Source organism: Polypterus senegalus, chromosome 4 (assembly GCF_016835505.1).
Source record: "Polypterus senegalus isolate Bchr_013 chromosome 4, ASM1683550v1, whole genome shotgun sequence".
NCBI classification, from domain to species: domain Eukaryota; kingdom Metazoa; phylum Chordata; class Cladistia; order Polypteriformes; family Polypteridae; genus Polypterus; species Polypterus senegalus.
In genome coordinates this window covers 229,529,596-229,652,766 of record NC_053157.1, presented here as the reverse complement: position 1 = coordinate 229,652,766, position 123,171 = coordinate 229,529,596, and the positions used below count along the sequence as shown (strand labels likewise).

At 40.3% G+C, this 123,171-nt stretch overlaps 6 protein-coding genes across 12 annotated transcripts in view; 3 read left to right on the top strand and 3 right to left on the bottom strand.

The window, feature by feature from the left end:
- The first annotated feature begins 1,990 nt into the window (after positions 1-1,990).
- Positions 1,991-11,610, top strand: LOC120528115 (zinc finger protein OZF-like). Of its 2 annotated transcripts, none has more exons than XM_039752156.1 (2): positions 1,991-2,586; positions 9,865-11,610. In XM_039752156.1, the coding sequence occupies exons 1-2, from the start codon at positions 2,151-2,153 to the stop codon at positions 10,839-10,841; spliced, it is 1,413 nt and encodes a 470-aa protein (XP_039608090.1). In that variant the 5' UTR covers positions 1,991-2,150; the 3' UTR covers positions 10,842-11,610. The 2 variants fall into 2 exon arrangements, with proteins under 2 accessions (XP_039608090.1, XP_039608089.1); XM_039752155.1 differs by having other exon boundaries at positions 9,862-11,610.
- A 14,674-nt stretch (positions 11,611-26,284) lies between these two features.
- LOC120528111 (zinc finger protein OZF-like) lies at positions 26,285-46,710 on the bottom strand. 3 transcript variants are annotated; one of them, XM_039752149.1, is made up of 3 exons: positions 46,351-46,710; positions 35,759-36,259; positions 26,285-28,346 (listed from the first exon to the last, which is right to left on the bottom strand). In XM_039752149.1, the coding sequence occupies exons 2-3, from the start codon at positions 36,132-36,134 to the stop codon at positions 27,058-27,060; spliced, it is 1,665 nt and encodes a 554-aa protein (XP_039608083.1). In that variant the 5' UTR covers positions 36,135-36,259; positions 46,351-46,710; the 3' UTR covers positions 26,285-27,057. The 3 variants fall into 3 exon arrangements, with proteins under 3 accessions (XP_039608083.1, XP_039608080.1, XP_039608082.1); XM_039752146.1 differs by having other exon boundaries at positions 46,392-46,710; XM_039752148.1 differs by lacking the exon at positions 46,351-46,710 and adding an exon at positions 46,230-46,336.
- A 4,996-nt stretch (positions 46,711-51,706) lies between these two features.
- LOC120528107 (gastrula zinc finger protein XlCGF57.1-like) lies at positions 51,707-62,877 on the bottom strand. Its single transcript, XM_039752140.1, has 3 exons — positions 62,732-62,877; positions 58,328-58,862; positions 51,707-53,283 (listed from the first exon to the last, which is right to left on the bottom strand). The coding sequence occupies exons 2-3, from the start codon at positions 58,773-58,775 to the stop codon at positions 51,839-51,841; spliced, it is 1,893 nt and encodes a 630-aa protein (XP_039608074.1). The 5' UTR covers positions 58,776-58,862; positions 62,732-62,877; the 3' UTR covers positions 51,707-51,838.
- Positions 62,878-66,968: 4,091 nt separating this feature from the next.
- LOC120528114 (zinc finger protein OZF-like) lies at positions 66,969-81,918 on the top strand. 2 transcript variants are annotated; one of them, XM_039752154.1, is made up of 3 exons: positions 66,969-67,037; positions 73,533-74,008; positions 80,826-81,918. In XM_039752154.1, the coding sequence occupies exons 2-3, from the start codon at positions 73,627-73,629 to the stop codon at positions 81,902-81,904; spliced, it is 1,461 nt and encodes a 486-aa protein (XP_039608088.1). In that variant the 5' UTR covers positions 66,969-67,037; positions 73,533-73,626; the 3' UTR covers positions 81,905-81,918. The 2 variants fall into 2 exon arrangements, with proteins under 2 accessions (XP_039608088.1, XP_039608087.1); XM_039752153.1 differs by having other exon boundaries at positions 66,980-67,189.
- Positions 81,919-93,358: 11,440 nt separating this feature from the next.
- On the top strand, positions 93,359-105,503 carry LOC120528118 (zinc finger protein 391-like). 2 transcript variants are annotated; one of them, XM_039752159.1, is made up of 3 exons: positions 93,359-93,595; positions 96,910-97,420; positions 103,488-105,503. In XM_039752159.1, the coding sequence occupies exons 2-3, from the start codon at positions 96,988-96,990 to the stop codon at positions 104,312-104,314; spliced, it is 1,260 nt and encodes a 419-aa protein (XP_039608093.1). In that variant the 5' UTR covers positions 93,359-93,595; positions 96,910-96,987; the 3' UTR covers positions 104,315-105,503. The 2 variants fall into 2 exon arrangements, with proteins under 2 accessions (XP_039608093.1, XP_039608095.1); XM_039752161.1 differs by having other exon boundaries at positions 96,859-97,420.
- A 12,556-nt stretch (positions 105,504-118,059) lies between these two features.
- The window catches only part of LOC120528117 (zinc finger protein 664-like), a 22,477-nt gene continuing 17,365 nt past the window's right edge, over positions 118,060-123,171 (bottom strand). For both annotated transcript variants that reach the window (XM_039752158.1, XM_039752157.1), the window contains exon 3: positions 118,060-121,879. In XM_039752158.1, coding sequence (XP_039608092.1) covers positions 120,939-121,879 — 941 coding nt within the window. In that variant the 3' untranslated portion in view covers positions 118,060-120,938. The remainder of the gene's footprint in view (positions 121,880-123,171) is intronic.

Sequence of the window (123,171 nt, the reverse complement as noted above, 5' to 3'; positions counted from 1 at the left end):
AGCTGCTCCCGGCTTCAATCACAGATGCGCCCGGGAACTGCTCCATTCACACTACCAAGTCCCCTCTTTAAGCGGAGATTATCTATTTCAAACTGGCCTTGTCAATTTGAGCTGTGGACCCGCTATACCACAGTGCTGTGTTTCTTACTTTTAATATATATCAAATGCTTTTCTAATGAATTATTGTAAATGTAAAAATAGTAGTGTATGAAATTGGAACAAAAAAGCTTAATATTTGCAAAATTACATGTACCTATTGCCAAAAGTATGCACATTGCCCTTCAAATGACTGAGCTCAGGTGCTCCATTGTTAAACGGGTCTGTCAGATCAGCACAATGCCGTGCCGTCTCTATTGGGTCACACTGAACAGGATAGTGACTTGGAACGTGGCACTGGTAGGTAATGTTGGCTTTGTCACAAGTCAGTACTTAAATTTCAGTTTTGCTAGATCTGCCCTGGTCTACTATGAGTGCTCTTAATTGAGGAGCAACAACTTTTCAGCCATGAAGTGGTGGACCACACAAACTTGTAGAGCGAGGTCACCAAGTGCTGAATTGTGTAGAAATTAGGGATGGGAAATATCACTATTTTTGAAATCGATACTGATAAAAGTCTTTTATGTGACAGATTTCTGATACCGATACCAATACTGAGTGTTTTGTAAAGAGCATTGGAATTTGTTTTTCAAATGATGATAGCGTTTTAGAATGGCTAATATTAATGGATCAGTCTGTATTTGAATTTACTAATATCATTACACAGTGTCATGATCACCATAACAGATTTATTACAAAATATAAATTAATAGAATGAACATGTCGTGTCATTTTGTTTAATCTGCTTACTCTAGACCAGGGCTGCTGGTGGGGGGGTGCCAGAGCCTATCCCAGCTGCCATAGGCTGCAAGGCAGGAGCAAACCCTGGACAGGCCGCCAGTCCATTGCAATGCAAACACACACATACGGCCATTTTAGCTTTGCCAGTTCACCTGTGGACTGCAGGAGGAAAGTTATGCAGACATGAGGAGAACATGCAAACTCTATGCAGGTTGTAAACCACAGTCTCCGTACTGCGCAGCACCAGCATTACCACTGCACCCCCATGACACCCAGAATGAACATACACACGTAAAAAAGATAATGTGAACTGTTATGTTTTCATAAAGATTTGTCTATTTGCTTAATATTGTTTTTATTGATATTAATATTATTATCAAACTTGTGAATTTCCCCTTGGGATTAATAAAGTATCTATCTATCTATCTATCTATCTATCTATCTATCTATCTATCTCATGTAAAACAGGCAGTCACTTCATGAAAGTACTGAAACTGATCCCCATAGAACATTGTCGTGCAACCGTGCGCCATGGAATTTTCTACGGGCACCACGAAAACATTTGTAAAATTATTTAAAATTGTTAGTGTTTTTGAACTTTTGGTTGTTTAAAAAGATAATGTTGAAAAAAATATATTTTATGTTGGAAAAACGGATAACGGAACACTTACGGAAATGAAGTCTAAGAAACGCGAGAGACTTCAAATGATCGATAAGGAAATGCGCGTCTGTCTTTTGAAAACTGATCCTCGGATCAATTTCATATGTGGAAAAACAATCTCAATGTTCACATTAATTAAATTTAAGATTTATCCTTTGATTCCTTTATCAATAAAATGTCTTTCAAACTTAACTGTTTTTATCGCCGATTTGTCCATAGATTGTATCGTCACGACTTTATTTATGGGCAGTCCCTCAGGTGTGCCGCAAAAGAACATTTTTGGAGTTAGTGCGCCTCAACTCGAAAAAGGATGCCTTTCACTGCCATAGAACATTAACATTTACAAAAGTGGTGGTTCTGGTGGTTGAGAGTATTGACTTTAATGAATTATTTTTTTACTTGCCAAAACGCGATTTCCATTAAAATTCTATTTGGTTACAAGCTAAATGTTTTTTGTCATTTTGATAATGGAATTCTAATCTATTATTTTCACAGGAATCAAAGAGAATCTGCCTAGCCAGTGAAACCATTCCTATAATGAAATGTTTGTCAGTGTCCTGACCAAAACTGTGCACGGTAAAGAGGGATACTTAGAAGAAAGGGGGAACGAGGCAGCAGACTGGTATCCCCCAAAGCGGAAATCAAACACAGAATGGCCTGCATCAAGAAAGAAGACTGTGAGGAGGAGTCGGCCCACATTATACAAGAAGATGCCTGGAATAAACTGGAGGATTGTGAGGAGCAGTCTCCTGGTTTCAAGGAGGAGTTTCCTGATCACGTATCCGTCAGCATTAAAATAGAGGATTCTGAGCCTGTCCCAGTTAGTCCTGAAGTGCAGAAGAATGAAATGGTAAAGGTTTTAAAGGAACACGTGTCATCAGACAGTGACTTGGGATTGCAGGCACTTACAGCACTAAAAACTGAGATGACCCATTTAAGGTCTGCTAAGAGGGAAAAATTCTCATCTTGCCAGCATTCCGTTCAGTTGAAGCCACCATCGCTCGAGTCAAAGGGCAAAGTAACAAAGAAGATATTTCATACTAGTGAAAAGAAGGGACAACAGTCCTCAACAAAGCACTCTGGCACATGTAAGTGGTATATGCTGCATGCAGTGTAAGATACACAGATACCATCTCTGGGATGGGGGTGGCATCCCATTGCAAAAGGTACCCACATTTGGTCATCCTAGACAACCTAACCTGCCAGCTTACCTGCATTAAGTGTCCTCTCAGTTGGGGTGCAGCTCACTGGCAGTAAATGAGGAGGCTGCAGCCAACCAGAAAAGCAGATGAGGTTGGAAAGTCTTTAAGATCTGTAAGCAATGGTAGACCAAGAGGTGGTGGAGGTACTGGCAGAGTAAAATCGGTATGGCTCTTGTATACTCTTTTCTGCTTTGTTTTTCCAGTACTTTTCAAGCTTATGTTAATTGTTGAGTGTGCATTGTGCAGTGAAATTTTGTAACGGCCTTCATGACTATAAGTTTTTTTTTATTTATTTTTTGTTCTTTATTTCGCCTTATTCAATTTTCTCGTATTAGGAATTTGTTAGTTTTTGCATACCCCTTTGGGTCAGAACACAGGGTCAGCCATTGTACAGCGCCCCTGGAGCAGAATAGGATCTTTTTTGGCAGTGATGGGGATTCAAACCGGCAACCTTCCGGATACCAGGTCAGATCCTTAGCCTCGGAGCCACCACTCTGACCATAAAGATGAAGGAATACCAAATAAAAGGTGGCTGATCAATGCCGTCTAGTAGGATGGATGACTCGAGGGATGTTTATTATTATAACAGTTTGTGGTGCTGAGGTTATACCCATTGCACGGCTGCATTTGGGTCCCAATCCATGTGGTGGGTGCAGCAAATCGGTGCATGCTCCCAACTAAGGTCAAGGTGACAAGTAGAGTCTTTGTGACAGCTCTTATGCCTTCCCTTAACAGGTTGTAACTGCTCACTATCATTTGGGTGGCTTGCTCAATTGTTTACCACAATACTGTAGGAAAGAACTCCTATTTTGAACTCCTGTCACTTTCTCCAGACTCTGGTCTCTCTTCAATCTGCCACTTGTGTGCAGCTGAACTCTGCAGTTGAAGAAGCTTTCATTTGCTCCAGGGCCATCTGCTTAGAACTCCCTCTAGTTTCCCCTTGTGCCCCATCATCCCAAAGCCTTTTGTTTGCCTTAAAGGACTTTATCTCTAAGGGAGCTCCAGAATTTCCAGGATGGCCCCATATGTTCCTTTATTGTGCAATTTTGCATTATTAGCAGTCACCTCTAACATTTCCTTCCTGGATTTAGTCAGAATCATCAAACTTGGATCCCAGAGGTCCTTAGTGGCTACACATTTTCTTTAAATTCACTTTTCTTAACCCTTTATACTCTGCCTCATTTTTTGATGTTTTCTGATACTTCAATTTAAATGGCTATAACTTTGTCATCCTTCACTCAGTATTCAAGTTCTACCCATCAGAATAAAGATCAGACTTTTCTCTTTCAATTTTTTTTAGTTATGCTTTACATGTATGTTATGACAGAGTAATTTACTAAATTCAGTAATGTTTTTTTACTAAACAAATACAACAACAACAACATTTATTTATATAGCACATTTTCATAAAAATGTAGCTCAAAGTGCTTTACATAATGAAGAAAAATGAAAGACAAAATAAGAAATTAAAATAAGACCGCATTAGTTAACATAGAAAAAGGGTAAGGTCCGATGGCCAGGGAGGACAGAAAAAACATAAAAAAACTCCAGACGGCCTAAGAAAAAGGAAAAAAAAAAAATCTGCAGGGGTTCCAGGCCACGAGACCACCCAGTCCTCTCTGGGCATTCTACCTAACATAAATGAAACAGTCCTCTTTGTAGTTAGGGTTCTCATGGATGCTCTTGATGATGATGGTCATACAGACTTCTGGCTTTTAATCCATCCATCATTGTTGGAACATCACGGTGCTTTGAGTAGATGCGCCACCACCAAAAATACACCGGAAAAAGAAACAGAAGAGAAAGTAGGGGTTAGTATAGATTTTAGAGCCAGCATGAATAGTTATTATAATGAGTTGGATATACAGAGTATCAGGATTAAATTACAGTGAGGTTATGAGAAGGCCATGTTAAAATAATGTGTTTTCAGCAGTTTTTTGAAGTGCTCCACTGTATTAGCCTGGCAAAACCTGGGAAACCCCAATCTTCCACTGTATATATATATATATATATATATATATATATATATATATATATATATATATATATATATTCTGCATTTACATCATATAGCATGTATAAGTATTGTGGCAGAACTCATGCCCAGCTGGGACGCCCCTTTGACACTGGATCTATGGGAGAAGCCATGAGATGCACACTATGTCCCCCAGAACACTTGGTGACAGCCCCCCTGGGTTGCATCGGGGCTACAGTTGTGTTACACTGGAGCTCATCTCTATTTGGCTCCGTGGCTACTGCCAGGGGGAGCTGCAAAGCTTCCTGAGCCCGTGTGGGCTGTAATGCAGCCCCACCCGGAAGTGAAGCCTTAATTAGGTCAATTATCACCTAAAGCACTTCCGGGTAGGCTATAAAAGAAGCCAGCAGCCACCACTCTGGGAGCCAGAATCGTAAGGAGGAAGGACAACGCTTGCCGGGAGGAGTGGTGGTGAAGGAAGATTTGCTATTTTTGTTGGTGCTTTGCTTGTGTGTGTTTTGGGGACTGTGTACTGCCTGTTGGACACGGGGAAGACGTGCCCCACGGGTGAAGAAAAATAAATCTTTTTGCACTTTGAATGTTATTCTTAATTATATGGGCATTGGAATAAGCTTCCTGATACATTAGAACAATCTCGATGACAACAAGCCATTCAGCCCAACAAAAAAACTGTAAAATATGATGTTATGCTGAAACTATAAAATGCACTTTTAAAATCACATCTGTAGTATTGTGTGCAGTTCTGGTCACTATATCGCAAAAAAGACATAGCAGCAGCAAAGGAGAGCAACCAAGTGCATCATGGGAATGAAGGATTTGACCTATTGTGACAAACCCAGGGAATTAAACCTGTTCAGTCTCGAGCAGAGGAGATTGTGTGGGGACCTCATCTAGGTATTCAAAATTCTCAAAGGCTTTGCCTTTTACCTGTTTACTGTTTGGCTGCTGGCAAAAAATTAAAAAGAAGCAATTAAGGATACTAAGTCATAAAAAAGCAAGTCAATTAGCATTAGTGGAAGAATCTTCTTTTGATATAGCTGTGCCAATTAGTGGCTGATTCAGAAATTGGAACAGAAACCTGCAGCCCTCCTGGATCTGACTTTGACACTCCTGTCCTGGAGGAAGGTCAGACCACCCTGGCAACTGCTGGGTCAGCTGGTCTCTAGTGTCCCCAGGAGCTGCTTCTCTCTCTCTCTCTCTGTCATTAGAACAATAGAACACTCTAGACGAGAACAGGCCATTCAGCCCACCAAAGCTCACCAGTCCTATCCACTTACACCTGTATTTTTTCCAAAAAAACATCAAGGCGAGTTTTGAAAGTCCCTAAAGTCCTCCTGTTTACCACACTACTTGGTAGCTTATTCCAGGTGTCTATTGTTCTTTGTGTAAAGAAAAAGTTCCTAATGTTTGTGCAAAATTTACCCTTAACACGTTTCCAACTGTGTCTCTGTGTTCTTGATGAACTCATTTTAAAGTCACCGTCTCGATGCACTGTACTAATTCCCTTCATCATTTTAAACACTTCAGTCAGGTCTTCTCTTTTACTTAAACTGCAAAGGCTCACCTCTTTTAATCTTTCCTCATAACTCATACCCTGTAGACACTGAATCAGCCTAGTTGCCCTTCTCTGGACCTTTTCTAGTGCTGTTATGTCCTTTTTGTAGCCTGGAGACCAAAACTGCACACAGTACTCAAGATGAGGCCTCACCAGTGCATTATAAAGGTTGAGCAGAACCTGCTGTGACTTGTACTCCACACATCAAGGTGCTATATAACCTGACATTCTGTTAGCCTTCTAAATGGCCTCTGAATATTGTCTGCCAGTCGATAGCTTAGAGTCCATTATGACTCCTAAATTCTTCTCATGAGGTGTACTCTCGATTTTCCGGCCGCCCATTGTGTAATCAAACCTCACATTTTTACTTCCTGTGTGTAATTCTTTACATTTACTGACATCAAATTTCATCTGCCACAAATCTGCCCAAGCCTGTCTGCTGTCCAAGTCCTTCTGTGATGATATAACAGATACCAAATTATCTGCTAATTCACTTGTCTTGAATCATCTGCAAATTTAACCAGCTTGTTACTTATAATCTTATCTAAATCATTTATATATATATTAATAATAGCAGCAGCCCTAGCACTGACCCCTGAGGAACACCACTCTTAACATCAGCCAATTCTGATGAGGTTTCTCACACAGAATTCCTTGTTAGTGAAACACGGCCTCCCACTCTAAGCCCATGCTAACTGTTCAGAATAACTCCTGTCCTTGCCAGTTGTTGCTTAATCCTATCCTTAATAATTCCTTCCATTAATTTTCCTGTGATGCATGTTAATCTTACTGGCCTATAGTTGCTTGGATCTGCCCTGTCACCATTGTTATATAATGGGATGATATTTGCCATTTTCCAGTCCTTCCGAATCTCTCCAGTGCACAGTGACTTCATATGCCGAGACCCTCATCTGCTTTGTGTTTTTGGGGATATAGCCAAGCTACAGTTCATACAACTCCTTAGTGGAGCCGATAGGTCTCATCCTGGCATGTGCAAGACACTTCTACATGTCAGTGTGTGTCTCTCTCTTCATCTTCCTCTGCCTTGTACCATCCTGGTGTTGTCTTTTTTGTCTGGCAACCCCTTGCTATAAAGAGAATGCCAGAGATTATAACTCAACAAGTTTCATATTATGAACGAATATGTTGCTAATCGTTTGCCATGTGAGATCTATTTCATCTGTCATTGAGCACCATGTCTGTACCCTTCTTAGCATTAAATTTTTTCTCAAAAAAAATGTTAAAAAAATCGTTGCATTTTTTGGCTTGAAAAATGAAAAATTTATTAAATCTCATCTTACTACTGTAAAACCTGCAAAACTTTATTTAATATTTTTATTTCTTATGTCTAGATGTTTTTACTTAGTTTCTGTACAAGCAGTCTTACAAGTAAAACTTTTTTGCCTCATTTGCAGATAAGTTTGGATATTTCAGGCATTTATTTTTTAATTAAAAGTCATATTTTTGTGTTCTTTCACACCTCTTGAAGACTTGCAGACACAATAACAAGCAAAAAGTACTGTGGCAATGACTTACTATGGGTTTTGTGCTTTAGTCCCCCATTCATCTTTTCACATTAAAAGTACAAAGTCAGAATTATAGAAAGTATAACGATACAAATAATATTAATTATGAATAATGATGATAAAAATAATGTTAATACCATATACACTGTGGTTTGTGTGGTATATCTTGAACCACAATGAAATACGCATTCCAGCGTCACAGTCAGGACAATACACGATTCCTTGCAGATTTTCTTTCCAGACTGATCAGCTTTTGAACAGCTCACTGCACATATGTAATTGACATGAGTGTCACTTTTGGATTCATTACAATCACTTTCAATTTCACTGTCCATTTCAGATTCACTCATATCACTGTCAAGAACGTGCAAAACCTGGGCTGCTGAAAAATAATTCTTACGAGGCGCCATTATAAGGCTAGGAGAAAACGTGTCTGTCTTGTTGCCTGGGTAACAGTTGGGACTGTCGCTTATGCAAGACACGCCCATATTGTTTCCCGAGCAACGCTCAGCACTAACGCTGTTGGCTGTTTTCCAGCCCGAGTAATCCTCAGGTGTAACGCTTACATGAGATGTATCTGTACAGTTGCCCGAGTGATGCTTGAGACTGACACTAAGGAGGTTAACCCACTTACCCAGGGCAGTGTTGAAGGGCACCTGGAGCCTGTCTTAGCAATCACTTGGTGTTAGGCAGGAACAACCCCTGGACAGAGTGTCCACCCATTTTTAGGGTGAATACACAAACAATCAAACAATGCGGCATATTCTGCAGCACTAATTCGAGTTACCTGCATGTCTTTGGGCTGTGGGAAGCCCACAGAGAAATCTATGTCGACACAGGGACATGCAGGGTTGTTTTACTTTACTCAGTATAACTGATCTTGGGATATATGACTTGAATATTAATGTCCAATTCCAAAAAAAGAAAAAGATTTTTAAAAAGCCTTTTAGCATTTGTAATGAGATGTATACAAAAATATATTTCTTATTTCAAGATCTAGGCTTTCCACACTCAATCTTCTTCTTTCGTCTGCTCCCATTAGGGGTTGCCACAGCGGATCATCTTGTTTCATATCTTCCTCTCCTCTACATATACATACATCACCTGCATATTCTCCATAAACCTTCTCTTAGGCCTTCCTCTGTTCCTCTTCCCTGGCAGCTCTATCCTTAGCACCCTTCTCCCAATATACCCTTAATCTCTCCTCTGCACTTGTCCAAACCAACGCAATCTCACCTCTATGTCTCCAAACTGTCCAACTTGAGCTGACCCTCTAATGTCCTCATTTCTAACCCTGTTCATCCTCGTCACACCCAATGCAAATCTCAACATCCTTAACTCTGCCACCTCCAGCTCTGTCTCCTGCTTTTTGGTCAGTGCCACCATCTCCAGCCCATATAACATAGCTGGTCTCACTACCGTCCTGTAGACCTTCCCTTTCACTCTTGCTGATACCCGTCTGTCACAAATCACTCCTGACACTCTTCTCCACCCATTCCACCCCGCCTGCACTCTCTTCTTCACCTCTCTTCCACAATCCCCATTACTCTGTACTGTTGATCCAAAGTATTTAAACTCATCCACCTTCACCAACTCTACTCCTTGCATCTTCACCATTCCACTCACCTTCCTCACACTAAATATGTGTTAAAAATATTTTTATTTATGTTGAGACATTTTTACATAATTAGAATCATTCTTACTAAGTGAAACATTATTGCCTCATTTACAGATAAGTTTGGATATTTCAAGCATTTCTTTCTTATTAAAAGTCATAATTTTATGTTCTTTCACACCTGTTGAAGACTTGCATTACTAGGCACAATAAGAAGCAAAACGTACTGTGACAATGACATAGTATGGGTTCTGAACTTTAGTCCCCCATTAATCTTTTTACTTACAATATATATTTTATAAATAAGAAAAAAAAATCTCATCGTCCCAGTATTTTGTTTCTCACTGTAATTATCAAAAAACGTGAAGTGTTTTTCATAATCTTATATATGTGAGTGGCTGCTTTTTGTCTAATCCTTCTAATGTTATTTAATTCATTAAATTTTACATTTTGTTCTCCTATTTTAAAGCAGGTCTACAAGATTCTGGCAGCTCCTTTTATCAATGTCCACAATGCAGCAAGCAATTCAAAGATGAACAGATCTTTCAGGTGCACCAGAGGATTCACCTTGGAGAAAAGCCATATTGCTGTCCTGAATGCGGTGAACAATTTTCTCACAGCAACAGTCTTTTTCTTCACTCCAGCATCCATACTGGGGATAAGCCTTATTCCTGTTTGGAGTGTGGCAAAGGATACTTAACCAGACAAGGACTTCGTCAACACAAAAATTTTCATAAAGGAGAGAAACCTCATTGCTGTTCAGAATGTGGTAAATGCTTTTTGCACTCAAATCACTTAAAGAGGCATGAAAGAATTCACACCGGGGAGAGACCATATTGCTGTACTGAATGTGGCAAACGATTCTTGTGTACAAGTAATTATAAGGAACACAGAAAAATTCACACCGGAGAGAAGCCGTATTCTTGTTCTGAGTGTGGCAAGCGATTCTCCAACAGAAGTGGGCTTCAGCTACATACGAGAACTCATACGGGAGAGAAACCGCATTGCTGTTCTGAATGTGGAATACAATTTTCCAACAGGACCAATCTTCATTTGCACAGAAGAATTCACACAGGGGAGAAGCCATATTCTTGTTCCGAATGTGGCAAGCAATTTTCCCATTCAAGTGACCTTAAGAGGCATGCAAGGACTCACACCGGAGAGAAGCCCTATTGGTGTTCCGATTGTGGCAAGCAATTCTCTCAAAGAAGCAGTTTTCAGAGACACACACGGATTCACACTGGAGAGAAACCTTGCCGCTGTTCTGAATGTGGCAAACGGTTCTCAACAACAAGTGATCTCAAGCGACATATGAAAACTCACACCAGAGAGAAGCCATATTCCTGTTCTCAGTGTGGCAAGGGATTTTTGAGGAGAGGTACTCTTAAGAAACACCTTGGTATCCACAATGAAGAGAATACTCACAGCTCTTTAGAGTCTAGCAAGTGATTCTTACACACAACTGCTCATGTGAACACAGAAACCAAGTAGAGAGACCGTGGGAGGTAATGCAAGTGTTTCCTAACACCTTTGTGTAAAAGTAAAACATAAAGAATCTAACCATTAAGCAATGCACACACACTTCAAAACAGGAGGGAAAAAATAAATGTGTATGTAGAACATACACAAAATGTACCCTTTGAGCATTCCATGATTACTTCATGAATTTACAATATTGGAACTTTCACAAAGCACCAATGATCAGAATCAAGAAAGGACGACACTTTGTAGGCTGAAACTGGAGAAATGCAGACATGATGGCCTTCAACCTCTGAGCAGAAGGAGGTAATGATAATTAAGAAAGCAGCAAAAAAGAAGATGCAAGTGGCAACTTAAAAAATTGTTCTGGTCTTGAATATCAGGCTCCTACTGGCCAAGAGCTGACATATGGAGGGATTAATAAACAACAAGAGGAGAGAGGCTGACTTTGATTGCTCAGAACAGTGATCTGCACACTGTCAGACACCAAGACAGGAATAAAAACAACACCACAGAAAATGAATCTGCTTCCAGAAAAATACCCACATACTCAGCCGGTGGAGTGATTTAAATAATTAGAGTCAAATGGAGCCTGACTACTCCACATGCAGAGCCAAAAGTAACGAGTGTGAAGCAGTGCGGTTGAAAAGATTCACACATGGAATGAAAGAAATGAAATTGTTTTTATAGTTTAAGAAGTCAGAAAATGATAATAACATTTTATTTATATTGCGCCTTTCCCAAGACACTTACAGAATTTAAGAAAGAACGGTAGGGTATACAGTATATAGCATTGTACAAACCAGATAAATAAATAAAGAAGATTAAGACAGTGAATTCAGAGAAAAGCCTAACAGACAACATAATTGATGGTCTCGCACACACACACACACACACACACACACACAGGTTACATGAGCATCTTGACAGAGAGGTAAACTGAGAGAAGGGTAATAAAGTCAGGTAGAGCTAAAAGCCTTCCTGAACAGATGAGTTTTAAGTTGTTTTTTTAAAAGAATTCATGGAGTCAGCTGATCTGATTAATTTCGGTAGGTCATTCCAGAGTCTGGGCACTATACAGCTGAAGGCCCTGCTGTCACCCGTGGAGTGTAGATTAGTGTGGGGTACAACAAGATTGCCAGAATCAGAGGACCTTAGTGGGCAGGCAGGCACATTAGTGATGGAGAAAGTCACTGATGTAGTTTGGCGCAAGGTTATTTAAGGCTTTGTAGGTTATTAGTAGACACAAAAAAAAGAATCTTAAGGATGGGGTGCACAGTGTTGTTGCACTGTAGAAATATTGGAATATGTGAAGTGCCATTAACCAAAAAGCAGATTAGTGGTGTCAGTGTTGGATGGTTGGTGGTTTTGAGAAACACCAAGGTGAATTCCAGTTCAATGTGAAGTACAGTCATGGGAAATGACCTTCAGTTCTGTGATTTTATTGATCAGAGAGTTTAACTCACAACCATGTGGGGGAAAAAAAGTGCACTGTATAATTAATTAACGTGTCAAAGACCCTTTAGCAGCAATAACTTGAAGTAAACCTTTTCTGTAAGAGTTTATCAGTGTGCCACATTGTTTGTTTTCTTTGGGATATTTTGGTCCACCCATCTTTACAACATTGCTTCAGTTCACTGACACTTGAGGACGTCCGCTCTCTTCAGAAACTACCACAGGCTCTCAGTTGGAGAAGCTGGACCATGCAGATTTGCAGTATGAAATGCCACTTAGGATATCCTTGGCAATCAGGCAGGCCATTCCTGGGGTTTAAGCCATTTCTAAACCTGCTCCTTCAGGGCTTGAGGCTTTCTGGTCTACGACACCTAAGACTTGCCAGGTAAACAGACTGTAGCTTGAGTGATACCTTGTCATTTTTTTTTCTTTTTTAGCCATTCAGATTCTGATCTGTTTGGGTTCATTGTCCAGTTGCATGATTTAATTTCATTCCCGCTTAAGCATTTGTCTCATGAGTATTATGGTCCAAAATGGAGTCCATGGTTGTCTTGGCGACTGCAATATTCTCAGGTCTGGTGGATGTAAATCAAGAATCAGAATCTTTATTGCACAATTGGAAACCCTAAATGATTTTTCTCTGCAAGGACAGTTGATTAATTCTACATGTGCTACAGCCATACAAATCATATGTAAGTTGAACCCGCTGTGCTCCACACTAAATAACTAAATCATAGTTACTCAGACTATAAGCTTGTTGCACAGAAGCTACTCTATATTTGTTAAAACCTACAGATAATACATAGTACAGATTATATACAGATTGCACAGAAATTAGGACAGTTAAGGCAGTGTAAATAAATTTAAAGACAGATTAAAGGTGATGAGGTAACAGACTTCACAGAGTGAAAGATGAAAATGGCATGCATTTGGATTGCCAAGGAGGCTGTGGCAGGTATACCTAAATAAGAATTGTGACAAATGAGAGGAGTCCATTCAGTCCATTTGTCACCCGTTTGTTCAGCCAATAGCTAAGCTGTCCCAATATCTCCTCCAGGTACAGACATGCAGTATGAAATGCCATTCGGGATATCTTTGGCAATCAGGCATGCCGTTCCTGGGGATTAAGCCATTGCTAAACCTGCTCTTTCAGGGATTGAGGATTTCTGGTTTATGACTCGCCAGGTAAACAGACTTTTGCTTGAGTAATCAGAGTCCTTAAGAATAGCATGGACGTTGCTCCTACAGTGACTGATGCCCACATATTCATTTGATAGAAATTCTGTGTCACAAGGCGTTTACTAAAGTTATTTTATTATTCCACGATAGACAAAAAAAAATATTTAAAGTTGCATATTTAAATGGTATATATATATATATATATATATATATATATATATATATATATATATATATATAATCTCGTGACAAAACAAATCTAATTATGAAAATGCAAAGAAGAAAAATATAGAATATGTAAAACACAGCGGCTCTTACCCTGATATATATGCAGTCACTTTTATTCCATATAAGGGAATCAGCAACCTTAAAATAAAACTAGATTCTGTTTCAGTCCCAATCACAAATGCTTTGGTTCTCAGGAGCCTAACCCACTCCTTAACATCATCCAACAGTTCAGCCACCAGGCACCTCTTAGACTGGCGACCTCGCACAACCAAACCCTTCTTCTTAAACCTCTCCGAACGGTCGTTCCCCCTCTTGCGGTCACAGTTGTACTTATAAAGGCTTCTCAATTTCCCTGGTCAGATAGCCTAAACATAGGGAGATACCATTTCGGGCCTATTGGGGAAATCATACACTTCGAGCAAAAATCAAAATATCTGACAACAAAATACACATAATGAAACACTACATAACAAAATAACAACTTTATATTTTACTAACTTCGAGGTTACTAAAATACAAACGAAACATTACGGTACATCTACAGTACTAATCCAAAATGGACTCCCCTATAGCAGTCTTTCGACCTTCCCAGGCACCCGTAACTATTTTTTGCTTCGGCGCCACCTTTAAAACACCGGTCGGTAAATGTGGAATATTATGTGCTAGGCTTGTACCCGAAACAAATAGCGGAACATCTGGGGGGAAAAACACCTGACGGTAAGTCCAAAAACCTTGTTAACTATTTTCTTCTCTTGTAAACTCGCTGGCATATTGCTCATTGCGGTTCATACCAAAAGCTTATTAAGGATCTTGCTGTCCAGCACTATACTGTACTATACTGTTTTAGCGTCCCGGTAAGGCTATAGCGTCACATTCTGTTCTAATAAAACACAGCCATTGGGATTTTTCATTCTGTGTGACATTCCCAAGCCGTGCAGCAATACCGTATGCCAAAACACTTTCAATTATTCCGCTGCAGAAGACGACCAGTGCTTATTACTGGAAAGCTAGCGCAAATGCTTGACAGTTGGTATGAGGTGTTTGTAGTTTTCAGTGTTTGATGACCAAACATCTCCTCCTTGGTCTCGTCAGTCCAAAGGACATTGTTTCAGAATTGCTATGGTTTGTTCAGATGCAATTTGTAAACCGAAGCTCTGCTGCCATATTCTTTCTGAAGAGAAAGAATCACCCTTCCGTGAAAGCCGTACTTGTTCAGTCTTTCTGTATTGCGCGGTGTAAGAGATGAATTTGAACCCTGGTGCGATGTGCACCTAGCATGTGCCGATTGCTTAAAAGCAGGGAAAGACTGGCCATTAGGGCATTTGGTCATGGGCCGGCCGTTTCATGAAATAAATGTTATGTACTGGTTACTGTTTGACATTAAAATTAATTTCTAAACTACTAAACATTATCTGTCCGGTTTATTTAGTCCTATATAATATACCGTATTACGTCATCAAGTTGTTTTATTTGTCAGTACACAACGTTGCAGCGAAGAATTTGGTCAAAACTGCCTTTTGCCGATTTCTGTTTCAATACCTTCGGTTAGCATGTACATTATTGAAATTTTTTAATTATTCACTACTAATAATTAGTTTAGATCATGTATTATGCATTTTATTGTTCTCTGGTCTTCGCCGTGAGCAATAATTAGTGGTTTTCAGCTGCAAATATTAGTATGATGAAATAAAGTTATAAAGCACAGAATAGGAATTTTTCATATGATGGAACATTTATCGTTAAGTTAATAGAACATTTCAATCATGTGAGGTTTTCATTATAACCTCGGTTGAAATTTATTTCATTATAAATAAGCAGTTTGATTATCGAGTGGAGTTCATATCATAGGCTCATAGCAAGTAGCGAGCCGCGTACTCATCAAAAATGTTAAGAAAATGAAAATGAAAAATTTGCAGAGTGCGTCGACCTCGTCACCTCACTCACTGAAGGATGCCCAGGCTAGTTTTGCGACCCAGTTTGCTCTCGCTTAAAGGATGAAGGTGTTATTTTAATATTCACTATGATAAAGGCATTTCAAGCAACTTCATAGCAAAAATACACAAAGCTTAAGAGAAAAGGTCATATTTTAAGGCATAATCATTGTTGGATTGTAATGCTTTCCTGTTGACGATCCCAGCTTGATTAGAAAGGAAAAGCCCCGGGGGTAGATATGAACTTATTTTTGTCAAGTTGATATACTTGTATGGAATGTTACTTGTTTTTAATTAATTCAATAAAGTGTTAAAAAAGGGTGGGGGGTGCAGTGGGTAGCGCTGCTGCCTCACAGTTAGGAGACCCGGGTTCGCTTCCCGGGTCCACTCTGCATGGAGTTTGCATGTTTTTCCCGTGTCTGCATGGGTTTCCTCCCACAGTCCAAAGACATGCAGATTAGGTGCATTGGTGATCCTAAATCGTCCCTACTGTGTGCTTGGTGTATGTGTGTGTGTCTGCACCATGATGGGTGGGGTTTGTTTCCTGCCTTGCATCCTATGTTGTCTGGGGTTGGCTCCAGCAGACTCCCGTGACCCTGTAGTTAGGATATAGTGGGTTGGACAATGGATGGAAGGAAGGATGAGGAGAAAGCAACTGTCATTCCCTTTTTGGGGGTGTCCTTCTGTTGCCTCTCCAGTTGTTGTTACTTTCATTTGCACCAAAGCAGACTGATATCCCTGAAGCTTCACTGGCTCAGTGTCAGAACGTGATGATTAAGTGTTCTCTTTTATCTCTTTTATATATATATATATATATATATATATATATATATATATATATATATATATATATATATATATATATATACCGCATTTGCCTGACTCTACAACTGTGCAAGAAAGTGACAAATCCGGCATCATCTTGTGGTGAATGGCAGAAATTCCCAGGATATGACACACTCTTACAACCTTTCCTAAGCACTAGTTAGTTGCAAAACAGAATTTCATTGACATTTTCATTCATTCTGGACAGGGTCCTACATAGCATGTGCCAAACCAGTGAAACAGAAGCAGCAGAGATACTAGCTGATTTTGTGGGGTTCTATGAAGGGAATGACAGGTAGAGCTTATCTTCAATAAGAGATATCATGGGACTGTATGATGGGGCCTAATGAAGAGGAGAGGACCAAGCACCAATCCTTGGGGGAACTCCATGCTCACCTGGTGCACCCTTGATATCTCTTCAGGACAGGACATATGGTAGGATCTGTCCAACAGATAGGACATCAACCATCTGAGGGCAGTCCCATTGATGGCAGTACCAGAGAGGATGTGAAAGAGGATATGGTGGTTGATCATGTCAATGGAAGAGGAGAAATCTACCAAGATGAGCACTGATAACAGTAGTTTTGGCCTGCTGTAATGTATCAAAAAAGGTGAATTCAGCCATCTCCATGGAGTGGCCCTTCTTGAATGCTGACTGATTGAAGATCAAGCAGTCTATTTTGTAGAAGAAAGGAAGGGACTTGGTTAGAATCGGCATGTTCCAGTGTTTTGGATAGAAAGGAGAAGGGTGAGGCTGGTCTGTAATTCTATGCTTCAGGTTGGTCAAGAGTGGGATTTTTGAGGATAGGAGTTACTAGAGCTTGTTTGCACAATCTGCAGTGTGCTGGTTCTCTGCCCGGGGTTTGTTTACTGCCTTGCTCCCTGTGTTGGCTGGGATTAGTTCCAGCAGACCCCCGTGACCCTGTAGTTAGGATATAGTGGGTTGGATAATGGATGGATGTTTGCACAATGAAGGAAAAGTGCCTGTGCTGAGTGTGGTGTTGATGAAATGTGTAACTGCAGAAAAGAGTAAGGGGGGGTGTAGCCTGGATGAGATGTAATGGGGATGGAATCAAGTGGACAGGTAGTGGGGGTGACTAGAGATGACCCCGGAAACATCCACAGTGGGGAAAGGAGAGAAAGAGGAGAATGCTGTGGTGTGTTCAGGAGGGAGCATGCTGGACGGTAGTGGGTGATAAGAATTGACTGCTGAAGACAGACACCTTTTCATTAAAAAAAAAAAGTTGCAAAGCCATCAACTGTCAAGGAGGATGAGGAGATCGCTGAACGCAGACAACAAGCCATAAATGTCTGAAGTCTGAAGGAAACTTACCTTAGCATGGGTATCCAAGTCATGATTTGTTGATTAGACTTCTGCTTTTAACACAATCATCCCTACCAGCATGGTGACCAAACTGCTCAACCTGGTTGTCAATCTGCACACATTTAAATGGTTCAAGGACTTTTTAAGAAACTGACGACAGACTGTTAGTCTGGAGCACAACAGGGCTGCGTGCTGAGTCCTCTTCTTTATTCCTTATACTGTATACCCATGATTGTGCACCAATACATAGCACAAATACAGTTATCAAGTTTGCAGATGACACCACTGTGGCAGGTCTGATATGTAACGGTGATAAGTTTCCCTAGAGGGATGAGGTCAGCAAAATGTCATTAACAACTTGTGACTCAACACCTCCAACACAAAGGAGCTGATTATCACCTTCAAAAGACAGGAAGAGGAACCTGCTCCTCTATACATAGTGCAGAGAGTGCCTAGCTTTAAATTCCTTGGCACACGCATCTCCCAGGACCTAACATGGTCTGTAACACAACTTCTCTGGTGAAGAAGGCACAGAAGTGGCTTTCCATCTTAAGGATGCGGAGGAAGGCTAGCCTGTCGAAGCAGCTGCTGGTGTCCTTCCATTGCTGTACTGTGGAAAGCATGCTCACCCATGGCATCCTGCTATGGTATGCTGGCTGCTCTGTGGCTAACAAGAATACTCATAAGAAAGTCATCAATTCAGCACAAAACATTACCAGCACTCAGTTACGTTGACTAGGGGATATATACAGGACTTGATGATTACGATGGGCCAAAAATATCATTGGTTACCCATCTCACCCAGGCCATGTATACTGTTAATAATTAAATATGTGGGGGCGTGATGGTGCAGCGGTAGCAGCGATGAGATGGCGTCCCGTTCAGGGATTGTTTCTGCCTCATGCTGTATGCTTGTTGGGACTATCGCGAACCTGGATGGAGGGAATAATTAAACATGTATAACAAAGATTTTCCTTAAAAGTTTTGAAGAATCAGCATTCAAGCTTTCAGCTGGTTTTACATATATTACAGAGCTTATTGTGCGGTGAGTGGTTACGTTATGAAAGAAAACTGTAGGAAAGTAATTGAGGGTTGGTACATTTTACAGAAACAGTACTGCTGCAACAAATTTCATCAAGGGTCACGCACGTCCCAGCAAGCATCTTGCAGGAGGCAGGAACAATCTCTGGACCAGGGTGCAAGCTCATCGCTACCACTGTGCCATCATGCCCCCATGTTTAACACATGGTTCAATGCATTTTTTAATGAAAATATTATTATGTATACATCTTAGTATTCTAAAATGTTCAGGGAGCTGTGGTATCATGAATGTAATGTATTCTGTGTGGAGATCAGTGCCAACGTGCTCCCGTCTACGAAAGTGAAAGCCCATTTAAGAAGCATGTAGTGATCCACACACATCATAGCATATAGAAGAACATATAGAATACAAAACTTTTAACATGCTACTTTACTTGCAATGGGATCTGAGAAACTCTAGTAAATTAAATATCGATTTTAAGATGAACTTTACAATGTTTCAGACTGACTGGGATTTATGGAGCAGAAGTATGTGGAAGTTGGCTTACACACGGTTTTGTGCATCTGAATTTTCTTGTGTGTACACACATTTACACTTTTGTCCGTACGCCATGGTTTAGTGGGAATTCTACACACAGGGTTATATATGAGGCCCCTGGTCTTTAGACCGTGTTTGAATACAAGTCAAAGTAATTTGAAAATCCCTCCTTTGCGTTTTTATTAGCATTTTACACTCTGTCCCTAGTGTGTACTTGGTGTGTGTGTTGTCTGCAGTGGGCTAGCGCCTTGCTCGGGATTTGTTCCTGCCTTGCGCCCTGTGTTGGCTGGGATTGGCTCCAGCAGACCCCTGTGACCCTGTGTTAGGATATAGCGGGTTGGAAAATGACTGACTGACTGACTCTGTCCCAAACTGTTTTACAATTGAGGTTGTACTTTGTAATTTAGCAAGACACATTTCAAAGTGATAAAATACCATGTTAAGAAAATAATTGGGACTGGCCTGGTAAGGAAAGTATCATATGTGAGAGAGGCCCTCAATGTAGAAGTGCAGGGGAAGACAGCATGCACGGCACATTGTTTCCTCTAGACTACTAGATGGCACCCTACCATGGTTTTTCAGGGGGCATCATGGGAAATGAAGTTCTTGGACTCCACCCTGTTGGGTTCCATGGATGCCTCCAGGGGGTGCTGCAGGGACTGGGGAGCCTCACTTTGTTTGGGCACTCACCTCACCTGGCAGTACTTCCAAGCTAGTGCTTTAGAACAACAGAAGTGCTTCCGGGTGTAACATAAAAGGAGATGCCTGCCACGGGAGCCAGAATTGGGAGGAAGGAGACAATGCTTGCCAGGAGGAGTGGGGAATGCAGAAGGAGAAGATGGCAGAGTGTCACTGTTGTGCTCATTGGCAGTACTGTGCTTGGCGCTGTCTGAAACACTTACTTGAAGGTTCCCCACAAAACAAAATAAAAAAGAGCCTTGTGTTTGCAGCACTAGATAGATAGATAGATAGATAGATAGATAGATAGATAGATAGATAGATAGATAGATAGATAGATAGATAGATAGATACTTTATTAATCCCAAGGGGAAATTCACAAGGTGTGTCCAGTGCTAGTCTGTGTCAGGTGTTTGGGGAGCTAAAGCCCCCCATGGTGGCCACACATGTTTAAGTGTTTCAAGTGTTTAGCACACCATATGATACTGCATTCACCACAACCAAGATATGTAATGAATAATTAAAATGTGAATTACTTAATGAGATTCAGATTCCACAAGTTCAGTACAAGTGAACACTTTACAGTAACGCCTTCTGTTTTCAACCCTTTTCACACTCTGAAGCCTCTCAGTGAGGTGCTTTTAGCTATTTTAATATCACTAAAGAAAAACAAATCTCTCTGTTGATAAGTGGGGTTGTTAACTTGACAGAGATGGATAAGGGAGGATCAGGATAAACTGAACCATAACTACCTGCCTGGTCTCTGACCAGCCACTTGTTATTTTAGATTTGATCCGAGTGTTCATCTGGTTCAGCTCATTAAGAAGAAGCGATTCACACGAGTTACCCCACCTCTGCCTCAAATGTAACAAACAATATGCAAACATCATTAAAAACTTGAAAAGTGGGTGCAAAGCAGTCAGAGAGAGAGAGAAGATCTGTTTTAGCTGTACATGAAACAACAGGTGGACAATCCACTTAGTAACAGCCAAATCTGAATTTTCCAACCTGATGGTGCAAATCACTCACTTCACACCGTCCAATCACAACAAGTGAGGGAAGAGCAAAAAAGATAAAAAGCAGAAGGGTTGAGAATGGAGAGGCATGAGGCCTTGAAAATATATGAGAGAGGAAGGATGGGCTCGGGTAAAGGACCACAAACCTACCTTTATGCAAGACCACAGAGCAAGGTGTACTAAAAGTGGTCTTCCGGAAAAAAAAAAAGGCAAGAAACAGTCGGAATGCAGACAGGTGGGGTCTTATTTGAGTGAGTTATAGTGACATGTATCACATTTAGCCAAAGTAATACGTGGGTGTGAGCATGTGGATCACTCTGTAAAACAAAACACTTACAGTATGAAGAACTGACTTATGTGCTAAGGAATGAGACCACTACAGTAACAGTACACACTCGTAAGTACCTGTGGAGAGCTACTTGGATTTGGGTTTTTTTCCCATGCTTGAGTTTGTTTTTTTTAATTTTTTTCTGCTCTGAATGCTAGTAATGATATAGGCCTACAGTTCTAATCTAGACCAATGTACAGTTGACACTAAACATTTATACACACCTCAGCTAAAGACTTTGAATCTCAATGTTTCCCAACTCCACACATTACCATTATGTCACCATACATTTCCTGTGTTAAGTCAACTCGGGTATTGTCTTTATTTTCACAACTGGTCACGTCACCATAATAGCTAAGAGACACACTGATTTAAACATTCACTTACTATTTCAGATTTTCAGCAGGTAGCAAGTTTCCATCCACCAAGTTGAAGGTCTGCTTAGCCAGTCTGAAAGATTCTAGAAATTGATGTCCTGACTTTCAGAAGCCTCTGATTGTCTTACTGGAGTTTACTGGGAGTGCACCTGTCGTCTACTGTAAGGCCCATCTTGACAGACAGGGCCTTGCTGCCATTGGGAAAATCCAACCACCTTAGCCAAGCTCTTTCCTAAGAACTTCATAAGTCAGATTCCTCCTCAAGAGAAATTTCCAACAACCTGAAAGTATCACAAGCTTTGTAACAAACACTTTTATGCAAACACAAATATCTAGCGACCTCACAGACACTCTATTTTTCAGGAAGAAGGCACAAAATGAACACCCGAGGAAGAACACATTTTTGTTGTGAAAGGTTAAACTAAACCACAAGGTAACAACAAAATAACTGGTGAGCATTTTGGGCACATCGGGTACTAAAATATCATCGCCGTGGACTTAACGGCTGTCACATAAGGAAGAAGCCCCTAATCCAAGATGGACATAACAAAGCCAGACTGAAGTTTGAAGGTGACCACCAGGACAAAGACCTGGGGCTTCATGCATAACGCTGTGTGTAGAATTCATACTAAAACATGGCATACGGACAAAAGCGGAAAAGTTCGTACGCACAAAAAAACCCAGCTGCATGAATCTGTGCTTTCTCCAACTTCCACATTCTTCCGCTCCAAAAATCCCGGTCAGTGTGAAAAGTAACGCTTATGCACGCGCCTACTGTCCCGACCCCAACTCCTCCCAGAATTACGCCTCTTTGAAAATGCAAATCAATATAAATAGCTCTTAAGCTCAGCGTTCTGTGAAAAGGCAATGGCAAAAGCACAAGGGAAAAAGAAGAATTTCAGTGAATACCAAGTGGAGGCAAAGAAAAACATACTATTTCTCTTGTTAAGTTAAACAGTGGTATAAACAACAAAAGATGATCGAGTGACATGGTGTGTTGGAGAAACTCGAAAGCTCAAGTTCACAAAGTCGCACAGTGCCCGAATTAAAAAAGAAGTTGTCAGATATCAAAGTCACAGTGAAAAGGTGAGTCATAGCCCACAGTCTGAGTTTCATATGAAAGCTTATTAGAGAAAAAAAAAAGACACACAGTCTTAAAAAGCACGAAATGTCATCTTTAATCTTGAAATTTCCACTTTAATCACGTAGTTTATTTTGTCATTAAAGTAGAACATCATTAACTTCATCTTAAAATTGTTTAATTTGCTAGTTTCTCAAATCCCATTGTAACTAAAGTAGTACGTTAAATGCTTTGGTTTGCATTTGTTCTTCTATGTGCTCAATGTGTGTGAAACACTACGTGCTTCCGTTCTTTCTCTTCCTCCGACAGGACACAGAATCCATTACATTCGTGATATTACAGCTCTCTGAATAATTGAAATACTGAGATGTATACGTGATATCATTTTCATGATGATAGGAGTTAAAGCACGTTATTAAACATGGGAACATGGTGGCACAGTGTTTGTTCATGACGACCTTCGATTAAACTCTTTATTGTAGCAGGACTGTCTCTTTCAAACGTACTACCCCCAATTCCTGTCCTTTCTTTTCTTTCTCCAAGTAACCGATCACCACACAATCATCCCTGTAATACACGTTAAGCCATCTGTAAGCTTAGAACGCGATTCTTCAAAACTTATAAGGAACATTGAAATATCTTCGTATCATGTGTTTAATTATTCTATCCATCTATCCTTCCAGTGTTTGCGCCAGTCCCAGTAAGAATACAGCGCAAGGCAAGGTGATTATTGTAATATAGAGAACGTAATGGACTAAAACACGGAGAATGTGTGGTGACATGATGTGTGGAGTTGGGGAAACATGGAGTTTGAAAGGTTTTAGTCCAGGTAGATGGAGACTTTTGGCCTCAACTGTACATATGTTCTGTGAGCTCACTGATGAGGAAAAAAGCTCTGACCTGAATAATAATAATAATAATGAGTCGGTCTCTTAGTGATTATTGTAATATAGAGAACGTAATGGACTAAAACACGGAGAATGTGTGGTGACATGATGTGTGGAGTTGGGGAAACATGGAATTTTCTATTTTCTAATTTCTGCTAACAAATGTAAAGGAGTATTGAGCTTATATGTGATTTTATTAAACAAATAAATAAAGCAAAAGCTTATTTTACCAGGTAAGAGTGGAGGAATGTTTGTTAGGACATTAAACATAACGAAAAGAAAAAAAAAAAAAAAAGTATAAAAATGAAAAATCAAATAACCTACCCCATCACCTTACAGAAGTCACATACAACCTATTGATTGCACTTTTTTTTCCTTCTACAAGGGTGAGTCGAAAATGATCCACACTTTGGCTGTAGAATTTATTTTAATCAACTTTCAGAAAAGACAAATACATCATTTTTCGACATAATCTCCCTGCTTTTCAATACACTTTGTCCATCTGTCAATACGCTTTCTTATTCCTTCATTAAAATAATGTCTTGGGCTGAGCTGCGAGCCATGAATGCACTGCCATCATCACCTCTTCATCAGCCGTAAATCTTCATCCTCGTAGGGCCAGTCAAGTCTGTCATGGATTATTGCATAGGCAGAGCCATGGCTGGTTTGCCACATCATCTACTGTCACTCGTCTATTCAACAGAATCATTTCACGTGCACGCTCAATGCTGTCATCAGTCGTGGACGGGCGTCCAGCTCCTTCTTCATGGCTGACACTTGTGTGACCTTCCTTGAACTTCTCTGTCCATTCATACACACTTCTTCACAATCAAACACTTTTTCCATACTGTGCACAAAGTCCTCGATAAAGATTGGCACCAGGCATACCCTCAGACCACAAAAAAAACAAATCACAGCACGTCGCTCTTTCTTCCGTGTAAATCACAAGTGGGGCAGCCATTGTTTCTTGCACCAAATGATCTGACATGACACGTTCGCACCTGCACAACAGTGACTGGGGAGACAGGGACCTCGTACGGAAAGTGCTGATAAGACAGTGCTGTCAACAGAAGTTTAACCATAACTGGAGTCCGGATCATTTTTGACTCCCCCTCGTATTATAACACTGGTGTTAGAATTCTCACGATCTGTTACTTAGCGCAGAACACTTCTGCTTGCTGCACACTTTAAAAAAAAAGGCTGACAACAATAATGCAGTCCAAACAGTTATATTTATAAACATTTTGAAATTAAATTGAATTCTTTTGTTCTGTCAGATCAGAATATGTCATATCTAAAATTAACTCTTAAACTATCATTGAACATACCAGTAAAACATAGCAGAATATTCCTAAACTCAGAGTCACACTATCTTGGGCAGCATCAAGAACAAAGTGAGAAGTAACCTTGGCTAGAACACCAGTGCATCATGTGGTCCAACCACATTACAACATTACACAACTGTGATGAGAACAGGACATTCAGTCCAAGAAGCTCGTCCACCCTGTTCACTGAGACTGTCCAAACTAACATCAAGTGAAGATGTGAATGTCCCTAAAGTCCTACTCTCTTCCACAACCCTTGGCCATTTACTGTATTTCATGTGTCTGTGGTCCTTTGTGCAAAAGCAAACCCTTCTAACATTTGTGTAAACTCTGCTCTTAACAAGTTTCCAACTCTGTCCCCGTTTTCTTGGTGCAGAATGCTTTTGAACGTAGCAGCTTAGGTCCACTGTTCTTCCTTTCTTTATAATTTAAAACAATCATGTCATCCAATGTCTCTGTGTTTACTTAACTGGAAAAGCTCCAACTCCTAAAATCTCTTCATAGTTCATATTTGAATCCGTTGAATCATCACAGAGGGACTTGGACACCATGCCGGCTTGGCCAGATTTGTGGCAGATGAAATTTTAATGTCATTAAATGTAAAGTATGACACATAGGAAGGTTTGGATTCACAACGGGAGGTCTGAAAATCGAGAGTACACCTTATGAGAAGAATGTAGGAGTCGTAGTGGACTCTGTGCTCTCAACTTACAGAGAGTGCTCAGAAACCATTAAGAAGGCAAACAGAATGTCAGGTTATATAGCGCCTTTATGTGTGGAGTACAAGTCACAGGAGGTTCTGCTCAACCTTTATAATGCACTGGTGAGGCCTCATCTAGAGTCCTGTGTGCAGTTTTGGTCTCCAGGCTACAAAAAGGACATAGCAGTACTAGAAAAGGTCCAGAGAAGAACGACTAAGCTGATTCCAGGGCTACAGAGGATGAGTTATGAGGAAAGAATAAAAGAGCTGAGCCTTTACAGTTTAAGAAAAAGGAGATTAAGAGGAAACCTGAGTAAAGTGTTTAAAATCATGAAGGGAATTAGTCCAGTGGATCAAGACGGTGACTTTAAAATGAGTTCATCAAGAACACAGGGACCCAGTTGTAAACTTGTTAAGGGTAAATTTCACACAAACATCAGGAAGTTTTTCTTTACACAGAGAACCACAGATACTTGGAATAAGAGACAAGTAGTGTGATGGACAGTAAGATGTTAGGAATTTCAAAACTCAACTTGATGTTACTTTAGAAGAATGAAGTGGATAAGTACAGCGAGCTTTCCTGGGCTGAATGGCATATTCTCATATATATATATATATATATATATATATATATATATATATATATATATATAAGGTCTTCTTTCCAAACATAAGTGCTTAGATTATTATGTAAAAGTATAATCCAATGGCTCCCAAGGCCATTGGGTGAAGTACTGCCTTCTCCTTTTTCACGCCTTTTGTTTAGTTCTGCAGCATCCATTTTGTAGTCCATCATGTATCTGTTCATCTTAAAATGAAAGAAGAGGTAATTCTTTGAGTTTTGTTTTTTGTACTTTTCTTTTTAAATTGGTAAATCACGGGCATTCATCAAGAGTAACAGCATTAAGTTTTCTTGTTCCACATTTAACATGCCCTGAATTGCATGTCTAGATCATTTCTTGCTGCCCTTCCATTTACAACATGGAGTACTCCTTAATTATTGGGGGTCTGTTTGACTTTAATTGTCTTTTCTTTTGTTCTTGCTGGTGGTTTCTGGGACTTGTCTCATACCTAAACATAACGTTTGGGGTAATATGCAGGGAAATTGTCTGGCCAGTTTCTATGAATACATTCAAGGTCATCAGCATTGTGTTTCTATCCATGCAGTGTGCAATTTTCAGCAGAATCTCCTCTTTATCAAGATTCACTACTTTCTCTCTGTTGTGGACTACGGTGTTAGAGAACACTGTATCGTGTTGCCCTGATTAGTCTCTCAGCTCTCTCTCAGTTTACTACTCCCAAGTCGTCCATGGGTCAGATCTTTCTGGTGGGATCCTGAAGGCGGTTGAGAATTTTCTACAGAGTGAGTTCTGCTGTGGTACAGAAGACTACTTTTGTATAAGAATCGTTTACCACATTCAGTACAGCAATGAGGCTTCTCTCCAGTGTGTATTCTTGTGTGCCGTCGAAGATTGCGTAGTTCAGTGAATTGCTTGCCACACTCAGAACAACTATATGGCTTTTCCCCAGTGTGTATCTTTGTGTGTCTTGTGACATGGTTGAAGGTTGAAAATTGTTTCCCACATTCAAAACAGCAGTAAGGTTTCTCTCCACTGTGAATTTTGGTATGCCTCCGCAGATCACTTGTGTTGGAGAATCGTTTACCACATTTTGAACAGCAATGCGGCTTCTCTCCAGTGTGAACTCTTGAATGTACCTTAAGATTGCTTACATGTGAGAATCGTTTGCCACATTCAGAACAACAATGGGGCTTTACTCCAGCATGTATTTTCTTGTGTCTTTGAAGATCACCCAGCAGAGAAAATTGCTTGCCACAGTCAGAACAGCAAAATGGTTTTTCTCCAGTGTGGACTACTTTATGTGATTTGAGATTGCCAATACGTGAAAAACATTTACCACATTCAGAACAGCAATGTGGCTTCTCTCTAGTATGAACTCTGGTGTGGGCTCGGAGATCACCGGGCTGTGAGAATCGTCTGCCACATTCATCACAGCAATATGGTTTCTCACCAGCATGAACTCTCCTGTGTCTATGAAGATTGGTGCTATGTGAGAACTGCTTACCGCATTCTGCACAGAAATATGGCTTCTCGCCAGTGTGAACTGTTCTGTGAGCTTTAAGATGACTTAAATATGTGAACGACTTCCCACATTCTAAACAGCAATGTGGCTTCACTCTAGTGTGAATTCTTAAATGTGCATTAAGTTCACCGATTTGTGAGAACTGTTTACCACATTCAGACCAGCACTGAGGCTTTTCTCCGATATGAACACTTTCCAGATCTTTACAATCCGTTTTGGAGCTCAAATTCTTCACGATTTCTTGGCCAACGTGTAAAGCCAGGGGCTTACTATTTTGCTTTTGTTCATTAGGATTGATGATCTCTAACCTTATTAGATTCTCACTGCTTAAAGAATTACACTTTAAAGATGAGGGTATCAAACTCTCTGAGCAAGATGTCAGATTCTTCCTATTTTCTCCATGCTGTTTCACTGGATATCTGCACTGAAGAGGAGAAAAGTTGTTGTCCTCTTGCAAACCTGTTTTAAAACAAAGACAAATATTTAAAACTCTACATTTTCATACATACTTTGACTTATTAAGGTAATAAAGCATGTTGGGGAGAAGGCTCATCCCACAAGAAATGCTGCTCTTAATGTTCTGCTCTTAACTAATAAGCAGAGGATGTTGTACCTCTGCAATATTTAATTTTGCTCAAACAAAGTATCAACAATTTTTGTCTTTTGCATCATCTGAGACAATTTTAAATCAGAAGCAACCATCACAAATTTCACCTTTTCAGCCGTTGTTAATGCAATAGCTTAGATCAGGGGTTTCCAAACTTTAAGTCAAAGCCCCTCAAAATATTTGTACCTCCTAGGCAAGGCTTCAGCTAATACAAACCAAATGAGATGAACTGGGGCTGATCTCGGTTACTTCTACAATGACTCATGCTGCATGATTTTGAATAATAGTTAAATATTTGTGCTTCTTCTCGGGTCTGCTATGTCAGCCTATTGACACATATGTGACTGAACGTCACGTGGTATCTTTAGACCAAGGACTTTCAATCTTCTATCCTTGGTGTAAATATTTTAAAGGTGTAAATATTTTAAGGTATCTCCATTTTATTTTAGCCTTCAGTACCGAATTCTTAAAATGACATTTCTTAATTCCCCCCTGTCCCTCCAGTATTGCACTTCAGGACTTTAACAAGGGATCACACAGCGCTTTTTTGGGTGGTTGTGCAGGTATTTTAGTTTTTATTATTACAAACAATACATATTTAGACCAAGAGAAGAAGTAATTTTAAAAGAAATAGCCTTGTACAGGGTGGAAATATAAGAAGAAGCCAAAACTGCAGTCCAGGAAAGAGCAAAGCAGGACAATGAAATGTGAATGAAAAGTTTGGAACTTGCCGAGTTTTCATAATTTGGAATTGAATTGTGTCATTCTGTGTATGGAGGTGCATCCACATGAACAATTCAATGGATTTGGTTATCTGGTTTGGAGATTATAGACAGAAATGTTGAACTGACATTGCTGGAATTGTGGCATTTGGATTTAAGGTTTAACAATTGACTTTATATTAGAATTCTGAAGGTAAAACGTGACCGTCTTTCCACTTGAAAAAAATGTTTGATCAATAGAATGTTGTATTTGTGTATTAATTATTTATGGTGGTAGTCTGAATATTTTATTTAGAATAAGGAGAACAAGGAGCCATGACTCAGTAGACACAGGATGGGTCTACCTAAGAAATAGGAGACATAGACCAGGCAACACCCAAGGAAAAAAGGGGCTTCCTTCTTTCCCATCTGAGAATAGTATGAGCCTGCTGTGAGTCCACCTCTGCTAGAATTAAGAAGTGGACCACCTGGACAGAGAATGACAACCATCTTAAAACTGCTGCAACTACTTTATGTAGTACTTTTTTTTTCAGAATTACACTTACCGTATATATTCGTGTATAAGTTGGGTCTTGAAACCCAAAAAAATCAATTATAAAATCAGACCCCGACTTATACGCCCATTCAAAAATGCGACACTTACATTTTATTTTTTTTTTTACATTACAAACTCCTCTGAATTGTGGATGTGGTGGTCCGTGTGTCCAACTAAAGGTGCTAGGATTGTCGCTAGGTATTTGGCAATGTTGTAAGTGACAGAATTAATGCTGCTGACAATGGATGTGATGGGGGCTCCTTCCTTGTGTATCTTGGGAAGGCCATAAAGACAGGGCTGGCCTCCCCAGGATACAAACAGTGATAGGTTCCCCTGTCAATGGCGTTTTCCATTTCAAGGTGTTTCAGGCAGTCTATCACTTTCTTTTTGTAGATGTTGGAGTTTGCTTCCAAGGTCAAGGAGCTAAAACTCGATACAAATAAAACCATGGTATCCTTTGAAATCACATCTCTCTTCACCAGCATCCCCACCACTGCTGCATTAACAGCTGTAAGGAGGAAGAAGACGGCACCCTCACTACCTGGTGCAACCTTAACCCAGATCAAATCTGCTTGCTCTTGGATCTGTGTTTGAACACCACTTACTTCTCGTACAGAGGTGACTTTTACAGACAGGGACATGGCTGTGCCATGGGTTCCCCAGTGTCACCCATTCTAGCCAACTTGTACATAGAAGAAATGGAGGAGAAAGCACTCAACTCTTTCCCAGGGACGACACCAACCCACTGGTTCAGATATGTTAATGACACCTGGGTAAAGATCAAGATCTGGGAGGTATAGGCCTTTATAGCCCACATTAACCCAGTGGACACAAACATACAATTCACCAGGGAAGACTCCAAAGACAACCGGCTGGCTTTCCTGGATTGCACAGTTATCATTGGGACTGAGGGAAAGCTAGATATAGAAATTTACAGAAAACCCACCCACACTGAACAGTATCTTTTGTTTGACTCACATCAACATGAGTTATCAGGACTCTACACCACAGAGCAGAGAACATCCCCACTTCCACGGAAGCTGAGGAGAAGGAAAACAGGCATCTGAAGACAGCCCCTAAGACCTGTGGCTATCCCAAGTGGGCCTTTAACAAAGCAGGATAACAGAACATTCAGAGTCCCAGGGCCAATGGTAGAACCTGGTCATTCCATACATGGCTGGTGAGTCTGAAAAGTTAAAAAGGATTTTTTTGAAAAAACACCAAATACCTGTCCACTTCAAACACACTAACACACTGAGACACAGACTCGTCCACCACAAAGACTGGATACCGAAACAGAAGAAGAGCAATATACTATATGCCATTCAGTGCAGCGAAGGGTGTCCTGAACTGGACATTGGAGAGACCACGCAGCTGCTACACAGGAGGATGACCCAGCACAGAAGGAATAACACCTCAGGGCCGGAATCAGCTGTGTACCTCCATTTGAAGGACAAAGGGCACTCATTTGAGGTCATTAACATCTAGATATTGGATAGAGAAGACAAGTGGTTTGAGAGAGGGGTGAGAAAAGCTTTGCAAGTGCAAATCAACAACCCTTACTCAACAGAAGTGGAGGCATTAGGCATAACCTGTCTTCAATATATCATGCTGCCCTTTCATCCATCCCCCAGGAAATTCAGGCCCAATTCACACCTCCACCAGGTGGACCACTCTTAACAGCCACACTCTATGGGGGTAGGAGGGGCTGTCAAAAGGTGTGACTGTTACATCTACCCACACCTTCTCCTTCCGTTGTTTTATTCAATGAGCCCAATCAGGGCAGGTGTGAAGTGAATCCAACCTGGAGGGTAAAATGGTGGTCTCTAACAATATTCCTCAGACTGATGAAGCTGCTTGGATGAGAAGTTAAACATATCTACCTAACAAGAAGGAAGTCCAGTTGCCATGACTCAACTATCAGATATCTGAAATGTTTTAGAATCAAAATGGAATGTTGGCTCTGTGGCTAAAGGTTCTGGACTGGTAACTCGAAGGCTGCCAGTTTGAATCCTGGCATTGACAGAATGAATGATACTCCACTGGGCCCTTGAGCGAGGCTCTTAACCTGCAATTGCTTCTGGGATACAGTACAAATAGCCGACCTTGCTCTCTGATCTCCAAACTCTCTGGAGTTTGTGTTAGGTAGATTGCCCAGAGGGGACTGGGCGGTCTCATGGTCTGGAATCCCTGCAGATTTTATTTTTTTCTCCAGCCGTCTGGAGTTTTTTTTGTTTTTTCTGTCCACCCTGACCATCGGACCTTACTCTTATTCGATGTTAATTAATGTTGACTTATTTTATGTTCTTACTGTGTCTTGCATTTTTCTATTCTTCATTATGTAAAGCACATAAATGTGCTACATAAATAAATGTTGTTGTTGTAGAGTAAGCTTGGGTATGTGAAAAATTACAACTTCCTAATACAAGAAATGGTATATGACAAATAAATGAATAAATGCAGCCACTGTGACCCTCCGGGACACCCCTGGTGTATGTATACAGTGGTGTGAAAAACTATTTGCCCCCTTCCTGATTTCTTATTCTTTTGCATGTTTGTCACACAAAATGTTTCTGATCATCAAACACATTTAACCATTAGTCAAATATAACACAAGTAAACACAAAATGCAGTTTTTAAATGATGGTTTTTATTATTTAGGGAGAAAAAATCCAAACCTACATGGCCCTGTGTGAAAAAGTAATTGCCCCTTGTTAAAAATAACCTAACTGTGGTGTATCACACCTGAGTTCAATTTCCGTAGCCACCCCCAGGCCTGATTACTGCCACACCTGTTTCAATCAAGAAATCACTTAAATAGGAGCTGTCTGACACAGAGAAGTAGACCAAAAGCACCTCAAAAGCTAGACATCATGCCAAGATCCAAAGAAATTCAGGAACAAATGAGAACAGAAGTAATTGAGATCTATCAGTCTGGTAAAGGTTATAAAGCCATTTCTAAAGCTTTGGGACTCCAGCGAACCACAGTGAGAGCCATTATCTACAAATGGCAAAAACATGGAACAGTTGTGAACCTTCCCAGGAGTGGCGGCCGACCAAAATTACCCCAAGAGCGCAGAGACAACTCATCCGAGAGGTCACAAAAGACCCCAGGACAACGTCTAAAGAACTGCAGGCCTCACTTGCCTCAATTAAGGTCAGTGTTCACGACTCCACCATAAGAAAGAGACTGGGCAAAAAAGACATGCATGGCAGATTTCCAAGACGCAAACCACTGTTAAGCAAAAGAACATTAGGGCTCGTCTCAATTTTGCTAAGAAACATCTCAATGGTTGCCAAGACTTTTGGGAAAATACCTTGTGGACTGATGAGACAAAAGTTGAACTTTTTGGAAGGCAAATGTCCCGTTACATCTGGCGTAAAAGGAACACTGCATTTGAGAAAAAGAGCATCATACCAACAGTAAAATATGGTGGTGGTAGTGTGATGGTCTGGGGTTGTTTTGCTGCTTCAGGACCTGGAAGGCTTGCTGTGATAGATGGAACCATGAATTCTACTGTCTACCAAAAAATCCTGAAGGAGAATGTCTGGCCATCTGTTCGTCAACTCAAGCTGAAGCGATCTTGGGTGCTGCAACAGGACAATGACCCAAAACACACCAGCAAATCCACCTCTGAATGGCTGAAGAAAAACAAAATGAAGACTTTGGAGTGGCCTAGTCAAAGTCCTAACCTGAATCCAATTGAGATGCTATGGCATGACCTTAAAAGGCGGTTCATGCTAGAAAACCCTCAAATAAAGCTGAATTACAACAATTCTGCAAAGATGAGTGGGCCAAAATTCCTCCAGAGCGCTGTAAAAGACTCATTGCAAGTTATCGCAAACGCTTGATTGCAGGTATTGCTGATAAGGGTGTTCCAACCAGTTATTAGGTTCAGGGGGCAATTACTTTTTCACACAGGGCCATGTAGGTTTGGATTTTTTTTCTCCCTAAATAATAAAAAAAAATCATTTAAAAACTGCATTTTGTGTTTACTTGTGTTATATTTGACTAATGGTTAAATGTGTTTGATGATCAGAAACATTTTGTGTGACAAACATGCAAAAGAATAAGAAATCAGGAAGGGGGCAAATCGTTTTTCACACCACTGTATACTCACATATAGCAATATTTCACTCCACCATCATTAAACATTCTTCTGTCTTAAAGTAGGAAATAGACACTTGAAGTACCATCAGTAAAAGTGATATAATCACGAATTCTGAACTCACTTAATTTTTTTGTAAGCTGCTTATTTAAAGTATTGGAAGGAATTTTTACAATAGGCTTATTTTACTTCACTAAAAAGGACAGACATATTTTCCAGATCTGCAATGCCTTAAGATGCATTAAAACCTTGGCACTGCTTCTTCATCTAATGAAGATAGTAACTCTTCACTTACCTCAGTATTCTAGCTTCACTGCATACAACTACTTTAACTCTTTGAGGGCTGAATAGTTTCTGAAAAGCAAGGGTTACACACAGAAATCAATATAAAATGTCTGTTGCTGCATGCTGCGGGTGCCACTTTGCCAAGAATGTGCAGCAGGCTTGTTGCCAGGCTGTGTTCGCATGGCTGGGGCAGCAGAAGCAGTGGTCACAGTCGCAGTGCATTGCAATCTGGTTTCTACCTCTTATTATTAAGTGGCAGTCCTCCTAGTGAACATTGCTGTAGGTGTGTCAGCTACATGAACCCGTTCCGCACCACGATTAGCTGGGGACCAGTCAACTGAAGCTGGAACCGCACATTCGTTTTCGATCACTTGTATTAAAATCGGAGTCCGACATGTCATAGTCCAGTTCAGAGAGAATAGGCAAAATGTCATCCATGGGGTAGTTTGCTTTACGCATTCGCTTTGATCTCTCGCCATTATGTCAGTGCCATTTTTGGTCTTGTCTGTGCCTTATTACTTACACAAGTGCAGGAAATCTCAGTCAAACCAATGAAACTAACTTCCCCGTTAGCAACGAGAGTCCAAATAAAACATAATGGTTGGCTTTGTCACAGTTTACAGTTGATTACCATTGTCAACTCCTCCTTTTGACAAAAGTCAACATCAGCCCTGAAGGAGTTAATTATCTATTTTTTTTTTTATCCCAATATGAATGATTCTTCTTAAGGTCTTCTACATCCTTCATCAAGCGGATTGTAGTTTCCTTCTATAGCTCCTTCAAGTGCTTTTATTCTATTTGCATGATTATTCAACATAAGCAGTTATCCATAAATGAATCTGACAGTTGCCAAGGCGAATGTCCCACCCTGTTGTGTCACTGTCACTCAGACCTACACCTTAGGCCACCACTTCAATCATGCACTAGGATTGCCAACACTTTCTACTGACAGCTCTTTTAATATGTATCAGTCATGCAGACTTGAGAACGTCAGTCTAATGTCTTTCACTTATTTTACTTTCTGTCTTTTCAAGAGATTAATTCTGATTGGCAAATGTACCAAGACATGCTAACAGTACAGCATCACTTTGTCTTTCAGTTTTCGTTTCTTTTAGGCTGTTGCCGATTTCTTTCATTGAAGGCCCATTTCACACTTAAACAGGGAGTTGAACCTTAATGGACTGGTGCCATGACAGGACACCAGTCCATCTCTTGCACGCAAACATCCTCAGAAAGGGCCAAGCTGGAATAACACATTGCTCAAACACCCACATTTTCTGGTGATGTGGGACTTGGGTAACTGGAATAAAACCTGCACAGACACAAGGAGGACACCCAAACTCCACACGACAAGAACAATGACCAGGCATGGGACTTAAACAGCAGTGCTACCCACCACTCCTTCCATATGAAAGGCTAAGCAGGTACATTCTAAAAAAAAAATGCTCATTAAATCTATACATTACAGTATTATAATTTTAAGTTCACAGGAACAATAATTTGTCTGTGGTTTGACAGGTAACAAGAAACTAAAGAGTTATGCGAGAGGGTTTTGATCTAAAACACATGAAATGTTAAGAAGCGGGTCTTTGAACATGAAAAATTTCACTTACATATTCCAGATGGCCCTGCAGACGATTCTGGTTTCTCTTTTCTGACTGCATTTTTGTCCCCAGACTGTGACTTGCGAAGAAGTTTCCTCCTCTTGTACCCTAAAATACACATTTCTCTTTGGGATGTTGAACCCGAAGGTGGTCTAAAATCATGTTTTGGCAATGGGTCTTCCTTCAAAACATTTAATGTGGTGTGCTTTTGTACTTCAGGGCTAATAGTGTCCTGCTTACAATCCTCTGCTTTAACGCTCACAGATGTCGTCTCGTCTTCCTGTTTAAAAATACAAATGCTCTCTTCAGAATTCTCCTCTTTTGTGCTGAAACCTGTCAGATGTACAGAACTCCACCCACAATCCTCTTGTTTGACATGAGCCATTCTCTCCTCTTTGAGATTCACCGTGTAGTTTAAGGTGCTGCTTTCTTCACAGATTTCTTTGTAACCATCGCAGTGCTGGCTTCACTAGGGCGGTACAATTCTGTGCATGACAGCTCAACTTATCTCTGTGAAAAGAGCACATAATTCCTTTATAATTGTATTACAAACACAACAATAAAATTATTTACCTTGTTACCATTAGCTCATTATGTATTAAAAAATAAAACAAACTTAAAGTAAAACAGACAGTTTCTCATCAAATCTATTCACATTTGGTTTACAAAGTAAATTGCCTCTTAGATGTTTAATGATTCCCATTAAGAAAGCAGCCAAAGCTTGGAAAAAAATTCTAAACTTCCAAGCCTGCACCTCTTTTTAAAGCAGCCTGCAGGTCTTAGGTGTGCTGTGTGGATGTGGGAGCAAGTGTGCCCTGGGGTGCTTCCTATCTTATACCCAGTGCTGTAAAGATGAGTTTTAGCCTCCTGTTTTGTCTTGGTAGAGTATTATATTGCTCAACTTTCCCCTTTTGTATTATTAATATGTAACCTTTGTCAGAATGCCTCAAATCTCACAGACGTACCACTGTTTGTAAGCTATTATACCATATAACTTCTCCCCACCTTCACTTCTACGTCTATATCCTCAGGCAATTAGGTGTAGTAAAAGACAAGCAGGCATTAAGTTAAACTTTAAATAATGTATTATTAATAATATTCATAAATAATAACAATAAGCAAAATACAAGTGAGCACTGGCAACCATACAACCTGATAAATGTTGATGTATTTCAGGCAGCACACAGACTTGTTAGTTACTTAAGATGTCTCTAGTTAAGGAATCATTTGTGGTCAGCTTTCTTCAAAACAGGCCTCATGCCTGTCTCAATATGGCTGCCGAGCTGTGCTCTTCATTGTGTTGTCCTTTTCAGTTCATGGTGTTTGAGATGGTCTTTCATCAGTTTGGTAAGAGAGAGAGGGTGAGGTAAAGCGAGCAAATTTATATATTTTCTGTCCAGCCCCTACAGCCAATAGGGCGTGGTACTTAAAGGCTTCTGATCCAAGCCAATTCCAAACAGCCATACTTCAGACCAATGGGGGATTGAACACCTCCACACCTGCCCCCAAAACAATATGTTAAGGTAAAGCTTGGCAGTTAGGCAGCCTGGCTTTGTGTGGGAGTTGACAGGGAGTTCTGCAGAGAAATATAAGCCAAACCTGTTTGAAGCACTTCTCCCCAACCCTGTCGTAAAATTACAAAAAGACTCATTCCTAAAAGGAGGGGGTTCTTAATCATCAAACCATTTTTGTTATTATCAATAATGTAACACTAATATTACATTGCTTTGTCTAAGTTAGAAATGAAGACATACAAAATATTTATCAAATTGTATTCAAAATTTCACATCACAACACCTCCTGTAGCCATAAAGTTAGATTAAGGGAGTTTAGACAATGGACATTCACCACTCTAAAAACCAGCAATCATTCAAAGATGGTTTTTCAGATCTAGACTAATGGATTCTGTCCACAGGCAGCAAACCAAAACACGACTGTTAATTCCACTTTTATAATATATGGGGCCCTTGCTGGTGGGGGTGTATTGTGTTTGATCTTATATGGCCCAAAATCAGTTATTATTATTTCTTTCTACTGTATTCATTTTCAATTTATCAATAAAAATTTAATCATATATATATATATATATATATATATATATATATATATATATATATATATATATATATATATATATATATATATATATATATATATATATATATATATATATATATATATATATATATATATATATATATATATTGTAATGGATGGCCGGGTTCCACACCCGGCCCTTTTGCTCATGTTCCAGGGAAGCCACCAGAGACTCCGCAGTACATTTACCCGGGACGCTTGGAACCCTCAACTAAGCGGGTGAACGGGCAGGAGATTCCTGCCTGCTTCCACTCCCGCAAAGGTCGAGCCAAAGAGAGTCGAGTGTGCTACAACTGCGGCCACATCTGGCGGTGTTAACCTGTGAGGACGTCCAAGTGGTAGCGACGTCGGGGCAACACCCCCAGACCATTTTGCTTATATTTCCACAGGGCAGAACTGTAGTGCTGAGGACACCAACTCCCCATTATGGAGAAGACCAGCCCTCGCAGGACGGGCCGCTGAGTCCCACGAGACTCATCTGGAAGAGGGGTGGTGTAATGGACAGCCGGGTCCATTGCCCGGTTGGGACGACCCTGCTGTATATGGTCCGGGGGAGCAGTCATGGACTTCTCAGTACCTCTCCTGGAACGCATGGTGGCAGCCTCCCTGGTTGATGATGCCTCAGTTTCCCGCAGGGTTTAATGGGAAATGGAGTTCTCCCCAACCCTGTGGGGACCCAGGATGGCCGCCTGGAAATGAGTCAGAGATATTTAAGCCCAGCTGGTTTAATCATCATGCCCACACGGGAGTGCAATTGGGAACAGGTGAACAAGCAACAGGAGCACTCCCAGGAGGGCCATAAAGGAGCCAGCAACCACCATTCTGGGCCAGAATCGGGAGGAAGAGGACGAGGTTGCCTGAGAGGAGTGGTGGTGCCAGCGGAAGAATTGCTGTGTGTAAAGTAAGGTGCTTTGGGACTGTGTTATACCTGTGGGGTTCACGGGGAAGACAGCGAAGAGAAAATAAAAAAGATTCCTGTTTAATTTACACGTGCCTCAGTGTGAATAAGACGCTATATAAAGTGCCTGACCCGGTACAGATTCACACTGAGGCACGTGTAAATTAAACAGAAATCTTTTTTATTCTGTCTTCACCCGTGGGCGCACGTCTTCCCGTGTCTCACAGGCCCAACACAGTTCAAACACTCTTCCCCTGTGGGGCACGTCTTCCCAGTGAACCCCAGAGGTATAACACAGTCCCAAAGCACCTTACTTTACACGCAGCAATCCTTCCGCTGGCACCACCACTCCTCTCAGGAAACCTCGTCCACTTCCTCGCGATTCTGGCCCAGAATGGTGGTTGCTGGCTCCTTTATGGCCCTCCCGGGAGTGCTCCTGTTGCTTGTTCACCTGTTCCCAATTGCACTCCCGTGTGGGCCTGATGAATAAACCAGCTGGGCTTAATTATCTCTGTCTCGTTCCCTGGCGGCCATCCTGGGTCCCCACAGGGTTGGGGAGGACTCCATTTCCCATGAAACCCTGCGGGAAACTGAGGTATCATCAATCAGGGAGGCTGCCACCAAGTGTCCAGGTGGAGGTACTGAGAAGTCCATGGCTGCTCCCCCGGACCATATACAGCAGGGTTGTCCCGACCGGGCATGGGACCCGGCTGTCCATTACACCACCCCTCTTCCAGATGAGTTTCGTGGGACTTAGCGGCCCGTTCCGCGAAGGCTGGTCTTCTCCATAATAGGGAGTTGGTGTCCTCAGCACTACAATTCTGCCCTGTGGAAATATAAACAAATGGTCTGGGGGTGTTGCCCCGACGTCGCTGCCACTTGGACGTCCTCACAGGACAACACCGCCAGATGTGGCCACAGTTACCACAGTTGTAGCACATTTGACTCCCTTTGGCTCGACCTTTGCGGGAGTGGAAGCAGGCAGGAAACTCCTGCCCGTTCACCCGCTCAGTTGAGGGTTATAAGCTGTTTTAATTGGGAAAATGGTTCAAGGGATTATAGAGTAAGTAGGCAAGAATCAGAGAGAAAAGGTCCGATACTTCAGTAAAATTTACTTATTCAATTATAACATTTAAATACATATAATGCAGTATAATGCAGTAGCAATAGATATACAGAAACAAACTTATGCTTACAGTAATATCAAAAGACCCAGAGCCGTCATCCTATACCAGTAGACTGAGGGAGCCCGCGTGTCAGTCTCGTCAGAGGATCAACTAGTGAGCCTGGTCCAATACCGGGCGGTGTGCACGTTCCCCACGGTTGAGCTTCCAAAGAAACTGAGGGCGGAACCTTCCCTTATATACTAATTGAGTGTCCTTGACCAAAAGCGGCTTATGTGCAAGCAGTGTATACGGAAGTGATCAGTTTCAGCACACACCCTTCCACCGGACACGGTGTTGTTTTTCCTCTACTTGTTCCCTGACTGAGACGGTGCCTAATACCAGAAGACACACAATAATAAGCGTTGCGTGCAATGAAGCCCCTCGAAGTAAAAAACAAGTCCTTATATGGCCTTGGCTGTATTTTCAGAACATTCCTGGCTGTTCTCCCATAACATTAGTCCTTGCAGCTGGCTTTGCACTGAAGCGACCAACGCCCATCTGCTCTCCTGATTCCCCTCCTATCTTTACAGGGAAAATCTTTCCATTACACAAGCGTTCCGGGGAAATGTACTTTTATTTATTTATTTTATAAAAAAGCCAAATACCACTGACTCACTCATCATGTATTCTCCTGAACCTTGAGGACTTGGGACTTGAAAGTTGGAATGTAGGCTACTCTTTGCCCATAGGTGCTTGCTAAGAAACGGTTTTAAAAATGTTGTGCTCCAAGCGCAATCTGTCTGTATGTCTGTCGACTTTTCATGAGAGAATTACTTAATCGATTTAGATCTGGTTGTTTTCTATAATTTGCTTGAATTTTCCAATTGATTTTGCGACTTCTCTCATCACGCTAACTACCAGAGTTTGCTTGCGGTACCAATGTATTTATGCAAATCCAACAGAGTGGCTGTGGACTGAGAGGAGGGGGGCGGGGCCTTCCTCCTTCACTCGCCAGTCTCTGTTTGAGTCAGTCTGCCTCTCGCCACGTGTTGCAGTGCACTTTGCCTCTGCTTAGCTAGCGATACCCGTTTGTTCAAACTCCAACTCCTATAAAGCCATGCAGAAGTCCTAAGCACCGCTGCAACCCACTATGGAGGCTGCCATCTGGTATTCTGGGGGAGGTAGTGTCCTGGCCAGGCTTGCTCCCCCGGTCCATACAGTGAAGAGGTGTCCTGGCCGGACAAGGACCCCGGCTGTCTGTGAAAACGGTTGGATGCCCCAAACCTTTTTCAATGTATTTGAACTGTTATTGTGACTCTCTCCTTCCATCTATATGGGACAACCAGATCTTACAAACTACTTTATCCACAAGTTGTGCGGTACGTGAACGTAACATCTTACTTTTAAGGCTTTTCTACACTCATTCAATGATTATGTCAAAGTCAGTTTGTGCCAAAACTGGTCTTCTGAAGAGATAAGAACATAAGAAATCTGACAAACGAGAGGAGCCCATTCAGTCCATCAAAACACCATTTGTTTAGCCCATATCTAAGCTGCCCTGAAATCTCATCCAGATTTTTCTTAAATGTTGTCAGGGTTTCTGCTTCAACTCCAGGTCTCAGTAGTTTCTTCTTAAGTCCCACAACTCTTTGTGTAAAGAAGTGCTTCCTGGCTTCAGACTTAAATACACTTCTCCTTAATTTCCAAAAATGAATTATAGAATTAAGAGACAGTGTTTTAAAAAGTAAGCTGTGTTCTGCCTCAAGTACAAGTTTGTCCCCACACAACTGTGTTGACCTGTTTTAGGACTCTTGAAGGCACATGGACCAATCACATCTATTGGTCTCTTCTTTGCCAGCATTTTATGACCAACTACATCCTTTCTTTCTTGTTCACCTAACTACATTTGTGTATCCTTTGAAAATGGAGGAAACGCTGAGAAGAACAAAAGTAGACTAGCTCTGGTGGGAAGGATGGACTGGAGGGCTAAACAAGATTGGTCACTGAATCAGGGGAGGCAACCTGCACCATGGTGCCCCATTGGTCCATAAGGTGTGACAGGAAGCCAAAGGACTGGCATTAGTTTGGTCTCTCTGCCTCTTTCTATCATCCCATCACCATGCTGAAGATGATGGAGTGCTGAATCTAACATCTGCCCAGGAGACCATCCTGAATTGACATTATTGATAATTATTAGTAAGCGTATTATGATTGTGTAATATATCTCTCTATGATAAAAGAAAATCTTGAAAAGAGACAAGACTTTTGCCAAGATATTTTTTCAAGTCCCATCCTCCTGTCAACCATTTCCGGTTCACAGCCCACACCCGTGGTTCTCTCACCTCTCATTCGTGTGAATGATTTTGTCAGACTCAGTTCCTGCACTCTCAGCTCTTATAAATTTTGATGTTTTCCTTAACGGGTTATGTCCAAATCTTATTGAAGAATTTCTTCACAAAGGGTAATCAACAGAAGAAATGAGCACACAGGCAATCCTAGCACCGAGACAAATTAACATGAAAATTGTCGATCAGTTACACGGCAAATTGGTTAAATGGATATCGATAGACTATGCGGAAACAGTTGGTGGTGATGGTGTGGAAGATGAAAACATCAACTTACAATACTGTATCACGATGAATATCTATAGCCATTAACACCGTCAGGTTTTCCACCACATGAATTACTGTAGAAAGAAGGATGTATCGTAATGTTATTGTGTAATTTATGTCTGAGTGATGGGCAATGCAATGGGACAAGATTAGTTGTATTCAAAATTGGCAGAACAATTCTGTCATGTAAAATTTTAACAGGCGACAAGAAAGGTAATGTAGTACATCTTCAGGGGATAACATTAGACACCAAAGGAGATCTTGATATGCCATTCATATTAAAACGTTAACAGTTTTGACGTTAAAATAGCTTTTCCAAAGACAATTAACAAATCACTGGGACATACATTCGAAAAAGTCAGCTTATTTATTAGAGAGAAGGAAATGATATTCACTCACGGGCAGTTATACATTGCATTGTCATGATGAAAGTCCAAACAAAGTGTCAAAATTCAATGCCATATTGATGAAAAGTTAATTCCAAATAATGTTGTTACTGAAGTGTTACAGTAAAAGTGTAAGTTTAAAAAGTATGTGTGTGTGTTAATTTCAAAGCCAAACAAAACAAAAACATATAACACGACGAATGCCTCTAACGTAACATGAAACATAATTTTCTTTCAATTTATTATGTTTTACTATTTTTTACTATGGTTAATTACTTGCTGTAATGTAAAATAGTTAGTTCTATTATACATATGTAACAATTCCTATGAAATAGCAATCTGTTTAAATTGTACATCCACTTCTCCATACGTGAGCGGCAGAGCCGTGAAGTGGCTAGCGTGTATTGCCCGCCCGGGGGGTTGGCAAGCAAAGCGAGCAGGGGGCAGAGCCCCCTAGTTTTATATATTTTTGAGACCCAACAACCCCCCAGCTATGCTGGGCACCAAAACTGTTATTACAGGCAGGTCCGTCGCTAAGGCAACCACAGGTTCACAGACTCGCCACATAGCATGTCATGTCTGTCACCCGATGGCTGATGAGGGGTCCAGTCTAACCCACCCACTGACATGGCCCCGTCACTTCTTGTTTGCTGTGTTCGTGTGTATTGAAGTGACGGCTCCCATTTGAATAAAGACCCTAACTGTCCCTGTTTTAATTGGAATAAAGTTGTTTTTTTTCAAGGCTTTGGACTCGGCGTCTTCTCTCAGGTGCAAGACAGTGACTCACATATTACAATATTCTACTGCTATTTTAATTAATACTAGTTTGCTTTTAAATTTCTAGTTTGTTTGTTGTTTCTTAAGTGATTAAATACAGTGCACCTAGTGTGAGGAGATTGCCACTATCTTTCAAATAGGGTTTGGTAGGCTGAAGGGAAATAGAGTGTGGACATTAGCCTGACAGTAAATGCATTGTGGGTAAGCAAGTGCTTTTAACAGAGGGATACTAATTTTGATGTATTTAGGGAATTCTCATTTAGGTCTGGGTGATATCTTGTTTTTACCACACAAAAATTGTTTAATTGTTAAAGGACAAGTTTGATATTTTTCCAAGTCAAAACATTTTTTCTTCACGATAATGGTATATATTCATTTTCCATAGAAAATTGTGTTTGAAGTGAAGCATTTTTTCTAATACATTTTAAAAAAATGCTTTGCCTAAATACATGCTAATGGAGACACAGGTCTCCAGGTGAAACAAAAAGTCTTTAAAAACATACCAAATACACTCATTTTTCAAGCCAAAAATGTTATGAACTGTACACATGCATCTTGGGATCACACACATATTGAAAAGCAGTGTACCCATGCTGTTTAAAGAGTATAACAAAAGCAAAAATCGTGTGTGCTCTCCCCTTGACTTTCTCACATACTCAGATATGGGATGGATGGATGGATGGTAAACTGCAAGACAATGGATTATGTTTTTATATTATGTACATTAAAGAAGCATCAACAACAAATCAAATCAAATTAATAATATTGAACAATTATTATAAAAGTAAACAGGAATAAATTGGAATCTAGCTGCATGAATTAAAAATAAACAAAAATCGAGTATGTTTTCAGGTAAAGCACCACTTCTGTTTAGCAGAAATAGCCCAAAAGCTGATAGAAATCTAGGTTTTGTACTTAATACTTGTATGCACAATTTGGTTGACCACAGTGAAAGTGTACTCAAGTTATCGTGTTTACATACAAACACACACACACACACAGAATTCCAAAAATGGTATTTTCGGACTCAGGGAGGTCTAAAATATTGAGATTCATCAAAATCTTGAAATGTAAAATTTGGATGATTAGAATACTTTCCCTATGAGAAAGTAAATCGAACTCAACCAGGTCTAAAACATTGAGATTCTTTAAAATCCCGAGGTCAAATATTTGGACGATTACAATAGGAGAAATTGTTTAAAAAATTCATATTGTTGCTTGATTTGTATTATAATGTATTAACACACTGTTTTAGTTGGGAAAATGGTTCCGAGGTTTTAACAGAAAATAAGCAGGCAGGAATCAGAGAAGAAAGGTCCAATACTTTAGTTTTCTTTACTTGTTCAGATATAATATCATTTAAATACAATATAATAGCAATAAACATACAGATATAGGATTGTACTGTTGACTTACAGTAATATCAAAAGACCCAGAGCCATCATCCTAGACCAGTAGACTGAGGGAGCCCGCGTGTCAGTCTCGTCAGAGGATCAACTCGTGAGCCTGGTCCAATACCGGGCGGTGTGCACGTTCCCCACGGTTGAGCCTCCAAAGAAACTGAGAGCGAAACCTTCCCTTATATACTGATTGAGCGTCCTTGCCCAAAGCAGCTTGCGTGCGAAGGGCCGTGTACAGAAGTGATCAGTTTCTGCCCACACCCTTCCACGGGACACGGTGTTGTTTTCCTCTACTTGGCCCTGACTGAAACGGTGCCTAGCACCAGAAGACACACAATAATACTAAGCATTGTGTGTCATGAAGCCCCTCGGAGTGAAAAACAAGTCCTTACATAGCCTTGGCTGTATCCCCAGAACATGAGTCATTGTAGCTGGCTTTGCACTGAGCGACGCACACACATAGTTTAAAATGCTTTTCCCCTGCTCTCGATTCCCCTCTCGTCACAGGAAATCCCTTCTCACACACACACACAGACATAAATCCAAAAAATTATGAAAATTGTAACACTGTCCAAATACTTATGGTCCTAACTGTAGCCTGTCTGCCTGCCTGCACTATTACCAGCAGTAACTGGTTACTAATTTAAAAAGTGGCTGAAACAAAAGCCTGAAGACATTACAACCCTCCATGGTCAGAATGTGACAAGCCCTGTGTGGAGTTTACAGGTACTCCCCTTTGTCTGTGTGGATTTTATTTAGAGAACTCCTGTTATCATTACCACAACCCCAAAGACATGCTGGTTAGGTTGCCCGTTTATTCTAAAGCAGTTCTTGAGCGAGTATGTCTGTGTGAGCCAAGCAATGGACTGGCATCCTGTTTAGGGTTGCTCTCTACCTTGCACCCTGTCCAGCCAGGATAGGGGACTCTGCAGTAATGAAATAAACCCATCAAAAATCCATTGGGACCCAATTAAACTCGGATAAAGGAAAACGAAAGATCAAGAAAAATAACTCATATAAACCAAAAAGGAAAAAAAAAAAACTATACGTCCTTGTTTAAACGAATAAAGGTCAATATCAAATATAGTTTCCAAATCCATTCCAAAAAAAAATAAAAATAGCTCAAACATCCATTGCCCTGATCACAGCAAAGAAGAGGGGAACTTAACCTTAGGTACACGAGAACAACCAGAGTCACACCTACCAGTTTCCCTAATCAAGCCCTTCTTCGTCAGGAGATTCACTTCCCTGACACTCGTCACAGATGTCCGCTTTCACAGCCACACCCAGACAATCATTCCACGGAGATGGAGAAGATGCCATACCTGAAGCACCATGCAAGATAATACAAAACATACGACTTCACCTTTTCCTGATTCTTCTTCAGGTTTATGGTCGATTTAGCTCCTCACTCGCTAACAGGCCACCGCGGTGTGAGAAATGCAGGAGGGCGGACTTCCCTTCACAGCAGCGCTTCCTTTTTCAATTAGAAATCTCGACTACAGGCTCCCAGTAACTTTTTCACTTTCCGAATTTTGTAGAGCAGGAGATCAAAACAATGAAACAGTTAATGATCATAGGTTTGACACAGGCACCGGGCACCACGAACTAATTTAAGGTGCACGCGTCTTCTGACGAATCCCAGCAACAGTACGGCACGCTCAAAGAGCGCGCCTGCGCGTAGAGCAAATTCTTGACTACATTTCCCAACGGCCCTTGCACCCAACGTTCATGCATTTGTCTTTTTCTTCCACTTCTTCTTTTCCTACTTCTATGTGGAGTCGATGATTTGAACGTTTTGGCGTTATTTTTACCGTCGGATATCTTTCCTGTCACTAACCCTCCCAAATTAAGGAAAAGTAAAAACTTCATTTCCCAGGAGTTAGTGCGGCAAGCATGTTCGCCTACAGAAAGGCGGTGCCTCATTACTTTTCCTAGATCACTCTAATACAACTATATTTGAAAACAATTCTTTATTTATTCATTCATTTATTTATTTATGTTTTTTTACATGTTTTGGGCGTTCGCTCATCCTGAACTAAAACTGTCCACCTCCAAAAACATGCTGTCGCGACAAAGGCTCATTAATTTGTGTAAACTGGAAAACACCGGGTCTCGCTTAGCCGCTTGTTCTCCTCACCATCATTGAGAATGCGCCCCGATTGTCCAATAAGTAAGTAAATCCCAAACTCTAATTTTTCGCCGAATTCTAACCATCATGTGCGGGATTAGCCCCAGTTTTGTTCCTGAAAATAATGTTTCTTGATTTTGTGTAAAATAAACAAGCATTGTGTTGCAGTGGTTCTAAATTGTCCCTAGTGTGTGTGTCCTGCGGTGGGTTGGTGCCCTGCCCGGGATTGGTTCCTGCCTTGCGCCCTGTGTTGGCTGGGATTGGCTCCAGCAGACCCCCGTGACCCATTGTATTCAGGTTTTAATGGTTTGGAAAATGGATGGATGTGTTGCAGTGATTAAGGATTTGGACCTCAAACTCTGAGGTTGTGGTTTCAAATCTCGCCACTGTGTGACTCGGGGTCAAGTAACTTCACCTGCCTGTGCTCCAATTAGAGACACAAAAGAAATGTAAACAACTGTATCTCAAAAAGTTGTAAGTTGCTCTGGAAAAAGGCAGCAGTAAAATAAATAAATGTGTATATACAGTAAAGTAATTTTTTTGTTCTTTATTTCGCCTTATATAATTTCTTGTATTAGGAATTTATTAGTTTTTATATACCCCATGGGGTCAGAGCACAGGGTCAGCCATTGTACAGTGCCCCTGGCACAATTACAGGTTAAGGGTCTTGCTTAAGGGCCCGGCAGAGTATAGGATCTCTTTTGACAGTAACGAGGATTCAAACCGGTAACCTTCTGGATACCTGCACAGATCCTTAGCTTCAAAGACACCACTCCGCCCACTTGTGTATCAATTGATTATCAATTCCTCCTAAGTTGTGGTCTGATTAGACTCTTTAAAGTTCTGGGGAGTTTTTCATTTTTGTAACTGGTACAAGTGATTAAGTTAAATTTTCTATTTTACCATCCATCTCCGTTCCTTTGCTCTACCTGACTTTTGATGAGGTCTTTAGTCAATTTCACCCTGTTTGTCTTTCCTCTCTTGCAAAAACTGCATCCAATATGAAGCCAATTGTTAAATTGGCTAATTTCAAACCCCATTTTTTTCAGGACGTGCTTTTCTAAGTTTTGTTATTTTCTTTTTTTTTTTGAGTCTTAATTCTTCCTATACACAAGTAATACAGAGGAAGTGCAGGTGTCATTTTGCTGCCGGAACTTCCTTTAAACAGCAAGGAGCCAGGTAGACTTTAGAAGAGAGCGTTGATTGGAATATTGACATTTATGTTAAAGAAAGTGGAGTAATAACCTGAGAGAAGAAGCACGGAAAGGAAGAACATACAACGTATACTATATGGCCAAAAGTATGTGGACACCCCCCACCCTCCCCAAACGACAGAGTTCAGGTGTTTCACAGGTTCATCAAATTAGCACACAGTCATACAATCTCCATTGACAAACATTGGCAGGTTGTACTTAAGAGCTCAGTGACTTTAAATATGGCACTGTCAGGGGATGTCACTCCTGCCAAAAGTCAGTATATGAAATTTCTCCTCTGCTAGATCTGCCAACTGGGAGTGGAATAACTATGAAGTGGAAATACTGGGCAGCAAAAGCAGCTTTGCCATGAAGAGGTAGATCACACAAGCTCACGGAGCCAGGCCTCTGAGTGCTACAAAAGTTGTCTGTTCTTGGTGGTATCACTCACAATGGAGTTCCAAACTGCCTCTGGAAGCAACATCAGCATAAGGACTGTGCATTGGGAGCTTCATGAAATGGGCGTTCATTTCCAAGTAGCAGCACAAAGGCCTTAATATACCATGTGCAATGCCAAACGTCAGCTGCAGGGGTGTCATACTGCCCACCACTGGACTGTGGAGCATTGGAAATGAATTCTCTGGAGTGATGAATCAGGCTTCACTATCTGACAATCCAGTTTAACAATCTTGATTTGGCAGATGCCAGAAGAATGCCATCTGCTGGATTATAAAGTTTGGTGGAGGAAGGATAATTGTCCAGTGCTGGTATTAGCGTTTAGGTAAGTTCCCTTGTGTTTTACTTTGGGAAAATGGTTCAAGGGATTATAGAGTAAGTAGGCAAGAATCAGAGAGAAAAGGTCCGATACTTCAGTAAAATTTACTTATTCAATTATAACATTTAAATACATATAATGCAGTATAATGCAGTAGCGATAGATTATAGAAACAAATATATGCTTACAGTAATATATTTAAAGAAACAAACTTATGCTTACAGTAATAAAAACAAACTTATGCTTACAGTAATATCAAAAGAAACAAACTTATGCTTACAGTAATATCAAAAGACCCAGAGCCATCATCCTAGACCAGTAGACTGAGGGAGCCCGTGTGTCAGTCTCGTCAGAGGATCAATTCATGAGCCTGGTCCAATACCGGGCGGTGTGCACGTTCCCCACGGTTGAGCCTCCAAAGAAACTGAGAGCGAAACCTTCCCTTATATACTGATTGAGTATCCTTGCCCAAAGCGTCTTGCGTGCGAAGGGCCATGTACAAAAGTGATCAGTTTCTGCCCACACCCTTCCACGGGACACGGTGTTGTTTTTCCTCTACTTGGCCTTGACCGAGACGGTGCCTAGTACCAGAAGACACACAATAATAAGCGTTGCGTGCAATGAAGCCCCTCGAAGTGTAAAACAACTCCTTACATAGCCTTGGCTGTATTTTTAGAACATTCCTGGATTTGTTTTCGAAAAATAAATCCTTGTAGCTGGCTTTGCACTGAAGCGACCGACGCCCATCTGCACTCTTGATTCCCTTCCTCTCTTTACAGAGAAAATTCTTCCATTACAGTGTCTGAAGACTGTTTCTTCCTGAGATTCGTTTATGACATTCAGGACAGCAAATCATTTTCTCTTCATCATTAACCCACATGTGGTTTTGAAGACTGTATTTTTCATTGAATCGCTTGCCACATTCTTCACAGCTTTGTGGCTTTCATCCAGTATGAACATTAATATGACTCTGAACAATTGTTCTGAGAGCAAACTGTTTACATCACTCTGAATAAGAGTACAAGTCCTCTCTTGTGAGACTGTTTTGTCTCTGTAGGTGCATTAGATGTGAGAAGTGTTTACCACATTCCAAACAATAATGCATGTCTTATCCTATGTGAGTTTTTTTTGTGAGTCAAAATAGATAGATAGATTACTAGATTAAATTAATATTGCACTTGCAGCCACATCCAGTGTGGTTAGCTACAATACCATGGATAATAAACTTCTTGGTGGTCACAAGAATATGAAGCTCTTTGGAGATGGTGTTTACCTTGATCATATTCTGGCTACTACCTTCTTCCCTTCTTCCCTTCCTCTTATAGATAGATAGATAGATAGATACTTTATTAATCCCAAGGGGAAATTCACATAATGCAGCAGCAGCATACTGATTAAAAACAATATTAAATTAAAGAGTGAAAAAATGTAGGCAAAACAGACAATAACTTTGTATAATGTTAACGTTTTCTCCCCCGGGTGGAATTGAAGAGTCGCATAGTGTGGGGGAGGAATGATCTCCTCAGTCTGTCAGTGGAGCAGGATGGTGACAGCAGTCTGTCACTGAAGCTGCTCCTCTGTCTGGAGATGATCCTCTTCAGTGGATCTAGTGGATTCTCCATGATTGACAGGAGCCTGCTCAGCCTGGGTCTCCTAAAATCCACCACCAGTTCCTTGGTTTTGGTGGTGTTCAGGTGTAAGTGGTTTGAGTCGCAACATTTAACAAAGTCCTTCATTAAGTTTCTATACTCCTGCAGCGAACTTTTGTCAAGTTCAAAACAAGAGCGCATACAGTGTGCGTACGCTGAAATGACAGTAACAATGACAGAACACATCATGCAAAATCACCCAAGATTTTCTGAACACACATTTTCCAGTATGAGAGTGACTGAGATATTAAAATGTCTCATAAATATGTAAGATTATACTTTTCAACAATGCTTTGTATTTTTAAGGTCATGTAATACATAAAGATTTCAAAGTTGCCTTTATATTTCAACCCTGGTAAAATCTGCCCTGTGTGCAAGCGACTCAGTGTTTATTTGTAAATCGCTGTGATGGTTTCTTTTCCTGTCAGTTTTGCTGCATCTCATCACTTACATCTGGAGATTTTTTTTTTTTTTTAACCTTGGCACTACCATTCAATTGTTTTTCATAGAACAGTACACCAGCCATGGATGACCAACACTGAATGTTACTGAGAGAAAAACATAGTGAGCTTAACACTTTTTCCAAAGTTTTCTGTGTCATGGATAATTGCTTATTTGTAGTAATAGTTTCCCACAGTCAGCTCAGCAATTCAGTCTCTTTCTGTTGCTGAACAGTGAACCATTCATGTGCCTACTCCCTGGGTTGGGACCTTCATCCAGGCAGGAGGGACACTTTGAACATAAATCATCCATCCATCTTCTAAACATGCTTATCCACAGCAGGGCCGCTGGGAAGCTGGGGCAATCCCAGAAAAAAAGCTCAGGTTAAAGATAGAATACATCTTGTACAACAGACCATCCAAATCATGCCATCCATCCATCCATCCATTATTCAACCCACTATATCCTAACTACAGGGTCATGGGGGTCTGCTGGAGCCAAACCCAGCCAACACAGGGCGCAAGGCAGGAAACAAACCCGGGCAGGGCGCCAGCCCACCGCAGAATCATGCCATCCCTTTTCAGGTATACTTCAGGTGCGCAGTATTGCTCTTGCATTGTTCTGTTATGCTGGTGTCACTTCTAGAAGGGCCTGAATGTTTTTGTTTGGTGCAGTGTGAACTTTCATGTGGGCCTGAAGATTGCTTGTGCGTGAGAATTGTTTCCCACATTCAGAGCATGAATGTGGTTTCTCTCCTGTGTGAAGTCTTCTATGATTCTTAAGGCTGCTTATATGGGAAAAGACTTTGCCACATTCTGAACAGCGATGTGGCTTCTCTCCTGTGTGAATCCTCATGTGCACTTGAAGGTTACATATTTGTGAAAATTGCTTACTGCAGATAGAACAGCAATGTGGTTTCTCTCCTGTATGAATTCTCATGTGCCTCTTCAGATTACTTACTTCTGAGAATCGACTGCCACATTCTGAGCAGCAATGCGGCTTTTCTCCTGTGTGAATTTTCATGTGCATTGTAAGATTGCCAATTTGTGAAAAGCATTTACCACAATTAGAACAGCAGTATGGTTTTTCTCCAGTGTGAATTCTGGTGTGCCTCTGAAGATCCCCAAAGGAAGAAAACCGTTTGCCACATTCAGAACAGCAATGTGGCTTTTCTCCAGTGTGAATCCATATGTGTTTCTGGAGGCTGCTTATCTCTGAGAATCGTTTGCCACATTCAGTACAGCAATGTGGCTTCTCTCCAGTATGAATTCTTACATGTCTATGAAGGTTCTTTCTATGTGGAAATTGTTTACCACATTGAGAACAGCAATGCATTTCCTTTCCTACATGAACTTTCTTGTGTGCCTGAAGACTGTTCCTTCGTGAGAATTGCTTTCCACATTCAGAACAGCAATACGGCTTCTCTCCTGTGTGAATCCACATATGTCGATGGAGGCTACTTTTTTCAGTGAATCGCTTGCCACATGCTTCGCAGCTATATGGCTTTTCTCCTGTATGAAGTCGAATGTGATTCTGAAGACTCATTCTGTACGCAAATCGTTTACCACATTCTGAACAGGAATACACGCCATCTCCTGTGTGAATTGTTTTATGTTTTTGAAGGCAATTTCGACGTGAGAATTGCTTACCACATTCTGAACAACAGTGGATCTCTGGCCCTGTGTGAATTTTCTTGTGAGCTTGAAGACCACTTTTGCATGAGAATCGCTTTCTGCATTCAAGACAGTAATAGGGTTTGTCTCCACTGTGAATTTTTGAATGTCTCTGAAGATCCCTAGAGTACAAAAATCCTTTGCCACACTCAGGACAGTGATGTGGCTTTTCTCTTGTGTTAACCTGAGTGTGTTCCTGAGCACTGGCCATATCTGAGAATTCTGTATGCATTTCCTTGTCCTTTAGAAGACTATGCATCTCTTGAAATCTTTTATTGCATTGTGAGGATATTGAATTCTTAGGTTCTTCCATGAATATCATTTCTCTCATATTTCTCAGATGTTGAACATCCATAGTAAAGGGAGATATGGAGAAGCTCTCATTTTCCTGTAAACCTGTTTCAAGACAAAATATGCACAACACAACATAAAAAAATGAAGCCAATATCTCACTTAAAAATGGAACTGCAAACATTAATAAGGGTCTGAAAAGAGTTCATTACATGTGCAAATGTTGGACAGAACAGCCTATAAAACCTTCACCACAGCTACTCCCTAAACAAAGGCACAAGCAGCTTTTCAGAATCCTTCACTATTAATTGCGAGTCACAGTTGAGTATCCCAGCATCATCAGGCACACTGTAAAAATCAATAAGGCACAAGTTAATGTTAAGGAACAGATGATCATACAAGATGCTGCAGCCTCCATTTATTAATCGGCAACTTACCAATTAATAAAATGTAAAGAAGAACAGCAGAAAGTGCAAACACCACATGCACAGAGACAAACTGACATTCTAAATACTGCAACTTGGAGATGTAGGACAATGGTTGCTTTTATAACCCAAAATGCTCAGTTAAACTAAAGTCCAAGTAAATGATACAACCAGCTAACTGTTGGTGGCCTTAATGCACAACAGCCCAGCTGTTTCATCACCCTGATTGTGTAGTTGCACTAAGTAATAGATGAGGCGCTGAAGGAAAAAACCTAAGCTGGTATCTTCCTCAGGATGTAAGGAAATTAATCCAAAACTGAATGTATTTTAATAAACTTGTACTCAAACATCCATCCATCCATCCATCCATTTTCATAATCGCTTATCCTTAGGTGAATCACAGGAAAGCTGAAGCCGATCCCAGCAAGCACTGGGCACAAGTCAAGAACAATGTCTGGATAAGGGTCCAGTCAATTGCTGGGTGAACACACACACAGACCAGTGTAGCATCACCAATACACCTAACCTGCATGCCTGTGGACTGAGGGAGAAGATCCATGCAGACCCGGGAAGAACATGCAAATTCCACACAGGGAGGACCCTAGACATGAACCCCAGCCTCCTTGTCGTGATGCAGAAGCAATATCACTGCAGCAACATGCCACCCAACACTAGGAATTTGAATATAACCAATGAGATTTGTTTTGCCTAAAAAAAAAACTTAAAAAGATCTGCATATCTCCATTCACAATCATGAGCTATGAGCAGGTTTTATTGTCTTCTGTGCACATTGTAGTCCTAGATTTTCATACAGATATGATTAAGTTTCCTCTCAGAAGAAAAATGTTGCTGCAATAGCCAGTCAGTCATCAGTCAGTCGTTCTCCAACCCACTATATATCCTAACACAGGGTCACGGGGGTCTGCTGGAGCCAATCCCAGCCAACCCAGGGCGCAAGGCAGGAACAAACAATAGCATTGTGTCTAAAATCTAAAAATTCTATTTAAGCAGATTCAAATAGATAGATAGATAGATACTTTATTAATCCCAAGGTGAAATTCTCATACTCCAGCAGCAGCATACTGATAAAAACAATATTAAATTAAAGAGTGATAACAATGTAGGTATAACAGACAATAACTTTGTATAATGTTAGCGTTTACCACCCCGGGTGGAATTGAAGAGTCGCATAGTATGGGGTCTCCTCAGTCTGTCAGTGGAGCAGGACGGTAAAAGCAGTAGAAACTTAGAGGGCATTGTCATGTATGCCAGTGCTTGATACAGGCCAGTAATCACCAGGGGCCTCATGTATAACGCCGTGCATAGAACTCGCACTATAACATGGCGTAAGCACAAAAGCCGAAATGTGCTTACGCACAGAAAAATCCAGATGCAGGAATTTGTGCATACTTCAACTTCCACGTTCTTCCGTTACATAAAGCCCGATCAGCGTGAAAACTAACGCTAATGCACGCGCTTTATGTAACGCCCCAACTCCTCCCAGAATTACGCCTATTTGAATATGCAAATCAATATAAATCGCCATTAAGCTCAGCATTCTGTGAAAAGACAATGGGAAAAGCACGGGGGAAAATATAAGAATTTCAGCGAATACCAAGTGGAGGCAAATGAAAAACATAATATTTGTTTAATTAAACTGTGGTATAATCAACAAAAGGAAGTTGATCGAGTGACATAGCGTGTTGGAGAAACTTGAAAGCTCATGTTCACAAAATCGCACAGTCCCGGAAATAAAAAAGAAGTCACATATCAAAGTCGCCGTGAAAAGCTGAGTTGTAAGCCCGCTGTCTGAGTGTCATATGAAAGCTTATTAGGGAACAGAGAAAAAAAGGAACACAGTGGGGAAAAAGCACGAAATGTCAACTTCAATCTCGACATTTTCACTTTAATCACGTAGTTTATTTTGTCATTAAAGTAGAACATCATAAACTTCATCTTGAAATTGTTTAATTAACCAGTTTCTCAAATCACATCGTAATTAAAGTACCACGTTAAATGCTTTGTTTTGTATTTGATCCTCTATGTGCTCTATGTGTGTGAATCACTACTTGCTTCTTAAACCGGCTCTCTTACTCCAACTGGACACAGAGTCCATTACATTCGTGATATTACAGCTCTCTGAATAACTAAAATACTGAGATGTATACGTGATGTCATTTATATGATGATAGGAGTTAAAGCACGTTATTAAACATGTGTTTCACTTCGATGAAATAATTTATTGAAGCAGTACTCAGGGGCGGCTCTAAGCTTGTGGTGGCACTGGGCAGAGGAAGAATCGGTGGCTCCTTCGCTCGCCAATGTAAGTAAGGTAGCTTATGCACGGTGGATGGCCACGTCCTATGCAGACACTGCATAGCCGCCTCGTGCTCATAAAACAAGCATTTAACTTTTGCCGAAATTTGTTGCTGCGTTTTTAGCTGTGTTCTTATTTTCTCCTTCTGTTTTATATTCAATATACATTGGCGTAGCCGTCACTGCAGTCAGTGCTTTTCTTTCCCCAAGTAACCGATCGCCACACAATCAGCTCTGTAATAGACATTAAGCCATCTGTAAGCTTAGAGCACCGATTCTTCAAAATGTTTAAGGAACATTGAAATATCTTCATGGTATATGTTTAATTATTCTATCCTTCACGACACTCCCAGTGAAGAATATAGATTATTTAAATGAAGTTAAAGTTTTATCTGTATAATTTAATAAACATATTTTGCTGCATTTCACCTTAAAAATGATATCGTCATCATATGTAAATACATGCTTTATAAAGTGGCTCAGGTTGTGTAATATTATAACTATAGTGCAAGTTTACAGTGGGGTGATTGTACTTATAAGTACAAACCGTTCTACAAGGAGCAATTGATTGAGTGCATTTAAAGTTCTTGGGATGAAACTGTTTCTAAACCACGAGGTCCATACAGGAAAGGCTTTAAAATGTTTTGCAGTGGCTGAGACAGCGTGTCCTTGAAGCTGTATACCGATAATTCTCTTTCTGATCAGCTGCTGCTGTGATTCACACTCAGGTACAGTGATATAAATACTCCGAGTGGTGCAGCGAGAGTAATATGGAAAAATATGATCCGCTGTGGCAACTCCTAAGGGGAGCAGCTGAAAGAAGAAGAAGAAGGTGCAGTGACAGTAACAACACTAAAGCAGTTATGGTATTTGGAATACTATGGCTGTTCCCTGGACCATTATATTGTTACAAGTTAATTACAATCAGATGCATTACACTAATAAACAATATGCGGTTAGTTTCGGTGTATTTATAAAGCAGCGTCAGGAAAATAAGGTGTAACCACACAGGAAGAGTAGCACTGCTTTGACGCTGGGTGCCGCCAGTCTGCAAAACCGAGCGGAGAACTTGCGTACGACAGGGTATGAGGTACTGTGGAAAAGTGCGTGGCTTTATGCCAAGTGTAGGTTTTTTACGTCGCAATTTCAACATGGAAAAGTTCTTATGCAACATTTCTGTGTGTACGCACCGTTTATACATGAGGCCCCAGTACTCCAGACATTTTAATTTTTGTCCTGGGAGTTTTTCTGTGTGTGCCACCAGTGTTTGAAGTCAGTCAGTCTTCACTAAGATGCAGTGTCTACACTTTGACTTTTTGGAGTACGGTCACTTTTTCTTTCTCAGCACTTCTCATAATGCCTCAGTCCTATATATAATGCCACACCTGTTAATTCACTGGCAGTTATATCCTGAGACATGTAGTGAAGGGAGCCGGGTTTCAGTTCCATCGGAACTCCTCATGCACTCCAGGCCAATAAAATCAGAATCTGATTCTCTCCAGCGTTTTGTTGGCTTCCAGATGGGTGCCTCGGAGGTGGATATGCACAAGTTCACGGATCTTTTTAGGGATCGGTTCACAGTACTAGTAACAATGGCCTCACACCCCCAACACACACAGCTACCCAATATAATAAATCATTTTCGATAACAAAGTGGGGTCCTGATTGATGTAAGGTGTGTTGACCATTTACTGAGCCTACTGCATTTTTGGCAAACTCAAGGGAATTATCTTTCCACTGTTCCTGTTTAAAGGAATTGAAATTGCAGTGCATCAAGAGGATCACGACTGACTTCAGTGGGTGGAATGTCCATCCGCAACATTGGCATCCTGGGTGTCATCGTGACTTCTGCTGCGTCACACTGGGTAGCCACGTGACTCTATGTTTCCAATTGTGTACATGGCATGGAAACAGTGTGGGGCAGATTATCTCTGTCCATTGCCAGGCCCAACAATTTGACAGGAGTGATTTGTATGATATCGCTTTTACTCTCTGACCAGTCTCTACCCAGGATCACGGGAAAGGGTGGATTTTGAATCCGTGTCAATGGCTTAAAGGGAAGACCAGTTTAACCTGTACTCACAGGGAGACACGGTGGTATCATTCTGCCATCTGTAAAGCCCTTATGGAGTTGTCAAAACTGATAATACAGGTGGCAGAACGATACCACCATGTGTCCCTGTGAGTACAGATTAAACTAGTCTTCCCTTTAAGCCACTGATGTGGTAACACATAACAGTGAGCTGCAATGGAAATATTGCTGCCGGTGTCTATTAGTGTGGTGACCATATGCCAATTTACAACTAGCACTCCTGTCCAAAGGAAACATCAGGGGTTAGGTCACCCTACCAACCTTTGTGGTAATATCAGAAATAATATTCTTAATGATTTTCTATATGAACATTTACCTGTTCCTGTCTGCCTTACAGATGATGGCTGATCTTGTTCTTCTCTTCTGCACCACATCTCCATCATCATTTTGTCATCAGACTTGAAGGTTTCAGGTTTAACCTGGACAGACTGCAGCAGAAGAGATCTCTCAGTCCTCTGAAGGGACACAAAGTCAGCCACCTCTTGTTTTACTGAAGGACATCGCACTATCATGAAGCGATTCTCATTGCACAGGTTCTTTCGGAGAGTGTCTACAATTCCATGACCGAGTATTTCAAAGCCAGTAGACATTTTCTCAGTATCCTCCACTTTAACAAACAGGAGTTTGTTCTCAAACTGTTTCTCTTCAATGTTAGCATTCACCAATTCTGTCTCCTCCTGCTTTATGCAGAGACCCTGTTGCGAAGCATGGAAAGGATCCTCTTCACACTCCTCTTGTTTAAGCAGGGCCATTCTTTGCTCCATGGTCTCTAAGTCCTTCTTCCCTGTGTGACTTCACCTTTTCTTCACACTTGGAGCTCTGATGGAGCTTCAGTTATAATTCTTGGATCACTGAATAAAAATACATAAAATATAAAATCAAAAATTCTTGGTTATGTTTAAGTAGTGCATTATCTGAAAAAGCGAGACACATGGACAATCAAATCAAGCAAACAAACAAAACAAAATCTTAAAACACTTAAATAATGGACAATTCCCATTAACTACCTTCTGCCCTGTGAAATTCTAAAGATTCTGTACACAGTTTGTAGAAGGAAAATTTTTCATATTAGCATAGAGAATAGCAAATTAACATAAAGAGCCATAAAAAGTAATTAAAAGCTTCTAAAAAAATTATATTAAGCATAAATTAGAAAGTTAAGCAAATAAGATAGGTCAAGCAAATAGTTAACTAAAAATCAGTTATATTGCATAAATTTTAAGCTTACAGCAGAAATTACTAAAGAACATACAGGAAAAAAGAACACAGATTGACGTACAGAAGCCAAATTAGAACAGGGTAAGAGTTTGAGAACACCTGTGTTCAAGGCTAGGAAGCTAAGGAAACGATACCTCAGACAGAAGATGGCTCTGTGAGGCACGTAAAGAAACCAGCTGGATTGGGAAAACAGCAGAAAGAAAAATAAAAGGCTTTTGCTGTGAGCAAGGTCACACTGACATAATGCATAAGGAGAAAATCTTAGTAAATTCAGGCATTAGCAAAAATATTAGAAGAATATATTAGAAATTAACATTAGTGTAGAAATTAAGACGAATCAAGCATGCCAAGCAATGATTAAATGAAAGCATATACTATATTTCTTTTTAATTAAAGCTGAGCTTTAGGCCACCAATATAGCATAGCATGACAGGCTAGAAAAGGAAGTGACACCATGAAAGATCAAATATGGAATAAAGAACATCTGCCCAGTTGATGAACCAATCAAGAATAAGAAAAACAGAAACTGGAGTGAACAATAGACAGGATGGCCAGGTGCAGAATGAGCAAATCGAACAAGGTTAAAATGAGAAGAAATTGTTATAAAAGCTTCGATTGGTGCAATGTTCAGGGCTCAGCTCAATTTGGCCATATTGGGTTGAGTCCTTGTTGTATTTTGTGTTGTTTTATTGCAATAAAGCTTTATAACTCTGTCTGTCTATCCCGAGTCCTAATAGCCTTTATTTTTAGGTAAAAAGCCTTCTGATGATGAATTTTTCGCCACGACAAGTTTTATATAACTTTCCTATCACCCGACCAGCACTATGGTGCCTTGGTCAGCATGTTTAGACCTGGGGGACTACAGTGACTACAGGTCTTTGCTGCAGCCCACGTTCTTAACTGAACCCCATCATTTCCAATAGTAGATCCTGTTATTTAATTGTATGGTTTTTATTCTGCCATCTCAGGTTATTCAAACAACAAATTGTTGTTTGTTTCTCATTGAGGATATCACCCAAATTATATTTTGTTTCCGTGTCTTTCCAAAAGTTTTATTCAGAAAAAGAATCCTTCATGATGAAGACACATGAATCTAAATGGGATCAAGTTAGATGGTGAGCTGCTGGTTTCTTGTCCAGTTCTATCTCACTCTTATTTGCCAGCTCATTAGAAAATAGAGAACCAATTAAAAGTAGTGGACAGAACTGTCCAGGAATAATGGAATCACATAAATGTTGGGAATTTTCATGAGGACGTTAAGGAAAATGAAGCACAAATATGTTGATTGAGCCATAATGGGCTTCAATAGCAATAATTTAATTCTAATTAGGAAATTGTGCAGGAAAAAAAACCTGCAGCCCACCAGGACTAAACCTGATCACCCCTGGCCTTGAGGGTAATGACACAAGATACAAGCAAGCAAACATCTCACCAGGTCTGCTTCCGGGAGTGGGTCCCAGTATGCCTGTTCTCAGCCTGGTTTGTTCAGGTCACTTTAGAATCATGAGGACAGTCATAGTTTGGGTCTGTTTTTTATCTGACTGCTCCTTTTAAAATCAGTTTACCAAAGGCAGCCCTAAGCTCAAGCAATATGGCTCTGGAGGTCACTGAGGCATTAAAGACCCTTCAACATAGGAGATGAAGGTGCAGATGGGTCTTGAAGAGCATACCGCATGGGAATCTATGGGTCATATATTTACTGTTTGTACTGTATACTCGTGTATTGTGGACTGTGTGTCATCCCTGACCACAAACAACAACCAGAAGAACAAAAGTAACAAAAGAAAAGGGTTTTATTAACAAATCAGGTAAACAAACGTCTTGTAAACACATAAGGGTTTAGCCCTCACATACGAGTTCGCCTCTAGCCTTATTTTATTTGAACAGCCATTTCCTCCCAATTCCAAGACCCCCATATTTCAAATGCAGGGGCTTTTTGAACCTGGAGCTGGAGTACTGTTCCAGGTAAGCCTTTACAAGCTCTTCTCATTTACCTGGCCAGCACCCAAAACCTGTCTGAAGAGGCCTTGAAAATCCTTCAGAATCTAACACTCAGTGCCCTCTAGTGGCCAGGAGGCCATTAACAACGGTCACAAGACTGACGTTACCTGTCCCACTTTCACAGTATATGTGTGCTTCGTTCTCGTGGAAGCACAACAGTTTGAGTTTGTGACTGTTTCTGTGTGTGATGTATCTGAAAGCATGGTGTGCTGGTGACTAGGATTGTTTAAATAAATAAAATAAAATAAAACAGCCAGGAACAGGGAACTCCAAACAGAGGAGTTTAAATAACTAAGGTAAATAAATTCTATCAGTAAGGCACTGCAATAAGTTCACTGATCCACTGGAAAATCTATTTAAATCTATTTTCTAATTTAGTTTTGATCAGACCTTTTTCAGCAAATTTGACTGTTTCCGTATGGAATAATGTCATTTTTCCTTCATCAAACCTATTTAATTAACAGTTGAGTCCTGATGAAAATATTACATTTCCACTGATTTGTGACATAGAGATCTCTGGACAAGGCACAAGTTCATCACAGGGTGAAAACACACACACTCATACACACACACTAGGACCAATTTAGCAATCACAAATTGTCTACCTGTCTGTCTGTCTATTATATAGTGCCCTTCACATCTATCTATCTATCTATCTATCTATCTATCTATCTATCTATCTATCTATCTATCTATCTATCTATCTATCTATCTATTTAACCTGTGGCGTAAAGGGACAGGCGGAGGGGGACGCATTATTGGCTGAAAGGCTCAGTGCAATTCGTGTGTAAGCAGCAGGGTTCAGAAATCATGCATGAAAAAAGTAAAATTCTCTGATTTTTATTCACAAATGCTTCAAAAATTATCAGACTGTCCTTCTGTGACGGCATCAGAGACAGCAGTTGAAATTTATGAAGCAATAACAAAATCAAAAACAAACATTACACCAATAATAATTTCTAGGAAGATAAGCAATATAATTCACAGTTTATAATTTCGTTTCGTTATCAATCCGAATGCGTTCTTGCTCTGCGCAGAAAACATCCCCACCTATCACTTGTACACTACACTGGCTCTGGTTTTCGCAGCGTAATTATATTAATAATTAGAACACAGCTTATCAGTGTGTCTGTACTATATTATTGTCTAGTTGATGCTAATAAATAATTATATGTGAAAAAGTATTGCTGTTTCTCACATGCATAAATCTATACATTTTTTTCTGTTTCCTTCATGCCTTTCGCCCCCTCTTTCTCATCAGAACTTACACCCACCCACTCGTTTTCCCCTTCTGTCTCAGCCGTTATACCAGCTGCCGTGCTGTTCTCATTCTGCCACCCTCTCTCCCTCTTAGGGACTTCCTCCTGTCACTTCGTGATACTTTTTTTCCCTCGCCCGCAGCCCAGTGTGCACATCATCACCCCCAAACCCCCTCAATCCGCTGTCCAACCCAGTTAATTGCCCTAAGCTTTTGAGGGTCATCGCACACTCAAACACGTACCTCTCGCGATGTCAGCTGGTTTTCTGCGAATCCCCAAGGCACGATGTCGTTATCAGAATAGAGGCTTGCAGCACGCTGAAAGTGGACGGCTCCTTCTTCTTGATGCACTTTCAAGGCAGACGCGTCGCACCATGAAAACAGCAACAGAAAATGGTCAGATCCGCTCCGAAATGCGCCTCGTTGTGCCAAAATAAAAGCAAGACTTGCCCCGTTTCAGACGTGCATTGCTGCCATCTACCGTACAATTGCGGTAACAGTTCACTGTGATTCTCTGGTCAAATTTCACAGTGCATACATAACGCCTTTAAATCCAATTCGTGGCTTTTTCTGAGAGCACGGGACACAAAACAGGAAAATGAACGTCTGAGAGCCCACCCTGGTAACCACTCGAAAGGTGCCATTTTGGAATCGCGAGTCCAAATATCCAGAACTTCTCTGGGATGTGTAAGGAAAACCATATCCATTCTTTTTTGTTGTTTTTCCTTAAAATTCAGGCCTATAGACAGTGTTGTGAAAAAGTCTTTGCCCCATCCTTATATCTTTCTTTTTTATATTTGTCAATTATATTTTGTAAATTTAATATTAGATAATCTTATTTGGGGTGGCACGGTGGTGCAGTGGGTAGCGCTGCCTCGCAGTTAGGAGACCAGCGTTCGCTTCCCAGCTTCTCCCTGTGTGGATTGTGCATGTTCTCCCCGGGTATTCCAGTTTCCTCCCACAGTCCAAAGACATGCAGGTTTGGTGCATTGGTGATTCTGAATTGTCACTAGTGTGTGTCCCTAGTGTGTGTGGGTGTGTGTGCGCCCTGCGGTGGGCTGGCAACCTGCCCAGGGTTTATTTCCTGCCTTGTGTCCTGTGTTGGCTGGGATTGGCTCCAGCAGACCACCGTGACCCTGTAGTTAGGATATAACGGGTTGGATAATGGATGTATTAAAGTTATACAATTTGTAAGTTCCCCTTTATTTACTCTAACAGACGATTAAGACTCGGCTGACAGAAAACAACCAGGCTTGTTGAATCTGAAGCTCACCATATACAGTACTAACCCTTATCAGGACAGTGAATCTTCCACCACAAAAAAAGCAAACCTCAACGGAAATTCTAGATAATATGATGAAATGTGAATTTCCCCTTGGGATTAATAAAGTATCTATCTATCTAAAAAAAAAAAAAAACACTTGTTGAAACTTACGAATCAAGAAGGGGGTTACAAAGTCTTTTCTAAAACACTGGGACACCAGTGCATCTGTAAATGGAGAACATTTAGAACTGGAAGGAATCTTCACAGGAAAGGTCGACCTGCCATAACAACTGCAAGGACACAGTCAAAACGTCACAGGGGCTCCCAGAAGAACATCCAATGAACTGCTAGGACAGAGTTTATGGAAATTCATGGCTTTATAATGACTCGTCTCCTTTCACTTCTAAGACAAGTAGTTTGAACCAAGTACCAGAGAATCCTTATCAGCGTCCAAAAATGCCAATCGGTTTGTACAAAAAAAGATTTTATTGTACTATGATTAATAAAAAAAGTCCAAAAGACATTTTAAAAATTAGTAGTTTTTTCACATGGTTTATACACTTTCCTTAGCCCTCAAAATGCTGAAACAACCTTATGGTGTTATTACTTAAGGAGATTCAACCTCTTTTGATTAAGTATCCAACCCTCCTCCAGACATACACTGCCCACTCTTATCCCCATTGACCTCTCACAGTATCCCATTTACGCTGGCATATCTCATGACAGTATTATACCAACGCCACTGCACCCGCAACAAACTCACCTCAACTCTCGCTTTCACTCTGACGCGCACCACATGCTGTAACAGCAGAACTGCTAAGCATGCCATTGCGCTACACACCCTCCTCTGCTTGATTGTGGGTTATCCACCATAGTGTAGCACACATAACATAGAAGAGCCGTTCAATCTGGTAAAAGTGCAGGATCTGGTAAAAGATCTGGTGCAAACTTATATAAGTTAGCAAATGCTTCTGATGTCAACCCCAGTCACAGGGCTACATGAACCGCCATCATATCCTCAAATGACTGATGCCAGATTAACCGCAGCAGACATTAGCACCTTCTCATGCAAACCCAGGGGGAAAATTAAAAATCATCCTGATAGGTTCAAGACAGATTGTTTTCCGCTTTTATCCCTCTTAGACTTGTCACTGTGTAAAGAGAATCACTTTAAAAGTTTTGCAGACTCCACCATAACAAACAGATGACCAAAGTGGAAACTCATGAGTATTATAAGTTGTGAACGATAGGGGGCGCTCTCGCTCCCTTGAACCCCTGTCCACGACTCCAGACACCAGGTAAAAGTCCAAATGTTGACTTTATTTTTCTTCCACAGTGCACAAAGCACACTCTCTACCACAATACTCATATAATAAATCACAATAATACAATAAACCAATCCTCCAGCTCCCCGATGCGTTGCCACTCTTCCACCCAGCTCAGCTCGCCGTCTGGGAGCTCCCACAGTCCTTTTATATCTCCTGACCCGGAAGTGTTTCTGCCCAGTAGTCCACAAGTCCTTATTCCTTCCGGGTCAGGGTAAATAGTCCTTTTCTTCAACCCGGAAGTCCGTCGCTCTTCCTGTGACGAACCTCCGGGTCACAGGGCACGAAGAAGCCCTCAGTCCTCCCTGCAGCTCCCTCCTGTGGCCCCCACGGCATCCAGCAGGACTTTGCATAAAAACTCCAATGTCCATGATGCCCTGCTGGTCTTCTGGGGATCTCCACGCTGCAAGGAGGGCTCCACCTGGCGGCTTGGGGGTATTGACCGGGATAAATGGCCGGCCATCCATCACAAAGTGCTCGTCTTGAACACCTGTGGTGATCCCACAGCCTTTGTAATAAAGTTCAAATACAAAGGAGCAGGCCAGTCCATCATACTTTAAAGACACTCACAGGCCAATTGAGCATCACCAGTTCAGTTAATCAGCATGCCTTTGGACTGTAGAAGGAAACCGGACCACTTGCAAGAAACCCACACAGATACGGCGAAGTATGCAAACTCCATGAGAGGGAAGAACTAGATCGTGAACCGAGGTCTCCTTACTGCAAGGCAGCAGCGATACCACTGAGCCAACTCTGCTTTATATTATCTTACCACTAAATACAGTTTTGCTCTGAAGCTGATCCTTGTCTTATTTTTTCTTTTATGAGTTTGGTCTAAGTGGCAGGACACCTGTCAGCAGGATTTTGTATTTGTTTGTTTGCTTTATTTTAGATGAAATGGTGTGTTTTATTTCAGTGCCATCTAGAAGAGCAGGTCCCTATACTTTTAAATGCATGTAACGCTAGGATGTAAATTGTGTATTATTATGAATCAATGAATATCTGAGCACTGATCTCATTTGATTCTGAGACATTACATATTTTTTTCCCCAAACATTTGAAACTTCCTGTAAGGCCTGATATTTTAATTATGGTTTTGTAAATTACGGAATTCAAATGTATTTTTGTTTAAACGCTGTAAAGTTTAATATCTTTTTGTTTTGTAAATTTACAGCTGCGCAATGTCATTTTCAGTTGTAAGGTGTTGCCAAAACACAGGGACGTATCACTAGAGGCGTGGCCAAGGAAGTTATAGGAGATCACGTAATCGGTAGATAAATAGATGGATAGACAGATAGATAGGCCATGAAGTAACACAAATATTACTTAAGCTAATGAACAGAAACGTCTAAAACGAAAGAAATTTCTTATGCACTTCAACCACGAAGTAGAAGTAAAAAAATCTTATTATTGTCTATTGTCTGTTATTAACTATTGCCTTATCTATTGTCTATTATTTAAAGATGTAGCGCTTTATTTAAAATTGCTAAATATATCTGCTCGTTTTACTTGAAAAATATCACATTCAAAAATGCAAATTTTAAACAGTAAATCTGTTAAAACCAATACTTACGTACAAGTATGTCAGAAAAATGTATGAAAATTGAACAGTGTAATTTATTACTGTTATGACAAAATAAATACTTTTATTTTGATATCATAGTTCTAGGGTATGACGTTCCGCAACACGAACTAAGGACTTTTACAATATGATTGGCTCCTCAACCGTGTAAGCGTGGCGAGGACGTATCCTTGTTCCCGGCGGCCACGCTCGCCACAGCCGCTCATGGGAAATGAAGTCTAAAGCTTTTCGTTTTTCTCTCCAATATTGTACAGTACGCAAGTGAGTATTCAAATGCTGTAGGGAATTGTAGTCAAGTTACGCAGACACGTTCATTGCGCTCACGGACCTATTGCCTGCTTCTTAAAGTGGTGATGCCCTTGTACTTTCGAGCAATCAGTGCGTATTAATGATTTCCTTTTTTCCTACTGCAGTAGAAAACTGTTAAAGTGAATCAATTCCCGTCAGTCTAGAGTTCTAATGTTGAAAGGAAGACTTGCTGGGGACAGAAGTCCACTGTTGTGCATTTTTCTCAGTGCCGTGGCCTGTTGGTAAGTGTGTTGAGGCGGAGAGATAAACCAATCCTAAACTAGAAGAAGAAACCTAAGTGGAGAAATTGCGTCGCCGTTTGGCCATGGTTTGTCCTTCATTCCCGAGGAATGACTGTTGAGAGCAGACATCTGTAACGAGTAACGGAAGCGCGCACCTCACGATGTGCGAGAGACTGGACGGTGGTCCACGGTGGATACGGTCAGGACTGACTGACTGACTGATGTTCTGATTCAACTAGCGTTGTCTAGAAATCACCTCTTTATCTCTTCATCTGGGTAACATGGTGCTGTGGTGGGCAGCGGTGGTGCCTCACGGATCCAGTGTTCAGATCCCGTGACTGGTTATTATTCTAGTCGTGCGGAGTCTGCATATCTTTCCCGTCTTTTACGCATATTTTCTCCCAGTTACTTTAGTTTTCCTCCTACATCCCCAAAGATGTGCGTGTTGTGCTACAGTAATTGATGAGTCCAAGTTTTGTGTGTGGTTGTGTGCAAGAGTGGGGCCTGTAGTTGACTGTTTCCTTCCTTATGCCCAGAAGTTAAGGGATAGGCTCATAGTTGGGTTTGGTGGGTCGGGGATTGTTACTTTATATTAAGGCTTCGTGCGCTGTCCCTTTTTTAATCTTTTGCCTGAGTTTATGGTGGGACATCAGAGTGGTTAGAATCGCTCCAGGTTATTGAGCACGGACAACAGTCTGGTCACACTATGTGTGAGGGCGCTTCTCCCACATCTTTCTTCTTCAAAATATTTTGAATTAAGATGCTAAACTTCCCATCTTGAAAGAGTTTTGGGTGCATGTAGGCTTCAGCCCCTCGTAAACTTAAAACAGTTTATAGTTTATGCTCAGGCATTTTCAATTTCTGCAGTAAAAAGGGAAACAAGTGGATCAACTGTTTATGCTAAAAGTTAAAATAATGTATTTTTTAAAGAAGTCTTTGCACTTTTTTTTTTTCTTTCTTGTAGTGCTACATACCACAATGGACGGATTGTTAATGTCATTTTTTTTTAATCAATTTGTGTTTTTTGTATACTGTATTTTTTCTTGTTATTGTAATTCAGACCTTTGTGTTTCATGTGTTAGTTGCATAGAATTTGACTTGATGAAGCTCAGAGAAATAAAACATGTAGCATACATTAAGTGCTACAGTGGTTGTCATTCGCCTATAGACCTTAAACAAGTGTGGCACAAACCCACTTTGACCTATTCACTGAGTCAGCGTAGAAGATCGTTAAAGGTGAGATGTTAAGTTCATGCATCCCACAGCTTGTGGCTAAAGTCATGTTGTGAGATCTGGTAGTCGTGTTCAGACAGAAGGAGAGACAAAGAGAGAGAGTGAGCAGAGGGTGAATGGGGTTAGAAGGGATGTTATGAGCCTGATGTGTGGTGTGAGTTCATGGTGAGGAAATGGCGGCCAAAGGCTTTAGAAGCTGGACACTGTTACTCACTGGAAGAGTCATGTCATTGGCAGACATTGCACTATACCAACTCATGTGTGGATGTACAGTTGCTTCCCGCTTTGCCTTTTTTCACAACACAACATTGACCTGAGACCCTAACTTTACACCCACCCACCCCACATACGTTATACAAGTGAAATAAACAGTCAATTTACCAATTTATTGAGTGTGAAATCTGTTAAAAACTATAATTGAATGATTCTTAGTTTTAAGAGCTGTAGATGTTCATCCTTCTACTGTCTAACTCCAATTGATCTGATTTTAGGGTCTTCAGAGGCCAGACCCCATCCTGGCTGCACTCTGCCATTATTCTGAGTTCTTCATTTTTCCTCTCATTAATTTGTGTTTTTCATCTTTAAGAATTGTTTGGGTTGTTTATTGCTTTTGTTTTTTTCACGTAGATTGCTTTTATTTTTATCACCAAGTCACCATTTTGGGTTTCTGTTTTGTTCATAAGTGCGTCCATCTTATATACCATTGTGGTAGCTGTTGCCAGTCATGTGACGTTATGATGTCACTTACGACTGCAGCTCATCCTGTCCTACTGTTGACCTAAGTTCCTCTCTTGGAGCCTCAGTCTTGTTCTTTTATTAATGAATGTAGAACGAAGCTAATGACGCATCCAAAAACACTCAGTGTTAGGAGTTTCTGCCTGTTTCTGGGTTTATGTTCTCACCATGATGCTTGGATTTGGTTGCTTCTCTGCTTTTCTGTCTCCTTTCTCTTTTCATTTCATTTTATTTGCTGGGCTTAGATCATTTCTTACCTCATTGGACATAAGACCAGGGCACTCATGCTCACACACACACTTGGTAAATTTAGAAGTAGCGATTAACTTAAGTTATACTCAGCTTAGCCAGACTGATCATTTAGGTTATTTGGTAAGCATTAGGTGCTTTCTTGAAGGTGTCATTAAACATCTCCAGGATGATTCTCTTACCATTCCTGGCCTGCTTGCATTTTTTTTTTATTTTATTAATTTTATTGTAATCATTCCATACAAATCGATCAATTTTTACAAAAAATAGGATTGCAAACAAGTCGCCCCACCTCCCATACACCCCTGAGAGAGAGAGCATGGCTAACGGAGTAAAACTTAAGGCTTGTAAACATACCTAAATTGATGAGTTTAATAAGCCAATAGAGATGAATGGAGAAGAAAAAGAAATGCGGAGATAATCGCTTCCTCAGTGCTTTAAGAGCTTATTCTAAACAATTATTGATTAGATCCTGCCAGGGTTGGAAAAAAACTCTGTACTGATCCTCTAACTGAGTATTTTTTCCTGTTTCAAATAGTATCAAACATCGGTTTCCCACTGACTTAAAAGAAGAGAGTTAGGATTCTTCCAGTTTAGCAAAATAAGTGTGCCTGCCAAAAGTGTAGTGAATGCAATCACAGTTTGTTTGTCCTTCTCCACTTTAAACCCATCTGGAAGAACCCCAAACACAGCTGTTAATGGGTTAGGAGGGGATGTGATACCAAGGCTGTCTGAAAGACACTTAAAAATTTTGGTCCAATATGACATTAGTTTAGTGCAGGCCCAAAACATGTGACCCAGTGAGGCCGGGACTTGATTGCAGCGTTCGCAGGTTGGATTTTGCCCTGGAAACATTTTGGAGAGTTTTAGACGAGACAGAAGTGCTCGATATATAATTTTGAGTTGTATAATTGTATGCTTTGCCCATATGGAACTCGAGTGAATTCTCTGCATTGCTACTTTCCACTCCTTCTCTGATATATTTATTAAGAGATCTTTTTCCCAGTGTCCTCTTGGATCTTTGAAAGGGAGGGATTGTAAAATGATTTATATATTGTAGAGATGGTGTCTGAGTCCTTGAAATTGAGCAATATTTTTTCCAGCATGGATGAGGGTCAAGATGAGGAAAACCTGGAAGGTTCTGTTTAACAAAGTTCCTAATTTGAAGATAGTGAAAGAAATGTGTAGCTGGAAAGTTAAATTTGGAATGTAATTGCTCATAGGATGCAAAGACGTTGTCTATATAAAGATCTCTAAGCAAGTTAATCCCAAATTTTTTCCAGATATTAAAAACTACATATGTTTGCGAAAGTTGAAAGAGGTGGTTCTCTTGCAGAGGTGCCACAGATAAAAGCTTCTCAATCTTAAAATGCTTTCTACGTTGGTTCCATATTCTGAGTGAGTGAAGCACAATTGGTTTATTAGTATATTGCCGATAACATGTGTTTATTGAGGCACAGAGCAGGGCATATAAAGAAGTACTTCAGGATTTTACTTCTATTGCGGACCAGGCCTGTGTATGTTCTTCTATTTGTGTCCAGGTTTTTATAGCTTGTATGTTTGCTGTCCAGTAATAAAACTGAAAGTTGGGTATAGCCATGCCACCTTCTGCCTTTGGTCTTTGTTAGGTCGCTCTTTGGATATGTGGATGATTTGAGTTCCAAATAAATGAGGTTATTGTTGAATCCAATTGCTTAAAAAATGATTTATTAATGTATATTGGAATGTTTTGAAATAAAAAAAAGAAGCTTAGGAAGAATATTCATTTTAACAGTTTTAATTCTTCCAGATAGAGTGAGATGAACGATTGACCATCTTTACAAGTCTTGCTTAATTTTTTCATTACAGATGGTGAAATTTTGTTGATAAAAAGCTTTGTGTTTACTTGCGATGTTTACCCCTAGGTATTTAAACTGTTCTGCAATGATAAAAGTGTCTAATCTAATATTATATTCTTGAGAATTCACTGGAAAGAGTACACTTTTATCTGCTGTGGGTTGGCACCCTGCCCAGGATTGGTTCCTGCCTTGTGCCCTATGTTGGCTGGGATTGGCTCTGGCAGACCCCTGTGACCCTGTGTTCGGATTCAGCAGGTTGGAAAATGGATGGATGGATGGAGTACACTTTTATTCAGATTAATTCTGAGACCAGAAATCCTTTGAAATTCTATGAGTGCTGTTAAGACTGCTGGCACAGTATTTTGTGGGTCTGTTATATACAGTACCATATCATCTGCATATAGAGAAATTTTCTCTTCCAGTCCTTCTCTGATAATCCCCTTTATCTGATCAGTATTTCGACAATGTATTGCCAGTGGTTCAATGGCGATTGCAAACAGCACCGGTGACAAGGGGCATCTTTGTCTGGTACCACGTTCTAGTTTAAAATAGTCTGAACAAATGTTGTTGACACAAATTGAAGCTTCTGGATTGGTATACAGTAGTTTGATCCATGCACAAATGTTCGGGCCAAACCCAAATTTCTTTAATGTAGTGAAAAGGTATTTCCATTCAATCATGTCAAATGCTTTTTCTGCATCCAATGATAATAATATTTCTGGGGTGTTTGACTTTGTTGGTGAGTATATTACATTAAACAGGCATTGAAGATTTGAAGATAAGTGTCGACCCTTGATAAATCCAGTTTGATCTTGTGATATTACCGAAAGCAGCACTTTCTCCATCCTTCTAGCTATGATTTTTGAGAGTATCTTAACATCATTATTCAGAAGTGAAATTGGTCTGTATGATGCACATTGTAATAAGTCCTCATTTTGTTTAGGAAAGACGCTGATTAACGCTTGGCGAAAAGTCTGAGGAAGAATTTGATTGCCTCTGGCTTCTGTAAATGTTGCTAATAGGAGTGGAGCTAGCTGAGCGGAGAATTTCTTATAAAATTCTGCAGGGTAGCCATCAGGGCCTGCTGCCTTCCTACCTTGAAATGACTTTATAGCATCTAGTAATCCTGATAGTGCCAGAGGTTTATCGAGTTCCTCCGCACTTAAATAGTCTATTTGTGGTATCTGTAATGTATCCAGAAATACATTAGATTGTGTGTTGTCTTCTTTAATCTCAGTAGAATATAAGGATTTATAGTAATCTCTAAATGTGTGCATTATATTTTTATGGTCAAAGATTTCGTCTCCATTCGTGTTGGTGATTACTGGGATTGCATTGCAAACTTCTTGCTTATGGATTTGTTGAGCTAAAAGCTTATTAGCTTTCTCTCCGTGTTCATAGTAATGATGTCTGGATTTATAAATTAATTTTTCAGTTTATTTAGTTGTCAAGAGGCTGAGTTCTGAATGCAGAGCCTGCCTTTTCCTATGTTGAGCCTCACTTGGATGCCTGGCATGTTCATCATCTATTCTAGTAATTTTGCTTTTTAGCTCTGATACTTTATTGGTTTCTAATTTATTCCTGTGATATGAAATAATTTGTCCTCTTAAAAAGGTCTTTAGAGTTTCCCAGAGTATTCCTGCAGAAACCTCTGAGGATGTATTTGTCTCTAGGAAGAAACTAATTTGTTTGATATAAATTCTGTACAGTTCCCATCTGCTAATAGAAGCGGGTTATGACGCCATCTGCGAGGTGAGTGTGTGGGGCATAGTGACTTTAGCTCCAAGATTAGAGGTACATGGTCGGAAATAACAATAGCATTGTACTTTCAAGATTTATTTATAGGCAGGAAATTATTATCTGTAAAGAAATAATTAATTCTTGAGTAGCAATGATGTACTGGTGAGTAGGAAGAATATGTTCTTGAGTTTGGGTTTAGAAACCTCCAGGGGTCTGATAAGTTGTGGTCAGTTACAAACTGTGTAATTGTCTTTGCAGTGTTAGATGAGTCCTATCTAAGAGTGGATTTAAAACAAAATTAAAGTCCCCAGCCATTATAATTGTATGAGTGTTCACATTGGGAATAGATGCAAATACATTTTTTATAATTTCCTTATCATCGACATTAGGTGCATAAACATTTATCAAAATCATTTTACATTTTAAGAGTGATCAGCTGTTTTTCTTAGTTAGGCTATTTTTAATAGAGAAGGAGCTAAAGGTAAACAATGTAAATGAGTTTATTTATGGTACATCTATAGAGAAACTGTAATGTGGTCTATTCACAGGGAGGCAGAGAGGATGAGCTGTCCTGTGTTGAAATGCATCACAAGGCCTTGATGATTAAAATAAGAAAGCACTTCAATTTACGGAGTGAATGTCATGGAAGACAAAATGGCCTCCATTAAAGAAGAGGATTGTGACTGGAGCTCTGCCCAATATGCACATGAGGGTTTCAGTGGGAATGAGGACTCTGATGAGCGAATCTATGTTTCTAGACAGAAGGAGGAGGCTGTGAGCATTAAAGCAGAGGATTGTGAGCAGTACACTATTACCCCTGACATACAACACCATGCAACTTTAAATGTTTCCAAGGAAGATGTGTCTCCAGAAAATGACTTGTTACCACCATTGGATTCGGCTTACAAAACAGAAATGTCTAATTTGGGGTGCAAGGAGAGAAGGAAACATTCTCTTAAGCTGAAACTTGAAGACAAAGAAATGAAAATGAAACGAGAATCGAGTGCACCACCTCTTGGATTATGTAAGTGATTTACAAAAAAAGAAAAGAATGAATTTTTCGATCAAGGTTTCTTTTTCTTGCTCTTGACACATTGCACTGACATTTCTTTTTTTAAGATCACATCTTACAAGTGGCAGCACTTTAACAGAGACATAAATTTCATGTTGTGCATCCACATTCAACTGGGCATAACGCACCACTTTCTAGTTACGTGTGTAGAAACTGTGAAGATTCAGATTTCGAATGTTATATAAAGGAAGGGTTTAAGGGCACTTGCACTTGCACCACAACTCTATTTAAACAAAGCACTGTGGTAGCTGACACTTTTCAGCCAAATTCAAACTCCCTTTTCATGAAAAGAGTATTTATATAACAGAGAGACTCCCTCAATAGTTTAACAGTTTTTAAACAGTGTCACATCATAACAGATTGCTTCCTTGTCTGCATTTTTACATCAAATTGTAAAGCTGCCCTGAAGTTATTTCATTTCTTTGAAACATTCTAACTACATGCTTTGAAGCTTTATATTTAAACACTGCACCTATCACTCCACAAACAACATTTTTTCAATAGCGTTTGAAAATTCCTAATATAAAGCTTTCAATAAACGTTTCTTTGAATGTACCTCTTTAGCTCTTCAGTTCAAATTTTATGCAGCATCATTGTTTGGGTCTTATGGAGTTTGCGTGTCCTCCCTGTGTCCTGTTGTTTAACATTGTAGCCCAAAAATCACTTGACAGTTTATTACTTGTTTTCCTTAATTTCATTTTAATTTTCCAATTTCTTTAAAGTTATTAAATTGGTTGTATTTGGAATTTCCATCCAGGTGGTGTGGCCCTTAATTCTTTTACACTACAATACAGTAAAACTTATTTATGTATGTCTCTCTTCACTGAGTACAGACACAAAGAGTGCTGTGAACAAATTCTCAGTTAAAATGCAAGTATGGATTAATCAAAATAGAAACTCAGTCATTTTCTAACCCGCTTATTCCTGAACAGGATTGTGGTGGGTGCCGGAGCCTATCCTAGCTAGCATAGGTCACAAGGCAGGAACAAACCCCAGAGAGCCTGACAGTTCATTACAAGGCACAAAATAGAAACTGATTGACGTAAATGGAAACCAACAATATCTGTTGTGACAATAGATGGCGCTATACCAGCGTGTAACCAGACACAGACAGACGCCAGAGGCACATCGATCAAAGCACACACTTTTATTTTACAGTTCACACAGCTCAATGCACCTTAAACAGCTCACAGTTCTTTTTCTTCTTTAATCTTTTCCTTTTACCTTCTCCTCTGATGCCTCCATTTCTACCCTGAAAGCTCTGTAATCTGCCTCCTGACTCAGGTTCCCTGAATGGAATGAGGTGGCCCTTTTTATAATGCCCCAGATGTGCTCCAGGTGCTCCCTGTTGAGCATTTTGCAGCACTTCCAGGTGTGGCAGAAGTGCCGTATGGGTACTCAGAAGAACTCCGGGTGTACCTGGTTCTTGTTCGGGCAGCACTTCCTGGTGTGGCAGAAATGCTACAGTCCATGACTCCGGTACTATCCAGGCGCCCCCTGGTGGTGGCCATGGACCTCCACAGGGTTGAGCTTCTAAGCTCCGTAGCCCCCATGCAATCCAGGACAGCTGCCCTCTTACATCCCAGGAAAGGAATTGCCCCTCTTCTGGACCATTGCTTCTCCAGGCGTCCAGGTGGGGCAAGATCCCTGATCGTCTGTCACACTGTCCATTAATTAATTGATGAACTATGTCCAGTTGACAATGGAGGATATTAAGTTGTAAGAATGTGAGTCAAACAAAAACTCACACAGTCCAGCCCTGAAGACCTCTGACAACTGGCCACCTACCCCCCACCTGGGTTTTATTTTGTGGAGTCTGTGCTGGCCTTCCAATCTGATGACAGAACTTTTCCGTCCAATAATTCCAATGTTCTTTCATCTAAGATGAGTTTTCCATATGCAGGAGAGCAGACTGCCAGTAGACCAGTGGCAATAAGTGCTACCTCAGGATACCAAGAAAAAAAAACTGAATAGGGGAGGGTCAGTAACAGTTTATAAATATTTTATTAATTTTATTTCTGTACAAATGAGTAACAAACAGAGGTGCATTATGGACAGCTAATCAGCAGCTCTAGGCAGGGTATGCCAGACTAAAGTTGTGAGTCTTCAGGAAGGAATTGAAAGCTGACACTGAAGGACCTTCTCTTAAATTAGCAGGTAGAACATTCCTTAGCTTCGGACCCTGTAACTAAAAGCTTGACCCTTCCACAGTTATTTTATTTATTCTTGAAATCTTAAGTAGGCCGGCATCTGGAGATCTTAGTGTGCACTCAGGTTTATAAGAAATGGCCAATTAGAGCTTTATGTGCTACATATCATGATGAGATTCAAACTTCTGATGGTTTTGGTAGCTACTGGTATACGGTATATTTATGTACTTTTCTAACTGAAACATATGTATTAATGATTAACTGTACACACCGGCATGCCTCCTATACAGTGAAATGCTTTGTCCAATGATTTGATAACAGGTGTCCACCTCTCTTGAGTTAATAAAAGTTTAGCTTCTTCACACTCACCTGCTCGCTTCAACAACAACAACAACAACATTTGATTTATATAGCACATTTTCATACAAAGAGTAGCTCAAAGTGCTTTACATATTAAATAATAGAAAAACGAAAGACACAATTATAAAACAAAATAAATCAACATTAATTAACATCGAATAAGAGTAAGGTTCAATGGCCAGGGGGGACAGAAAAACAAAAACTCCAGACGGCTGGAGAAAAAATAAAATCTGTAGGGGTTCCAGACCATGAGACCGCCCAGTCCCCTCTGGACAATCTACCAAACATAAATCAAACAGTCCTCTTTGGATTTAGGATTCTCACGGAAGGGCTTGATGATGATGATGGTCACGTAGACTTCTGCCTTTTAATCCGTCCATCATTGTTTGAGCATCATGAAGCTTTGAGTAGGTGGAACCGGAAAAAGAAACAGAAAAGAGAGTAGGGGTCAGTACCGATTTTAGAACCACCATGAATAGTTATTTTGAGGAGATTGAACATATAGAGTATCAGGATTAAGTTAAATTACGATTAAACTGAAGTTATAAAAAGGCCATGTTAAAGTAATGTGTTTTCAGCAGTGTTTTAAACTGCTCTACTGTATTAGCCTGGCGAATTCCTATTGGCAGGCTATTCCAGATTTTAGGTGCATAACTGCAGAAGGCCGCCTCACCACTTCTTTTAAGTTTTGTTCTTGGAATTCTAAGGAGACACTCATTTGAGGATCTGAGGTTACGATTTGGAATATAAGGTGTCAGACATTCCGATATATAAGCTTGCTCAAGATGCGTCTTCTTCCATTGACTCGCCAATTACTTTGAGCCGCATAGCACTCTAGGGAATAGTATAGGCCAGGGGTGGGCAAAGTCATTCCTGGAGGGCTGCAGTGGCTGCAGGTTTTTGTTCCAACCCAATTGCTTAATAAGATGCAAATGACAAAAGAAACCAGCAGTTATCCATTTTGCTTCTTACCCTTTACACCTGTGTGTATTTATCGTGAACTATTTGGTTTAATTAAATACTTGGAAGGAAAGAGAAGAGAAAAAAGTGAAGGATTGAGAATTACCCATCCATTTTACACTTCATAGTATTTGGATGATATCCTTAGAATGGAAAAAAAATCTAGGATATGAGAATGGCCTGAAATGGCAGAGTTAAAGCACTAACAAGCCATGAAATGTAATTATTGCCAAGGATTGTTTTCTAATTAAGCAACTGGGTTGGAACAAAACCCGCAGCCACTGCGGCCCTCCAGGAATGACTTTGCCCACCCCTGGTATAGGCTCACATATTACGCACAGGTCACATACAAGTCCAAGTGCAAAGACATTACTTTAAAGACACAAATACACCCACAGCATCACATGTGCTGATTCTTTTTGCGTGCATAAATGTGCATGTTTTGTGTTCACAATATTTCCAGAAATTTTTTTATCCTAAACTGGTCATTTTTTTTTTTCCCCCTCAAAATCCACACCCCAGGCAGAATTTTATCTGCTCTACTGGATCATCTGGAATAATATCCACTACTACTAGATGCAGAGCAAAATCACCAGCATTGCATTAACTCATTCTGTTTAAGTAACTTTGTAAAGTGTACAGTAGCTGAACTCTTTCAGGGCGGATGTCAACGTTTGTCAGCAGTAGGGGTTGAGAGCAGTAATCAACTGTGCACGGTAACAAAACTCGCTGTTACATTTTAGTTCGACTCTCTTTGTTAGAAGGAAAGTGAGCTTTGTTGATCTGACCGAGATTCTCTTGTGCTTGTGAGTAGTGAAGAGCAAACAATAACAAAAATGGCATTGATATCTGGCGAGAGATTGAAGTTAATGCACAAAGCAAAATACTCCATTGGCAACATTTTCCATATTATCGCTGAATTGGAGTCTGACTTGTCGGACTCTGAATCTGATGCAAGTGATCTGGAGAACGATATCGCAAGTGAAAGTGAAGTGCCGGCATTAGCCAATCGATCCTCAGCTAATCGTGGTTCTGAGGACATTTATGTAGCTGACGTGCCTACGGCAATGTTTGCCTGGGAGGACCACCATTTACAATGACAAGAAGTACACACCAGATTGCATTGCACTGCGACTGCCGCTGCCATTACCCAACGCGACGCGAAAACAGCTGGGCAACCAGCCTGCCACGCATTTCTGCCATCCGTCATACCTCTTGGCTCTTGAGTCCTTTCTTATTTGCAATGGTGATGGACAGGTTGACAGATGAGATTAGACAGGAGTCCCCATGGACTATGATGTTTGCTGATGACATTGTGATCTGTAGCGAGAGTAGGGAGCTGGTTGAGGAGACCCTGGAGAGGTGGAGATATGAGAGGAGAGGAATGAAGGTCAGAAGGACCACCAAGACAGAATACATGTGTGTGAATGAGAGGGAGGTCAGTGGAATGGTGAGGATGAAGAGAGTAGAGTTGGCGAAGGTGGATGAGTTTAAATACTTGGGATCAACAGTACAGAATAATGGGGATTGTGGAAGAGAGGTGAAAAAGAGAGTGCAGGCAGGGTGGAGTGGGTGGAGAAGAGTGTCAGGAGTGATTTGTGACAGATGGTCAACAGCAAGAGTGAAAGGTAAGGTGTACAGGATGGTAGTGAAACCAGCTATGTTGTATGGGCTGAAGACGGTGGAACTGACCAGAAAGCAGGAGATGGAGCTGGAGGTGGCAGAGTTAAAGATGCTAAGATTTGCATTCGGGATGATGAGGGTGGAGAGGATTAGAAATGAGTACATTAGAGGGTCAGCTCAGGTTGGGAGGTTTGGAGACAAAGTCAGAGAGGTGAGATTGCGTTGGTTTGGACATGTGAAGAGGAGAGATGCAGAGGACAGAAAGATATGTAAGAAGATTATGTGATATATGGCCGGCAATGTATCCCGGCCAATATCCCTAGTCCTCCCTGCAACATGGAGGTGCCCCGAATTCCCGCAGGGCATCATAGATATTGGAGTTTTCCTTCACAGCCGTGCTGGATACCATGGGAGCCACCAGGGGATGCTGCAGGGAGCCACAAGGATTTATATTTTCACTATAGCCCGGAACAAGGACGGAAAAAGAGTTTTGATCTGACCTGGAAGGGCTAGGAAGTCATGTAGACTGAGGGACAGATGCACTTCCGGGACAAGGACTTTTAAAGGACTGTGGGAGATTCCTGCAGGGAGCCAAGTTGGAAGGAAGGGTGACTGAGCTGTTGGGAGTGGAGGATTGTGATTGTGGTTGTATTGATTTATTGAGTATTGTGGTGGTGCACAATAGTGAAGAAATTCATATATTTCTTTATTTTTCCTGGTGTCTGAGCATATTGTCTGAGGGTTCAAGGGTCAACAGCGACCCCTATCTACCACAATGATCAGCTCTGGCAACCACTAATGGGAGCAGCCGAACGAAGGAGAAGAAGATTAGAATTTTCCATACTGTCCCAATGTTTTTGGAATTGGGGTTGTTTTTAACTTTATTTATTTCTTTACTGATAAGATGAAACAGCTTACCAGCACACCCCTGCCTTCAATAAATCTCACTCTGTGTGGAGGTTGCATTTTCCTCCAAAGTCATTTGAAATTTATTTTATTTTATCCAAAAGATGTGTAAATTAAGTTATTTGTATTGTAGTTTCTAAGAAAGCAATTTATTTGACTTCAAGGCCTCATTACACTGCATATATTAATTCTCCATAACACATCTGTGACCTAGTGTAGTATTCGTGTGTGTGTGTGTGTGTGTGTTTGTGTGTGTTTGTGTTTGTGTACCCATGCATACATACGTGGACTGTGCCCATGGTGAACTGGGTTGATTCCTGCCTTGTGCTCAGTATCGCTAAGACAGACTCAGCCCTTCTAATCCTAAAATGGCTTGAGACTGTCAGAAATGGAGGCACAGACTTATACCTGGGTGGAAGCCTCATCTCTTCACCTTCAGCTGGTGTGATGCCTGTTACAACACTGACGAAATTAAAGGTTTCTGTGTGCTTAATCATCCACTGCCAAAAACTTCTCCAGGCTAAATAAGCTTGTGTTTTCATAAGGGATAATGCTGATGAGGGTAACACAACAGTCACTTAAATACAAAATATGGAATTCCAGCTTTTTAACAAAATACAGTGACAAACATAGCCTTTTGCCTTGAACAACGTATAGGTTGAACTCTCCTTTTATGTGTTTTATTATTTAATTAGTCCAGGTGCATAGATATGTCTGTCAATTTCCATTTAGCATTTTAAATCAATAATACTTTTTTTCTTTTGAAACAGGCTTGCAAGAGGATGGCAGCTGTTACTCACTTCAGTGTAGACATCAGGAGAAGCAGCAAATTGAAGATGGGAAGAAGCTGACAGAGAGTCTGAGGCCATCTTCTTTTCATGTTGGGAAGTCAACAGGGTTAGGTGCCACCAGTGCTCGAGAACAAATGCAAAATAGTGAATCCCTTGCTTTAGATGTCTGCCAAGAAAATGAGAAAAGTTCAACCTCCAAATCTGATTGTAAAGATCACGGAAGTGTTCATGTAGCAGGAAAGCCTTTCTGCTGTTCTGAATGTGGTAAGCGATTCTCGCAAACTCGAAATCTTAAGACCCACTTAAGAATTCACACCGGTGAGAAGCCGTATTGCTGTGCTGAATGTGGTAAACAATTTTCCTACAGTAACAATTATCAGAGACACAGAAAAATGCATACTGGAGAGAAGCCATATTGTTGTACTGATTGTGGCAAACTGTTTTCAAAGTCTAGTGATCTTCAAATACACACAAGAATTCATACTAGAGAAAAGCCGTATCCCTGTTCTGAATGTGGAAGAAGATTTGCACACATCAGTAATCTTAAGTCACATGCAACAGTTCATACTGGGGAGAAGCCATTTTGCTGTTCAGACTGCAGCAAACGATTTTCCCTGCTTGGTGAGCTAAAAAAGCACAAGCGGATACACACAGGTGTGAAACCACATTGTTGTGCTGAATGTGGGAAACGATTCTTAAAGGCAAGCAATCTTAAAGTACACTCAAGAGTTCACAATGGAGAAAAAACACACTTCTGTTCTAACTGTGGTAAGCGATTCTCACATGCAAGTGATGTTCAGAGACATATGAAAATTCATACTGGGGAAAAACCATATGGCTGTTTTGAATGTGGCAAACAGTTTTCAACTATCAGTTATGTTACAAGGCACATAAAGATACACACCGGAGAGAAGCCATATAGCTGTTCTGAATGTGGTAAACAATTCTCGATAATAGGAAATCTTCGAAGACACACAAAAATTCATGCCAGAGAGAAGCTTCATCCTGCTCAGAATGTGGCAAACAATTCTCGGATATATAGGGTGGTCCAGATCTAATTATGCAATTTACATTACGCTATAACTTATTAAGTTTATTACATAGAAAATCATCCGAAAAATCCCAGACTATCAAGAAGTGTGTGAACTGACAACATGAAGAATCATCTTCACGCCGAACTGGAATCGTCCCCGCATAAATCGAAGTCATTCAGATGATCTGGATCTGCAAAATTAGATCCGGACCACCCTGTACACAGACATCATGGACACACATAATCTCACTCAGGATGGAAGTTGTTTTGTTGTTCTGAATGTGGCAAACAGTTCTTCTACAGAAGTAGTCTTCAGCAACACACCAGATTTCACTCTGAATGGAACCCCACATCGGAGTGACAGCCAGATGACCTGACACATAAATGACCTAGTAAAAGTGAACCAAAGCTTGACAACATAGCGTGGTCCACTACAGTTATTGTCAGACAGAGCTGGTAACTGTAACACACTTGATTTTTTTAAGCAAAATAATGATGGCCTTAATTGTGTAGATGCCGCAAATCCACTTATTTTGCAGCATTATTATATATGAGAGAGGAACAGGAAAAGTACGAGGTGAGACACAAAAAATACCCAGATTGGTAAAAAAATATATTTATTGAGGAATTACAGGATTCTAAACATTGTCTAAACCTTCTCTACACTCCCCCTCCCTCCCGATCTCTACACCGCCCCATATATATCTTCCATTGATTGAAACAGAGCTGGAAGTCTTCTTGCTTGAGCCTCTTCAACAGGCTTGCCGTTACTGTCTTCCCTTCGGGTCACTTTTGATTTTTAGTAACAAATGAAAAATCACTGAGAGCTAAATCAAGCGAATAGGGGGGATGATCGAGGACAGGAATGCTTTTGTCAGTCCAAAACTGCTTTACCAAAAAAGCATTGTGTGCAGGAGCGTTGTCTTGTTTTGTCTCACTGTTCGCTTTTTTCACCTGACATTATCGCGCCAAATCATATAGCGATTGTTGTGCAAATACTGACTGAGCTCTTCACAGGATATACCTAGCTGGTCAGCGGTTTGACAAGGCATGCAGGAGGAGATATACTTCCATGATTCACGTCCAGCTAACCTCCAGATGGTTTTCCAGGAAATCCCTAAGCCCAGTCCGGTTATTTTTGTGTCTCACCTCGCACACCATGAAGAAATAAAGGGAAACACACATATAATAAGTCAAGCAGAGCCTGGTTAAAGTTGAGGCATAAGTGGAATGACTTGCGTGAATTGCTTCTTCTGAATGAGTTTCACTGCATGAACATCCTGATCAAATCCAATTAAACAAGTCGCTGGTCAGAGACCAGTTTGTTCCAGTTTGCCAAGCGAAAGTATGTCAGTTCAACAGACACTCTTATCAACAGATCACTTTGCTTTTCTCTGTGGTTTGACAAAAGAGCTGAAAACTGTGAATAGTAAGACTTTAGAATGTGAAAGGGCTGATTATCAGAAGGCATTGCTCTGAATTGTTCAATATTTGTACTGCAGTTTGAATTTCATTGCAATTTGAAACTCGTTTATTATTCCTTTACTGTTTGATGTGTGGAAGAAAATATAAAAATTGTAGTCAAATAGAAAAACAAAAGAACGTTAAAAGTGTTTATTTTTGAGGTTTTTCATCTGATAGTTGGACACAGAGTATAGAGGACCAGCATCTTATATCAAATCAGTGTGTGGTGAAATCATGCTGATACGGGTCACTGGCTTAGAAGAAGACATTATTAACTTTGAAAATATGGCCAAGACTATGAGGAATGAGTCAGAGAATGGCACTGACCACAAGAAAAACAAACTCAAAATGGCATTGCAGTCATGTACCATGCATACAAAAAGTATTCACCCCCTTGGGAGTTTTCACATTTTATAGTTATCCAATATTTAGTCACAGTGAATTTAATTTGGATTTCATTACATTGATCAAGGGAAAAATCACACCAAGGTGGAAACAGATCTCTGCCAAGTGATTAATTACAGATATGACACATAAGTACATGACCATGCTTGACAAAAGAGAGACCACTCAGTTCATCAAGCCTATTTAGTTACCTAACGGCTAACATGGCCCAAAGTCCCAATTGGGGGCTCTTTAAAAAGTTATTAATTCACTTAACCCAGTAAATGATCGGAAAAGGCCCAGAGTCAATGCAAAGAAGCAATCAGCAACCTAAGTGTAAACAGCCCATAATAAAGTGCACTCACATGAATAGCAGGCCAGTCTGCAGTTAGCCACTCACATGTGGACATTAAACTGGAGGATCTGGAGAAGAAGCCATGAAAACACAAAGAAATGTGTACAATCCACACAGACGGTGGACTGCCATAGAGGAGAGACAGCAAAATGTCTGACACGACTGGGGTGATGGAAATGACAAAATCACTGTGACTCTCAGGTAACTGCCCCCTAGTGGGCAGTCGTCATGTCTAGGCAACTGTGGTACAAAATGGTGGTGATGTATGGTGTTGCAATAAGCATGTGAAATCATAAAAGATAAAAAAAAAAATATATATATAAATCTTAAACTACAATTGTGTATTCCACAAAGCAAAAATGATAGTCATACCTCCATTAACCAAGGTACTAATAAAAAAATATTCCAATGTGGAAAAAATAATTTAAATCACGGTTAAATCTGCAAGGATAATGACAGACTGGAACTGAACCCAATTGTGAGGCAGCAGCAGGAGGCTCTCTCACGGCACCATTGTTAGTGTGAATGGCTGCTTCTCATTACAGTCACCCCTCCATTTGCACTTTAATAATCCAGGATTTACTTGGCATTTTTGTATGCCCACTGTATTTAGGCTTCTCTTCCTGTTAAATAACATAGCTATTCTGTATTTAACAAGTGGCACCAATCCAGATGGTTCAACACGCTTACTACAGGACCTTACACAACTTATCATTTTAATCCATCCATCCATTTCCCAACCCGCTCATCCAGGGCATGGAAGTTGAAGTCTGTCCCAGAGAACATCAGGCACAAGGCAGGAACAATTTCTGGACTGGGTGCCAGTCCATCACAGGGTGAATGTACCCACATCCACACATGGGCTGATGTTGCAGCACCAACTCACCTAAATTGCATGTTATCGCACTGTAGAAGAAAACTGGAGCACCCGGAGGAAACCCATGTGGACACGGGGAAGATGAATGTGCAAACTCCATGCTGGAAAGAGCTGGACCTCAAACCCCGGATTAGGTCCTCACGTGAACTCCTCCGCTCAAAGACCAATTTAATAAAGTTAAATCCTCAGAGCCTGTCAGATTAGCGCATGTCCTTAAATCGTGGGATGCACTTAGTTGCTCTCCTCTGCACAGCTTCAAGTGCTGCTATGTCTTTTGTGTAGCGTGGTGACCAGAACTACACATGATACTCCAGATTTGGCCTCACTAGTTCATTATGGTTTGAGCATAGCATCCTTTGGTTTATATTCAACAGTTTTTACGATAAGGCCTAACATTTTATTTGCCTTTTTATTCATTTCTCCGCATTGCTTAGATGATGAAAACATTCTGTCAACATACAAGTAAGTCATTTTCAGTGGTTGCTTCCTTTGGGGCAGTGTCTCTGGTCTTGTATTTATAATCCAAGAGAAGATATTGCAGCATCAAAGCCAAATCTGCGAGGCTGCAGGAGAGTTTTTACCCCCAAGCTGTTAGACTCCTTAACACCAGGCTGCCCCCTGGGACCTTCCACACGGCCTCAACCTCCTCTACAAAACAGAACTTTTATACATGAAAACCACTATCCTGCAAAGAACTGAAAATCTCATACTGACCTCTAAGGATTTATGAAACATTCTGACCTGTCATTGTTTACACACGTCTTAAACAACTATTATCATACACTGATAATTTCTGTATTATCTATATCTATTATTTATTATTTATTTACTTATTATATTACATATCTTACACATCAATATTGCTGCTACTTGTTTGTCCTATCTTTGCACAATGTCTTGTCTTGTTTGTTTGTGTTTTAATTATAAATTTTAAAATTTTTATTCTATTTTTAATTTACTATTTGCACATCATGTTGTTATACTGTGGACCCTGAGCTTCGCAATTTCGTCTATCTGTATACTTGTATATGGTTGAGATGACAATAAAGTTCACTTTGACTTTGACTTTGACTTGATAATTGACTATTTATAATCTTTACACGACTGAGTGTTTTGCTGGCTGTGCTCTCTTATTTGATATTGTTTGCATCTCGCGGGTCTTTTAAGTGTCTTCCAAGAAGGTCACGTCTTGTTACCCTGCTTTTCCTTTCCAGGATTTTTATTTATAATAGAGAGACATTTCTTTTGTCCATGTATAGGTGGTACTTACTTAAGTGCTACATTAAAGTTTGTTTTCCAAGTCTTCATAAATTGCTTTTTCTGCCTTCTCAGTGTCTCCCATTCCTTCAACTTTAGCATCATCTGTGAATTTACCGCATTTACTAACTATACCAGAATCAATGGCATTAATGTAAATCAGAAAAAGTAACAGAGCCAGGGACAGACCCCTGAAAGATCCCACTGATGACTTCACACCATTCTCCTTTTATTTGTAATTGTTGTCTACTGCCAGTAAACCAACTTAAGATTCAGTTTTGTAGGTTACCTCTGGGGCCTCATGTATAATGCTGTGCATAGAATTCACACTAAAACATGGCATACAGTACAGACAAAAACAGAAGTGTGCATACACACAAAAATATATGCATAAAAGTGTGCATAAGCAAAGTTTCACACACTTTCCCTTTATGAATCCCAATGAACATAAAATTTAACACACATGCACATGCCTACAGCCCCACCCTAACCCCTCCCACAATATGAATATGCAAATCAACATAAACAGCCCCTTCCTTTCAGTGTTTTGTTAAAAAACAATGGCAAAGCACATGGAATAAAGAGGAATTTCACTGAATGCGAAGTGGAGGTTCTACTCACTGAAGTGGAAGCAAGGAAAAATGTACTATTTGGTGGTTAAGGCAGTGGTATGACTGAGCAACAGAAGTTAAATTGATGACGTGGCACTCAGAAGTTCAAGTTCAGAAAGTCACACAGTGCAGGAATAAAAGAGAAATGGTCAGATGTCAAAGTCGACATGAAAAGGTGAGTGCCTGAGTGTCATACGCAAGTGTATTACAATACAATACAATACAGTTTATTTTTGTATAGCCCAAAATCACACAGGAAGTGCCGCAATGGGCTTTAACAGGCCCTGCCTTTTGACAGCCCCCCAGCCTTGACTCTCTGAGAAGACAAGGAAAAACTCCCAATAAAAACCTTGTAGGGAAAATGGAAGAAACCTCGGGAAAGGCAGTTCAAAGAGAGACCCCTTTCCAGGTAGGTTGGGCGTGCAGTGGGTGTCAAAAGTAGGGGGTCAATACAATACAATATACACAACAGAACAATTCCTTAAGACAGCATAATAATAAAAATTTTAGAATTACGGTTTAACAGTAGATGATATGACATAATTAGGTTTCGATATTTTTAGAGTCCTGGAGACCTCATCCATCTAGCTGCCTCCCCATTTGGCCATGCCACGGCTGAAACATTGCTCCGATGAAAGGACCCCTCTTTCCCATGATTCCTGTGATCCTCCATCAGGGATGACTTTACCATAGGCAGGCAAACAACTTGGCAGGTGGGCCGTGGCACCAATGGCCACATTTGGGTACCGAGAAAAGAAACAGAATAGGTGAGGGTTAGTATTCAAATATAATTATCATGTTACTTATGTTATAGTGCTAATGACTAACAACAGAGATGCAGTATGTACAGTTAATCAGCAGCTCTAGTCAGGATATGCTAAACTGAAGTAGTGAGTCTTCAGCTGGGATTTAAAGGCTGAGACTGAAGGGGCATCTCTTATGGAAGCAGGAAGACCATTCCACAGTTTAGGGGCCCTGTAACTAAAAGCTCGACCTCCCACTGTTATTTTATTAATCCTTGGAATCCTAAGCAGACCGGCATCTTGAGATCTTAATGTGCTCAGGTTTGTAAGTCATGATAAGTTCAGACAAGTAAGCTGGACCTTGGCCATTTAATGCTTTATATGTTAAAAGGAGGATTTTGAAATCTGCCCTAAATTTAACTGGGAGCCAGTGTAAAGATTTAAGAACTGGGGTTATGTGTTCATATTTTCTTGTTCTTGTAATAATTCTTGCAGCGCATTTTGGATTAACTGGAGGCTGTATAGAGAACAGTTTGAACAGCCAGTGAACACCGCATTGCAGTAGTCAATCCTACTAGAGATAAATGCATGAATTAATTTCTCACAATCCTGTTTATTTAGAAAGCGCCTTAATTTCCTAATATTTTTAAGATGGAAAAAACAGGTTTTGGACGACTTTGTAATATGCGCTTTAAATGACATGCTAGAGTCAAAGATAACTCCTAGATTGCGGGCTGATTCAGTAAAATTAATTGGGATTCCAACTGAGTTAAATGACGACAAAATATTGCTGTGATCAGCGTCATTCCCTCCAACAATTAACATCTCTGTTTTATCTGTATTTAAAGACAAGTAGTTCTCATTCATCCATTCCTTTAATTCACTAACACAACTAATTAAAGACAACATCGGAGAAACTTCATTTGATTTAAATGAAAGGTATAACTGGGTGTCATCTGCATACGAGTGAAAATTAACATTATGTTTCCTAATGAGAGATCCCAGTGGAAGCATGTAAAGTGAAAACAGTAAAGGTCCCAGTACTGAGCCCTGCGGACACCATATTCAACTTCTGTGTATAATGATGGAGTACTGTCAGCACATTTCTGTACATACTAGAATCGATTTGATAAATAAGAATTGAACCAAGCGAGCACGGGGCCTGTAAGCCCAACATCATTTTCTAGCCTGTGCAGTAAAATAGAATGGTCAATGGTGTCAAACGCTGCACTTAAGTCCAACAACATAATTACAGTGGAGTTTCCTTCATCAGAGGATATCAGAATGTCATTTACAACCCGTGTTAGTGCCGTTTCTGTACTATGACCAGTGCGAAAGCCAGACTGGAATTTCTCAAATAAATTGTAATGCATAAGGTGTGACTGAAGCTGACTGGCGACTACTTTCTCTAGTATTTTAGAGAGAAATGGTAAATTTGAAATAGGCCTATAGTTATTTAGTATGTGTGGGTCTAGGTCTGACTTTTTAAGTAAAGGTTTAATAACTGACACTTTTAGTGCATCAGGTACGGTGCCATGCAGTAATGAACTATTGATAACGGTTAGAATAGGCTGCAAGAACATCCATTGCACTTTTACTAGTTTTGTTGGCACTGGATCTAGGGAACAAGTAGTGGGCTTCATTTTAGTAATTAAAGTTAAGACTTCCTGGTGAGTTACAGGATTAAAATTATTAAAGTGCTGAATGCAATTAGGGCCACAGAGAAAAAAAAAATGTAAGCATATTGAGGTGGATAGCCAGGGACACTTATATAATGGAAGGACTGGGGGAGAGAGTGGGCCCAGGACATTAGGTGGCAGCCCCACTGGGTTGCTGCAGTGCCATGGATTCCTTCAGGGCTTCAAGGGAGTTTGCTGCAGCCCTGTTGGATTCCATGGATGTCACCAGGGGGAGCTGTGGAGGTTGCAGGGCCCTGCTGCAGTGGGCTTTCACAGCATCTTAGAGTGATTCCAGACCCAGTTAACAAGCCACCTGGAGCATTCCCAGCAACAGAATAAAAGGAGCCAGCTACCACTACTGCGAGAGGCAGAGTCAGGAGGAAGAGGACAACTTGCTGTAGAAGTGGGGGTGACTAAGAAAGAGAAAGAGAGAGGAGGAAGAAGGAAGAGAAGAAAGTGCTGTGAACAGTGTGTAAATAAATGTGTGCTGTGTGCTTGAATGCCCCTATCTGTTTACTATATACTGTATATATATATATAAACTGCTCAAAAAAATTAAAGGAACACTTTGAAAACACATCAGATCTCAATGGGAAAAAGAAATCCTCCTGGATATCTATACTGATATAGACTGGGTAATGTGTTAGGAACGAAAGGATGCCACATCGTTTGATGGAAATGAAAATGATCAACCTACAGAGCCCTGAATTCAAAGACGCCCCAAAAATCAGAGTGAAAAAATTATGTGGCAGGCTAGTCCATTTTGCCAAAATGTCATTGCAGCAACTCAAACTTCTGTCACGTGCTCAGGGTGAACCTGCTCTCATCTGTAAAAAGCACAGGGCACCAGTGGTGCATCTGCCAATTCTGGTATTCTATGGTGAATGCCAATCTAGCTGCATGCTGCTGGGCAGTGAGCTCAGGGCCCATTAGAGGACATGGGGCCCTTGGGTCACCCTCATGAAGTCTTTCTGGTTGTTTGGTCAGAGACATTCACACCAGTGGCCTGCTGGAGGTCATTTTGTAGGGCTCTGGCAGTGCTCATCCTGTTCCTCCTTGCCCAAAGCAGCAGATACTGGTCCTGCTGATGGGTTATGGACCTTCTATGGCCCTCTCCAGCTCTCCTAGAGTAACTGCTTGTCTCCTAGAATCTCCTCCATGCCCTTGAGACTGTGCAGGGAGACACAGCAAACCTTCTGGCAATGACACGTATCGATGTGCCATCCTGGAGAAGTTGGACTACCTGTGCAACCTGTGTAGGGTCCAGGTATCGCCTCATGCTACCAGTAGTGACACTGACTGTAGCCAAATGCAAAACTAGTGAAGAAACCGTCAGAAAAGATGAGGAGGGAAAAATGTCAGTGGCCTCCACCTGTTAAACCATTCCTGTTTTGGGGTCATCTCATTGTTGCCCCTCTAGTGCATCTGTTGTTAATTTCATTAACACCACAGCAGCTGAAACTGATTAACACCCCCCTCTGCTACTTAACTGACCAGATTAATATCCCATAAGTTTCATTGACTTTATGCTATACTCTGATTAAAAGTGTTCCTTTACTTCTTTTGAGCAGTATATATATATATATATATATATATATATATATATATATATATATATATATATATATATATATATATATATATATATATATATGCATTACTATTTATTTAAATGAATATATACTCCAACAGCACAGACTTAAGCCCATGGTAACACAAGTCTTTATAAGATCCACACACACCTTCTAAATTTGTAGAACCAAATGCTTCCTTAGATCACCTTTATTAGAAAATCACTTCTCTTTGTAGGATGAAGGGAGTGAATAGTATTTTATTGCCAAACCTTTTGTATTGAACACACCATTCCATTGTTAAGCTCACACAATGCAAGGCAGAGTTAAAGGATCCTCGAGCCCATTCCTGGAGCCTATTGTTACATTGAGCAAAGGTAAAATAATTCAGTTCTGCTTCACAAACCACTTGCTTTTAATTGCATGGCTTAGTCATTTATTGTTGTCCCACCATTTCCACTGTTACATAAAGTTTAATTATTCAGGCTCTGTTTGACTTTCCAAATCTTTCTATTTTCTGTTTCATATTTCATGTAAATGTTTGGCAGGGAAGGTTTTCAAACTGTTTGTATCTTATAGCACTCTGTTGAGAAATTTGCTCTTTGTCAGTTTTAACACTAATAATTCTCAATTAGCCTGGCATGGTGGTGCAGTGGGTAGCACTGCTTCCTTGCAGTTAGGAGACGCGGGTTTGCTTCCCGGGTCCTCCCTGTGTGGAGTTTGCATGTTCTCCCCGTGTCTGCGTGGGTTTCCTCCCACAGTCCAAAGACATGCAGGTTAGGTGGATTGGTGATTCTAAATTGTAACCTAGTGTGTGCTTGGTTTGTGTGTGTGTGAGTGTGCCCTGCGGTGGGCTGGCACCCTGCCCAGGGTTTGTTTCCTGCCTTGCGCCCGGTGTTGGCTGGGATTGGTTCCAGCAGACCCCCGTGACCCTGTAGTTAGGATATAGCGGGTTGAATCATGGATGGATGAAATTCTCAGTTACCAACTTAAAAAAAAAAAACAATAGCAGTAGGGGTCCACACAGTTTATTGCAACCAAGATTAGACTCTCATCTTCATCAGTTCACCTTTGTCAGGTCATCAATATGTCAGGAACTCCTGATGTCATTCTAAAGTAGCATTCAGAATTCTTTTGCTGAAGACTATTACTGTGTAAGAACTGTTTGCCACATTCAGAACAACAAAAGGGCTTCTTTCCTGACTGAGCCTCTGTGAGTCCCTGAAGACTACGTATGTCTAAAAACGTTTTACCACATTCTAAACAGCAATGAAGTTTCTCTCCATTGTAAATTCTTTTGTATCTTCCAAGATTTCTTATTACTGAGAATCGTTTACCACAGTCAGAGCAGCAATATGACTTCTCTCTAGTGTGTATCTTTGTGTGCTTCATAAATTAGCTGACGGCTGAAAACTGTTTACCACATTCAAAACAGTTATGTGGTTTGTCGCCAGTATGGATTTTGAAATGTCTGTGAACGTCACTCATATCCCATACCAAATTATATATTCTGGAGGAATAAACATTGCATTTGTCATTCCAACAGATGGCACATCACCAACATTTGTATTAATGCATGTTATTACTACACATTTTTCAATGACAAATGCAAATCATTTTATTATTGCATTAATTATAAAATACATTCATACATAGATGGCCCGCTGCAGATGTTAACGCTGAGGTCTACATTGATTACTTAGATTTCAACACATCTTAACCAGGAAACATAGTTAGTTAAGAAAGAAAGAAAGAAAGAAAGAAAGAAAGAAAGAAAGAAAGAAAGAAAGAAAGAAAGAAAGAAATTGTAGTTCTTTGATTGAGTTTATTCCTCAATATCTCCAATCCTTGTTCTCTCCATGCATCCTTTCAAGAAGTCTCCATTCTGCCTCTGCTTCTCTACTGACTATCCCTTCTCATGCCAGTTGTGCCAAGCACGGGAAATATTTTTCTGCTCTTGCTCAAAAGCTTTTTAATGGTCTCTCTTTATCTGCTTGTACTTCACCCAATCAACTTGTGTTTAGGTGTCTTTTGAAAACACACCTTTTCATTAAATATTTTGAATCTGCTTAGCTTCTCTCATACAGGATAGCTGCTGTACTGAGAAAGAGTTTAGGATGCAGATTTTTAGTGAGTTGTAGGTATAATTATTTTGTAGTCATTGTCATTGCTTTTGTATTTTTTTCTTTGTTGCTTTGATGCTTTCGCCTTCATTCATCTATATGTATTATAGCTTGCTTTGTACGTTGCCTTGGAATAGGGCTTCTGCTAAATAAATAAATAAATAAATAATAATAAAGATCTCAAAAAAATCTTTATAACCTTTTATAATCATTGCATACTACCAGACTCTTCTAGCCAATTATGTTGCCAGTTTTTCACAATTTATCATGATAGCAAACAAAACCGAGATTCATAGGCGGGTCATCAAACAGTTCTGTCCGTCCGTTTACAGACCTCGCCACAAGCAGCCTGGCGCAAGCGCATAAATCAACTGAATACAGGACTTCACTTCCCAGCAGCACTTGCAACATACCACCGTTAACACAATTTGGTAGTGCAGCGTTCAATACTGCCAGCTGTTAGAGTTCATTTTACTTTAATTAAATAGTTTAATTATTTGTTTTTCACTTTAACAGTTAAACGGATCGACTGTTAGACGTTCCAAGAATCGTTAGTTGTACCGGAACCGGAAGTAACGGAAAGCAAGCTTTTATAGCACTGAAAATGTAACGAGACTGTAGTAGGCAGGAGAAGACATCCATCGTACTTCAGGTAAGCTTTTCTAATGCATTCTTTCAGTCAATTTTAAATATCACAGCATATGAATGTAAGCAAAACAATGGTTGATGGAGCATGTAGGGCTCGCAAAGATTGTTTTACGGGATGAAAAGTTGCGAAGAGAGCAGGGCGTGGGGTGGAAGGGCACCCTCGGTGTCATGAAAGAGAGGCACACAAGATCCGAGCGACAGTTCAGGTGTCAAAGGGAAGTGGGAAATGTCGTGAGGCAGACTGACTGGAGGCTAGCGCGATGTGACGGACAGAAGCTGCGCGAGCGAATAAACCGGAGGGAGTCCTGATAGGACATAAAGAGAAGCTCGATCTCCTCCTTGCTAAAACGTTTTGAAACGAAATGCATGTAACCAATATGACAGCAAAACTGCTTACATTAAAGCTGAATGCTCGACTATGTTAGAGGGTGAACATTAGCAGCTGCAGGATTTCGCTACACTGTTCAGCAATTGTGAAAGCTTATGAAATATCAAATATATAACGATAGATAGCCGATCGAATTCAGTAATGGGCGTAAAGAGGGTGTATACCACTTGGGTGTCCACAAAGAGGGTGTATACCACTTGGGTGTCCACAGCCTCCCGCCTACACCGCAAACAACCGACTTCCTATCTTTTAAATGGTTTATAAAAAAGAAAAAAATAGGGAAATCCATAACAAGCAGTCAATAAAGGTATGATGATATTAATCAGCAGATATATATGCTGCCTTCTAGCTTTCTATGACATGTACAATACATTCATGTCCAGTACCTGTCAAAATAGTTTCCCATTAGGCAAAGAAGTTTGGAAATCTAAATTCAGAATTTGACAAATGCTGTTCCTGACGGCTTACAGTGTGCACATAACCAAAATGCCACAGACACAGTGCTCTGGGGTGCATTCCCAAGAGCACTGTAATGCTAAGAGCATCGTAAATTTGATCTTAAAATCAATTGTGAATTTACAAGGGTTTCCCAAATAAAGTAGTGTGTTAAATCCTTCATAATCTCCATGCTGCCCAACATGCTTGTTAATTGCTAAGCCCCCCTTACAACCCCAGATCTAAAAAGCTGAGACAGTTTGGAGAAATGCTAATAAAAAAAGGTGGGATTTGTGTCGCTTTACCCTGTACTCTATTTAAAAGGCTACAACACATCATTTGATGTTTTACCTGAATTCACTTTTATATTCTTTAAAATAGACACTCATTTCAAATATGATGACTGCAAGTTTGGCCATTCAAGTGTTGTCCACTTTGTCACAACACTTATTCAGCGTTTCGCCACTGAATACACAAAGTGGTTAAGTTTAGCAAGCAGAATTACAACTCCAACCTTTTTTATCTTTTATGCAGGTCTTCTGCCGTGCAACTCTACAAGGCCTTCATTGCCATTTTTTGTGCTTCATAATATGCCTTACATGCCAACCTCGTACTCGCTTATGCGGCCATGCACTTGTAATTTACAAGACGTTAATTAACAGCACAAACAGGGCACTCGTTAAAAAAAAAAAGGGGGTTAGAATGAAAACCTGCAGCCACGGTGGTCCTCCGGGACCAGAGTTGGCGACCTTTGCTCTAGAGTGCCTCTTTCTTTTGCACAATTTGGCTCAAAAACTAATCAACACATCGTCATGTTTTAACAGGCTTATGTTTTGAGTTTGGTATTTTTCTGTCCAGCTGTTTTGGCTCTACACCATCGTCAAGAAACTGTGAAACACACACACGCATCACTGACATAGCGATGTTTTCGGTATCATGGGTGTTTTGTCTTGGTAGAGTTCTCTATTACTCTGCTTTCCCCTTTTGTATTATTAATGTGTTGCCTTTGTCAGAATGCCTCAAATCTCACAGATCAACCACTGTTTATAAGGTATTGTACTTTATAACCTCTCCTCACCTTGCCTTCTATATTTATAGCCTCAGGCAATTCGCTGCAGTAAAAGACAAGCAGGAGTTAAGTTACAATTTAAATAATGTAAACTGGAAACTGTTTCAGTGTGTTAAGTGTACTTTGTATGCAGAAAACCAATACACACACTACACAGGGACGGTTTCCCCAACCTTTAGTCATTTTTCTGGGTGGTCTTATACTTCCCAGTGTGTATATGGATAGATAGATAGATAGATAGATACCGGAATGTTCAAGCAAATTCTAGAAAAAAGATTATCTAAATTCATTAAGTCACGAGCAGTAAAAACTGGTCATTAATTAAGAAGGTGGTCAGAATGAAAACCTGCAGCCACTGTGGCCCTCCAGGCCTGGAGTTTAACACCCCTGCGTTAGGTAGTTCTCTCATTTATTAAGTGGAGGTAAGGAACACCCAGAGGCTGACACGTGAGTGAGGAGGGCCCCCACCCCTCGGCCTACTGCATGAATCTCGGATTTGCGCAAATAAACCAGTAGCGTAAACGAACTATGATACATAGTGAAATAAGAGAAGTCGCAAAATCAACCGGAATCTTCAAGCAAATTATAGAAAAAGTAAGTAGTCTTTGAAAAGCGGACAGACATACAGACATTGGATTGTGTGTATATACAGTACAGGCCAAAAGTTTGGACACACCTCCTCATTCAATGTGTTTTCCTTATTTTCATGACAATTTACATTGGTAGATTCTCACTGAAGGCATCAAAACTATGAATGAACACATGTGGAGTTATGGACTTAACAAAAAAGGTGAAATAACTGAAAACATGTTTTATATTCTAGTTTCTTCAAAATAGCCACCCTTTGCTCTGATTACTGCTTTGCACACTCTTGGCATTCTCTCGATGAGCTTCAACAGGTAGTCACCTGAAATGGTTTTCACTTCACTGGTGTGCCTTTTCAGGGTTATTTAGTGGAATTTCTTGCTTTATCAATGGGGTTGGGAGCACCAGTTGTGTTGTGCCGAAGTCAGGTTAGTTGGATGATCATTTATTTTTCAACAAGACAATGACCCCAAACACACCTCCAGGCTGTGTAAGAGCTATTTGACCAAGAAGGAGAGTGATGGAGTGCTGGAAATGGTCATGAAAATAAAGAAAACACATTGAATGAGGAGGTGTGTCCAAACTTTTGGCCTGTACTAACTATATATATATATATATATATATATATATATATATATATATATATATATATATATATATATATATATATATATATATATATAGTGTAGTGTATATATATAGTGTGTGTGTATATGTATATGTATATATATATATATATATATACACACATACAGTATATATATAAGAGAGATTTTTTTTTTTTTTGCAGAGTGAAGTAAAGGACTGCCTGTCTAATATTTGCCATTGTGATTTTAAACAGCTCTGTCTCCAGGCTGTAAATGTGAAGAGAAACCCTGAGAAGATAAGTTGAGTAAAGCCTTTTCAAGTTACAGATGCCATGGAGTCAAGAAAATCTCTAATCAAGGAAGAATACTGTGAATGGGAGTCTCTTCATGCTACCCAAACGGCAGGCCACATGAAGCAGGAGGATTGTGAATGGGGACCAGTTTCTCTGAAGGGGAACAGTTTTGAGTGGGGAACTGTCACCATTAAAACGGAGCCGCCTGAACAAGTATGTATCAACTTTCAGATGGAAAGTAATGCAATTTTAGACACTTTCAGAGAAGACGCATCATCAGAAAGTGATACTACGTTTAGCGCCAGGCTGACAGTCAAGCAGGAAATGGCGGATGGTGGGTGCAGTGAGATAAGAGAAGGCTCTGCTCAGTGGTGTTCTGTTCAAGTGAAGTCTGAAATGCTGGAATCTAATGGCATCATAACTGAAGATACCTGCAGCATCAAAGACAAACGAGAACAACCAGTGTTTGCTAGTAAGTGTGGAATACTGTATTAATACCTAACTTACACCTTTATCCAAGGTGACATTGGAGATACAATTGATTACATTTCATTAATTTTTCCAATTGGAGCACATGGAGCACAGGCAGGTGTAGTGTCTGCCTGTGTGTGTGTTGTCGTGTGTCAGTAGTGGGATTTCAACTCACAGCTTCAGGGTCTGAAGTCCACTTTCCCACATTGCCTGCCTAATCCAATAGCACAGCTGTTGAGTTTATAGGGTGTTTAGTCGATACAATGGATAAGGATAATGTGTCGTAAACCCACCAATCTGGACTTGAACTCCATGGTCAGTTGGTGTGCTGCAGATAATTACGCCAAAACTTGTGACCTCACTGAAATAGATCCATAAGTATGGTTCTTGATTGAATTTACAATCACCACAGTGAGTCCACTAAGTACAGTCAATAGCAAAAATGTTAAAAAATAAATCTTTATCAAGTTACACATCCAAGCCAGTCACAGAATTGACAGGATGACCAACATAGTAATGTATTGGACTCTGTGTGGTGTGTGATTTCTGTAAACAAAAAGATTGAAGATTCACATTAAATGAACACTACTGTGTTAATTATAATAGAAAATACAATAGCAATAATATACTTTTGTATTAACAGCAATAATGTAAGTACCAACTGTAATGTACTCTATCTCACATAATAATAATGAATAAAATAATGTGCAGAAGTTAAGGTGCTGCATTATAAACAGATTGTTGTCACTTTAAACCAAGAGCATAAAAAAAACCACATTAATAGAACACACCACTCAAAAATTTTTTTTTTAATACTAGGGGGCTCTGCTCCCTGATTGCTTCGCTCACCAACCCCCAGGCGGGCAGTACACGCTGGCCACTTCGTGGCTCTGCTGCTCGCGTATGGGGACGCGGATGTACAATTTAAACAGATTGTTATTTTCATGGGAATTGTTACATATGCATAATAGACCTAACTATTTTACATTACAGAGACTAATTAACTAGTAATACTAATTAAAGTAAAATATGTTTCATTATGCGTTAGAGGTATTCGTTGCATTATACGTTTTCGTTCTGTTAGGCTTTGAAATTAACCCGCAAATACTTTTTAAACTTACACTTTTACTATAAAACTTCAGTAAAAACAATATTTGGAATTAACTTTTCTTCAATATTGCACTGAATTTTGATTCCGTGTTTGGACTTACATTATGACGATGCAACGTATAACTGTCTGTAAGTGAATATCGTTTTTGAATCTCTAATAAATAAATTGACTTTTTCAAAAGTTTCTCCCTGTGATTTGTTAATTGTCATTACAGAAGCTATTCTAACAGGAAACTGTTAACGCTTCAATACGAATGGTATTCCGTCCCCAAACGCCGTATTAGCGAGGCTTCTCTCCCAAGACCCAGTCCGTACAGAGTGCGTCACCCCACTGGTTGTAGTAAACGTGGACAGATAGTTTTACTTACCATGAAAGTCAAGGCTGAGACTCCACATACTTTAATATAGATTTCTAGCAAGAAGTCATACAAGTACTAGGACATGAAAAGCAGTGACAACTCAAAGGTAAAAGGATGATAATTTCTTTAACCTAAAATACAATATGGCGGAAGGTAAAGCAAAAACTAAAGCAGCACCAATAGCAAAAAGGGAGCTAGGGACATACCAATATGTGTTAGTTAAATAGGGGGTGGGGGTACCAAACAGTCTAATTACAATATTATCACAGGCTGCTGTAGCAGTACAAATGGCGTATCAAGATCTCCTTTGGTGACTAATGTTATCCCCTGAGGATGGACTCCATTACCTTTCTTGTCTCCTGTTAAAATTTTACATGTCAGAATTGCTCTAATTTTCAATACAACTAATCTTGTCCTATTGCATAGCCCATCGCTCAGACATAAATTACACAATAACATTATGATACATCCTTCTGTCAACAGTAATTCATGTGATGGAAGACTGGACGGTGTTAACAGTTGTAGATATTCTCCCTGGTATTGTAAGTTGATGTTTTCATTTTCCACATCATCACCACCAACTGTTTCAGCATAGAATATTGATACGCATTTAACCATTTTGCCATGTAACCGATCGACAGTTTTGACGTTAATTCATTTTACTTCATCATTTCTCGGTGCTAGGATTGCCAGTGTACTCATTTTTACCGTTGATAACGCTTCGTGATGAAATTCTTCAATAAGATTTAAGCATAATACATCTTCTTTTACTGGGAACTTAAAGTGAAGAAAGCAAAAATGCACAAGAGCTGAGAGCACAGGAACTGTGTCTGTCAAAAGCATTCACACGAATGAGAGGTGAGAGGACCGCGGATGTGGGCCGCTAACTGGAAATGGTGGAGAAGGGGGGGCGGGACTTGAAAAAAGATTGTTATTCACACTCATGTAGTTTGCAGTGAAGGAAAAAAAAATATATTCTGATGTTTTCATGCAGGATGAGAGAAAGTTTACAACCTGTTGTATGGTGCCCAGTTCTGTGCAATGGCAAGCGGTGTTAGAAACATCCATAGGAAAAGGGGGAAAAAAAAAAAAACTTGTGTTACTACTGTTGTATTATTAATATTTCAGGTATCCAGTTCTATTTGCAAAAATTTGCAAAACACATGTATTTTTTGCTAAGTGTTGTAGATACTTCTGGAAAACTGTGCACATCATCAACAGGAAATGCAAGTCACATGGGATTGAGTCTCTGAATTGAAGATTAGACTTTTAACCAATAACTGGTGGGTCTTCAGTTCAGAAAGTCTCTGTTTTAGGGGTAGTTAGTGTACATGAAAGGCATTTGAATTTTTTTTTTTTTTTTTAATTTTTGTATAGATCAAAATCGCACAAAGAATGCCTCAATGGGCTTTAACAGGTCCCTGTTTAATTGCCAGTCTCCCTGCTCTGCCTCTCAGAGAAGACAAGAAAACAACTTAAAAAAAAAAAACTTGCATTAAAATAATGAAAGAAATCTTCTTTCCATCCATCCATCCATCTTTTTCCACATATCTGTGTTAGGGTTATGAGGGCTGCAGTGTAAGCAATGATGCCCAGACATTGCTTTTCCCTGCTAGCTCCTCAGATTCCTCCCAGGTCAGCCGAGAGATCTAATCTCTCCACCATGTACAGGATCTGCCACAAGGTCTCATCCCAGTTAGCCATGCCTGAAATGCCTTCCCAGGGAGGTGTCCAAGAGGCATCCTGCACAAAGTCAGTTGGCTTCTTTCAATGTGGAGGAGCTGCAACAACAACAACTCGGCAGCACCACAGACATGACATGGACATGAAGGGACTTCTGACACACTGCTGGTTTAGGCCATTCGCAGTGCTCGTGCTCCCTACATGTAGCGATAATGACGATAATTTCACAATGACGTAATTCACCATTATTTATTCATCTGCTAAGTTTGGTAAAAATATACCAAAGGGCATGACAGGTAGGAACCACTCCTGAATCGACCATCTCATTGTGACTGAACACTACAACACACAACTTTTGTATCTTAGCTTGAATTTTCATAATGATTTTATTTTCTAAATTAGTTCATGATGTGACATTTGGGGCAGCCCTAGATTAAATTAAAAAAAAAAGACAATAACAATTGTGCTTTAGGTGTTGTTTGTGTTTTTTATGTATGGGTGGTTGCAATGCATTATGTTCCCATTTATTGTGGGACACCCAAACTTTCTCTGTCTCACTCTTCCAACTTTCTTCTCCCCACTTCCAGTGTTCGTATAACTGCTGCAGTCAGACTTTAAGATCAGTATCGTACTGAAGCCATGTTATTATTGTGTGCCATCACAGGAGCAATGCTCAGATTTGTTAATGCAGCCGCAGTACCAGCCCAGTACTGTAGAGAGGACGTCAGCCATTACCAACACAGAGCCAGGGGTTCAGTCATTTAATTGACTTGTGATTCATAGTATATACTTGTTAATATTAAAAAATATGTTTGTTTTTTTGGGTATAGTTCTATAGGCCAGTGTTTCCCAACCTTGGTCCTGTGGACCCCCTGTGGCTGCAGGTTTTTGTTCCAACGAGATTCCTAATCGGTGACAACACCTGATAGCACTCATCTCATTTCATTAGCTGGGATTTTTTTCCTTTATTCTATATTCAGGAAAGCACAGCAGCCTGATTTTTTTACGTTTATAAGACATTTAGAAATATTTCTGCCTTTTCTATAGATTTAAATGCTTCACTGTATTTTGTTGATTTCAATCTATTTTGCCCTTTCTCTGTGCAGTTTTTCCCTTTCATTGTATCCTAACAATGACAATTAAAAATGAGCAGAGCAGGCATGCTGGCAAACAACACGGAATAATCAAAGGCTGCAAGTTCTTTAACAACAGGCCTACTAATTAGTAAGTAATGGATTAAGTAAACAATTAGAACACCTGGAAAAGTAGAATGAAAATCAAGATGAAGATATTGTTAAAAAGAAAAAAATACATTATTCTCGTATAACTGCTTGGTACATATATAATATTTTTTACCAAACTTAGTTTTCCAATTTCTATTTTGTTCCCAAAACACAGAACTTGGGAAATAACACATCACTTAATTAGCCCAGGAGTCTAATTAAAGACAGAAGCTGATTGGAACAAAAACCTGCAGCCACAGGGGGTCCCCAGGCCCGAGTTTGGGAAACACTGCATTAAGCTTTTACCGTTTTTTTAATTTCATTTGTGTTTTTGACAGTTCTAAAAATGTTTTTAACCACAATTCAACCTTTGGTTCTCATTTATGGTTTAACAGCTACAGAGCACAGAGGATTCTGATGAAAAATTAGAGACCTGCAAATATGGGAGGTGGGGATGGTCTTATGGTCCCAGGATGGATGGGGCTGGTTCTGCTATTTCTGTTTATTTTATCCCTTAGAAATGTGAAATTTACTAAACCAGGTACGACTCATTTATACAAGGCTGAGTATGCTAGATAGAGCAAATGCCAAGAAGGTGACTGTGTAAGAAAAGGGCTACATGTCCACCCAGTTCTACTCATTTTTCTGACAATAACTAACCTAAAACATACATTTTGATGTAGGCAAAAAAAAATCCAAATATTGTTTTTGGCAGATAACATAAACTTCATGCAAACAGTGACTGGTCAATGAATCTGTCCCAATCCCCTGAGCTGAAAAGCAATAACACTTTGTCACTTTGTTACTAGATTCATTTGTTTTTGTATGGAAAGCATTTTATAGCCTATCAGTTTTACATTTCTTTCATTTTCAAAATTTTATTTCCAAATTTATTTGCTAACCTGTAAACTGTCATTTTTTTCCTTAACAAAAAAAAAATAAAAAAGGTTTTTGGATATATTACCATATATACTCGCATTTAACTTCTCCTGCGGATAAGTTGGGACTTGATTTTACAGTATAATTTCTGATATTTTATAATGTCGGTTGTATAAGTTGAATGCAAAAAACTCTCCCTATTGATCTAAGAGATTACGCTAACGCTGACCTGAGAGAGTAACCACGGGGCACACTGCTCGTTTTTCTACGTATTGTGCCTATGTGACCTCACGGTACTACCCGAACTATTCTGAAGCGACGTTTGCATTGTTTTGTGTTTTTTGTATCTCATACACCTTTATCAGAAGAGCATCCATTATCATCAACCAGAAGATAATATGAAGCCGGTTTTAAGTTAAAAGTCTTTGAAGTTCCAAAAAAAAATGGTAACTGTGCTGCTGCAACAAAATGTCTAAGAAACTGGTGCGAGACTGGAGGAGGCAAGAAGATGTAAAAAAAACAAATAAATAAAGTGTCGTATTTTTGAACAGATGTACAAGTTGAGGTCTGATTTTATGACCGATTTTTCGGGTTTCAAGACCCAACTTATACGCAAGTATGTATGGTAGTCAAGATACCTGTGTTGATACTCATGGCAAATATTAGCAGCTTACGTCAGTGTGAATTTTTTTTAATTGACAGTACCACTGCCTATAAATTTTCCTTTTGCTTGTTGAAATTTTGTTTTCATTTTTGAAAAGATTTTTCATATACTGTGTATCAAAACTTATTGTATGTCTCTCTCTTAATGCAGGCTCGCATGAAAACAGCAACTGCTCCCTGTCATCAGAGACTCTGGCCAGTCAATGTCTTGGAAATATTAGTAAAGAAAAGTGTGCATCAGAAATGAGAAATTTAGCCAGTTGGCAGCACAATAAAATATGTTCTAGTATTGATAGTATTGAAAAGCTTAAGGACACATTGATGGAATTCCACAACAGAAGCAGTCTTTGTGGCCTTATGAGAACTGAGACTGGAGAGAAGCCATACTGCTGTTCTGAATGTGGCAAACGATTCTCACAAATGAGCAATCTTCATACACACAAGAGAATCCATACTGGAGAAAAGCCTCATTGCTGTTCAGAATGTGGTAAGCGATTCTCACGCTCGACTAGTCTTAAAACACATTTGAGAATTCACACTGGAGAGAAACCACACAGCTGCTCTGAATGTGGGAAGCGATTCTCACAAGTAAGCAGTCTTCAAACTCACCGGAGAATTCACACTGGAGAGAAGCCACATTGCTGTTTGGACTGTGGTAAACAGTTCTCATGCGTAAGTAATCTTCAGAGTCATAGAAGAATCCACACGGGTGAGAAATCGCATTGCTGTTCCGAATGCGGTCGACTGTTTTCTGAAATAAGCAACCTTCAGGTACACATGAGAATCCACACTGGAGAGAAGCCACATAGCTGTTCAGAATGTGGTAAACAATTCTCAAAAATAAATAATCTTAAAAGACATAAAATAATCCATACAGGTGAGAAACCCTACTCCTGTTCAGACTGCAACAAACATTTCTCACGCCGGAATAATCTTCAGATCCACATGAAAATTCATACTCGAGAGAAGTGCAGATAGGACTGTTTAGAGAAATGATTGTACATCTTGTTGTATAACTTGTTGTGTACTGTGTATTAATGACCAAGAAAGAGTAACACAAAACAAATATCTATTTTTATATCACATGAGACGTACCCATCCATGTTGCTACCTGTAAACCGGCTATCAAGGAATTCCATTAAATGCAGTCTGAAATCAGCAACATCTAGAAAAAGACAGCAGCTAGGAGTTTTTCTTTTTGTCACTGGACATGGAATAACTTGCAGGTATGGGTAAAAGGGATGGCTTCGAGGGGGACATGGTACTAGCACTGCTGCCTTGCAGTAAGGAGACTGTGGTTCATGTCCTGGGTCTTTTGGGACATACAGTGTGCTTGTTCTCCTCGTCTCTACTTGGGTTTCCTTCCGCAGTCCAAAGACATGTAGATTAGGTGGATTGGCCATTCTAAATTGGTCTCTGATGTGCAGGTCTTAACCTTAAGATGGACTAGTGCCCTGTCCAGGGATTGGTCCTTCCTTTTACCCAATATTGGGATAGGCTGCAGTTTCCCTGTGCTCTTGCACATGTGGAAAATGGCTTGAGGGAGTGGGTTTGAATAATCAGTAGGTCAGGCCTGAAATGGTGAATTCTGCTGTGAATTTCAGGATATGAAAAATAAATAACTGGCTGCCTAAAGTTTCTTTTAAAAATATATTGCCTCCTTTACTTGAGACTTGCTTAGTCTACAGTACTAAAAATGAAAGGAGAAGGAAGAGCTGAGGTGGTCCTAAGGCTGACGCATTCGGCTCATAAACTGAATTAGAAAAGTGTTTTATAAACAAAGAAATGTTAAGTACATGCCAAAAACAAATACACTCTATGGCCAAAAGTGTGTGGACCCCACTACTCCAAATGACTGATTCATTGTTAACAGGTGCACTACACTGGACACCTAGCCATGTGATCTCTCCATTGCCAAACTGAAGACCTCTGTGAATTTAAAAGGTGCACCGTCATAGAATGGCACCATTGCCACCCATCAGGATATGAAGTTAAGGCTCTGCTGATCCGCCCCAGTGAACTTTAAGTGCTATTATTGTGAAGGAGAAGGAGCAACAACGGTTCAGTCACGATGAGGTAGACCACACTAACTCACAGAGTGGGGCTGTCAAGTGCTGAAGCACATGTCATGTAAACACCACCTCCCTCCATGGCCTCACGTACAACAAACTGTCTCTAGAAGTAATATCAGAACAGGACCTGTGCAGCAGGAGCTTCATGGAATCGGTTTCCATGGCCAAGTAGCTGCACATCAGCCTAAGATCACTTTGTGTGATAACAAGCCTCTGATAGAGTGGTGTATAGCAGACCACCGTTGGACTCCAGTGGAAACATCGTCTCTGCTGTGACGAATCACATTTCACTATCTGGCAGTCTGATGAACCAATCTGGGTTTGGTGGATCCTAGGAGAACCCCACCTTCTAGACTGCAATGTTTGGTGGAGGAGGCATAATGGCTCCAGTAACGGGTCCTATTAATGTTACAGCAGACGATGACATTTAAGGTAACTGTATCCTTTGAATATTATAACAACAGTTTTGGAAAGGCACTTTTGTGTTCCAGCATGACTGTGCCCTTGTAGCCCATAAAGACATAGAGGAACTCAAGTGGCCTGCACAAAGACCTGGCCTCGGCTCTACTGAACACCTTTGCATGAATTTCAACACTGATTGTGAACCAGGTCTTCTCATCCAACATCAGTACCTGACTTCAGAAATGGGGAGAATTTCCCACAGATACACTTCTTTTGGAGCCACAAAAGAGTGGAGGCTGTTAATGGGGGACAACTTCGCATTAATGCCCATGGGTTTTAGAATGGGATGTCCACCAAGCTCATATAGGTGTGATGGTCAGGTCTCCACACACTTTTGGTCATATATTGTAGACATTATGGTTATTTAATAAAGGTGTGAAATTAACAAGTGAGCTGAGCTGCTTTGACTACCACAGGTTGGAAATTCTTAACTTGAAAAGCGGAAAGCTTAAACTTTGAATTGAACTCAAAGTTCTCAAAAGTTAATGTTAAATGCTTTTGATGCATGCTCTAAATTTTCGGAATGGTAGTTTGGTTCATGGTGGTATCACTTTGAAACATTTGGAACTGTCAACGGTGAATATTTGGAATTCAACTGTAACCTAATCTACTCTTAAGACTAACAAGTGTTAAGTTTTCTTTTCCTTGTGTGCTCCTTCTCAACTAACATCCACTGGAGACTCACTTGACAACTTCAAGGCCATTGAAAATGTATAGTAGCCATCATTTTGTGTCATTTTCAGCAAAGAACAAACTCTTCAAAAGCACTCGGCAAGTTTACATTGTGTATAACATGTTGACGATTCTTTACTAATGTTTGGCTGGTGCTTTATTGTGTTATTAGATGAACTAAACATGAAGGGCCCCGGTATAGCTTTCTTAATGTTTGGATAGCAAGAAATGTCAAAACCAGCTATGCGGCTAGGTAACCTCTTAACTATCTCACTGTCTGTACTGTAGCCCTCATATTCAACCCTCAGGACCTCTAATGGTGGGCTTCTTGCTGACTGGGACTGTCCTTACTTTCAGTCCTTTACTTCAACCCAGTTTATCCTGAATGGGGGAAGAGGGGGCTTCACTCGAACATCCTCTTGTACCCTTATGTGACTGCAGCTAGACAAGGAATGATAATCTAAAATACTTAACTTTACAGCTGCCTTTGACACTATAGACCATGAGATCCTCACCTCCAGGCTAGAGCAGTGGGTGGGCATCACAGGTTCAGCTCTCCAATGGCTTAGGTCTTATCTCTCAGGTGGACGTTTTACTTCCACCTCTGTTGCCCTCCCCCATGGTGGGTACCACAGGGCTCCATCCTGGGACCTCTTCTGTTCTCCTTGTACCTGCTGCAACTCTGCACTATTTTCCGGAAACCCGATATTTCCTTTCATCTTTATGTGAACGACTGTCAGGTTTATTTCCCTCTGAAGAAGCGCCCTGGTCCATGCTCTATCCAGCCCCTGCTTGATTGCCTTATTGACATAAGGAGTTGGATGGTATTACGTTTTCGAAATTTTAATTTTGGGAATTCATCTTGGAGAGAAGCCACATAGCTTTTCAGAATGTGGTAAGCGATTCCTAAAAATAAATAATCTTAAAAGACATCAAATAATTCATACAGGTAAGAAACCCTACTCCTGTTCAGACTGCAACATATATTTCTCACACAGGACTAATCTCCAGATCCACGTGAAGATTGCTTCACTAGAGCATCCTTAAGTACACTTTTGTGACTGCAGCTAGACAAGGAATGATAATCTAAAATTCTTAATTTTGCTAGTAACAATCAGAGATTCTTGATTTAGATTAGATTAGCTTTTATTCAAGTTTTAACCTAAAAATCACATTTATTTGCTTCAAAACTAACAGAACCAAATATAAGCAATACACAGACTTATACAACCTGAGAGGTTCTTGAAGTCTTCATGCAGTGCCAGATGACATTTCCCAGATGGCCCATTTCCTTAATTAAAGATTATCCAAAATCAAAAACGAAAAGAATGATTTCTTACCAGAGACAGTGCGTCTTGGAAAGTGTCCAGCAGCTAAGCAGATATAAAGCTCCATAAGCGCGTCCATATGTTCTCCCCAAACAGCAACTGAACTGAGCTCTTTACAAAAATGACAGAAAAACAAGAACAGAACTGCAAAAAAGAAAACAATTTTGGAGTAAGCAACCACTGAGCTAAAAGTGCCTGTTTTCAAGAAGAAGCTAAGAGAGATAAAAAATAAAAAACAGCTCTTTTTAGAAAAAAGTCTAATAACAGGCAGGCCAGGTGTACATTCACGGCCATTTTTACCATTTCTGAAAACACAGAAAATGTAATTGACTCAAACACAGTGGTGGCTCTGAGGCTAAGGATCTGCGCTGGTATCTGCAAGGCTGCCGGTTCAAAATCCCGTTACTGCCAGAAGGGATCCTACTCTGTTGGGCTACTGAGTAAAGTCCTTAATCTGAAAATTGTTCCAGGGGACGCTGACCCTGTGCTCTGACCTCCAAAGGTCACGTGAAAATAGAATTGATAAAGTGTATCAAACCATCAAAATCAAACTTTTCCCAAGGTAACTGCACTTTCTAAGTGGGCAAAGTACTCTAAATTTGGGTTTACCTTTCACTTTTCCCAGAATACACTGCACTACTCTTGACCCACTTCCAAATCCCCTTTTTTATCCATTTTACACAATGAATGCCCTCAGGATTTTAAGCTAAATGAAATATAAGAGAAAGGGAGCCCAAGTGAACACAAAATGCAGTTTTAAATCCTGACTTTCTTTATTCCAGGTTATCCGCCAACTTTGTCACCCATACTTTCAATGCTTGGTTGCAGGAGATGGCTAAACGCTTCCTCCACTTTGCTCTCAGTCTTTCATACCACCCACTTTTATTTGCAAATGCTTATATTCAGACACATTGGTGGGATTGCCAGGGAGAACTGTCTCATTTGACCATCTCCATTGGGTTCAAGTCAAGGCGTTGACTCCAAAACTTTCATTTTGTCTCTTCGGAGCCATTCAGTTGTTGACTTGCTGTTGTGTTTTGTGTCATCGGCCTGCTGTGGAACCAAACGATGCTTCAAATTCAGGCCATGGAGAGGTGACTGGACATTCTTCCTTAAGAATTTTCTGACCTGGTTAGTGCACAATTCTTGTTTCCTTCAGTAACCAAGTAAGTAAAATGTATTTGTAAAGTGCCTTTCACAGACATGACATCACAAAGTGCTGTACAACAAAAACACTTAGATGTGCCATCCAAATATAGCAAAACAAGAAGAAGGACACATAAAATAGAATAACGATAAAAAACTAAAACTAAACAAAAAGTTCAAGCAGTGACTACTCGGCTGTATCCGAAAGCCTGCTTAAGCAAAAATGTCTTAAGTTGCTTACTAAAAGACTCAACTGACTCAGCTGTGCACAGCACTAACAGAAGACCACTCCAGAGCCTTGGCATAATGGACTGATATGCACAATCCACATGTAGCTTAAGCCGGGTACAAGGGATGACTAAGAGACCCTGTTACCCAGGGCCAGACAGGCTGTATGGTGGTCCACAAGGCCACTGGCATACTCAGGGGGTTTGTATGCAGAGAGCTCGATAGGGGTAAGGACCAAAATTTGAAAACAAATTCTGTAATAAACTGGAAGCCAGTGCAGTGCATACAAAGTGGGAGTGACATGTCCCTTCCGAGTCGAACAAGTTAAAAGCCTGGCAGCTGCATTTTGGACTAACTGTAACCAAGAAAGGGAGGATTTATTCAGACCAGCATGCAGGGCATTACAGTAGTCGAGATATGAGGAGATAACAACAAGTGCAAGCATCTTCAGTTCTGGTCTTGAGACTACAGACCTCAGCTTAGAAAGGTTTCTTAAATGACAGAAACAGGAGCAGCTAACAGACCTTACATGTGAATCTAGACTTGACGACTGATCGAAAATAACTCCCAGATTATATAAGTTTGACTTAGCAATCAGAGACGCAGAAGCCATCTTGAGACTAATCTTAATGTGTATCATAGAAAAATGAATGGAAGGAATTATTAAAGATAAGATTGAGCAACACAAGGCAAGAACAGGAGTTAAACCAAGCAATCAGCATGGGGTCAGATGAGGAAGGTTGTGTTTTACTAACATGCTGGAATTCGATGAGGAAGCATATGATATCATTTATGTTGATTTTCAGAAAGCATCTGATGAGGTGCCAGATGAGAGAGTGGGTATCAAACTAAAAGAAGTGGCAGTTCAGGTATGGTGTGTAGGTGGGTGCAGAATTGGCTCAAACATAGGAAGCAGAGGGTGATGGTGTGAGGAACCAAATCAGAATTGGCAGATATTAAGAATGATGTTTCACAGAGATCAATGCTAGGGCCACTGTTATTTTTAATATCTATATATATAATTCACTAAGTCCATGGCAAGCAAGATGCACGCAAGAAAGAGCCCCACCCACCAACAATTCACTAAGCGGCCGACCATGGCACCAAGACAGACCATGGGATACGCACGACAGAGCCTCGCCCACCAACAATTTGAGCAAGAGCGAAAGCATTTACCAAGAATGTTTTCATTAATCAAGAACGAAAGTTGGAGGTTCGAAGACAGTCTGATACCGTCGTAGTTCTGATCATAAACGATGCTGACTGGCGATCCAGGGGCGTTATTCCCATGACCCGCCGGGCAGCCAACTGGGACACCAAAGTCTGTGGGTTCCGGGGGGATTATGGTTGTAAAGCTGAAACTTAAAGGAATTGATGGAAGGGCACCACCAGGAGTGGAACCTGCGGCTTACTTTGACTCAACACGGGACACCTCACCCGCCCCAGACATGAAAAGGATTGACAGATTGATAGCTTTATCTCGATTCTGTGGGTGCTGGTGCATGGCCATTCTTAGTTGGTGGAATGATTTGACTGGTTAATTCTGATAACGAGTAAGACTCCTTCCTGCTAAATAGTTACGTGACCCCCGAGCAGTCAACGTAGCTGGGGGCGCGGCGGCGGTCCTCCAGTTTTCAGTCACGGACAATTGTATGTTGCTCTCTCCAAAGATCCATCTTTTCATTCACTTACAGTCGTATCCTCAAACCCACCCCATTTGGACAACTGCTGTGCCGCGGGTTAGCTAGTATATAGATAATTTAGATAGGAATATAAAGAACAAGCTGGTTAAGTTTGCAGTTGATACCAAGATAGGTGGATTGGCAGATAATTTGGAATCTGCTATATCATTTCAGAAGGTCTTGGATAGCAGACAGACTTGGGCAGATAAAATTTAATGTCAGTAAATGTAAAGAATTACACATAGGAAGTAAAAATGTGAGGTTTGAATACACAATGGGAGGTCTGAAAATCGAGAGTCCACCTTATGAGAAGAATTTAGGAGTTATAATGGACTCAACATTATCAGCTGACGAGTGTTCAGAAGTCATTAAGAAGGCAAACAGAATGTCAGGTTATATAGTGCCTTGATGTGTGGAGTACAAGTCACAGGAGGTTCTGCTCAAGCTTTATAACACACTGGTGAGGTCTCATCTGGAGTACTGTGTGCAGTCTGGGTCTCCAAAAAGGACAAAGCAGCACTAGAGAAAGTCCAGAGAAGAGCGACTAGGCTGATTCAGGGCTACAGGGGATGAGTTATGAGGAAAGATTAAAAGAGCTGAGCATTTACAGTTTAAAAAAAAGAAGATGAAGAGGAGACCTGACTGAAGTGTTTAAAATTATGAAGGGAATTAGTACAGTGGATCGAGACGGTGACTTTAAAGTGAGTTCATCAACAACACAGAGACACAGTTGGAAACTTGTTAAGGGGAAATTTCACACAAACATTAGGAAATTTGTCTTCACACAGAGAACCACAGACAGTTAGAATAAGTAGAGGGGTAGACAGTAAGACTTCAGGCACTTTTACAACTCAACTTGATGTTCTCTTTAGAAGAATTCAGTGGATAGTACTGGCGAGCTTTGCTGGGCTGAATGGCCTGTTCTCGTCCTGACTGTTCTAATAATCTAATCTCAGAGTGAAGGCTAGCGGGAGCAGCAATTAAGTTTTATTGTAGCTCTCATGCTTTTATCGTCAAACACCAGACACAGCAGGCAACGTATCATCCACATACTTTGACTTTTCACTCCTCTGTCCATTGAACAAAAGTCTTGAGGATCACAGTGGGGGGTTCTTTACAAATGTGAACTGAGCATTGAGGTTACTCTTGGATAACAGAGGTTTTCCACCGTGCTCCACTCCCATGAATCTCACATTGGCTGTCATGAACACTGACTTTACCTGAGAATTTAGAGGCCTACAGCTCTTTGGATGTTCTTTTCAGTAACTTCTTGAATTAGTTGTCACAGTGTCCTAGGGATTGAAACCCAGCCACAATCCAATGTGTTTCTTCGTAACGGTCCCAAGCCCGGAAAAATGGGGAGGGTTACGTCAGGAAGGGCATCTGGTGTAAAATTTTTCCAAATCAATATGCGGACAACAAATTTGGATGATCTCCTGTGGCAACCCCTAACGGGAGCAGCCAAAAGAAGAAGAAGAATTAGTGTCCAAGGGGTTGTATGGCAGGTTGGTCTTCCCTGGGCAGATTCCCCTTCTGCATGAGATGTTCTCCATTTATAGATATTGACTTTCACTGTTGTGGCTTTGTATCCCCCTTTCCTAACTGGCAATTTTCAACAACCGTTCCCCTCCTCTTTTCTGGAGTTTTCTATAACCGAGGCATGGGGCTCTTGTAGAGACAACTTCACTCTCGAGGCGAGGGTCAGTTATTTTATTTAAATTACTGTTTACCCCAAAGTAACACTGTTCATCTGTGAAGAAACTGAGAAATGTTGTTGGGGGCGGACAAATCTCTTTGAAAATAAAATCACATCTAAGAATTAACACAGGACTGGACACAAGAAAAAAATATTCTTTTTAAAAACGCAACGGAATCAAAAGCAATCAGCTTTCTTTTAAACAAAGGGAGAAAGTACACGACAGGTTACAAAACAAATAAAAAATGACAACAAAATGATGATTATGTTGCATTTGGGTGATGTCTTTATTGAAAATAACCTTTAAGAACAGGATACAATCTAATATTTGTTCTTCTTTTTAATGGTTTGAGCACAGATACGGTGTCTATAAAATGTACTCACCCCCGTGGACGTTTTCATGCTTTATTGTTACACAACATTGAATCATGGTGGATTAAATCTGTTTTTTTGCTAGCAACAGAAAAGGACTCTCTTATGGCAAAGTGAAGACATCAGATCTCTGCAAAGTTGTCTGAATTACTTACAAATATAAAACACACCAAATAATCCATGTTGTAAGTGTTCACCCCTTTAAATATGACACCACTACATCGTCACTGGTGCTGCCCATTAGTTTTAGAAGACCCAGAATGCGTTCAATGGAGATCACCTGCCTGGGCTTTCAAGTGATTGTAGTCCAAACTCATCTGGAGGGTCCAGCTTATGGTGAGTCCGTATGGTGGACTTACTGCACAAATGTGTTATCATGATATTCTCCTCAAGTGTACACCTCACGTTCGTTACCGAGTTGGTCTACGGTCGCACCTTAAGATTAACGCACACACAGAAACCCTAACAAACAATGCCCTATGAATGACACACACACAGCACGTTATTCCCTAGCACTTCAAACCACACGAGTGCCGTATGAATAACGCATGCACAACTGGTCGCTCTCTCGGCATTTCAAGACACTTACTTATCAGTACGTACAACATACGATTTTTTAAATATAACTCAGACCTAAATATTACTTTGGTGTCTAGGAATATATTCAAACATACAAAGGCTTAAACCGTAAACTGACACATACTTGGGGGGGTTAATGCACCCCTAGACTCCAAATACTTTTTTGCAGCACTTTTTAAGGAAATGTCACAATTCAACAAGAAAAAGTGAAATTTAAATGGAGCACATATATGTTTTTCATGCAAAGAGCATCACAGTTACTGCAACACTGATCATTTTACACACTGCCAATGAACTGTAAAAACTATATAAAAAAACTACTGCAACAATCTCTTATTATATGTACAAGGTGCAACTGATGCCATTGATGAAATTCAGTAAATCACTGAGCCAACTGCACTTAAACTGGCTGCATGCGAGCACACAGAAGGCAAGGCTGATGCTGGCAGGCCAGTCTAGTACAGCAGCTCAATCCCACGGACAGTGATGCTGCAGTGCTGCAGGGGGCATCAGTGGTCATGAGCGGGCTGTTCAATGAATGGACGGCACAGACTGATCAGCTCCGGCATGCTGGCAAATTGAACTTGGAACTGACTATAGCCAGCTGCCACATTCAACAAATGTATGTCGCCGAAGATACTCAACTCTGGCGTGCTGGCAATTTGCAATGGGAACCGACTATAGCCGGTTGCAGCAGTTTAAGGGTTAACATCCAGGCCATTAATTAACCAAGAATGCCTTACTTTACATCCTGCTCCCTACTATTAGATGGAGCTCTCATCCTCAGCCTTAATAAACCTTGCAGCACAGAACGTATGGCAAACCTCTGACTGCCTCAGGTGCTCTTAAAAAATTGACCTTATTACTTCAATCACTCTAGATATGAAGACAAAGTATGGAATGTTAATAGCAGCATGGTACTTATTACATGAATAATAATACCAAATAGAAGAAGGAATAATATAAAATAAGATTGATAGTAAAGTGTGGATAAATATAGCATTTTAGAAAAACTAGAACGATGTCAGAGATGAATGTCCCAGGGTTGCGTTTTTGCTTTCGATATTCATGGAATGCTTTAGCAGATGAAAACGGTCGCATGTTGCTGGTGCCCTCTTCTGACGTGGCTCTCTTCTCGTTATTTAGTCTGTTATATTTAAATACCTCAGGAGTTTCTAAAACACTTGATTGTTACACACACCTTATTGGCTGGCTGTCAATATGATGGATGAATTTGCTCCAACTCTCCAATTTGCTTGAGTTTGTCAGTTTCCCAAACAATAAAATTTTTGACATTTTAAGAACCTTCCTGCCCCGAGCTGTAAACTGGTCAGGCAATTTCCAGTCCCACGCCATCTCCTTCTGTTCACAGGTTATAAAGTAATCAGATACAGCTTGAAGCATCTGCATGTCTTCCTTTCCCATGCTGTAAATCAAATCTAGTCTTAGGCGCCCATCTCTTCACAGGTGATAAAATCATCAATACAGCTTGAGGCATCTGCTGGATTCCTAATTCAATTAGATGTTACTGTGATTGATTACTGGTACAATTCAGGAAAACAGAATGCTTTGATGTTGAACTGCCCATGAAAATGTCCTGTATTTAAGTTCAACTTGTTATGTCTTGAGCAAAATATAAAATATTATGAAAACATAGACAAAACCTTGCAGGTTTTGTATACCACCACAACAAAAAAAGACAAAAGAACACACCAAGCAACTCCATGCAAAGCACAAGCCATGGGATGAAGATAAAGAACCACCCAAGTCACTGAATATCCAAGTCAATCATGAAGAAATGGAAAGAGCATGGAGCAGTTGTAAGTCTGCTAGAGTATGCCATCCACAAGAGCTGAAGATGACGAGTGAAGGTGGTCTGAGAACTTTGAAGGGGTTACAAACTAAAGTGGATGATATTGGAGAGAGACTGAGCTGATGACAAGTCTGTCCGTGTGCCTCTCCAGTCACAGTTTTATGGGAGAGTGGCAAAGAGAAAAAACACAAGAGGACATCTTGGCAGAAGGCACATGTGAGACAGCAAGAAGAAGGTTCTTTGTTCCAATGAGACTGAAATTGCGCTTTGTGTCCATCGGGACAAAACAACATGTGACAACAACATGTTATCAAAAACATACCAGCTCCACCATGAAGTGTGGTGGTGGCAGCATCAGGCAGTGGGAATACATCGAGCCCCCGAAGGCTCATGATGGGTAAATGAGTAGGGAAAAAAAAAAACACTACAAGGAAACCTGGGTGACGTCTTCAAGGAGCCTGAGACTTGGGAGAAGACCAGAGGGCTGTTCCACGAAGCGAGCTAACCTCAAAATCCAGGCTTATTTCGATAATCCCGTCTTAATTTCTCGAAATTCGGTTCCACGAACGAGGCTAACCTGAAGATCCGCTTAATTACTATGCCAACATATGCTCTTGGACAAGCCTGCTCCATGGCAGGTTAGTTGTGAAGCTTAGTTTAGCTTGATGAATATGATTGGACAAGCCATGTGATGTCACAGCATGACATTCTGCGGGGCTGGGATTATTCTGCTGCTGTTCACTCCCTCTTTCGCACACATCGACCCTCCAATATAAAATTATTACAGATTACATGCAGGTGATTCTAATTAGTTAGAAAGTATAAAATGACAAGAAGTGCATTGAAGGCTTTTACATGAATAACCATGGCGTGCCCATTTATTAATAATCCAGTTGATGAGGGAGCGAGGCTCATTCGTAGAGCTTTAAGGCAATAGGTTCCACAATTACTTGCCCAGGATAGATCCGTTGCATTTTGGATGATTATTTATCTGAGCTATAGATTTAGTAGACACAGTATTGCATATTTGTGTCAGTTATTAGAACCTTACATTTCTAAAAACACACGTCGCTCTAAAGCCCTTACGGTTGCACAGTCTTTGTGTATCGCTTTGCGTTATTTTGCCAGTGGTTCATTTCTGTACAGTGTGGGGGATGCTGAACATTTAAGCAAAGCTACAGTGTGCCGTGAAATCAGGAAGGTTTGTGTTGCATTAAAGTCCTTTTTAAATATATTCATTACCTTTCATGGCCACCGAGGAATTCTTGCCATTAAGGAAACTTTCTTTGGAATTAATGGCGCTTAATCATTAAACATCTACTCATTTATAGCACATAAATCATTACCTGATAAGTAACTGAATTTAATTTGTCAGGCTTTCCTAACGTCATTGGAGCCATTGACTGTACACACGTGAGGATAAAGGCTCCAGCAGGTCCAACAGAGCCTGATTACATAAACCGCAAATCATATCACAGTATTAATGTACAGGTAAGTACTGATAATATCTCACATTTATATACAAGAGGTGAAAGTGTAGTCGTCCAACATTAGCAATGTATGTCATTACCATTTCCTAAAATGTTTCAGATGGTATGCACTGCTGAACATCTAATTTCAAACATTGTGGCAAAATGGCCAGGATCAGTACATGATGCCAGAATTTTTTGCGAGTCTTCACTGGCTCAAAGCCTCAGACAAGGCAAGTCAACTAAAATTCAAAAATATACTATAGTTTATTATACTACAGTCTAATGTGTCTACTTTCCATTATAGGAATTTTTCCTGGTGTGCTGCTTGGTGACAGAGGATACCCATGTCTACCGTTTCTTCTCACACCATATACAGATCCTGCAACACAAGCAGAAAGACGTTTCAACCATGCCCATTGTAAGACAAGGGCACGCATTGAAATGACATTTGGACAGTTAAAATCCAGGTTTAACTGCCTGCGGCATCTCAGAGTTACACCAGACAGAGCGTGGGACATTGTAGTAGCCTGTGCAGTTTTGCATAATGTGGCAATACTGCAGCAGGAGCGTATGCCAATAATGACGCATTCTTCACTTGCTGCCAGGGCCTTTTCATTCCACTCATGTTGCTCCTGAAACCAAGCATTATTAATAATTATATTAATAATTACAATTATATATCACTATTTATCCAAGATGAACCCATATAATTAACATGCTGTCCTGTTTATCAATGTGTTAAAATAACCTTAAAGTACCTTACAACTGGTAACAAAATGCATATGTAAAAGGAAATTTTAATGACTATACATTTTGAAGGCATGAAACTGTTCTCATTTAGTTAATAGTTTGACATCCTTAACACAAAAGTTACTAAAATCATGTTCTTACGCATTTAACTTGTCAGCTATTTTCTGCCATGCAGCCTCACGAGCTTTGATAATACAGCTTGTGTTCCCCTTTCTAGTTATTATAGCTTTGTAGTCCTCATAGGCTTGTAATAATAATTCTTGCTCCGCCTGCAAAAAAAACGCAGCTCTTTCCTTAGTTTCCATTCTTACTTATCCAGCATCGATTAACAAGGCTGCCTTTTATATCGCGTGGACGCCAAGACGAGCCTCGCTTATCAAGCTTGGCTTGAATTAGCGGAGATTAAATACACCTGAATTTTGTTCGTGGAACTCAATGAGCCTGAAGTAAACTGTCAGGCTAACTCAAGCGAGGCTATTACAAATAATCCTCGATTTTATAAGCTCGCTTCGTGGAACAGCCCTCAGGAAAAGAACAAGCCAAAGCTACAGAGGAATGGCTGCAAAACAACAACGTTATTGACCTGGAGGGGTCAAGTCTGAGTCTAGATGACAATCCAATGGGGAATCTGTGGCTGGACAATCTGACACCTGACAGATTCTGAGCAGTTTGACAAAGACGAATGGAGGAAAACATCAGAGCTGATTGAGAGAGAGAGACCTGTGAGCACAGACTCACGGCTGCCATGGTTGACATCTACTAAACACTGACATGAATGGGGTGAATTCTTATGACATCAGTTATTTCCTGTTTTGTATTTGTAATTCATTTACATCGCTTTGGCGAGCTCTGCTTTCACTTTGCCATTAAAAAGTCTTTTTCTGTTGATCAATGCTAATAAAGCCAAATTTGAAAACGTCCAAGGAGTAAGTACTTTCCTGGATCTTCTATATTCTAGCATTCTCAAAGCCACCAAAGACAATTCAGGATACCCAGGGCTGGACACCAGGCAAGAAACAAGACATTTAACAGGGAAGAGCCCACCCACATAGACACACGCACAAGGGGCCAAGTTGGAATCACCAAATAACCAAATGTGCATCTTTAGGGATGTGCAAAGAAAGCAAGAATAAAAACCACAGGGTGAACATTCAATGTCCAGGCACTGGATCCATGTGGTGGCAATGCAACTAAGTACAGTGCCACTTTTTAATATCTTTGCTACGTCTCTTAAGGATTTGAATGTGTAACTTGTAACTGGCGATGACCAAGACTGTTGATACTTCTTGACATTTGGGTTTCTGTGAGTACGGTTACAACAGTTGGAGCACAGGCAGGTGAAGTGACCTGCTCATGATCATATAGTGTCAGTCACAGGATTTGAACCCATAATCTCTGATGGGTTTAAAGACTAAAGTCTTAATGACTAACTGCCACTTCTCATCTCAAGGCACACCCAGTCATATGGGGCCAATTTAGAGTTATCAATTGCCCTAATGCACACTCTTTGGGATGAAAGAAGAAAATCTGGAGTACCCGGAGAAAAGTCCAGCCAGGCAAAGAAAGAACATCCAGCTTCACACAAGACATTGACTAGTCTGATCTCCTGGAACTTTGAGGCAGCGACGTCAAACATTGACTTACTGTGTACTGTATGCCACCTCCAGAGTAACAGTAAAAGAATAGAAAATTGAATTACCTACTGACTGATGTCTTTGTCCCAGGTGACTTACATCACGTGAGATACAATTGCTTATATTTCTTTTGTATCTCCATAACCTCTGGGTTTGAAGACTAAAGTCTTAACCACTAACTGCCACTCCAACTTCCATAATGGACTTGAATTTATTTCTGATGAAAACCTTGGAGATCCAAATACTGCTGACCTGCATGTAGTTTTTCCCTGCCTTGTGTACATTGCTAATTGCCTAATCGCCTGCTCCAGCTACCTTGATTTGGATCAAACAGGTTCGCAAGTGTTGGTGAGACAATTTTATTTGCATTTATTTTTTGATTTTATTTTTGCTCCATCAGCAGTCACTTTCCCATAGTTGCTGAATATCACTTCTTTAACACCACATACACCATTTAGGAATCATTTCATCCCCCCAGGTCAGTGCATCTTTATTCTCAGTTATTCGTTCTTATATGTGATATATGGTTTATCTCTAGGGCTCATATGATTTACCTGTAGCAGAACTTTGAATTTCTACCATTTCTTGGCCCTCAGTAAATTGTTTCCCACAATAAGGTATGACATTCTACACTAGCACTGTAAGAAACTCTTACTCTGTTTTTAGTTTGCCTCTTCTAGTTCTTCCATGTGGCCAGGTCTTGGCGCAAGAGGTCGGCCCACTTTCTATCACTTCTCTGGATGTGCCAGTTACTGGTTTACCACCCACCTTCCCAACAGTTTACTGCAATTCCGAAGACATCCGAGTTGATTTATAATTTGTGTATCCTGCCCTATGTGTCTGGCCTGTCTTTATTCACAAAGAAAGCTACACCAAGTTTCATTATCTTAATGTTTTGTGGCTAATTTGTTTAAATTTATCAGGTATACATGCAGCAATAATAAATACCGGCTTATGGGATCGGTCAGTTTGTGTCGCAACCAAGGCACCCTTCTGATCCCAAAACACAGAACATAAGGACACTCAGTTGTTTGTATGTTTGATGATAAACATGCAGGAATATTATTGTTGTGTAGAAGTCTTTATGGAGGTCATTTGTCACGTGAGAGGAGTAAGATAGAGGAGGGATAGTCTCTGGATTTTGCCTGGCCTCTTTACCTTTCTTCAAGTCTGAATATTTTTGCAGGAGGTTGTAATGTGGCCAAGCGTAATTCACAAACATTCAGTCCGCGTAGGCCAGAAAACAGATGGATAGCTTAAACATTGCCTTATTCAACAGCTTGTGAATGGAGTAAAATCTTCCCTTTCAGTTCATTCCTACTATGCTTACTTTATGGCTTTTCTCGTATGACTTTGTGATGACTTTATGTCATAACAGCCAACTCTTCCTGTCTTTTTCATTTTGCTACAGTCCTGATGCTTGTAGACAAAAAAGCATGTTACTTCACAATAGTTCTTTGGCATATTTGATGGACTGGACTTGGAAAATACTTACATATGCTCATCCTTTGCTCCACAATTGGCAATTTCCACAGTATCTTGCCATTTTTTCAGCTTCCACCCAGAACCAGACTTTCTCTCCTATGCTGGACTGCTGTGTCAGTTGTTCAGCATCTTTCAATGAACTGAACAACTGATATCAGCATTTCTATCAAAAGTCACCTCAAGGAGCAGCTGGATTAGCAATTCCACTGTTTTATTTCCTCTTTCTAGTGTGAACTCTTAAATGTACCTTAAGGTGGCTTATGCAGGAGAAGCGTTTGTCACATTCTGTACAGTGATGAGGCTTTTCTCCAGTGTGAATTCTGGTGTGTATGTGAAGACTACTTCTGTGTGAGAATTGCTTGCCACATTCAGAACAACCATGTGGCTTTTCCCCAGTGTGAATTCTGGTGTGTCTTTTAAGATCTCTTAAGCACAGAAAACGTTTACCACATTCAGAACAGGAATGGGGCTTTTCTCCAGTGTGAATTTTTGTGTGCAACTGTAGACTGCCACTATGTGAGAATCGCTTACCGCATTCTGGGCAGCTATGAGGTTTTTCTCCAGTGTGAACTCTTGTGTGTGCTTTAAGATGGCTGATACGCGAGAACCGCTTCCCACATTCATTACAACCATGGGGTTTCACTCCACTGTGAATTCTCAAGTGAGTCTGAAGATGGCTTGTTTGTGAGAATCGTTTTCCACATTCAGGGCAGCAGTGAGGCTTCTCACCAGTGTGAATTCGTGTATGTGTCTTCAGGTTACTTACGTGTGTAAATCGTTTGCCACATTCATTACAGCAATGTGGTTTTTCTCCTGTGTGGATTCTTGTGTGTATTTTAAGGACACTGAGCTGTGAGAATCGCTTACCACATTCTGTACAGCAATGTGGCTTGTCTCTTGCATGTATCCTCTGATGATCTTTACAATCAGTTTTGCTTTTAAAGTTTTTCCCACAGTTCTGGCATACATACAGCGACAATGAGTTAGTATTTTGCAGCTGTTGACTCTTGGTGGCATCTCTCCTTGTTAGTTTTGCAGCCGCAGGAGTTGAGGATTTCTTCACATTTTCATTGCATCGTTTTTGCTGAGGTTTGCACTGAAGAGAGTTTGGCACAAAGGAAGATGGAGAGACGCTGCCACATTCTTGCAAATCTGATTTAAAAACAGACAAAATTATTTATTGAGAAAATATCTAACTTATAAATAAAATCACAACTTAATTATTAGCTACTGTTCAATCTTTATATTTATTGTATGTATACATACAGTGCCTTGAGAAAGTATTCAGACTCCTTCATTTTTTATACATTGTTATGTTGCGGCCTTATGCTAAAACCATTGAAATTCATACTTCAGATCAGCGTTTCTCAACCTTTAAGTATTTGTGACCCGAGTTTTCATAACAGTTTTAATCGCGCCCCCTAAGGTTTTTTTGAAAGGAGCCCACTAATACCAATTTGTTATTTTTAAATGAATGATATATCATATATGAATATTTTATTATACCTACTTAACTTTTATCAACATTTATCTAACTCTATATTTATTTTTCTAGTATCAGAATGTAGTTTAACACTAGAATTACCAGAGTCTACGAAGAAACTCGTAGTTTCTGCCCACCTTCAAACCATTCGCACCTCTCCGCCAGCATCTTTTGTCTTCTAAATATGCAGATTAAGACAAGCAGCAAGCAGCCAGCTATTCCATCCCCCACTGTTGCAGAATGTTCACTAAGTTTTCCCAGCTCATGCCTTGTTTAATTATCTGGGAGTGACTGAACTGCTGGAGTTTTAGAGTGGAAATAATAGATTGTTATTTGGAACACATGCAGTAATCTGTGTAAACACATTGTTAAAAAAGAAACTTTTTCATATTTTAGCAATAAATGTTACAAAATGTATGCATAAACTATAGAATATATGAAGCCTGATTTCCAGATCAAATAAAAACTTTCACAAAAGGTTCAAGAACGATACAACAGCTTCCATGGTGTAGCGCTAAGATTTGCTGTCTCAGAGCGCAGCAGGCTTGCCGTGCCTCAGAGACCAGAGTTCGATTTCTCGCTGGGGAGAAAGTGTTGTTCTTGTTTTCCTTTTTTCACATCTTCACGCCCCACAGTTTGAGAACAACTGCTTTAAATATTGCAATTTCTTAATAGATTTGCAAAAACTCCTAAAATCCTTTTTTCATTTTGTAATTCTGGTATAATAAGTGTTGTTTAGTTAGTAAAAATGAACAAAAACTCCTTATGGACAGTACAGACCAGAGGTGTCAAACTCCAGTCCTGGAGGGCCACAGTGGCTTCAGCTTTTCATTCTAGCCATCTTCTTAATTAGTGACCAGTCTTTGTTGCTAATTAACTTCTTTTGCCTTAAATTTAATTAACTTGACTCAGGCCCCTTTATTGTTTCTTTTTCCCTAATAAGCAGCCAAATAACAGTGAG

What these genes read in the sequence shown, in the direction of transcription:
- LOC120528118 (XM_039752159.1), top strand. Translation starts at nt 96,988, where the DNA reads ATGGAGTCAAGAAAATCTCTAATCAAGGAAGAATACTGTGAATGGGAG. An exon ending in AGAACAACCAGTGTTTGCTA is followed by an intron (nt 97,421 to 103,487) that starts GTAAGTGTGGAA and finishes CTCTTAATGCAG; the next exon opens with GCTCGCATGAAAACAGCAAC.
- LOC120528114 (XM_039752154.1), top strand. Translation starts at nt 73,627, where the DNA reads ATGGAAGACAAAATGGCCTCCATTAAAGAAGAGGATTGTGACTGGAGC. An exon ending in TGCACCACCTCTTGGATTAT is followed by an intron (nt 74,009 to 80,825) that starts GTAAGTGATTTA and finishes CTTTTGAAACAG; the next exon opens with GCTTGCAAGAGGATGGCAGC.
- LOC120528111 (XM_039752149.1), bottom strand. Translation starts at nt 36,134, where the DNA reads ATGGCTCATGTCAAACAAGAGGATTGTGGGTGGAGTTCTGTACATCTG. An exon ending in TGCAGGGCCATCTGGAATAT is followed by an intron (nt 28,347 to 35,758) that starts GTAAGTGAAATT and finishes GTTTTAAAACAG; the next exon opens with GTTTGCAAGAGGACAACAAC.
- LOC120528115 (XM_039752155.1), top strand. Translation starts at nt 2,151, where the DNA reads ATGGCCTGCATCAAGAAAGAAGACTGTGAGGAGGAGTCGGCCCACATT. An exon ending in AACAAAGCACTCTGGCACAT is followed by an intron (nt 2,587 to 9,861) that starts GTAAGTGGTATA and finishes CCTATTTTAAAG; the next exon opens with CAGGTCTACAAGATTCTGGC.
- LOC120528107 (XM_039752140.1), bottom strand. Translation starts at nt 58,775, where the DNA reads ATGGAGCAAAGAATGGCCCTGCTTAAACAAGAGGAGTGTGAAGAGGAT. An exon ending in TGTAAGGCAGACAGGAACAG is followed by an intron (nt 53,284 to 58,327) that starts GTAAATGTTCAT and finishes GTCTTGAAACAG; the next exon opens with GTTTACAGGAAAATGAGAGC.